Below are 140,558 nucleotides of genomic sequence, written 5' to 3' on the forward strand. Positions count from 1 at the left end.
CCGGAGGCAGTAAATTGGAGCATTCATATATTGAACAGAAGCCCTACATTTGTTGTTCAAAATATGACTCCACAAGAGGCGTGGAATGGAGGTAAACCTGCTGTTGATCACTTCAAAATATTTGGTTGCATTGCTTATGCTCACATTCCAGATCAAAAAAGAAAGAAGCTTGATGACAAGGGTGAAAAATGCATATTTCTTAGAGTGAATTAGCAGTCCAAAGCCTACAAATTGTATAATCCCATCACTAAGAAGATTATGATCAGCCGAGATGTTGTTTTTGATGAGAAGAGCACATGGAATTGGGCAGACAAGAGCACCCAACAGAAGCAAATACCTGTGAGCTTTGATGAAGAACAATTAGGACTGCAGCAACAAATCCCTCCTACAGTCGGAGTGCAGCTGCAAATCTCTCTTACTAAAGACATGACAAATGAGCAGCCAATACATGAAGTTGAAGCAGCAGCTCCAAGCTCAGAATCTCAAAGAGCAAATAGGAAGAGACCTGCATGGATGATTGACTATGTAAGTGGAGATGAATTTTTTGATGATGATCAACTTGCTCATTTGATTTTATTTGCAGACTGTGATCCTTTAACTTTTGAGGATGCGGTCAAAGAAAAGAAATGGCAGAATGCTATGGATGCGGAGATAAGAGCAATAGAGAAGAATGACACTTGGGAGCTTACTGATCTTCCAAAGGGGCAGAAGACTATAGGAGTGAAATGGGTCTTCAAGACCAAGTTGAATGAAAAGGGAGAAGTGGAGAAGCACAAAGCTCGGTTGGTAGTAAAGGGATACAAGCAAGAGTATGGTGTTAATTATAGGGAAGTTTTCGCTCTAGTGGTGAGGCTTGACACAATCAGGTTGGTGATCTCGGTTACAGCACAAAATGCTTGGCCTATCTTTCAGTTGGATGTTAAATCTGCGTTTTTGCATGGAGAGTTGCAAGACCAGGTGCATATTGATCAACCCTCTGGTTATGTGCAAAAAGGTAGTGAGAAGAAAGTCTACTAGCTGAAAAGGCTCTTTACGGGCTTAAACAAGCACCTAGAGCTTGGTATAGCTGTATAGATGCCTACTTTGCTGGAGCTGGGTTCAAAAAGTGTCCTTATGAGCATACTTTGTACATCAAATGTGGAGCTGCAGGGAAGTACTTGATTGTTTGCTTGTATGTAGATGATCTAATCTACACCGGAAATGATGAGCTGATGTTTCATGATTTCAAGAAGTCTATGATGGGTGACAGGCCTGGGAATGATGCATTACTTCCTTGGCATCAAGGTAGTACAATCAGCAGCTGGAATCTTCATTACACAAAAGAAGTACGCACTGGAGGTGTTGGAGAAGTTTGAGATGAAGAACTGCAATTCTGTTGCAATCCCAGCAGAACCAGGATTGAAGTTGGTTAAAAATCCTGAACTAGGATCAAAGTTAGCTAACGATCCTAAAAGCAAGAAGGTTGATAGCACGTTCTTTAAACAGTTTGTTGGTAGCTTGATGTACCTCACAGCCACAAGGCCTGATATAATGTTTGCAGTCAGCCTTATTAGCAGGTTTATGGAGCATCCAACTGAGCAACACATCCTCACTGCAAAAAAGGTGTTACGCTACTTGAAAGGTACAATTGATTTTGGTATCTTTTATAAGAAGGGAGAAATGTCAGAACTTGTTGGGTTTACTGATAGTGATTAAGCTGGGGATGTAAATGATAGAAGGAGTACTTCTGGTTATGTGTTTAGGATGGGTAGTGGGGCTGTTTCTTGGTCATCAAAGAAGCAGCAAGTTGTCTCTTTGTCAACAACTGAAGCCGAGTTCATTGCCGGAGCATCATGTGCTTGTCAAGCAGTATGGTTAAGGAGAATGCTTGGAGAATTAAATTTTCCTCAAGTGGAAGCTACTACAGTTTATTGTGACAATAGTTCTACCATCAAGTTGTCAAAGAATCCGGTGTTACATGGCTGAAGCAAACACATTGATGTAAGGTACCATTTCCTTTGTGATTTGACAAACGATGGCATCATTGAGTTGGTTCATTATAAAAGTGAAGATCAGATTGCTGATATCCTCACAAAGCCTCTCAAGGTTGCTACATTTATGAGGCTGCAAGGACTACTTGGTATGTGTTCTTTGAAAGAAGTTGTTGGTGATATTACTATTGCTCGTCGATTGACTTGCTGGAGTTTCTTAGTTAAACTGATGTCTTGATGAGTATCAGTTTAAGGGGGCAATTGTTAGGTGTTTTCTGTTTTGAATTAGCTCTGAATAAGTAAAAGTCCTAGTCTACTAGGAGTTTGTTTTGTTTACCAAGTCTTTAGGGAAATCCCATGAACTTAGGAGTTGTTAGTCATGGGTAGTTATTCCAGATTGTTTGCTTAGTTTGTTTTGTACGCTCTATTTATAGAGAGCCTCTTTCAATCAATGATAATGCAATTCAGTTCCAATAATCTTTCTCTATTTCATATCGTTCTCTTATTCTAACAAAAGTGAGGGCAAGACAGACTTTTTCTCCCAATTCCCCCTAAAATCGAACAATAACTTAATTCCTTCCAAAGTTTGGAGAACATGAGGTTCGAACCCCCAACGTTTCTCACAACAACTCAACTCCCCACCACTGGAGCACGAACAGTCCCCAACATAATAGCCCCAAACTTTGTATTTATACTCTTTTTAGGGGATACCGAACAATTATACAAAATATACAAACCTTGGAAGACATGAGATTCGAACCCCCAACTTCTCTCACAACAACTCAACTCCCCACCACTGGAGCATGAACTGTGCTCGATATAATACCTCCAAACTTCGTATTTATACTCTTTTTAGGCAATACCAAATAATTAAACAAAATATATAAACCTTGGAACACATGAGATTCAAACCCCCAACCTCTTTCACAATAGCTCAACTCCCCACCACTGGAGCACGAGCTGCCGGTGTTATAACATCTACGAACTTTATATTTATACTGTTCTTAGGTGATAGATTAAACACCAAAAAGAATCTTCTCTCTCTCTGTCCTGGTCTTCGACCTTTCTTCTTCTTCTTCTTCTTTTGCATTTAGTTCTGTAGTTCTGATGCTTCATCTTTTTTTTCTTTTTTCTTCCTCCCTAATCCCCATTAACGTCGTCGTCACTACCGCAGCGGGGTGAACCTAGTTGGACCAGAGCGGGCCACCGGGGGAGAAAGAGAACTCGGCGTCGGCGTATGAAGAGGAGGTGGTGGGGGAGGAGGCGGGGAAGACGTCGGAGGAGGTGAGGGAGTCACGGCAGCCGGGGGAGGCGGGGGAATGAGAGAGAAGAGAACGGGACAGGCGGTGTTGGAGGAGTGACATGGCGAGGGGATCATGACGGGAGAGAGAGAGTTGCCGGAGGGGGAAATGTCGGAGACGGGAGGGGAGGAGGAGATGGGCTCCGGGGCGGCGAAGAACCCGACTTGGTGGACCTTTGGGTTGCTGACGAAGAAGCTGAAAGAAAGCAGAGGGAAGAAGAAACTGAAAAAGAAAAACAAGAAAGAAAGAAAGAAAGAAAGCAAAAAAATAAAGAATAAAAAATAATAAAAAAATACTTTTAAGGGTAAATTAGTCTTTTACCCTTATTTTGTGCCTCACATGCTGGACACGTGGTCATAGTTAACGGTTTTGTGACTGAAATTAACCATAGATATGACGTTGATGCGAAAAAATGAGTTCAGGTATCACATTGATAACTTTGAAGTTCAGGTATAATTTCAAAAGTCCTCGAAGAGTTCAGATACTGTTGAAGTAAAAAACCCTTAAGAGTATATTAAATAGCTTCCCCTCTATAACTTTTATTGGATGCAGAGAAAATATGCATTTCTTTTGCTCCGACAGCTTCCATATACCTATTTCTCTTTTGGAGAAAGTGAAGGGAGAAAAAAAAATGGGGGCTGAAATTTGCACACCCTACTTTGCATTCTACACACCCCTTGTGCTACTTTTACCAAATCACCCCTATATTTTTCTGTCTCATCCTCTCCCTTCCTCAACCTACAACCAAAACTCTTTCTCCCTCCCTCCCTCTCTCTTTCTCCCTCCCTCCCCCTTTCCCTCCCATCCAAATCTCAGACCCCCATAGCAATGGCAGCTAGCCCACTCAACTCAATCCTTACTACTTCAAACATTCTCGATCAGAAAAGATTGGTACCCAAACTTGTCTGCACAAATATCTCAGACGGACTCGGTTGTAATGGGTTTGTTCTTCGCTTTTTGAAGTGGGTTTTGGTGGGTTTGAATAGGAGTACCCGAATCTCCTCATCGTCGCCGTCGCCGTCGTCGGGTTCATCGGAGAGGTCAATAAAGGTGGGTACTTTGGATGGGGAGGGAGATGATCTGGGGGCAGATGGGTTTTTCCGATCATCGTGGAGGGCGATCGCGGCAGCTGAGGAGTTGTGGGTTTGAATCGGAGGATCCGAATCCCATCGTCATCACCATCATAGTTGTCGGGTTCATCGGAGAGGTCGATAAAGGTGGGTACTTTGGTCGGGGAGGGAGATGATCTGGGGGCAGATGGGTTTTTGTGGTCGTGGCGGCTGAGGAGCTGTGGCGAATCGGAGGGAAGATGACGTCAGCGTCGACGTTGTCGTTGTCGGCGATGATGTTCTGCCTACGACGTATTGAAGAACATCGGTGGGTTTTCGATTCGGAGTTGGTCGAAATCTTTGACAAGTGGAACAATTTCATTATATACCTTTTGATTATTGATTCCATCACAAAAATCAATTTCATACAAGACATCAGACACATGATATGCAGCTTGCAAGGATCATCATTTTAAACTACAATTATCATCATTCTGGGTTCTGTGGATGGAGAGAAGAGGGAGGGAGCGAGAGAGAGAGAGAGAGAGAGAGAGAGAGAGAGAGAGAGAGAGAGAGAGAGAAGGGTAGTTTTGGAAGAGATTTATCTTGAGTTGATAAGAAATATTAAAAAAAGGCAAAGGGTGTGCAAATTTCAGCCCCCAAAATGGGTTCTTTATTTACAGCAAATTAAATCTAAAATTATAAAGAATCATCTTTTAGGAAGTTCTCACACTCTTCTATCTTCTTTTTTCAAATCAGAAAAATGTTTTCCTCTCTGACTCTCACGCTAGAGGATTTTCACTCGTGGCTAGCTCAACTTAGTGGCAGCGGTATACTTACAACCGATAAGGCTGTGCCTTCTCTTTTTTTTGGTTGTCTTTTGGGTGACGATGGTAATCTTCATCATTGTGGCTCCTTCTCAGCTATTCTCAATCTTCTCGTCTTCTTTTTTCAAATCAGAAAAATGTTTTCCTCTCTGACTCTCACGCTAGAGGATTTTCACTCGTGGCTAGCTCAACTTAATGGCAGCAGTATACTTACGACCGATAAGGCTGTGCCTTCTCTTTTTTTTGGTTGTCTTTTGGGTGTCAATGGTAATCTTCATCATTGTGGCTCCTTCTCAGCTGTTCTCAGCCTTCTCGTGTTAGTCGGAGGTGGCTTTGTTCTATGGTTGGCTGATGTTTTCGGCAGTGGACCTTTTCTAGTTCCGGCGATTACTAGACTTGGAGGTGGGATTTCAGACCTTGATTGGTCTCTGTTCAGCGTGGCTACAAGGCATGGTGCTCGTGGGTTAAGCAATGGTGTGTTTCAATTGCTGAGTTGTGTTGGGTGTTTGGTTGGTGACTGTGATGGTGGTATCACCGTCGATGCTGGTGGTGCGTGGTCCGATAGAGCTAGGGTGGTTTAGTCGGGGTTTGGATCACCTCTTCCTATTGTTGTTACGACTGGTGGCAGCGGTGGTTGGCCTGAGTCCCATCCCTCTGCTGGAGACCGTGGCATATGGGTTTATAGACCCGTGGCTCCTGGTTCTTTCCGTCTCCTCGATGACATGGTGGTTGGTGACAGTGTGGTGGCATCTCGAGTTGTTCCGGTTGCTGGTGGTGATACTAAACATGGCGGTGTAGGCTGCTGTGCAGCTCAGTTTGGACTCTTAATTGGGTTTAGGGCTTTCATAGTTAGGTGTATACTAGCGTTTCTTAGAAAGTTTGCTTCTGAATATTTGGAGTTATCTCAACTCGGGGGCGGAGAACCCAAGATTTTTTTCTTTTTCTCTCTGACCTAGCCACACGCTAGGGTTTACACTCAATCTTTGGGAGATTAATCTTCCGTCCACTTCCATGGATGTCTTGAGTTGGAATTGTAGGGGAATCTGCAACACAACTACTACAAGGGTGCTGAGGGATTTGATCACACAGAATCAGCCTCAGATTGTCTTTCTCTGTGAAACAAAAATCAATACTTTGAGGGATTTCAAAGCGTTGCACAAGGATCTAGGGTTTGTACACTCGACTGAGGTCTTGAGTGTTGGTCAAGTGGGAGGCCTGGCGTTATTCTGGACAGAGGATGTCGATCTGCATGTGTGTACTGTCTCTGTGCATCACATCGACGCAGAAATTAGGGGTGCACCTGGTGAACCGTGGTGGAGAATAACAGGGTTCTATGGTCATGCAAGGGCAGGAAATCGTGGGGATTCTTGGCAGCTTCTCGGTGATTTGGCTGATTTAGATTCTCTTCCTTGGGTGATAATCGGCAACTTTAATGAAATACTAAACAATAGTGAGAAGTTAGGAGGGCCTTTACGTAGTGAAAGACAGATGCGGGTTTTCCGTGATGCATTGGGATATGGTGATCTTGCTGATCTAGGGTTTCAGGGTGCAAAGATGACCGGGTGGAATTCTGAGACTCAAATACGTTTGGATAGAGCAGTTGGTACCTCTACATGGAGTGACATCTTTGGTTATTCAAGGGTGAAGCAGTTTCTGCCCAGTGATTCTGACCACGTTCCCATTTTGTTACAAGCTAGTTCTGTACCTCTGCCCAAGCGTCCTAAGCGGCATAGGTTTAAATTCGAGTCCTTTTGGTTGCAGCACCAAGAGTGTGATCCTCTTGTGTTATCTAATTGGAAAGCAGAAGATGGAGGCGCTCCTATGTTAGTACTAACAAGAAAGATCATTAACACGAGATGTGCCTTGGAATCTTGGCAGCGTGATACATTTAGACTGCGTCAAAATCAGATGGTGGATATTCAGAGCAGATTGGAAATGCTTATGAATGAGCCGATGTCTGAGGCAGTTTACAATGAGAAGAAAGTTTTAATGATTTCTTTACAGGATATTCTGTCGCAAGAAGAGGCATTTTGGAAGCAACGGGCCAAGGTTACTTGGTTGCAAGAGGGTGATAGAAATTCGAGTTTCTTTCACAGGAAGGCAGCTAATCGGAAGCGCAAAAATAATTTGTTGGGGCTGTTTGATCATGTGGGGCAATGGAAAGATGATGATGAAGGTATGGAGAATATTGTGACTTCATATTTTTCAAAAATGTTTACTACCACTGATCTTGATGTTAACGCAATTAATCTGACCTTAGCGGCAATTCAGCCGTGTGTTACTAGTGATATGAATCAAAAGCTATGTGCCCCGTATTCAGAAGAAGAGGTCACGTGTGCTTTATTTCAGATGTACCAGATGAAATCTCCTGGCCCTGATGGTATGCCTCCATTGTTTTTTCAGCATTATTGGGAGGATATTGGGAAAGATGTTACTGAGGCAGTGCAAAGCTTTCTGCACACTGGTTCTTTGTTAAAACAGATAAATTTTACTCACATTTGTTTGATACCAAAGGTGCAGAATCCTGAGAATATGGTAGACTTACGACCTATTGCACTTTGTAATGTTATTTACAAACTTTGTTCTACAGTAATTGCAAACAGACTGAAGGTTTTTTGGCCATCTATTATTTCTCCTTTTCAGAGTGCATTTATGCGTGGGAGACTGATCACGGATAATATCCTAGTGGCTAATGAAGTAGCTCATTTTGTCCATAACAAAAGGAAAGGCCAAGTTGGGTATATTGCTTTGAAGTTGGATTTGAGCAAGGCCTATGATCGTATGGAATGGGTATTTTTTAGCACGGTTTTGGAGAGATTTAGCTTTGCCTCTACATGGATAGATGTTGTTATGCAATGTGTTTGCTCTGTGAGGTACTCTTTTCTGGTTAGAGGGAAGCCTAGAGGCCTGGTTATTCCAACTAGGGGTTTGAGACAAGGGGATCCATTATCACCCTATCTATTTCTTATTGGTCAGTACTTTGAGGGATTTCAAAGCGTTGCACAATGGCTCCCCACTACTCCCCATGATGTACAATGGCAACAAACTAGAGCTCTAACTAATCGTATCCACTCACCTGGCCAAAGGCGTGAAGTCCCGATATATATGCCTGAGGTCACTCCCAGCAACCCCGAATCCTCAGACCTCCCAGGTTGTCAGATCAAAACATTTAAAAGCTATCACTCAGGACCAAAGGTTACTCAACTCTCAAAAGGAGATGTCACCATGTGACCTCCGATCGTCATATCAAAACATTAAGCAAGTCAGTCTAGACCCAAAATGTTAAACCGAACCAAAAAAAGGATGTCACCTCCTAATCTCCAGACCCCCGGTCATCATATTCAAAACATTAAGCAAGTCACTCTGGACCCAAAATGTTAAATCAAATTAAATGGAGAAATTACCACTTGTGACTCTTAGATCTTCAGACCACCAGTCGTTAGATCAAAACGTTCAAATCACATTAAAGCAACTCACACCAAATCTTGACACTCTTCAAACAATAGAAATTCTCAATTCCTAAAACAATGTTTTCCGAAAAGTCAAGCCTCAAAACAATAGAATGAAACCCATCAATCCCTATTGCTTAAATCACCCATCAACCCATAAAAATATACATTTTTCACATAAATACACACACACACGTGGTCATTCACTCAGGAATGCCACTAATACCAACTATATTTTGCAGTTAACTAAATAACTCTCAAAACAATAAAGGTAACTTCGTTTGTAAATGACCATTGTGAAATTACTCACCTGCGAATCTTTTCGAGTATTCTATACAAAACCGAACTAACACTCTCACCAACAACTCGTCCAAATAACCTCAAGAAGCACCAAATCACCAAGGGTCTCAAATCAGTATACGAATCACAAAGTGATTAAAGTTTGAATCCCCTAATCGAACAACAACCCTGAAAGTAATGCTAATCGAGGCAAAACCTCATCCGAGACCACCCACAGTCTCCTGAACACTTCTACTATCGATATATCAAAACCACAAGTCAATCGAACACTCGAATCCTCACTGATTGAATAATCGAACAGTTCGAAATCTTAAAAATCATAACATATTCATTCGATCACCAAAAATTATGTATTATATATCAAAACACTTGTATCGACGAGTAGATGATACATAAAACCAAAAATTGTCCCTTACATGGCCGGAATGCCGCCACAGACCAAACTCAAAATCACAATAATCAAGCCATCCAGAAATGTTCATCATGAAGAGTTGAACAACTTTCATACCTGGAGCTAAGCCTATATCGGTCTAGATCGTCCTGATCAATCTCTGCCGTCTGATCAAGCTCCAGATTCATTGTACATCGCTGATCTACAAACCTTAGTCTTTCACTGCACACACAAAATCGTCCTTCAAGGCGGGTATGGGGATGATTAAGAGGAAGAGGACATTCCAAAACCGAGAAGGATCGGCCGAGGAGTCGCCGGAATCTGGACGAACCGGTCGGATCCCGAACATATCAACTGTTGGAGCTCCGATCTACTACCTTTGGCCGTTGTCGTCGACGTCGAGCACCTAGGGAGGACGGCGACGTTGGTCTGTCTCCAACACCAGTGGTGGTGTTGTCGTTGATGGTCGAACGGTGGAGTTGTAATCGGGTCTGGAACAGGGTTTCGTCTCCAGGTCGGGTCGCGTGGAGGAGAGAGAACAGAGAGAATTATGGGGGAGAAAATGGAAAAAGGAGAAAAATTGGGATTTATGAAAAAATCCGGAAATTTCTCCTATTTATAGAAATTTCCTAAATTTTCAAACACACATAACTTTCTCATTCGAACTCCGATTTCTGTATTCCACATGTCCACGAACTCGTATCGTCGTGCTCTATGACTTTTATGAAGGAAGATTTTAGAGAAACCCAATGTATAAAAAGACAACCTTTGCACCTCCACCACGCCCCTCCCCCCCCCCCCCCCCCCCCCAAAAAAAAAAAACCATACTTTTCGAATAAAAATTTGTCTGAAACACTTCCGCTCTATCCACGAACCATATACTTATACCAACAACCACTAAATTAATTCTGAAAAATTCTCAGAAAATAATAACGAATTTCCGGGGTACTACAAGTATTCTGTTTTTGTTGCAAGTTATTTAATTCAAAGACTAGTAGAAGTCAGCTAGCTAATGAAGGATTTAGAGATTGGAAAAATCTTAGTAACAGGCTTAAAGGTCATGAAAGAAGTATTCAACATGTCACTAATATGTGTAGTTGGTTTGAGTTAGAAGTGATACTCTTAAAAAATAAGACGATTGATAGAGCTCTACAACAACAAGTTAACAAAGAAAAAGTTCATTGGAGAAAAGTATTAAAAAGAATTATTGTTGTTGTTAAATGTCCTTCTAAAAACAATCTGGCATTTCGTGGAACAAATGAGAAGATAGTGAGGAAAATAATGAATTTTTTTGAGTTTTATTGAGACAATTGGAGAGTTTGATCCAATAATGAAAGAACATCTTCGGCGCATAAAAGATGATGAAATTCATAGTCATTGCCTTGGAAGTAGAATACAAAATGAATTGATAGACCTCTTAGCTTCTGAAATTAAAAATGAAATCCTAAGAATAGTAAAAGAGGCAAAGTACTTTTCTATCATTCTTAATTGTACTCCTGACATTAGTAAAGAGAACAAATGACTCTGATTATGAGATTTGTGAATATATCAAAAATCCCAGCAAAATTAGAAGAATATTTCTTGTAGTTTTTAAGAGTAGATGACACCACTGGAAAATGACTTTTTGATGGACTTACTAGTATTATAGCCAAACTAGAACTTGATATTAATGATGCTAGAAGGCAGGGGTATGATAATGGTTCTAACATGAAGGGAAAACATCAAGGTGTCCAGAAAAGGTTGTTAGAAATTAATCCAAGAGCATTCTGCACACCATGTGGCTCTCATAATCTGAACCTTGTTCTTTCTGACATGGCTAACTCTTGTCCTAAAGCTAAAATTTTTTTTGGAATTGTACAAAAAATATATGTATTATTTTCTTTGTCAACAAAGAGGTGAAATTTTTTAAAAGATAATGTAAATGATTTAGCTATCAAAGCATTGGCTACAACACGGTGGGAAAGTCTGGTAAAAAGTGTTAAGGCTATTAGATATCAAGCTCCACAAATTAGAGCTGTTGTACAACAATTAGCAAATGTAGATGACTTAGATGGTGCACTAAAATGTGAAGCTGTGTTAGCAGACTATGCTTTTACAAACGTTGAATTTTTATTAGGCATGATTATTTGGTATGATATGCTATATGTTGTTGACTTAGTTAGTAAAAAGCTACAATCTAAAGACATGGATATTGGTGATGCTATTAAATTGTTAGAAGGCTTGGTTTCTTTTTCTATATGTAGGACTTGTAGAAAAAAGCAGTTTGATGACAATGCAAATAACGAACCAACATTATCGATTGAAGAGATTTTTAGGACTGAGTATTTTTTATATATAGTAGATCAAGCCATATCTTCCCTTCACAGTAGATTTGAACAGTTTCAATTATATGAAAGTGTTTTTGGTTTTTTATGTGATGTGAAACAATTAAAGTCATTAGTTGATACTGATTTGAAAGTAAAGCGTCTCAAACTTGAAGAGTTTCTCACTCATGATAATGTTTCTGATTAGATGGTTCAGAGCTATGTTTAGAATTAAGGTTGTTAACCGAAATGCTAAATAAAGATTTAGAAAGAAAAATAGAAACACCAATTGAAGTTCTGAACTTTGTTCAAAGATGTGATTGTTTCTCAAATACCATGATTGCTTATAGAATACTATTAACTATACCTGTGACAGTTGCTTCTGCTGAAAGAAGCTTTTCTAAATTGAAACTAATAAAATCATATTTACGATCAACCATATCACAAGAAAAAATGAATGGACTAGCCATGTTATCTATTGAAAGAAAATTGTTCAAAAAGTTTAAATATATAACTTAATCAACATTTTTGCATCCCAAAAGGCAAGAAGAGTGATCTTCAAAGGAAAATTTCTCTTAGGTTGTTGTTTTTATAGGCATTATTACCTTTTGGTTTGTTTATATAGTATGTTATGTTTTAGTTTCTACTTGCTTTGCTGACTTTTTTTTTTTTGCCATTTTTTTTTTGTCTAAAGCCTCTCTAACCTGCGCCTTATGCCTCATTGTGTCACGAGAAGGCCCTAATGGTCGCGTACTCGGTACAATACACAGAAAAGCCAAAACATGTCGCTAATAATATCTAATTTTTGTTTTTTTAACATGCAGATCTAGTGCAAGAATCACCATGCAAAACCAAACTTCACCGTGTTATGCAAGAAGCATCATCGGACCAAGTCTCTAGCTCAAGCGTCTCTGATGACTCGCCGGTGTTTACTTCCCATGGAGAGCCAGATGCTTCTTTATTTATTGTTTTCGTTCTCTTAGCTGTACTCGGAGGTTATATGGTTATGGGTTATGATGTTTTCATGGTTGTGTTCGTGCTATTTTTTGCTGCGGCCCTTGGTATCTTTGGTTTGCAAAGCTAGGTGTTCGGTTAATTTGGTCTTGAGTTATTTCTTTGTTTTCGAGCTTGGATGAAATAGTTATGCAGTGCATGTTTGGAACTATGCTAATCAGACAGTAGATCCATTAGCGATTTTGGAGTTTCCCACGATGATTGTTTTTGGAAAGAGGTCGTTTTTGTTTTGCTTCTATTCCCCATGTGCGAAATCTCGCCCAATAATATCTATTTTGTTAGCCCAATAATCGTCCTTAATTTCCATATCTTTTCGTAGTTTTTTTTTTTTTTTTTTAAAAAAAATTTATGACTAATTGAAATTTAATGTTTTGATTTTTTTTATTTAATATTTTTTTTAATAGGGTTGATTTTATTAACAATCAAGCCATGAACACACAAGCCAAAGTTTAACAGGACTTACATAAGAACATTCCGGGACAAACCGGATACCCCTATCTAAGCCATAGGTGAACTTATTAGATTCTAAGGGGACGGTTGCTGAACAACAAGCCTAATCTACGCAAGAATAATCTCACCATCTAAGGAAAAATATTCATCTAGTTTAATCTATCAAGCATGCAATTGTGGTACAAATATTAACTAGAAACGCCTTAGAAAAGCTTATAGAAATTACCCCTACTGCGAAAGGCTCGCATCCAGAATGTCTTGTTTTGTTGAAACCCTAGACACATGTATCTTCTCCTTCCCCTAGAGGTCGGAGCTAGTACATGCATTAGGCTCTTCAGCATCCAACAACCTCGGCATCAGGTTGGTCCTCTTGCTTTCTTCTCCATCTTGAGACTTAGGCTTATTCTGACGACCCTTCTTCTTTGGAGTCTTCCCAACAGTCACCAGGACCTCCACAAGTTCACCAAGACAAAACTCATGGGGTATCTCCGCCAAGGTTGGTTTTTGCCGCTTCTCCATATGCTGCTCACCATGGCACCATTTGCGCACCCCCAAAATTTTGGGGTAAAAAACATCAGTCCCTTGCCCATTTGCAACTGGTCCATGTGCAGCTGGCCCACCCACCTCATCCATCAGGCCGTCACACCCCAGACCCAAAGTCAACCCAACCCCACCTTCAGGCCCACTGCCACCCGGCCCAACAGAAGATGGAAAATACTTAAATACGTACCCTAAATATGTCCACTTTTAGTGGCTAGCTTGCTTATTCCGATTCGTTGCCCATAAGTCTCAAATTGACTGCATTCGATGGTACAAATCGCTTGATACTTAAATTTAAATTTACATATGCCAAACAACCAAATTAACTTATAGCATCCAGAGTTTAGTGCCAGTAGACATCAACACTGAAGTTATACTCTTGAAGCATGTGTCATCTATACCTTTACTCCAAAGATTGAATTTTGTTTTGTTGTGTGTTTTTTTTTATTTATAATTTTTATTGATTAACTAGAACCCTAATTAGGCATATGTCATACATATGTCAGCATGAGCCATACACACACTTAACGAGGATAGTTGAGAATAACTAACCCTAATTAGATAAGTCACTCATTTTCGAGCCCGCTCTTTTGATTGAGTTACAAATTAAGAACAACTTCGTGTCATGGGAAAACTTCATTAACTATTTCTCCACTCGGCTACACGTAATTGTAGTACAAAGAAAACGTCACGTCCTAGTACACATATAAAAACAACTCCTTATACATAAACCAATTGAGTAGTATGATCTAGATTTCAAAATTTGGCACTTGAGGACAAGATACCAATCCAACCAGCTAAAGAGATCATACTTGAGCCATACCATCATGTACCGCCAAGTAACATGAGTGTGACAAGACATCCTCATTGAGAACTCAAATTTCAACATATGCATGTTGATGCAAGTAAGCCCCAAAAAAAGAACAAGGCACACACGCTTGTACCTTTAGCGCAGGTAGAGACAGAGACAGAAGCAGCGGAGATCCACACCATTGATGTTGCCGTTGAAACGATATCCGATGCTATCCGTATCAAAGAGAATTTCAATTGATGAGTGCCACTCGACCCAATCAACACTACAGAGCTACAGGTACGAATGAGACGACCAAGAGAGGGAGCGAGCGATCAGTCTAGACTCGGTGAACGAGAGCGCCGCTGGGGTTTTTTGGTAGTCCCAGGAAGGATTTGTATGACTTTCTGTTTGCATAACATGAACTACATAATAATACGGCGCCTTGACCATAAGTCACACCAGAGGAAGTTGAAGAAAAAAGTTAAATGCCGATGTTCAAAACACTAGTATTGATCAATACTAGTGTTACCAAACCAGGTTCCTGCTAGCTTGTTGTTTGACGCTTGAACGTGACTGATAGAAGAGTCCAAGCATAGGATATGAACCACCCATCGACATTTACAAAAGGTCCAAAGAGAGTGAACCACCACCAGGAGCTACTACCACTTCTACATCTTAATCCCTCGGCTCCTGAGCTAAAGAACAATCATCCTCCAGAAGGTCCCAAGTCCCAACACCACTTGTTCTGGACTTTTGGCGAAGACTCTTGGACAAGCTGTTGCAATATTACAAGAATCTTTTTTGTCTCTTCTCTTTTTTATTAGAGTGCTTAATTATAGAGAAACCAATTTATTTTCTTTTTGTTTTTAAGCTCGTGACATGAGCTAAAAACAAATGAAAAAACGAGCTAATATTGGAAAGTGGCTGGCACGCGCGGGAGTGTTGGCATGTAGTTCTCGACATCTATAAAAGTGCTTCAGCTATGGAAGGTGTGAGGACGAGTTAGCTCTACTTTCATAATAAAACAGCTAGCTTGGTTACTGCGAAGGGCAAAACTCTAGGCAGCAGCCATGGCTGCCGTTGAACAAGGAGTTAACCCCAATCAGTATACACAAGATGGGACTGTCGATCTCAAAGGAAACCCTGTTCTTAGATCCAAGAGAGGTGGATGGACTGCTTGCGCCTTTGTTGTTGGTAACTCTCTCTCTCTCTCTCCCCATGAAACTTGGACTGAGAGAACTCTGTCATGAGCTAAATTTACCGCAATATCTTCTATTATAGCCTTAGCAGTTCAGTTAGTCCGTCTTTTGGCCAAAGCTACCTAGTCTGATTTCTGGACCAACTTCTTCAATTCTTCTTCGTTATCGTGACAAGTTACAGTGTTATACCGACACTGGTTGTTCTATATTTCATTTCACACTAACCTGAAAATGCCAGTAAACAGTTCCCGGGAAATTAATATGAAATTCATGCATAGGATATTATTGTTCATAATTCATTATTGGTTGACTGATGTATTCATGGATGAAGGTGTACCCACTACCCAACCAACACCTATATCTTACCGTCTTGCATGTACGAAGCTATGAACAATCTCTCATTATTTCATTTTGCACAATTTAATTCACTATTTATTTCTCATAACATAACCAAACGTAGATGGATAACACTATTTGCATTTGCACCTACTCATCATTAACCCCCATCATTCATTCACTCTCTCTCATATGCACAAACGAAGCAATTAACCACCTACCATTCAGATCACACATATATGATAATTATGTATGTGGGATACACCATATACATGTGAATACCCTACGGTATTCATGTTGAGTTGTTGTTTGAGGCGTAATTGCTATTTTTTTTTTCATCCACTTGATCATCTTACAAGTAGTGTTACTACCTACACGGTAATTAAATATTAAACCAATCTCGAGTAATTTTATATTCTGAAAATATTTGCCATCATAACTGCTGAAGGCATTGCCCCGTAATATGTGATTACTATGCGGAATTCATGTTGCGTTGTCGTTCAAGGCCTAATTGGTCTGTTTTGTTTTTTCATCTACTTGATCATCTGACGAGTACTGTTACTACTTACATGGTATTTATTCCGTAAAATCTAATAATTAAATCTTAAACCAATCTCGAGTAATCTTATATTCTAAATTTATTGCCATCATTCCTGAAGGCATTGCCTGTAATCCAATTTACAAAATAATCTTTTAATCTATAGGCTACATGGAACAGATTTTCTAGTAGGGAGAATTCCACAAATGCTCACTCAACTATAACTCATTCGACACTTTGGTCACTGAAGTTTTAAATATATCACTTTGGTCACTCAACTATTACATTGTCAATCACTTAAGTCACCCAAAAAGTATTTTTTATAATTTTTTTTTAATGAAAAAAATTAACAAAGTGACTTAAGTGATTGACAATTTAATAGTTGAGTGACCAAAAAGATATATTTGAAACTTCAGTGATCAAAGTGTCGAATGAGTCATAGTTGAGTGATCATTTGTGAAATTTTCCCTTTCTAATATTGCACCATTTTTTGTTGTTTTGGTCCTTCGAGGGTTCATGTCAAAGCAGTGAAGGGCACCCCTACGACACTTATTTAACACGAAATACAAAATCTTGGCCAGGGAATCCAACAGATATTATATATCCACTGATTTAGATATTTATCTTGTCTCTTTTGGCTATGGATCATTATCATAGATCTTCTAGCTGTTCACATGTCTTGCCCATCTTGCACTTATTAATACAAGATCAGCTTCAGGATCAGATTGGATTCAGTGGTCTATAATTAAGCTTCTTGATCGAATATGCAGTTTATGAGGTGTTTGAACGAATGGCCTACTACGGCATATCGTCGAATTTGATCCTGTACTTGACGAATAAGCTTCACCAAGGCACAGTCACCTCTGCTAATAATGTCACCAACTGGGTTGGCACCATTTGGATTACTCCTATTTTGGGTGCATATGTTGCTGATGCTCATCTGGGTCGTTACTGGACATTCCTCATTGCCTGTATCATCTATCTATCGGTACGTCGTGTTGTGCAAACCACATGCATTTCTAGTTCTATCTATCACCACCGTCTCATACATATCCACCATGATTCTAGACTTCTAGTGTCTATTTGTTTAGTATGCATGGTATATTGTATATTCACATAGAGAAGGATAAGATTCTCTTTTAATCATAGTTTATCTGAATTTTGATTGCATATCTATGTTTAGTAACAAGTTAATCGTAAATTTAATAACTTAATACTCTGACACAGTACCAATAGAGTGTTCTAAGGTTTTATCTAGCAACAAATTAGTCATAAATAACTTGGTTTAATAATCGGACAACATGATCGTCGAAGTTTCTAAAATTTTATTTAGCAATAAATTAGTTATGAATAACTTTTCTTCATACGCGTGAGACTAATGATTCATCGACAGACTAACAACTATTAGATTGATGTCCACCTCAAATGTAACCAGGAATTTTAATGAAACAACGTCGTTTCGATCTACTCAGTCAATAAAGTGCAGAAGCTTCTAAACTAGTCAGGTCATGTACATGCATCTCATATTGAAACTTCAAACTAATCACATTGCTTCTTGTATGAAACCTTGACTCCAAATCTAGTTGGTATGGCATTCAACACAAGTTGTAGGAAGGCGTCTTTGTCAATTGGACCAGTCTCCCTCACTTTCAGTCTTACATAGCTGTATTTATTTTACGTTATCTTAGTCAACTCCCCGAGTGAACATAACATGGCATGTAGAAATTTTGGATGTGGTCCTGTATAGAGTAGAGAAACCAAAAAAGGAAAAATTGCACATCTGAAAAGTAATCAAATAAAAATACGAATTATAAATGAACAGTTTATCACTAATTACATTGAAGAAACTTTTAAACCTCACACATTATTATAAAGATGTTTTAAGTTGAGAACAATATTAGTATAATGCTTCTTAATAATGAGTCACGTAGATTACTGTTGTTTATCAAATATAAAAATCGAGAAATCAATGCGAAAACAGAACATGTATGGTAAACGTGATCCTATCATTATCGATCATCCTTAGGGTTTATATTGAGGTTTCTATTGTTATATAAATGTAAGAAGAAAATGCCAAATTCAGGGAAATAATTTTATTGTTTGATTGGTTTTCAATAGTCAATGAGAATGTCGAAGGTGTGTCTTTGCTGACTACATCAAAAGCTATCCAGCATCTAGAAGACTAGAAGACTAATAGACTATATATAACAAAAACCAATTATGTCAATCTCACAAGGAAATTTACAACAATATATGTTGCTTGAACTTTGAACCACAATATTAATTAACTAGTCAACTATACCTGCATTCGGATAAGCATTACAACTAGCTAGTCGACCTTGGTTGTGGTTTTCATATTTCCTCAGCTATTCATTATTTTAGCAATATGACAAAACCTATCACACATTAGTCTTTTCGATATTGTTGTTTGTAGAAGACTAGAAGGTGACTCTAGCTTTCAAATTTCAACCAAAGCATGCGTAATGTGCAAAGAGTAGTGTTCATGGACCAAATATGAAAGAGAGACTTGTAGAACGTAATAGATTCACATTTAACCCTAATAAAAAGTTAGTTTTTTTTCCCCTATGTTGATAATGACATTTCACTTGCTTGACATGAATACTATGTTTCGTAAGTATCATATAGCTTATGAATTTTTGAGATTAGATTGTTTATTTTGATATTACGTAAAAGATTAATCGAACATCTACTTCAAACTTATTGGACAATAGATGAAGAAGTTCATGCTCCAAAATAGTAATATATATTGTTCTGCGAGGCTCTAAATTACCGATATGATATGTTACAAGTCACCTTATGGCTAGGCTCTAGTAAACGATAAATGAAAAGAATCTAACTAATTTCATTTTGCAGGGAATGTCTGTACTTACCCTAGCAGTGTCACTTCCTGCTTTGAAACCTCCAAAATGCCTCGACGCGAATATCGAAAACTGCAAGAAGGCCTCCACATTACAGTTAGCTGTGTTCTATGGTTCACTCTACACTCTGGCTATTGGAACAGGAGGGACAAAACCTAATATCTCAACCATTGGAGCAGACCAATTTGATGACTTTGATCCTAAGGAAAAGGCTCAAAAGCTTTCGTTCTTCAACTGGTGGATGTTCAGCATCTTCTTTGGCACACTCTTTGCCAACACAATCCTTGTCTACATTCAAGACAATGTGGGCTGGACCTTGGGATATGCGCTTCCAACTCTTGGGCTTCTCATATCTATCCTGATCTTCTTGGCTGGCACACCCTTTTATAGACACAAGGTGCCTTCTGGGAGTCCATTTACAAGAATGGCTAGAGTCATAGTGGCTGCACTAAGGAAATGGAAGGTGACTCTTCCTAGTGACCCTAAGGAATTCCATGAGCTTCACTTGGATGACTATGCAACCAAAGGAAAATTCAGGATTGATTCTACACCAAGCATAAGGTTTGTATATATATATGCTTTTACTTTAAGAAATTACTTTCAATTTATTCAAAAACCACTATATTCAAAGTATCCGCATGTTGATATATGTCATATATATTATTTTGTCATAATCTCAGATTACCACATTTAAGCAAGATCTTACCTATCAAATAATGTGATTTAGCTTGCATCTAAAGGGTATTCTGAAACTTGGACGTTAAGGGTTTAGGTTTTAGTTTGAATTTACATTAATAAGTAAAATGGTTCTGCAGCTAGCCAAATTAGCTCACCAGATACAAACCTTATATATGCGCTTACCTTAGCTCATTGTGTTTTTTTTTTTTTTAACATTTTCTTGTTCATTAGCTTACATATATTTCAGTGCATTATAAAAACCTTTATCCATCTTATTTTCTAGCATAATCTATGATGAAACTTTTCCTTTTACATGGGAAGCTATTCTGTCAAGACTTAATGTGTGCATTCATGCAGGTTCCTCAACAAAGCTGCTGTGAAAACAGCCTCAACTAGTCCATGGAGGCTGTGCTCAGTAACTCAAGTAGAGGAGACCAAGCAAATGTTGAGAATGATCCCAATCTTGCTTGCAACATTCGTTCCGAGCATTATGGTTGCACAAATCCATACCCTATTTGTCAAACAAGGCACCACGCTCAACCGAAGAGTTGGAAACTTCAAGATCCCCCCTGCAAGTTTAGCTGGATTTGTAACCCTATCGATGCTAATCAATGTCGTGCTCTATGATCGGTTCTTTGTCAAGTTCATGAGAAAGTTGACAAAGAATCCTAGAGGAATCACTCTCCTTCAAAGAATGGGAATTGGAATGATTCTCCACATTTTCATTATGGTAATTGCATCTCTAACTGAGAGGTATCGACTTAATATTGCCAAGGAACATGGAGTAGTTGAAAGTGGAGGACAGGTTCCTCTTACCATATTGGTTTTGCTTCCTCAATTTGTGCTTATGGGAACAGCTGATGCATTTCTAGAGGTTGCAAAGATTGAGTTTTTCTATGATCAAGCACCTGAAAGCATGAAGAGTCTTGGGACTTCTTATTCCATGACCACTTTGGGAATAGGGAACTTTCTCAGTAGTTTCCTTCTTTCGACAGTTTCTCACATCACCAAAGAGCATGGACACAAAGGATGGATACTCAACAACTTGAATGCTTCTCATCTTGACTACTATTATGCCTTTTTTGCCATACTCAACTTTTTAAACTTCATTTTCTTCTTGTTTATGACTAAGATGTATGTGTACAAGGCTGAAATTTCGGATTCAATTAAAGTTCTCACCGAAGAATTGAAGGAGGCAACAATGTACAGGCTACCAAATCAAGAAGATCAGTCCAAGTCATAGTCTCAAGTAAGTGACTCGTGTGATAGAAATGGAAGCTGCTTGCTTTTGCTTTAGGAGTGTATGCTTGATATGTTTTACCTCAACTCAGTAGACAAACGCAAAAAAATTATTGTGAATGCTTGATAGCATTCATTACAATTTTACTCGTTAATCACAAATGTTAGAATATATTGTACTCGTTGAAGGATATTCAATTTATGTGTGCCATACCAAATAATTAGGATTACTTTCTATTGTTGTAATAGGAGAGATTGTTCTAGATTCCTAGTTCTAAATAGAATAAGATTCCTAGTTCTAAATAGAATAAGATTCCTTGTCCTCAAAGATTATGTATTTGTACTCCTTATATATAGGGCTCCTATTATCAATAAAAGACACACCGGCCAATTCACTCTACAATCTCCTTGCAATCTATTTTCCTTAAACAGTACTTTCTGTTCAAGTGGAGTATGTTTTATTGCTTAATAAAAGGTGTATCATAAACCATAATGTAATTCTCATCCAAATTGATCCCTTTTACTACTCTTATACAGAAGTTTGTATTAAAATGCCAAATCGAGACCAGAAATAGCGTAAGAAGTATAACGATAGGGCACAGCAACAATTCTTGAAACTTTTATCATTTTCAGAATAACTGTAATAACTGCAGTTTTGTTTTTGGTTGCGAGAACTCATTTACACACACATACACATCATTTTTCTCTTAATAAAGGAAAATTGAACTTCACAAATTCCATTTGCGCTCACCACTATGATAGAATACAACTTTTGTCCCAACTCTGCATGAGGTTCAACAGTGCCTACAACAAAGGCAACAAACTCGTACAATCATCTCTATCTCCATTCCCGGCTACATCTTGGTTTAGCATAATGCTGCAGTGAAATTTCATACATCAACATGCCCTCACGCTTCCCTCAATTTCTCTTTTGTAATTACAATGCCGGAAGTTAGTACTATAATGCACCACAGCTAGAATACACTGGTTTTGAATGTACACGGAAAAATCATTTACATCATGTCAATCATCTTCTCTTTGCTAACTGGAATGTTCTCTTTAAGAATTGGTTTGCTGCTTTGTCATTCCTGTGGCACAAGACCCTCAATATAGTATTTGGATCTGATCTATTCCACCTTCCTGTTGTTGGAGGCATCGGCAGCCTTTGCCCCGAACCAACAACTCCTATCCCACTTGTTTCACAAGTCACAATGCTGAAATCTTCCATAAGTTGTTCAGTGCACTGGCCCATCAAATCAATCACCCCTTCCGCTGTCTCCGCCTCATGTTCCACCACATCCTTGGCTATTAATCCTTCTCCATGAGAGCAAAATACACGTTTTAGGCTATCAAAATCCTCCTCGATCATCTCATGATCACTCCGATAAAACACCCGGGAGCTTCCCCCAGCAACCAAAACCATAAGGAATGCCTCAAAAGATGTCCTCATTACTTCTCTTATTGCCAATGCCTGTGCTCTATCAGTGAGAATTGCACCCAGAAGAGTAAGATTCTGCTTGAGAATTCGCAATGCAGGTCTAATTCTTGCATTGGCTACATCACCAACATAAAGACTTTCATAGAAGACAGAGTTGGAGTCGAGGAAGATTAAGCGATAAGCAGCTACTTCTGAGACATGTTGGCATGCTGCTTGGATTGATGCATGGGTGATTTCGAAGTATGAGGAATTGTTGGCCCTCCGGTTGTTGGCATAGCGGCTGCGTGGTGTTGAAGGAATGATTCGAGGGGAGAGAGAAAGGTTTTTGTCAAGAGAATGAAGGTGGGAGAGAAGATAGTGCAAGGTGTTGAGGCGAATATATAGGCGTTGTGTTCCTCGGCTTGTTGAAGGTCGAGGATGGTGACCTTCATTTGTTCCATTTGGGTGGAAATCATCAGCTCCAATACTACAAGGGCTAGCCTTTTTCCACAGCTTGAGGATCTTTGAGTCTCGGTTGCATCTTGTCAAAGGAGGAAGTGTAGGAATATAACTCTGTTTGGAACCTGAGAAAGAAATGCTTCAATTAACAAGAAAAGCTTGCCAGAATCTTAAACTGCTAACCATGACCATGTTTCTCATTATCTTCATGAGAATATGTTTATTAATGACAATTGACAAATGAAGGGTTCCTAGAGTGAGAGAGTGGCTCTTACCGCAAGAAGCAACAAATGCGGTGTACTCCTTGAAGAGATGTTCCATACCATCAGCAAGATCTTGAACTAAATCTTCTGTAATTCCAATTGGGATTTCAAAGAACTCGTCCACAATTTCCTTTGCCAATTTCATTAGCTCCTCAGCTGATTGTGCATATGGCTCTGATTTAGACTTTGGATTCCATGTCTGCAAAACAATGTACGTACATTTACTATTTAAGCTCTAACTCAAATGCATTTTAACATGATATACATAAACCTTGTAGAGACTCACCTCGCTCTCTTTTGCTCTGTTGACACACTCTTTCCCTCTCTTCATTCTCTCATAAATCCATCTTTTCAAAAGGTTCACTATGATGCTATCAACTTCATATGGAACCATCTCTCTCACAATCGCTTTCCCCCCATCTTCGCATTCAGCAGAGTCCTCCACCACCATTTGGAGCAGAACCTTCTCTAGCTTTCCTGCCCTCTGCAGTATCTCAACTGTGTCTGCTGTAAGTGTGGACACTCCATTCAAGTATTGCTTCAACACAGCTCCATAACAGTTGTGCAGCGTCACGGCTGCAATCCCCGCCGCTGTTGTGTGCCATCTCTTTAGTATGGGACTGAAGCTCTCCCTCTCTTTACAGGCTAAATATTCTGTGTCTTTGGCCAATTGAAGTAAAGCTTCAGTCACTGCCTCCTCTTTCACCTCGGTGACATTCCCAGCTTCTATGATCTAATTGCAACAAACAAAAGCAAAAAATATGAGAATCAAATTATAACCACAACTTTACATCAAATAAGGTCACGTTATTTAAGTGTAACAACATAACCAACTAGATAACTAGCAGCAGAACATTAAAGAATCATAAATAGGAATTTATATTGTCTTTCCAGTATGACATGTTATATTGCGACATAGTTAATGAAGAAATGAACTTAACCGACAGTATGACAACAAAACATAGCATATATCAAGCAAGAGAAGATTAAGGAGTCATAAGCCATATGCCATACCTTTGCGAAAGCTTGTTTCATGGAAGATCGAATGTAGTAATCAACACGATCACCGGAGTTATCCACCAACGTAGTATCACCTTTCCCATCCCCTGCCCCATCTGTGATGGAAACATCTTCACCCAAAATCTTGGATGATGACAAGGCTAGAGGAAGAAGGTTTTCAATCTGTCCAACTGTCCCTCTCTGAAAATACTCATGATACCGAAGCAGTTTCTTCTCCGCCCACGCCTGCATGGAGCTCAACACCGCCGACAAGATCTTAACATATATAGCCTCACGGTCAGGCCTCTTGGCATTGTTGGCCACCTCCGCCAACATTGCGTGCGCCGCACACAACAAGTCCGGCTCAATCTGCGCCGTCGAAACATACTGCTGGAACAAAACCCACGTGAAACAAACATTGTGAATCGGCCTAGTGATCCCCAAAGTGGACCAAGTCTTCTTCATCAGCTCGAGAAGCTCGTCCACCTCGTCGAGGACTAAAGTCTCGTCTCTGATATCGAAGACAGATTGAAGGAGAGATACATAGAGGTGGATGTTGAGGGGGAAGCCATCGGCCCAGTGGCAAACGTCGGTTGGGGTTCCATTGGAGCTCCGCCATGATAATGAGACTACTGAGTTGCATAGGGTTCGCATTGTATCGGAGTTTTTGCCAGTGTCGATGGGTTTCGTGTCGACTGATCTGATGATTTCACGAAGACGCATGGCGAAGGTGTTGGACCTGTCGAGTGGGATTGAGGGGTAGTGGAGGAGACCGGCTTCGAGGATTTTGAGCTGCCGCTTTTGCCAGTGGTGGTATTCGTGGGAGTCGTTGAATTCGGAGGGTTTTAGGTGGCGGAGAAGCTCCAGTGGGAGGATTATCGTCTCTGCTCTCCTACCCATCTGTTCATATTATCATAAATCATGCACAGTTAGTGTTCCAACATGCATCACATTTTCTTTCTTAACATATTTGTACCACACTTACCGATTATAGTTATACCTTTACCTCTGAAAGAGATGGTCATTATCGAGAATCACTAAATCTTAAGCTTTATACAAAAATGTGTTAAAGGGTTAAAAGTCCGGCATCAATGTTGGCCTGACTAACACTTTGGACAAATCAATAGACTGTGACGATTGTTCTCATTTTGCCATTTTGATACACATGACATTGCGAAAAATTGCATGTTTTATCCAAGAATGTAGCAAGTGATGAAGGAATTTCATATTATACAAACTAAAATGAGCTTCATGCAGGCCTGGGCGTTTGCCACTGGGCAAGTTCTTCAATTGTCGTGCACGTTATTGTGTTAGAATGAATAATGGATGCATATAATTAAGATATACGTACTTGGCCTACGAGGGTTCTCATCAGGGTTTTCCTAAGGCGGCCGTCGCTCTGCTCGGTGACTCTCATCTGCTGCCTCATGATCTCCGCCGAGGTCATTGGCCGCCTCGGCCTCGATGGCGGCGCTGTGAACGACATTCCTGAACCCCTTTCCATAGTTGAAGGAGACCTTTCCATAGTTGAAGCCCCGTTCGGAGACGACGGGCTTGAACGTCCACCACTACTCATCCTCCTCGACGGAGAGCGCTTGAGCATCTTAAGCCCAAGAGCCCTCTTTATCCGGCTGATCGGGGTGGTGACCACCCCGCTTGGCTTCGGCCCCGCCCCAGACCCACCGCCTTCCCCGCTACCATTCTCGTGGTTGGAATAAAACACGAGGGCGTTTCGGCCCCCGAAACCCGGGGAAGAACGGCAGGCGGTGAAGAAGATCTCGTAGGCAGTCTCGCGGATATCGTCACGGTCTATGCCATCGAGCTTGCCGAAGGGCCAGACGAGGTCGGGGTCGGAGTCGTGGTAGTCGGGCCTAGGAGCTAGTAGGGAGCCGCAGAGAGAGTCACGGCGAGCATGGTGGCCCATGGCGGGGAAGATGGAGGAGGAGGAGTAGGCGGAGGGGCCAGGGTTTGGGATAGACAGATAGATCAGTCTGAATAGCGGTCGGCGTCAGATATCCGGCGGTAGAGACAAAGCGTGCATTTCTCTTAAAAGAAGAGGAGAATATCGACAGATATGATTACTGGTTATGGTTTGTGACAGCAATTTTTTGTTTGGGGGAGGGAGAGAGAAGTGCACAAACGAATAGATGGTGTTGGATCGATGGGGCTGTGCGAACAAAACGAGAAGGAAAGGGACATAGATAGCAAAGTTGCCTCCGAATATTTCGTTCTGAAAGAGCTACTGATTTTTGTTATCTTTCATGTTTCCACAACAAATTTGATCTGTACGGTTTGTGCGGGGACGAATCAGCACAGGACTAGTACAGCCAACTAACAAACAGAAACAGCTTTGGAAAGCTCGCTATGCATCTTGTCATTTCTGATTTGAGGTTGGCTCAGAATAACGAAGAATGAAACAGATTCGGTCAGCAATATGTACCCAAATCAGGATTGAAATGCTAGCTTCTAAGCTTGTTGGCTACTACACAACTGCCTGCCAGAAAAACGTTAAAACTAACTCAAGTGACTATTTGAGTTGTACATAGATTCGGATTTAGTTGGATTCCTCTAGATCTTAAGCATCCCAATGTTCCACTTTGCGGGTTTAACATCTGTTTTTTCTACCAATTACAATAAATTAGCTAAAAAGAGAAAATAATGATATTGTTCTAGAGAAACTGAATTTGAGAGGAATTTGCTGTGTCATCTCATTGATAATAGGGGCCTCTTTATATAGAGGATTACAATACATAGAATCTCAATCATACAAGGAAAGTAATTCTACATTGATTAGGATTCTAGATCCTTCTAATTAAAATCCTATTACCACTAGGTCAAGTAACCTAGAGTTTGGGCTAAACACAAATTAGGTTTTCCTTGAACACTCCCCCTTGTGTTTCCCAAACGTAGTGCTTCTCTCGTTGCCTCATTAAAAACCTTGCCGAGTAACAAAAACCCAGTGGGACAAAAATAACCTCGGTCGAAGGGGAAAAAGAGCACAACACACCCTTCACGATTCGAGACGAACATGTAGACATCTCCCCCTGATGTCTGCGCCTCCCCCTGACGACTACGATCATGGGAGTTCAGATAATTTCCGCAAGCCAATTCTTGCCACATGTTTCTCGAACGTGGATTTAGGCAATGACTTAGTAAACAAGTCTGCCGCATTGTCCTCAGATCTAACCTGGTTTACTTTGATCTTGAGGTACTTCTGTTGTTGCTAATTGTAGAAGAATTTGGGCGATATATGCTTGGTGTTGTCGCCTTTGATGTAGTCTTGCTTCATTTGTTCAATGTAAGCAGCATTATCCTCATAAATGCTCGTTGGCTCATCTGTGGTAGACTTCAAACCACAATTGCTTCGAACATGCTTAACTATGGATCGAAGCCATATACATTCACGAACTGCTTCGTGAAGAGCAATAATCTCTGCATGATACGAAGAGGTAGCGACTAAGGTCTGCTTCGTAGACCTCCAAGATATCGCGGTCTTTCCCATGGTGAAAACATAACCAGTTTGGAAGCGACCTTTGTGTGGGTCGGAGAGGTACCCAGCATCAGCAAAACCTTCCAAAACACTTATATCATTTTGGGACGGGGAGAGGGAATGCAGTCCACCATGTGTGGCGTCCCTGGCACTTGATGGGTCCGAATCCATCTTTTCTCTGTAGGGATAGAACAAGCCTATATCGATCGTACCACTTAGGTATCGAAAGATATCTTTAACACCAGTCCAATGGCGTCGTGTAGGCGCAGAGCTATATCTAGCTAGCAAGTTCACAGCGAATGAGATATCCGGTCTTGTGCATTGTGCCAGGTACAATAATGCGCCTATTGCACTTAGGTAGGGCACTTCCGCCTCTAGCACATCTTCATCGTCATCTTTTGGACGAAATTGATCCTTCTTTGGATCAAGACTACGGACGACCATTGGGGTGCTTGAAGGCTTAATCTTATCAGTGTTGAAACGCCTAAGCATCTTTTGGGTATAAGCTTATTGATGAATCAGGATACCATCTCTACGGTGCTCGACTTCTAAACCGAGACAAAACCGTGTTTTCCCAAGATCTTTCAACTCAAACTCGGATTTCAAGTGTTTAGCGGTTTCCCTTAACTCTTTAAGGGTACCAATTATGTTCATGTCATCAACATAAACCGCTACTATTGCAAATCCGAAACTTGTCCTTTTTATGAACACACATGGGCATAGTTCATTGTTGACATATCCCTTTCCAATCAATTAGTCACTTAGACGGTTATACCACATCCGTCCAGATTGTTTCAATCCGTATAGTGAGCGTTTCAATCTAATCGCAAACACACTCCGTGGTTTAGAGCCACTTGATTTGGGTAACTGAATTCCGTCTGGAATCTTCATGTATATCTCTGTATCTAGATCCCCATATAGATACGCAGTAACCACATCCATAAGCTGCATGTTCAGTTTTTCGGAAACTACCAAACTGACAAGGTAGCGGAACGTTATGACGTCCATTACGGGAGAATAGGTCTCCTCGTAGTTGATTCTAGGGCGTTGTGAGAAACCTTGCGCCACAAGGCGAGCTTTGTACCTTACAATCTCATTTTTCTCATTACACTTTCTAACGAATACCCATTTGTGACCAATTGGTTTGGTGTTGGGCGGTATTGGCACAACTAGTCCGAATACCTTTCTTTTCGCTAGAGAATCAAGTTCTGCCTGGATCGCATCTTTCCACTTTGGCCAATCGGCTCTACGTTGGCATTCATCAATGGAGCGTGGTTCGATGTCATCGGTCTCAATAATCTCACGCGCCACTGAATATGCGAATACATCATCAATGATGATGGAGTTTCTTTCCCACGTCCCATGTACACTAGTGTAATTAACAGAGATCTCTACGTTCTCAGGAATAGGTTCTGACATTGAGGCGTCCCCCAATGATGTCTCATGGACATAACCATAGTTTGGAACATTCTCATAGGACGGATTTTGAGTATCGATGATCAAAGGATTTGTTTGTGCCTCATTCGCTCTCTTTCTAGGGCGAGTATCCTTCGAATCAATTGCTCTACTGCGCTTCCTTGCGGGACCTGCGGCCATAGATGCCACATCATTGCCATGTTGGGCAATGGCGCCATCCCCTGATGTCACAGGAGTGGCGTGATGTCCAGTATTTGGGACATCGATCCTTGCAGGCACGTTTGCAGCAGGTATGTGTGATCTCGTCACTTTGGCAACATCAGAAAACGCATCAGGCAGAGTGTCTGCTACGTTCTGGAGCTCGATTATTCTTCGCACTTCAAGTTCGGACTGTGCGGTACGGGGATCGAGATGAGACATAGTGGAGACAGACCACGACAATTCCTGTCGTTCCTGTTGAACATTTGTGTTCTTATCTCCCCTAACGACGGGAAGACTGTCTCATCAAAGTGACAATCCGCAAATCTAGCGGTAAAGAGATCGCCTGTCAAGGGTTCAAGGTAGCGGACGATCGTTCAAGATTCATATCCAACATAAATGCCCATTCGTCGTTGTGGACCCATCTTAGTACGTTGTGGCGGCGTAATAGGCACATAAATGGCACACCCAAATATGCGTAAGTGCGAGATATCAGGCTCGTACCCAGTCACTAGCTGTAACGCAGAGTAAGATTGGGTGGCAGTGGGTCGTAGACGAATTTGCGTCGCTGCATGCAATATTGCACATCCCCAGGCAGAAACAGGGAGATTGGTGTGCATAACCAATGTCCGTGCTATCATCTGTAGTCGTTTGATAGCGGCTTCTGCGAGACCATTTTGGGTATGAACATGGAAAACTGGATGCTCTACATCAATCCCCAGTGACATGCAATAGTCATCGAATGTTTTCGATGTAAACTCCCTAGCATTATCAAGTTGAATGGACTTAATAGGATGGTCAGGGTAGTGAGCCCGTAGACGAATAATCTAGGCGAGTAGTTTAGCATAAGCAGCATTTCGAGTGGACAATAGCGCGACATGTGACCAGCTTGTCGACGCATCAACCAATACCATAAAGTATTTAAAAGGTCTGCATGATGGTTGAATTGGTCCACAGATATCCCCTTGGATTCTTTGTAAGAACGGAATGATTATTTTGGGATCCTTTGCGTAGGACGGTCTCGGTCCTAATTTCCCGAAGGAACAGGCTTTGCAGAAAGAGCGAGGGGCCTTAGAAGCAACCAATGAGGATTTTGGTTGGGCCTGAGCGTCCGTAGCGCTATTAGAAGCAAAGTGTGTGACTACATCTCCCATTATGGCGTTAGAGCCATGGAAATTGGTGTGTGTGGCATCATGGCCACTAGGAGGAACAACCATGGCGTCATGCTCATGGTTGGCGCCATTAATGGCATCATCACATGGGACGTGGGCGGCCTTATGGCGCCCAAGACGGCTGCAGCTCCAGATGCTGCAATTGTTGCGGTCTTGCTAAGTCCTGGAATCAATTTTGATTCTTGCTTCTTCTCACTCTGAAGAATGGATATCCGTGTGAAGTCTTTAGTATATGGAGCATCATATCACGACCAGGATGTCCTAGTCGGTCATGCCAAAGCCAATATGTGTCTGAATCCAAGAGATCTTCTCTTATGATATTGTTGGATTCAATAGGTAGAATTGTAGTGACATAAAGTCCACTAGATTGACACATAAGCTTCTCTTAGATGCGCTTTATTCCACAATCATTAGAGGTAATGCAAAGGAATTCTATTCCGTTCTCACTATGCATTTCCGCATGGAATCCGTTGGCTCTAATATCTTTGAAGCTCAATAAGGTTCGATTCGCCTTAGGAGCGTAGAGAGCTTTAGTGACTTTAATCAAGGTGCCATTAGGCAAAAGGAATTGGGCCATTCCATGTCCTTGAACTAAACTTGATGGCCCAGCCATCGTAGTCACAGATGAATATGTAGGCAACATCTTTAAGAATAATTGCCTATGTCGTAGAATAGTGTGCGTAGTCGCACTATCCGCGAGACATTGAAGTTCATCCATTCCTAAAAGAAAGAGCTCGTAATTAAAAAGGAGTCATAAAGAAAAGAACTCAACTTTTATTAATAAGCCAAACGGAATTACATCATCGTTTCTCTTAACCAAAGAAAATCTAATCCAATAAACTAGTTAATGCAAAACAATGGTAGTCGTCTAACTTCTTTCGGTAATTCCAATGTAAATGTGACCAGGTAAGTAGAAAGATGTCGGTGGAGCAAAGCTCGCTTAAGTACCACTTATCTCAAAACCTTTCTAGACAACACTTTTACATCGAGTACGCCTACTTTGAAGAAAGACTAATATCATTGGCATCTACTACAATATGGCAATTGCCTACATCACTTGGAAAATAAAAAGACTTAATCAAAATCGCCAGTTTCTGGGTCTTGATCCTTGTAGTCTTCCACCCTTAGATCGAGATTCCCATCTTGATCTTCTTGTTCCATGTAATTTGCCTCCCTTACTTCACGATACATCTTGTATGCGTTTGCAACATTCTGGGATGCAGTACACTTCTTTGCCCAATGTCCACTTGATCCACATCTGAGACAAGCATCATTATGGTCAGGTTCCCTTGATCGAGGAGCTCTGGGGGCGTTTTGTAGACGATTATTGCCTTTGGTGGCGTTACCACAATAACTAGAGGCTTGGCCTCTCTCTCTCTTCACACGTTTACCTCCACGGTTTCGTGCACGCCTATCTTGGCTATTTCCTTCCTCTTTAGGGCGAGAATATGGACCAGAATGTCTAGAATTATCCCTACTCTTAGGGTTTCGCTCCTTGCGTCCTCCCTTGGAGGCGCGACTATAATTAGACTTTGGAATTGACTTGGTTCCCACGGGTCTAGAGTTATAGTTCTTCACAAGTATGTTGTCGTGCTTTTCAGCTACGTTCATGGCACCAATTAGCTCATGAAATCTTGTGATGCTTCTAGCATTGACATCAATCCGATAGTTTTTGGCTATCATCAATGCAGAGACGGGGAAGGTGGAGAGAGTCTTCTCGATCAACATCGTATCAGTATGTTCTGTCCACAGAATTCCATCATAGACTTGATACGAAGTGCTTCTGAATTGTAGTCAAGTACAGACTTGAAATCACAGAAGCGGAGGCTATGCCATCTCACTTCTAAGTCTGGAAGCAGGGAATCACGGACGTTGCCAAAACGCTGCTCGAGTTCCACCCATAGTTTTCTTGGGTCTTCCTCATTGAGGTACTCATTTTGGAGCGCGTCATTCATGTGCCTTGTCATGAGAATGATGGCTTTAGCTTCATTCGCCTCTCTCGTAGCTCTATTTGCTTCAAAAACAGCAGCTTGTTGAGGAGTACGTACGTCCTGACTTGGCTCTTGGATCGTACTCAGGATCCCATCAGCCTTAAGATGCTGGCGCACATCACGGACCCACTTGTGGTATCCTGCGCCTGTTTTCTCTAGTGGAGCGAAGCTCAACTTGTTCAGGTTACTCATCCTGAAAAACAACAAGAAAATAGGGTTAGTTTCGGAGCGAAGAAGGCTACCACGAAAAACTATATAATTTCTGAGCGTAGTCGCTTCCAAGAAATTAGGGATTTTCTGAGCATAGTCGCTTCTAAGAAAATCTGATTCCAAGAGGGGTTTTAGATTAGATCGAAACGACGATGTATGTGGTCGATCGTTTTCTTCTCAACAAACTCTAAGTTTGGAGGACTCTACAAGCTCTAAGCTTGGAGTGAGCACGAACCCCCACAGTTCGGCTATTGGTTTCCCTACGAAGAAGAAAGGGGGGTAGAAGAAGGGATTTTGGAAGTCCCCGAGAAAAGAAGAAGAAATTGAAAAACTTCAAAAACAGGAACTTTTAGAAAAGTTTACCTTGAAAAATAGCCGGAAATCTTGACCGGAAAAAGCTACTGTAGATGGCCAGAAAAAGGTCACCGGAGGTCGCCGGGAAAGTGGCAGGAAACTGGTGGTCGGTGGTGGTGGTGGCCGGAGTTAGGCAGGTTGGTGCAGGGCAGTTGCGGAGGCGTCCGGGGCTGCTGCAGGGCTTGTGCAGGGCTGCTGCAGGGGCTGTGCGAAGGGTGTACAGGGCCTGTCGGAAGGTGTGTGCGGAGCTGTCGGTAGGGGCAGGCACTCGTCTCGGCAGGAGCAGGCACTCGTCTCTGCAGGTCTCGGCAGATGCAGGCACAAGGCTTCGGCAGGACTCGGCAGGGCTCGCAGGGGCAGGCATAAGGCTTCGGCAGGACTCAGCAGGACTCGGCAGTTCTCGGCAGTGCTCGGCAAGGCTCGCAGGGGCAGGCACAAGGCAGGGGCCGGTCCGATTTTTCCGACGGCCGGTTCAGGGGTTTTCCGGCCAGTTCCGGTGGTTCCGCAGCCGGTTCTGGGCTCCTTGGGAATAGGGCTTCGTTGTGTGGGGCGGTGGTTGTAGGATTTTGAGAGCTACGAAATTAGGGTTTCAGGGTTAGAGACTCGTGCTGATAACGTGTTCTAGAGAAACTGAATTTGAGAGGAATTTGCTGTGTCATCTCATTGATAATAAGGGCCTCTTTATATAGAGGATTACAATACATAGAATCTCAATCATACAAGGAAAGTAATTCTACATTGATTAGGATTCTAGATCCTTCTAATTAAAATCCTATTACCACTAGGTCAAGTAACCTAGAGTTTGGGCTAAACACAAATTAGGTTTTCCTTGAACAGATATATGTTTTATTTAGTTTTGCATAAAAAAAGGTCCAACAAAATAGTTTTGCCTCAAACTCCATTCAAGTCCAACAATATTTTAACTTTTAGAAAAATGTAATTATATCAATTCTGTGTGTGTGAGTCAAATCCGATCTTCGATAATTTAAGCTAACCGATCAACATATGTTGCTAAACCCTAGTCATGTTCCTAGCAAATTTACATTAGTACAATTATTTTCAATCACTTATATTAGAGATTATTGTAGACCCAAAATCAATAATTTAATAAACTAAACATTTTCTAACAACAACATGGAATAGAATAAGTGAAATGACCGTGACGATATCGGCGAGACCGTGATTTGTGGGTCAGGTTTACAAGGCTTAGGGAGTTTTCAGTGTCCAAAAATATCTCAGTGGGAATTACTACAACCAGTGATCCAACGTGGGTGGGAGTCCGATGCAGGCGGCAGTGGTTTGCTTCCAGCGGTGGCTGCTTGATGCAGACGTTGGCGATCCTTCGACGGTGTTGGGACGAAAGGGAGTGTGGCAGCCCGCAGCAGGGATGTCCCTTGCTGGGACGAAAGGGGGTTGGGCCGGGTTTCATGTTTGTTAGGCCCTTGTTGGTGGTAAGTTATTACTAGTTTTTAGGGTTTGGTTTCTTTTGTTTTGTTTTGCATCAATAAGTCAGTATCAAGGTTTTGTTTTAAGTATTAGCTGTTGGGTCGGGTGCAATGCAATTTTTGGCATAGACAATCTTCTCTTCGGCGGTCTAGAAGTTGTTCCTGTTCTGGAGTTGGGTCATGACCTTTAAAATTCTTACTGATATCCGTGTGAGATACATTTAAAATTCTTACTGATATCCGTGTGAGATACATATTTGAAGATTTACACAGAATTCCGTATGTGTGTCTTTTTCTCACACAGATGTCCGTATCTTCTTTTCTCACAGATATCTGTGTAATGCTCATTTCACACAGATATCTGTGTCAAAATATTTTAGCCACGGAAGACCGTCCCTCTACAATTCATATAGGACAAAAAAAAATTTAATAAACTAATATTTAATACATACATAAATATGTGTGAATTAAGTTTCACACGGATAACTGTGTGAGTAAATGATAAATTTCACACGGAAGTCTGTATCTAACGAAAATGTTCACCTGGTCAGTTATTAACCAAGAAAATAATGCTCAACCACCCATGGATTTACATCCAAAGGCAGAGAGAATTATTATTAAGTTGATGTGTTTTGTTTTCCACCAATTTCCACCCTTGGATGTAAATCTAAGGGTTGTTGAGCATAAATTCTTTTGTCAGCAACTGACCAGGTGAACACCACTGCTGTATCTAATATTGTTTCACACGGACTTTTATAGTTATTGTTATTCCATAAACTCTTGTGGGCCCAATTATACCTATCTCACACGGTTTTTTGTATGTATTGTCAATTCACACTGATATCCGTGGCTTTCTAAAATCTGTGTGAATTAAATCTATGTGAGATGCCTATTTTGCTAGTAGTGATCAGCAGCAGTGGCGAAAATGTCTGGCGGTGGCATACTGGCATAGACAATCATCCTTGGCCTTCTAGTGGGTTGTTCTTGTCTGATTGCGGGTCGGAGGTGATGGCGATTTGGAGCATTTGTGGATTGACAGTGTTGACATTAGGGTGGCAATGGTATTGGGTTTAACTTAGTCTCAGGTCTGACGGTCCAGCATTTCAATTTGGTCGAGTTCGAAGTCACAACGAGTGTAGACTTGGTCTGTCAAAGGCAGGTTAGGAGGACTCTGGGTGGCGAGTTAGTGTTGACAAAGTTGTGTGTCAAGGATTCACTGATCCTGCACATATTGTCTTTGCCTTTTAATTGTTGTGCAAGTTTTAAGTCTGTAATTGAGTCAGGGCCTTTTTTGACTCCTTCAGTCAGTCAATTTGGAGTTTCAGTGTGAAGTCCAGTGGCCATTTTTGTGTATGAGATGTTGCCAAAACTCATTATATCCATTTTATTCTTGATCAAAAAAAATTATCTTAGTGGGGCTATTTTGCCTTCTATTTTCAATGGTAGTTGTAGCTTGGTGAATTTGGAATTATTCATATCTGGTTAACTTGCAAAAGGGATTTCAAATTGCCAGAATTTGGTTACATTGAATCTCTGGGGAAACAAATTTACAGGGCCAATTCCATCTGAGATTGGAAACATTTCGAGTCTCAAATCATTGTTCTTGGGAAATAATAGTTTTTCTAGAGTGATCCTGGAATCCCTTCTGGATTTGAGCAGCTATTTTGGAGGGGATATACAAGATATATTTGGAAGATTCATGCAGGTGAAGTTTCTTGTGCTGCACTCAAATTCATACACTGGCGGTGTATATTCATCTGGAATCCTTAAGCTACCAAATGTTTCTCTATTAGACCTCAGCTACAACAATTTTACAAGTTCTTGTTAAATAGCAATATGGGAATAATGTGATATCTCTATTCATCTCTCAAGGAGGTTTATATAGTGTTACATCCATGTACACAAAGGAAAGTAATCTAAGTCAACTATAGCACTAATGCTAATTGATACACAAAATAAATCTAATTGATACATAAGATAAATCATAATAAAGTTAATTGATACAGCTCATGTCAACAGTTCTTTACTAGTTGAAGTTGCTCAAATGCCAAGCTTGAAGTATTTGTTCCTTGCTTATAATCACTTCAATAGAACAATACCACCAGAGTATGGAAATTTGTCACACCTTCAAGCACTAGACCTTTCCTGCAACAGTCTATCTGGGTCAGTCCCCGCCACCATAGGAAACTTGAAACCTCTTATGTTTTTTATGCTTGCAAATAATTTGCTAACTAGTCCAATTTCCAAGGAGTTGGGGAATTGTACTAGCTTGTTGTGGCGGAACCTTTCAAACAACAAGCTTAGTGGGACAATCCCAACTGAATTGAAGAATATAGGGTCAGATGTTGGTCCAATGACAGTCGGGACAAGGATCAAATCATAGCTGGATCCAGGGAGTGCTTAGTAATGAAGAGCTGGATTCCAACAGACTACCCTCCATTCAGTTTTGTGTATAGAATCCTCACTGGGAAGAGTTGTCAAAACATATGGGATCAGCTCCTCAAGGGAAATGGCCTTTTTCCCATATGTGTTTCTGGTTCTGCAATAAGGACATTACAAATCTCCGGTTACATTCAACTGAGTGGGAATCAAATTTCAGGTCAAGTCCCTCCAAAGATTGGTAAGATGCACAATTTTAGTATGTTGCACTTGGCTTTTAATAAATTACAGGGACAACTCCCTGAAGAGATTGGACAAATGCCACTTATAGTGTTTAACCTCACTAAGAACAGTTTTTCAGGCCAAATCCCAATGGAAATCAGAAACATCAAGTGCATGCAGAATTTGGATTTATCCTGCAACAACTTTTCTGGTACCTTCCCTCGTAGCTTAAACCGATTGACTAAGCTAAGTAAGTTCAACATGTCATACAATCCTCTCATCACTGGGGTAATTCCTTCCAGTGGGCAATTGGCAACATTTGAGAAGCAGTCCTACCTTGGTGACCCCCTCCTCATCCTTCCAAAATTTATTGACAACTCCACAGATAATGAGGGTATCCTTCAGGGATTTATTGACAACTCCACAAAGCATGTTGGAAAAGTGTGGCTTAGATTAGAGCCATTTGGAATCCCACATCAGAAAAGTGAAGAGTCATCCTTGGTTTATAAGGAATGGTACCACACACACTAATGCCGAGGCCTTTTGTATTATAACCCCATACCCGTTCTGCACCGGGTGGCTAAAGTGGGGGGAGTATCGGCATTATTGGATCTGTGTGTGTGGGACTCATTTGCCGCTTCCGCACAACATGAGGATGAGGTTATAAGACATGGATTGTACATCAGCATGGGACTTGGATTTGTGGTTGGATTTTGGGGAGTTTGTGGGAGCTTGATTTTCATCAGGTCATGGAGATACTCATACTATAATTTCTTGAATCTTCTACATGACTGGCTTTATGTGAGGGTGGCTTTGATCAGGCAGAAACTAAAGGACATGCTTAGAAGATCATAATCAATTGTTGGTAATCTCTCTCATTTTTCTTTTCATGACCGGTGATGACAAATTATCTTTTATTAGGAATTTAAGATTAATATTACTATTTTCACCAAATTGATTGGTGTTTGTTTACTTTGTATCTTCATAGGCAAGTAATACATGCCTCCCTTCAGCTGAAGAAGGCCATTGAAAATCATCTGGAGAAGCTTTACAGTATAGCCGGAGTGCTACATAAGCTGCAGTACTATACCATGTCTTCAATTTTTTCTTGTTTATGGAGCCATATATGCTTAACTTCAAACTTGTACTTTCTTAAAACTCAAAAGAAACCAGCTGTAGAGTCATAAAGTGTTTTAAAAAAAATCACTTTGATTCTTGAATAAACTAGGTTCAGAAATTACCTGCTGATTGATAACATTTGAAATTTGACATAACTTTTGCTTCATTTGCATGTAATTAAGATTTTTTTTCCCTCTTCAAAAAAAAAAAAAAGATTTCCAAAAGCAAGTTATGGCAATTTGAAAACATTTCCAAAAGCATAATATGCATACAATTCATAAATCTTTTTGAGAAGTTAAGTTCCAAAGCCCAAGGTCATCAATCAGATCAATCTAAGAAAGTAAATGGATTCAAATTTGCTCACCACATCACTAAAATGTGGTGATATCACCATCTTATGAAAATTTGTCACGTCGTATAGATTTTAACCATGGTTAACTATAATAAAAAAATCTCATTAATTATATATTTTATTACTTTTTTAATAAAACATAAAAGCCTCTTTCAGGGCTTCACTCCTTCTGCAATTCTCTCCCCGTTTCTTCTAAATTGCCATCACTATCTCTCTCACCCACCATCACCACCACCACAGCCACACGACCCCAGGTCCCCAACTACTTATCTGGCTCCTGAGACAATGAAGAGGACGATTTTTTTGCTTTGGTGAGGCTTAATGGGGAAAAGGTATCGAACACAGGCCTCCAACAGTCACTCAACAGACACCAGAAATAAGGAGTAGCAAACTCTTAAAGAAGGGCAAATCCATGCCGCAAATAAACTGATATTATTCATAAACTAAGCTATCTAACAACAATTATATATGTAATTTATAGGGTTTACAATACTTGGAGAATAAGTAGACTTAGGCTAAAATGGAAAGCTAATTAAATTTAAATCCTAATTTAAATGTAAAAAGATACCCTAAAAATATCTAAACAATGAAATATCAAATATTACAAATCTATAATAAAACAACAAAATAATGCATTTGATGTTGCCCCATATGCACCCGCATCAGACTTCCCTGATTGGAAAGAATTCGTCCTCGAATTTGAGCCGTTGATTGAAGAAAATTCAACAAAATCTTCCATTGCTTCAAATCTTCTTTTGACAGATTAGCTTGCAATTGATTCCTTCCATTCCAAATAAATAAATACTTTGATTACCTTCCTAATCTTGACTTGAGAAATCTGCTCATAATAATAAATTTTGTCAACCCAAAATTTGTCTCACCTTTCTTGATATGATTGACAATATCAATTAATATCTTCGGAATCCGTAAGTAGAAAATACTAACCCCAATGAAATCAATAAATTGATGAGTTGCATCTTCTTGTAATGGATCATGAAATTTGAGGGATGCATCTTTGCTTTTAGATTCAACACTCTTCACCAGCTTGTTGGAGACAAATGACTTCTTAAGATCAACACCAACAATTCTATTAGGATGCTCACGTATTGACCCACACATACTATGTTCTATTTCTTGAGATCCTAAAACAATGTCGACATCCACATCTAGTTTGGCCTTTGGATCTGAATTACCCACATGATCATCCAATTCAAAGATATCACCCATGCATGAATTAATTTCATGACTTACAATTGCTGATGATGTTTCCACAAGATGGACTGGCATGGCTTTAACGATATTTTGTTGCACTGGGAGATGAATCATTTGCATGGGCAGGTCAACCTCTTCAATCTCCAAGCAATTTTCATCGCAATCTTCAGAATCATAATTATCTAGAAGTGGCGGCATATCCAAGTTCAATGAATCTGAAGAAGAACTTGATATACCAAAATCGTTAAATGTATTCATACCTTCATCCTATATGTCTGGTTCACACAAAGAAGCACATCGATGAGAGAGATCAATGTATTGTTCCTCCTCAATACTCTCACTGCTTGGGTGTGAAACTTCGATGCGATTGACACATTGATTATAGGTGGTAACATTTCTCTCCCCGTCGGAACTCTTACGATCTTGTGGTCGAGTTTCGATGCGATCGACATGTTGATGATAAGTGGTAACGTTTCTCTCCCCGTCGAAACTCTTATGACCCCGTCGTCGAGTTTCGATGTGATCGATACGTACTGCAAGTTGCTGAAGCATCCTTTTAATTTCAGCCATGTTGTTGTTGATGTCACGACCCTCCATTCAGAAACCTCCCCTTCTTCGCTCGATCTGAGACATGGAATCCACCAACTCTTGCCAAAGCTCTGATACCAATTAATGGGGAAAAGGTATCGAACACAGGCCTCCAACAATCACTCAACAGACACCAGAAACAAGGAGTAGCAAACTCTTAAAGAAGAGCAAATCCATGCTGCAAATAAACTGATGTTATTCATAAACTAAGCTATCTAACAACAATTATATATGTAATTTATAGGGTTTACAATACTTGGAGAATAAGTAGACTTAGGCTAAAATGGAAAGCTAATTAAATGTAAATCCTAAATTAAATGTAAAAAGATACCCTAAAAATATCTAAACAATGAAATATCAAATATTACAAATCTATAATAAAACAACAAAATAATGCATTTGATGTTGCCCGATATGCACCCGCATCAAGGCTGAGAGACGTTTCTGTTTGGACATCGTCAGCGTCGAAGCTTTTCGCCACAGGAGATTGTGGTGACAAAGATGAATTATTCCACCAAAATAAATTTCACTCTAGGTTTATTTCACTATCTGATGGTAGAGTACCAATGACTTTGATGAATTATTCACCACATTCAAATCTCAAATCTGGGTTTGGTGGGGTTTTTTTTTTTTTGAAACGTGGTGGGATTATTTATGCAAAATGAGTTTGCCTTATAGTTAAGAAGGTAGGGAGAAACGGACAACAATTGAAATTGAAATTGAAATTGGGTCATTTTGGTATTCGATCAATCCTAGATTTTGCAAAATTTATAAGGGAAATCATACAAAACTGAGTTTGCAATGTTTCTCTATTTGCTGGGTTTGATGGGGAGGAAGAGAGAGTTTTCTTCTTTTAATTCTCTTTCTTCATTAATTATTAATAATAATTAATCTTAAAGACTTAACCATGATTAGGCTATTGGACACTTGGTGAGCGTTTGTGGAGTGGTGGTATCACTATTTTTGGTAATGTGGTGAGCAAATTCAAATTCAAAGTAAATGGTGACACTTTTAATGATGCATCAATCCTACTTTTAAATATGAGATTTATGTCACTAGATCAAATGGTCATATGCTTTTTTTTTTTCTTTTTTTTTTGAGGGAAACTGTCAACCACTTTATTAATAATAATCATAAGAAAAATTACAACTTATACATGTAAAAACTACATCAAAATATAAAATAACAAGAACAATGCTAGATGCAACAATGCATCGGAGATAAAACCTAACAAGGGCATTAAGGGATGCAATTAAGCATTTGATGAAGCACCGAACATAATCCAGGCTATGTAAAACAGTACCAATAGTATGGCCGACCATACTTCCACGCAGAGATATACGTCGAATAGAGGGTAACCTTCTATCAAGGTAACCGGCGGTAGTGTGACCGACCTTACCCACTCCACACAAATTAATACGTCGAGTAGAGAGCAATCTTCTTCCTAGGTAGCCAAAATTCCAAATCCAGAGTAGAGCAGAAAAAGGAATCAGTAAAAAGTCTCCTGGATCCCAAATACGAATCCAAACCGAAGACAGAGCCCAAACAAAGCCCCATCTTGAATAGCCCAAACAAAAAGAAGCCCAGGTCCATATCCACAGGTGGGCACCCAAAATCTCTCTGGGCACGCAGACCGATCTTGTCCTCTACCCCAACCGTTGCGCCGCCGATCCAACACCCGGACCACTCCATCGACGAAGGCCATCAACTGTCAAGAAGACGTCGACGTCACAAGCCGCGAACCCACAATCTGGTGGTAGCATCGTTAGGTGATCTGGCCGAAGGTCATATGTTGTTTATATTTAGTCAAATTTTATTATTTTTCCTCGCAAAATATTTTCTTTAAAAGTAAAAAAATCTAAATTTGCGACTAAGAGATTACTGCATAATTTAGAGGGAGAAAAAAAAAATCCACCAGTACTTTTCATTAGATGTAAATGGATAGTCAAGATACATCCCCTTTTCCCTATTCCACTTTTTCCTTCCCAAGAGGTGAAGTAAACATGAAATATACATAATGTGGGGAGGCATCGGTTAGATTACACGGTGTCTAATTGACCAAGTTTCCATGAAACTAGCAGCAACTAAAACGTGTGGATGTCAAGTGTTAACACATTCACTTAGAATCTTTATGGCTTACCACAAGAGCCAGTAGACAACTACCACTGTCCATCATCTTGAAAATCATACACAAAACAGAAGTTTTGGAAGTATCTTCACAAATCCATACATTATTGATCAACCCCACAGAGACGGACAGTGATTTGATTCAATGTTATAATATAATGACCTAAAAATTACATAACTAATTAGCCATATATTACAATTATGTGAACTCCTCTTATTAGTTATAGTTATAATTACTCTGTACTGACCATCCTTGTCCTTTTTCATGTTTGCTAAGAAAAATGTGTTTAAACATTGAAGATATAAAGGTTACCTACATCGTGGTGGAAAATCCCTTGTCCAATAGCTTATCTATCTACTTTTCTTTTCTGCAGAGTTGGAGTGACATCTCAGGCTCTTTTCTCATCCCTCTCTAACACCTCTGCATTATCTTCTCCTTTTTTCTATCAAAGAGAAAGGAATAGGGTTTTAGGGGAATGCCAGTTATTTTTTGAGAGGTTTTGAGATTTTGGGTTCCTCCAATTCAAGAACTTGAAAGTACTATTCTGGTAAATCTTAGAGCTCATTTTCTCTTTGTCCCTTGCTTTCTGTTTGTTGTTTGAGTCCTTGAGAATGATATATAGCACTAGAAGTTTAATGTGGGTGAATTTAGGCCTATAGTTCAGCTATAGATTGTTTAAACTTCAATCAAATTTCATATATATATTTTTCTAGTTGTGTTTGCTTGTAGATTTTAGTGAACTGAAATGCATATAATATACAGGAAGATTTGAAGTGAAATAGATTGAAAAATGAGAGTGGCAGTGATTGGTTCTGGTATCAGTGGTTTGGTCTCAGCCTATGTTCTTGCAAAAGATGGGGTTGAAGTGGATCTGTATGAGAAAGAAGACTACTTGGGTGGTCATGCCAGGACGGTCACATTTGATGGCGTCGATTTGGACCTTGGTTTCATGGTCTTCAATCGAGTAAGTACCACACATTCATCAGCTAGTTTTGATTATTGCTTATCCATTTTCAATTTTTTGTTTAGTGTTGGCATTATTTGACTATTCTAAGACTTCTTCCATATGCCTAGAGTTTTCTTAATGAAGATGAACCACAAAAACAGTGACCTCATTAGTGTGATCCCAAGCTTCTGAACCAACTTAGTTTGGGGTTCAAGTTCTGGTGTTTGAGCACTTACCAATTAAGTTCAAGATCATCAGTATACTGAGATTAATTTCTTGAATATCTCTTAAATTAAGGAAAAAAAAACAATGAATAGTTGGAGCAGGGGATGGGCTACCATGCAAGTTAGGGGTAAAAATTGCTTTGTTTTGTTTTGTTGCCTGGCAGATCTGCCTCCACTTTCACTTTTTATTCTTATTTTTAGATAAACCCATTAGAGAAAGACTTGTCGGATTTCGTTTTCATAATCAAATACTTACATTCGCCAAAAAATTAAAAAATTACTTATGGATGTTGGTAACATGATTATTATTATTTTTTTTTTATGACTAACCTGATTAGTTGGAAGTGCATGAATAATTAAGTACGTCACGTGTAACATAGCTTAGGAAAGAGTTAGTTGTACATCCTTTTCATGACTCAATCTTTTATATATATATATATATATATATATATATATATATATATATATATCCTATCCAGAGCGATGCAGTGCAAGGTTGGAGTTTATGGTCACTTTTCGGTCTCATATCGAGTTCTCGACCTTTCAGTTTTTAGGTACTAATGTATAGATCATCTCTGCAAAATTTCAGCTAAATTGATGATCTATAAGGTATCTAACTCGCTTAAACCAATGGACGAACTGAATCTGTCAAACCTGAACCGTACTAGCTTTAAGGCAGTTATCAATGCCTTAACGACTATCAATTTAGCTGAAATTTTACAGAGATGATTTATACATTAGTACCTAAAAACTGAACGATCGAGAACTCGAGATGTGGATATGCGACCGAAAAGTGACCCTAAACTCCAACCTCCCATTTTAATTTCAGAGCGAGGCCTCGCTCTGGATAGGATCTGATATATAGATTTATATATAAATATAAATTAAAATGCGATGTTGGAGTTTAGGGTCACTTTTCGGTCGCATATCCACATCTCATCGTTCAGTTTTTAGGTACTAATGTATAAATCATCTCTGTAAAATTTCAGCTAAATTGATAGTCGTTAAGGCATTGATAACTGCCTTAAAGCTAGTACGGTTTAGGTTTGACAGATTCAATTCGTCCATTGGTTTAAGTGAGTTAGATACTTTATAGATAATCAATTTGGCTGAAATTTTACAGAGATGATCTATACATTAGTACCTAAAAACTAAACGGTCGAGATGTAGATATGAGACTGAAAAGTGACCCTAAACTCTAACCTCACTCTTGATAGGGATCTGTGCGTGCGTGCGTGCGTGTGTGCGTGTGTGTGTATATATATATATATATATATATATATATATATATATAGAGAGAGAGAGAGAGAGAGAGAGAGAGAGAGAGAGAGAGAGAGAGACTCCTTTTGCTCTTTAAGACTACCTAATTTTCAATAACAAATCGGAGCCTTTTTAACCGTTTAGAGTTCTTAAATTTACAGAAGATGAACATAAGTATAAGCACGTGACTGAAATCTATTTGGTTCAATTGTAATATTCTTCAGAAAAATGATTGAGGTCCCAAACTCGATCTCCAATTTCCATAATCAAACAAGAAAATAAAAACAAGCATGTGAAATGCGTTGCTGGAGCATGGCCCTTTTGCTCTTTAGATTTAAAACATACGTCAGCTGTCACGGGACATAGAAGACTTTCAGAAAGTGTGATATTATGAGATTCCCCGCTCTTCTGCTATAGGCCGATTTGAAACTCCTTAGATATTTTTTTGCAGCTGATAACGCTAGGACCAGCATAGTACAACAAAATTACTTTTTCCTTATAAGAGATCCTTTTTTTTTATTTTATTTAATCAAGATCACACAGTATCTTTAAATACTTTTTAAGTACGGGAGGTCATGTCAAAACACTTCCTCCCTCTAGCCACTAAAAATAGATTGGGATTTAAACTTCAATCAGCGTCGGCGGAATTCAAACATGAGTGTGGGGGTTTCATATCTAGAAGCTCTTATCAATTCGACCACCTGTAGTGGTTCTATAAGGGGTAGTTTGGCAACTGGGATAGAGTTTTGAGTCACACTCTATTATTATTATTATTTTCTTTTTTAAAGAGGATCAAAGGATTTCACTCCTACCTCTATGGTGACTTGAACCTAGGACTATGATCTTAAGTGGTAGGCGCATTAACCACTGAGCTAACACCACTTCGTCACTCTATTATTAATACTTAGGCCGATCTTTATTTGGCAATTGATAGTTCTGACTCACTCTGTTATTCATACTCGACGGGCCTTCATTTGATAATCAGGATAGTTCTGAGAGATCTAGATGCTCTCTTTGGCATCAATTCATTCTTGGTTGAGTCAATCACAACCGTCCACACAAAATTCAAAGGCCAACATTATGACACCTCAACAAAAGTCATTTAAACCCACTACAAGGGGTAGTTTGGCAACCGGGATAGAGTTTTGAGTCACTCTATTATTATTACTTGGGCCGGTCTTTATTTGGCAATTGATAGTTCTAACTCACTCTATTATTAATACTCGACCGGCCTTCATTTGATAATCGGGATAGTTCTGAGGGATCTAGATCCTCTCTTTGGCATCAATTCATTCTTGGTTGAGACAATCACAACCGTCCATAGAAAATTCAAAGGCCAACATTATGACACCTCGGCAAAAGTCATTTAAACCCACTACAAGACTACAATGGGTAGTTTGGCAACTGGGATAGAGTTTTGAGTCACTCTATTATTAATTCTATAAGGGGTAGTTTGACAACCGGGATAGAGTTTTGAGTCACTCTATTATTATTACTTGGGCCGGAGTTTTGAGTCACTCTATTATTATTACTTGGGCCGGTCTTTATTTGGCAATTGATAGTTCTGACTCGCTCTGTTAATATTTCATTTACTATTTTTCAATATTGTTTTTTGATATTTTACTATATAAAAATAAAATTAAAATAAAACTATATAAATTCTAAATAAAATATTTTAGTACATGGTTTCTTATTTCTAGATATTTAGTTAGATTTAGAATTTGAAATAGAATTTTGTACCTAAAGTTAGGAATATAATCTGGTAATTAAGTTAGAATCTTATTGTATATTTATTGTATATTATAATCGTAAGCAAATAAGGCATATCTTGTTTAGGTAAAATTATTGAAACGATACCCTTATTTCCATGTCTTCCATCTACTTTATCACCTGCTTTGACTTCACGTTTTTGTGAAATATATACACGAATCGTTTCTAGATTATAACTAGAACCTCCCTTTTTCTGGATTCATCTTACATCAATAACTCGACCTCTACCACCTATCGGTAATTTTAGACAAATTTCCTTTGAAGTGGATACCTGAATGCCAAGTATGGCTCATAATAATCTATCTTCTGAAGCTTATAACGACTCTTTCGCCATGTGTGGGTTAATTTATCTACTAAAATATCACCCGTCTTTACCCAGGATCCCAACCTCACAATTCCATTTTTGTCTAAATTGCGGAGTAAATGGGCTTCTAGATGTGGTATTTCATTAGTAATTCTTTCAGGACCATTGCTTGTCACATGAGTCTGAATTTCATATTTTCACATCAAAGGCCAACATTATGACACCTCGGCAAAAGTCATTTAATCCCACTAATAACACCAACATCAAGGCAAACGGCATTTGTTCAACATAAAACACTAACCAAAATTATCTCCTTCTAGTCTTTAGTTTTTCTTCTTTCTCATCTCTTCCCTCTCTTACCTGTTTGCTTCTCTGCAACTAGGCCTCATCATTTAGCCCTTCGACCCTAAGCCCGCCCTAAACCCGCCCGACCCGGCCCTTATATTAGGGCGGGCCGGCCCTACCCTTTCTCAAATAGGGTATGGTAAGGGTCATGCAAATAAAGCCCAGCCCTACCCTATGGCCCAGCCCAATTGAGCCCGTAAGGGCCAAGCCCGACCCGGCCCTAAAAGCCCTAGCCGGCCCAACGCTAAAATTTATATATTATTTTCTATTACATAGGCTTTGTTTTTTTTAACTATTATTTTCCTTAACAATCAATATTGATAGATTTAGAAAGATAGTTAATTGAATATAACCACCTTAACTAAATTAATAAATGTTATAAGTTAATTTCTATATGTGTGTGTATTAAATATGATCAACAAAAAACAATGAGTCTTGTATTACCTATATAATTATTGAGAAGTTTTAAATACACACCCCTAATTACTTAATACACACTCCATACTTAATACACCACCAATTTAATTTCTCATTCAAATATTTTACTAAATACACAACCCAAAGTACCTAAAATACCCTTAATCTCAAAAATCATGAAATATCCAACTTTTTGACTATATTAAGGTTACTATTTAATATGATTAGTAGATTCTAGTATATTGACGTTTTGTAAATGACCATATTGATTACTTGTGTTAGTTATTGAGAAATCCATAAAGATTTATTATTGTTCCCGTTAAATAGATACATATAAATAGGTTTTGTGTTATTTGAGCTCTCATCCACCAAACACCATGTTAATCAAGTATAAAATTATGAGTTGAACATTAAACCAAAACTATACCAGTAGTTTCTCCATAGTGGCGGAACTAAAAAGTTGTCATTAGAGGGGCCAAATAAATTAACAATTACAAAGTTTTTTCACCTGTGATGTTTTATATTAGAAAATAAATTGATTAGTCATAACTCTTAGAACAAAACAGGAAATTAACTAAAAAATGGGAGTAAAGTGATATATTTTAAAAATATTTAATGCCATTGATTTTGAAATTCTAAATATTATGGTTTCTAACCTCATTTTTATTTTAAGGAAAAATTAAACTAGATAGTATCTAACTTTATTCTTGTATTAAATTGGGAGGCCATGTATAGAAATTTGTTGAGTTTATCTAACTATTTATACATAAATAGAATAATATAAGGAAAATATGACTATTTTTTCTTCTTCTAATGCATAGATATCTGTTTTGGTCATTTAACCTACCTACAAAATATAATTTAAAATATAAAATAATAGGGATGTGTATGAAGTGATTAGGGGTGTGTATTTAAAATTTCTCATAATCATTGAGCCACATTTTGAGGAAAAAAAATAATGTTTTTTTTTTTTTGGTTATACAAAATAAGACCCATTTCAGCCCTATTCGGAAGGCCGGCCCTAGCGAATAGGGCTTTTTGGGTGGGTAAGGATTAGCATATTTAAGCCCTGGCCCGACCCTACCTGGCCCTAAATTTTGTTGACTTCGACTAGGCCCGACCCTAAATCCTAAAATTTAGGGTAGGGTCAGCCCTAGCCAGGCCCATGATGACCCTATTTGCAACTATATTGGATGACGTTAGGACCAGTATAGTACCACAAAATTACTTTTTCCCTGTAAGGGATCGTTTGGCAACCCGGATAGGTCTGAGTCACTCTATTATTAATACTTGACCGGCCTTCTCTTGAGACACGAAAAACAATTACTAACACTGGTTAAGGATGCTGAAATTGTGTGCTTTTACTTTTGTACTTTGACACCATATACACAGCCATACCACTTAATTAGGGCCTCTTATTTAACATAATACCATTTTTTGGCAAATTAACATATATAATACCATTTAGTTCCTTGAAACAAATCTACCGTAGAGTTACTAGAGTCGTCAAAGTGGCACCGAGCTAATTTGAATAGGTAGTTTCTAGTATCCATTAATTTCCATTTTGATGATGACATGACTCTTTTTTTTTCATTTTTTCTTGGTCTTCATAACCCAATTAAGCAATGAAACTTGGACTGCAGGTAACATATCCCAACATGATGGAGTTCTTTGAGAGTCTTGGAGTTGAGATGGAGATATCTGACATGTCCTTCTCGGCAAGCTTAGACAAAGGAAAAGGCTGTGAATGGGGTAGTCGAAATGGTCTGTCGAGCTTGTTTGCGCAAAAGAGCAACGTGTTAAATCCATACTTTTGGCAAATGCTTCGAGAAATCACCAAGTTTAAGCATGATGCCATCAGGTAATGGTAATTAATCAAGTAATCCGAATGGTTTCGAACAAAAATGCATGTGTAAAATAGTTTGTTGCAGTGCATCTATGAATGATGCATGTGTGTGGTTTTTTGCTGCAGTTATCTTGAGGTGCATGAGAACAATCCGGACATTGATCGAAATGAAACCTTGGGGAAATTTATCGAGTCCCGTCACTACTCCGAATTATTTCAGAAGGCTTATCTTGTGAGTTATCTGAATAGGAGCTTTTTTGAGTCATATACAGTTTACTTGGTTACTTGGTGGCAATAGTAATAAGTCTAATACTGTCATTATCCTACAGGTTCCAATATGTGGTTCAATCTGGTCATGCCCTGCAGAAGGGGTTATGAGCTTCTCAGCCTTCTCCGTTCTTTCATTTTGTCGCAATCATCATCTACTTCAGGTACATTACTGTTTGTTCTCCTTCAAGCTGAACCAAAAACCTACACACACATTTGAAATGAAGTATACGTATTATATGATTTTTAATATCATTGTGAAAACAAGTATTCATATTCTTGACCTTCGCCTGGTTTCTTCTACAGCTATTTGGCCGCCCACAATGGTTAACTGTCAGATGGCGTTCACATTGTTATGTGAAGAAGGTACTAATTGTTATTTTTAGTAACAACCAGTATTGCTAATATGCATTACGCCTCTTGTGGAGTAACTCCTAATAACACAGTTTATAAGGTCCTAATCTAAAGTAATTGTTACAATTGTAGGTTAGAGAAGTGCTGGAGAGTAAAGGGTGTCGGATAAGAACAGGTTGTGAGGTGCATAAAGTTTCCACAACCGATGAGGGTGAGTATTTGAAATTGTTAGATAAGACTTCATTGTTCCTTTTTTCTTGCTCTAAATGAACAAGTAATAAGCAATTTACTGATGACTCATTTGTATGAGAGTAACAGAATTACAATCTAATTGTACTAATAAAGTTTATATGAACTATACCAGGTTCCACAGTAGTCTCTGGAGATGATTTTGAGGAAATATACAATGGATGCATAATGGCTGTCCATGCCCCTGATGCCGTGAGAATATTAGGAGATCAGGCAACATCAGATGAACTGAGAGTACTTGGTGCCTTCCAATATGTATACAGGTAAACTTTCCTATTTGATTTGGGAAAAATGGTTATGCTCAAGTTGATCTGGCCTCTGGTCTCCCCTACTGCTAATTCAGTCAATCCAGAATCATTTGTTCAACTCTCTGTTGGCAGTGATATTTTCCTCCATCGTGATAAAGATTTAATGCCCCAGAATCCGGCAGCATGGAGTGCATGGAATTTTCTCGGTAGTACTGACAACAAAGTATGTTTGACATACTGGCTCAATGTGCTTCAGGTACATGATGTGCACAACTTCTGAGAAAATAACCTTCATACTAGGGTTCAACGTACATAATGCGACTTGGCAAACAAGACAATTCTCCTTATAATTTTTTCATTTTTAATGTGCAGAACCTTGGTGAAACAAGTCTACCATTTCTTGTGACTCTCAATCCAGATCATACACCAAAACATACCTTGCTTAAGTGGTCAACAAGCCATCCAATCCCATCTGTTGCTGCATCAAAGGCTACACTTGAGCTTCCTCATATTCAAGGAAAGAGAGGAATCTGGTTTTGTGGAGCATACCAGGGTGAGGTTCAAGACTACCTTAATCTTCATTTCTTAGAACAGATACTTCAAGTGTTCTTAAAATTTGGATTAGCTTCCATTACTGACTCTACAATTATTTTCTCTTTTTCCAGGTTATGGCTTCCATGAGGATGGATTAAAGGTATGCAGCAATTCAGTAGTGGTTCATTGTTGTATAGCTGCTTCAAATTTAGGAGTTCAGATTGATAGTGAGGTGTACTATATTGCAGGCTGGAATGACTCTAGCTCATGGTATTCTTGGAAACAGTTGTGCCCTCTTGAGCAACCCGAAACACATGGTTCCATCATTGACAGAAAGTGGGGCACGCCTTTTTGTAACTAGATTTATAAGACATTATATCTCTAGTGGATGTTTAATGTGAGTAATACTTACGTTCTTAATTAAACAAGCATCTGGTTCATACGATTCTCCTATTTAATTGCTTCCTAGAACAGCACACTACTCTGCATTTTCACTACCAGTGTTTTTGTAAAGCTCAAGTTGAATCATATAATGGTAAGCTTATAGTTAGTTTTCAACATTGCATGCTCCAACTATCTTGTTCTACGTGTTCTTCTGTATCATATATCGTATTGTCAGTCTTTTAAACTCTATTCTTAATTACTCTGCATCCCCAGTTTAATCCTTCAATCATGTGGACCAAGCTTTGTCCTTAATCATATAACTAAAATATTATGCCTCGTCTTCTTGTAGATTATTAGAGGAAGGGGGCACAATGTTCACCTTTGAAGGAACAAGAAAAGGGTGTTCTTTAAAATGTGTTCTTAAAGTTCATAATCCTCAGTTTTACTGGAAGGTATGCGTTCTTAGTATGAATTTAAAAAATTTCAATTGATTAGTTTCTAGATATTATTCGAGTGAAAAGAAAGGAAATGTTTGTACTCAAGAACAAGCAGAGTATATGGAAGTGTAGGATCATATCATTGTGAAAAAAAAAAAAAATATATATATATATATATATATGAACTCCTCACTTTCACTGATAAGCAGATAAATTATTTGTCAGGTAATGACACAGGCTGATCTAGGCCTTGCAGATGCATATATCAACGGAGATTTCTCTTTTGTTGACAAAGACAGAGGCCTTCTAAATCTTTTCATGGTAATAAAATCTCACTTTCCAGTGCAAAACCATTGTTTATTCCTTTACTCCCTCAAGATGTTGATAGAATTTTCTAATTTATTTTCCAGATTCTCATTGGCAACAGAGATAATGATTCTTCTGACTCAAAATTGATTAAGAAAAGGTGTGATGTGAATTGGTTGCTAGCTTAAATTTGAACTGTAGTCATTGAAATCTCATTGCATTAGGACTTACCATTGTTGTTGCTGTAGGGGATGGTGGACTCCAATGTTGTTCACAGCTAGTATAGCCTCAGCAAAATATTTCTTTCAGCATGTTTCGAGGCAAAATACTCTAACACAGGCTCGGAGGAACATCTCTCGTCATTATGACCTGGTATACAACTTGTCTGGAAACAATGAGTTCAATATATAAAAAGACTTGGTTTGAAGTTATTCATGGTTTTTTGTACTGAATCCAACATACTATCAAGCACGCAGAACCTGACATTCGTTTTTGTCTGTTCATTCTAGAGTAATGAACTATTTTCGCTGTTCTTGGACGAAACAATGACGTATTCTAGTGCTGTATTTAAGGTTACAGTCTCTATCCTCCAATACGATTACAGTTAAAGAGTGGTTAAAGGGAAGTACATTATAGTTTAGCTAATATTCTTCTTTCTATGTTGAGTAATAAAGACAGAAGATGAGGAGCTGAAGATTGCACAGCTGAGGAAAATATCTATTCTCATTGAAAAGGTGAGTGACTTGAAGAATTATGACAAGGTTTCAAATATCTGTTTTGTTGTGCTATTTCAAATTGATTTTCTAATTTTTATTCTTTCTTTCATTCAATTGAGCTAGGCTAAAATTAGTAAGAACCATGAAGTTCTAGAGATTGGATGTGGTTGGGGAAGCTTGGCTATCGAAGTTGTCAAACAAACGGGTTGCAGATACACTGGCATCACTCTATCTGAGGAACAACTTAAGTTTGCACAACAGAAAGTGAAAGATGCTGGCCTTCAGGTATCAAGCTTAACAGACTATATGAGATTAACTTAACAAAATCAATTCATATATTAATTTCAATTGAATTGATAACAGGACCGGATCAGATTTCTTTTATGTGACTACCGCCAATTGCCTTCTAACTACAAATGTGACAGAATCATATCGTGGTGAGTATTTTTCTCACCAAATCAAATTCATGAAAATTTTGGCAAACATACATTGATCCGATTGTTGAACTTTTCAGCGAGATGCTAGAGAGTGTTGGCCACGAATTTATGAATGATTTCTTTGCTTCCTGTGAATCTGTGCTAGCAGCAAATGGGCTTCTTGTTCTGCAGGTAACATCAAAAATACTAGAATTTGTCAATTATAGTTCTTTGTCATGCATGTCAATTGCTAATAGTTGAGTTTCTTTAGTTCATATCAATACCGGATGAACGCTATGACGAGTACAGACGCAGTTCAGACTTCATAAAGGAGTACATTTTCCCTGGTGGTTGTCTACCTTCATTGAGTAGAGTAACATCAGCCATGGTTGGTTCTTCCAGGCTCTGGTATGATCTGTTATCATGAGACTAAAATTTAGAGTTAGTCGTTAATATTGCTATACCGTTTTTCATTTATGAACCATGTGAATTTCATTCACTACTACAGTGTGGAGCACTTGGAAAATATCGGAATTCATTACTACCAAACACTGAGATATTGGAGAAAAAATTTCTTGGAGAGACAAAGGTGAGAAAATAATCATGTAAAACTCTCTATATACATGCATCTATTAGCAAAGGTACACAACTGGATCTAGCTAAGATGACTTGTGTGTTCATAGTGAAATACTAGCTCTTGGATTCAACGAGAAATTTATTCGGACATGGGAATACTATTTTGATTATTGTGCTGCCGGTTTCAAGACACATACGCTTGGAAACTACCAGGTAAAATTCTCAACCAAGCACACTCACTGCAAGCACCCGTTTTCATTAGATAAGACCTAATAATCATCTAGTTTATACTCTTTTTTCTGCAACTGTCAAAAAGTTGAATGACACATACTTGGCTGTGATGTAGATTGTGCTTTCACGTCCTGGCAATGTTCCAGCATTCAGCAATCCCTACAAAGGCATCCCTTCTGCATATTGAATGTTATTTTCCTTCGAATATTTCTGTTTATTTAGGAAATCTATCCCTCTTAATTGGTCGTTGTAGGAGGATCCGACCTTCATTCTTTGCTAAGTGGGACTGGTCTTGGTGTCAAAAGATTGTTGTGCAATGAACAAAGCTTCCATAAAGACCTGCTGTGTTCTTCACCTACTATTGTGACGCATATTTCAGCACACTGTGACTGCATGCCGTAGATAAGCATGCTGTCGAATTTCCAATCATTTCGACCAACACACATTAAACTAACCTTTACTCCCCCGTGCTTAAAATTTAGCATGTTATCACAAAAATCTGATTTGTTCAAACTGCCAGAACATGTAATTCATAGCAACAGCATCTCATCCTACCCAAGTCCAATGGAGAGAAATCCTTCACATAATTCCCAAAACAAATATTTGAATTCGGTCCTAAGATCCACCAAATTAGGTGTCAAGTATAAAGGGGAAAGCATAAACCCTATTTTATTTACTTCTTGTTGTCCTCTATGGAACTCTTGCACAAGATGCTGCAAGAAATCGGGAACACGAAAAGCTCCCCTAGGACTAAATCTCATGTTCCTATGGTTCAACATTTGCACAATACCTATTTTCTGCTGTGTTTGATATCATGACAAAAGAAGCAAATAGAATATAATCTAACAAAAGATTTGAAGGACCAGCAGTTACCATCAAGTTTTTGTTTCAATTCTGCTACTAAGCTAATATGGAAAACTCAATACAACACAGCAGCATGCTTAAATTTGCTCAGCAATGCTAATTTATAATGGAACTTCATTCTTTAGTTGGGTTAACTTTAGAAGAACACAGCTGGGTAGAAACACAGGACAGCCGAGTACGCTTAAAAAAAGTGGAAAGAACCAAGGAGAGTCCCCACAGTATTGGTGTCTTCTCATTTTCACTTGAAAATTACCCTGTCGTTCAATCAAAACACAAAACGCGCCAGCATAGAACACAGGGTAAGATAAAGTAAGACCAGAGGGTTGGAAATGAGATATAAGGGAAGCTACACTAAACAGGCTAGGAAGAAATAAGTAATATTTCTTATTGAAAGAACTGCATAAGAAACAGTACCCTACATTCTAAGATTTTGGACACTATATATAGAAAAATGTAATGTTAGTTCTTCCACTTGATTCTAAAGTTCTATATATACCTACTCTTAACAGAATCCTTTTCTGCTTCTCTAAATTCCAGAACAGTAAGCCATGTTCTGCTGCTACGAATCAAAACACAGCCTTACACAATAATTTTAAAGTGAAACTGGCTTAACTGCTCAAGTCAACATACCGTAGGCTGTTCATCTCACATTCTGTCATGCAACAACAAACCAGGGTGAAGTTTAGGATATGAATGACGTGAGGTTGGAAGATTCTGCAAAATAGTGTTGGCAGGGCTTGGCTGGAGAATGACATATTTTCAACTGAACAAACTTCCCAAAATCCCAATCCATGCTGAACACGCCCCCAATCAACATGGCCGACTATGAAGCTGGTGTTCAGCCATGATGGACACTTCACTTTACAACTTGTGCACCTCTCCTCCTGTACAACACAAGGGCAAATACAGGGGGAAAATGATTATCCGATCGTCAAAGTGTCAACTACCACTACGATTATCGCTACCCATAACGAAGTGACCATCCCATGGCTCCAGTGCTATCAGAAATAACCTTCACTACATCTTTGTATTCCTACTTGTCACATCAAATCAAGATCCTAATCACTAGAACTCCTACAGCATCTAATTAATTGAAAATTAAACAGAATATAAAGCAATAATAGATGTCAAGTAACAAAATACTCAACTGCGATAAAACCAACAAAAATAAGGTTATATAAGCTACTTTAGCTTTAACACTATGACCAAAGAGGTAAATGCCACTAGCAGAAAGTAGACAATAATAAGCACGCCAAATTTAACACCACTCAGAAGCAAAAAGTAAATAGGAGGAGCATCTAGTACGCACTAAAATACTACTTATTATAGACTACCAAAATAGATACTGCAAACTACTAGGATTTAAGCAATCCAACCAGTCCCAAAGCATTCGTCCAACTTGAGCTGTTCCTGCTGCAGCCGCTGGTCATAAGAGACCATTAATAGCTCATGTTTCAAGAGATACAAGACATTTCAATTGAACAGCCAACCATCAAAATTACTGCTGCTGAGCTTGTCGTGCCTGAGCACTGCTATAGCCTCCATAGCCAACTTGCCCACCATGAGCGCCATTAGCCTGACCACCATAATTTCCAGAAGCTTGTGATGGATCAGCTCTCCAACCAGAATTTCCATAACCTGCATTTCCATTTGAGTCGCCATAGCCACTTCCGATGTATCCACCACCACTACCTTGCTCCCCACCTGGACCACCAACGTTGTTATTTGGGACACTCCCAGAACGCCCTCCAACTGCACCATACGCAGATGGATTTCCATAGGATGCATCACCTCCACCGTACCCACCATAACCATAACCTTGAGCTCCATACCCAGCCGCTGCACTAGGAGATTGACCAGCAGGCGCAGATCCAGGGCCACCACTTCCTGTAGCTGCACTGCCACTTTGAACACCCCAAGGAGCAGTATTCCCGTAGCCCATACCACCATATCCTGAGGGGGCTTGGGAGCTCCATGAACTTCTAGGAGCACCTGGTGGACCACCACCATAACCAGCATTTGGGGCATTGGGGTTTCCATAGGCAGCAGCAGCTGGACCACCATATCCAGTATTGGTACCACCATAACCTCCATAGCCACCATAACCAATGCCATTACTAGAAGGAGCATACCCATAACTGGGTGCACTATACCCAGAAGAACCATAAGGAGGAAAACCACCTCCAGTGCTCTGAGATTGCATGTACCTATTGGAGTCAATTCGACCATCATATGCATTTGGGTTGCCACCAGATGCCCCATAGCCTTGGTAACCACCACCAGATGCACCACCACCGCCCTGACCACCCCCCAAGGAACGGCCACCCCCACCAGGATTGGCATCTTTGGGAAGAGCCCTCTTTACTTCCACTTGCTTACCACTTAAATCATGAAATGTCTTGTGCAAAACCCTATCAACTGCATCTTCAGTGTCAAATGAAATAAATCCAAATCCACGAGGTCGTCCAGTATTTTGGTCATACATTACAACTACATCTGTTACATGGCCATAAGCTTCAAAATATTCACGGAATTCTTCTTCAGTTAGAGTGGGAGGCAGCCCACCAACAAATATCTTCTTGGTCCTAACATTTCCACCGCTTCCTGCATTTCTACCAGGATTAGGATTTCCTGATCTGACAGAAGTTTGTTGCTCCTCTCTTGAGAGGGCCCTCTTAGCCTCAACCTGAAATATAAAACCAGATGTTACGCACCAGAACTAAGGATATATTCATATGTGGAGATAACATATGCGCAAAGCCAGCTCAATTTTAACTTAATGAATGAAAACCTTCAATATATAATCAATAAAAGCTCCATAAAAAAGTGGCACGATCACACAAGGATGCATATAATGTCTAACTGACGCAATAGCACCAACATGGTTAGAAAAGAAATATCTTTTTTCAGCAGTCTCCCCATCTAAGAGCTAATATCAAGAGTTATAGTCCCATATATTCTGGTCTTACAAACATTCGATCACACTCAAGTTACTAGAAGTCCTCTACAATCCAAACTCTATAAAGTTCCTCCCACCTAAAACCTAAGCGTAAAGATCACCTCCCTTGCGTTACCCTACATCAACCTCCCTTCTGTCTCATGAATTCTACCCTCCCAAGTTCTTAGTACTAAACTCTACAACTCACCACAGCTCAACATCAATCAAGACACTTCTGGGTTATCTTCGGCTTCAAAAATAAACCTTTTCCCTATTAAAGAAACCTGAATCATAATATCTTGAACTACTCAATCACTCTAAATTCATATAAAACCAAAATACCAAGTACTCATCCAAAATGAATCAGAAGCAAAAAAGAATCAAACTTTGTGCAAAAAAAAAGAAAGAAAGAGAGTTGGGATTGGCGTACCGTCCTGCCATCGATGGTGTGCTTTTCCTGAAGAACCCTATCAAGAACAGCAGGATCTACAAAGACGACGAACCCAAAACCCCTGGGTCTTTGAGTGATCTTGTCTCTCATAACCACCGTCTGCAAAACGTCGCCGTAATTGCTGAAGTACTCCTTCAGCTTATCCTCCGACGTCTCCCACGAAATCCCGCCGATGAAAAGCTTGCCCTGATCCGAATCCATCTTCCCTCTCAAACCTTCTCAACCCTCTTCAAAGATTCGATCTTTACTCAATTTGGCTTCTGGGTCTTGCGATTTGGGGGAGAACCAGGGCAGGGTTTGTGGCCGACTAGAGAGAGAGAGAGAGAGAGAGAGAGAGATTGGGGGGGTCTCTCGGGTACGAATATGTGTTAGGCCTTTGGGTTTTCGGGGGTGGAAGTACCGAGTTTGGACGGATGAGATTTGCTGGATTGGTTGGTCGGGAAGGGATTGTGATGTATGTGGTGGGGGATGGACGGCCAGGATTTGGTGTGAGTCGTCAGGAGTGAGTCAGTGGGCTAAGTACGTACGCAGTCTTCTAATTTTACTCATGTGTTTGGCACGTGAGAGGCACAGATGATGATGAGCTTTTAGTTTCACTACCTGCCAAAAATAGTAACAGTTTCCTTAAACTATGTTGAACTTTAACTTTAATTAAAGAAAGAATAGTGAGTTTAAGAGCATCTTCAGTGTCAAGTCACATGTAAATGGGATAAGTGGGTAAGATCTTTGGATACTTTTCAATTGTAGAGGACAGTTGTTTTAAGATGAAAAGAAGAAAATACAATGAATTTGAAGTAGTATCATTAGTAAGTTTTTGATGCAACCCTATCAGTATATTTGTATATGATAACTTTTTAGGGACACACTTTATTGAGTCACTTAATAAAATGAAAACATTCACTTATTCAACTTTACATGACTCAAACAAATTAATGTAATAAAATCAGTAAATAAAGTTTGTCTTGAACATAACATCAAAAAGTCAAAAAAAAAAAAACACTAAAATAAGTTTGTCTTGACGATATGGTATTAGTTCAGTGGTTAGAGTATCTATTACCTAAGATTAATGTCCTGAGTTCGAGTCACCATGAGGGTAGAAGTGAAATCATTTGATACTCTTATAAAAAATAAAAATAAATAAAACATCAAAAAGTCAAGGAATGCAACCTATTTGAGGATACAACTCAACCGAGACCTAATTCACAGAGAGAAGGGAAATTGGGATAGAGCACAAAGGACCAAGCCTAAGAGCCCAACACTTGAAGACGAGACCAGCTTAAAATGACCATCAATGGAAGAACCCATAAGAGTGAATCTGGCTAATTTTTATCTTTTAAACCATGGACCTAATCCACAATTGTTTGTACCATGCCCCATGGTTATAATCCTAAGAAAGCCACCAGACTATGCCATTACAAATTCAAATAGGAGCATCAATGAAGATGACAAGATTTCAACTCAATCACTGTACAACTAGCAACAACATTTGATACCAAACGTTGTCACACATAAACCAAGACTTGCTTAGAGACCAAGCGAATGGTGCCCCAAACTAAGAGAATGTTGAAACATGAACTAAGATATGGATGAGGGAACCATAGTTACCAAACCTTCAAGCCAAAACGTCACACGTAAACCAAGACTCACTTAGAGACCAAGCGAATGATGCCCCAAACTAAGAGAATGTCAAAACATGGACTAAGATATGGATGAGGGAACTAAATCTTCACACCAAAACGTCACACGTAAAGCAAGACTCACTTAGCGACTAAGCGAATGATGCCCCAAACTAAGAAAATGTCGGCACATGGACTAATAAGATATGGATGAGGGAACCAAAGTCACCAAACCTTCACGCCAAAACGTCACACGTAAACTAAGACTCACTTAGAGACCAAGCAAATGGTACCCCAAACTAAGAGAATGTCAAAACATGGACGAAGATATGGATGAGGGAACCAAAGTCACCAAATGAAAACCAAGACTCACTTAGAGACCAAGCAAATGGTGCCCCAAACTAAGAGAATGTCGAAACTGGACGAAGATATGGATGAGGGAACCAGAGTCATCAAACCTTCAAGCTTAAACCTGCACAAATCGAAATTGTCTAAAGAGAAAACAAACCCCCTAGCTTATAATGATCACCCGAACCCCACACAATCACCAGAACATAAGTTTGCACAATCCAAGGACAACTCATTTGGTCCCAATATTTGCCACACACAAACTAAGACTCCTAGAGACCAAGTGAACGGCGTCCCAAACATAAAGAACGTCAAAATATTAATTATGATATGATGAGGGAAGGAGAGTCAGATAATCTTCACATCAAAACATGCACAAATCCAATTTGTACAAATAGAGAACAAGTCGCCTATGATGATCACTTGAGCCCATTGCCACACACAAATCAAGACTCATAGAGACCAAGCGAATGACGCCCTAAACCAAGAGAATATCATAACATAGATTAGGATGATAGGACCTAAAGGAGGAACAAGAGTCACCGCCCAACCTTCACCTCAAAACCTGCACAAATCCAACCTATCTAGACAGGGAACAAGCCACTTATGACGACCACTAGAGCCATACACCACCGTTGGAAAATGAGCATACATCATCTAAGAACGACAAACCTAAATGAAACTATCGTTCTTTTTTTAAATAATAATAAATACAAAAACAATAAATACAATATTTAAAGACTGTAAAATGGGTCAACTTAAACATAATCAATACAACAACTAGGCCCATAAAAGACAACTTAAATAGAGTCTTCAGGAAAAATCTAACCCTTCGCTCATTCTTAGAAGAATAGCTCAATCCCTCAGAAACGTAAAAGAGCCTCTTTTGCATATGTTGTTCCACCATATCATAACGCATCTCCATAATGCGAAGCACATGTGTCCGCAAAGAGTTAACAACAACACCTCCCCTTCCAAGCACTCCAGATAGGACATAACCTCCAGTATATGTGTCCTGAATCGCGCTGACCACAATAGCATCCCTTAGGCATTGATTATAATGTTCAGGTATGATACCACATGCAACAATCATATCTATGTAGCTTTTTGCATCTTCTGAAGCACTACCAGTAGAAACACAAGTGTGCAAACCCTCAAAGAACTCAACATATTCATCTATGACCACAAGTATTTTCTTCTTACCCTTATGCCTGCCACAGAATATCATTTCAGTAGGAAACATTTCATCCGGATGTCGTTTCTTCCATCTTGACTTGAATCTTGTTAAACTTCTCTTCACCCTTGACATTTGCTCATAAGATGACAATTTGCCAACCTTAATGATTTGTTTAGCACAAGATGCCATCTCCGTACATAACTTAAGACTCCTAGCATAAGCAGCAGCCATTGTCTCACCAATCTTCCTTTTTACTATCTTGTATGAACTTGTTATATTCTTAATTGGTATAGATTATACATATATACACACACATAATTTCTAAAAGTCAATTCCCTTGTTTGGCATTATCAGATTGGAAATTTTAAATTTCTCTATGGAAAAAAAACGAATGAATTCGTTATTTAAATTCCTCACTTCAATTTCCACCAAAATATCGTAAATTCATTTACGAATTCCTTGCGCAGTATTCAATTTTTATTTTCAAAACAAGACTTTTTTCTATTTTATCTTTTTATTTGTTTTAAACTTTCTTAATTTATTAGACATTTCAAATCCTAAATAGATGCAACCAAACAACAGAAATTGCAATTAATGGAATTTTAAATTGATGGAGTTAGAGATTCCATCATTTATAAATTCTTGCGGATTTTATAATTTTCTCATCCAAACGCACCGTTAGAGTGTGTTTGGATAAGGAAAAAAATGATGGAATTTAATTGAAAGTGAGGATTTCATAATTCCTAAAAGCCAATTCCCTCGTTTGGCATTATTACATTGGAAATTTTAAATTTCTCTGTGGAAAAAAATGAAGGAATTCGTCGTTATTTAAATTCCTCACTTCAATTTCCACCAAAATATGTGTCATTTACGAATTCCTTTGCAATATTCAATTTTTATTTCCAAAACAAGACTTTTTTCTATTTTATCTTTTTATTTGTTTTAAACTTTCTTAATTTATTACATATTTCAAATCCTAAATAGATGCAACCAAACAATAGAAATTGCAATTAATGAAATTTTAGATTGATGGAGTTAAAGATTCCATCGTTTATAAATTTCTACGAATTTTATAATTTTCTCATCCAAACGCAAAAACTTCTAGAAGTTATTCCCACACATACTATACTTGAAAAGTTAATCTTAATCTAGATAGTTACCAACTTCCGTAACAATCATGATCTGAAATGATTGGTCCTGGACTATATATCGCCCTAACTGTCTAAGAAAGTCCACCTCTTAGGCTAGACCAAGCTTTCTAGTGGTCGACAGTATAGCATCAGGTCATCAATTTCAAGTCTATGTCCACCGGTGAAGAGAACAGAGTAGAGCACCCCGTCCAAAGCCCAGTCCAAGTGACATAGCTAAACTCGATCTCCTGCGCCTATGTACATTCGAAGCGTCTTCTTTAGCCCAATGTCGTCGAGCACCAAACCCAAAAGAACTAGAACCGGTTTGCACCCCTATGCTGCCTCTTCCACAAGATCACTAACATCGCCGCGATCAACAACAACCAGCAGACCGTGCAATCTTGCCTGCAGCACAAACGAACCTCTACAATGGAGCACCACCATATAGAACAACCTCTGACAGTCGTCAACCAAAGGTCGGGCACTGTGAGATCGGAGTCGCAAAAGTATCTTGGGATTTTTCTCACCTCATTCTCTTTGCAAACCCTAGGGTTCTAGACACATTAATAAGACAAATTGATTGGTCACCATGATAATTTTGTTCTTACCAAATTTGTCTAGATTTGTTTAAATAATCCCATAACTAGAAAAATCACACACCCAATGGGTGTGAGTAGAGATTGTGATTATATCAGTATGGTGAGAAGTTATCTGAACATATAAAAAGTCAGTGCAAATAGTGAGATGTTTTTTTTTTTTGAAAGGGGTTTGTGGTTTGGAACCCAGCCTAGCTAGGAGGCTCAGCCCCACGCTCGTTTCCATTTATTATATTATAGTTATAATTTTGCATCGAGGGGGACATAAAACCTGAACCCCGAGCTACAAAGAAACACTTACAATAATTCTCGTAAAGAACATCCTGAATAATAGCAGGAGTCTCATCTTCCAAACATCATCAAAGTAGAATAAACTAGCAAGATGAGCAAGCTTATCTGCAACACCATTTGCTCCACGGAAAATATGCCGAATTGTAACTGATTGAAAAGTCAACAAGTAATCTTTACAATCATCCAAACATCATCAAAGTAGAATAAACTAGCAAGGTGAGAAGTTATATGCATGAGAGTTTTCCATTTTTCTCATCATTTTTAAGTCTGGTTTTGATTTTGTTATTTACAATTAACCCTCGACACATTAAATATAATTTGATATTATGGTGTAAAGATACTTAAGCGTTTGTCAATTGGCTTTTTTTATTTTATTTTTTATTTTTTAAATTGGTTTAGATAATTTCTTTCTTCCTCAAACTGCGATAAAAAAATTAAAGAGTAATGCAGTTTGTGGATTTGTGGTAAATAGCAGTTGGTGATCCATTGCTCATAGGTCTAGTAAAAGTTCTCCCACGTTGAGATTAACAGTTTCTTCTCTCTTTGTTTTTTTCTTTTTTGTTTTCTTTTTCTCGTCCTCTTTTTATATTTCATATTTTTAATTTGCTGTTTTATCCATTATCTAATAAAGTTTATAATCTTAGAGTTTTAATTAACCAAGGACAATTGCAGGGTTTTTAAATCTTATTGGCTTAATTAATACTAATCCTTTCACATCCGTTTTGACTGAGAAAGTGAATTCTCTTGTCCTTACTCAATCTCACAATGTCATTACTCAATCTCAAGACTGTGGGTTCGAATATTGTAGCAGGCCAACGGCTACCTCGTTCAAGCATGAAAAGAACATGGCTGTCTCTCATTCATAAATTCTCACCAGGCCAAAAGTTAAAAACAAAATAAATAAGGTGAGAGCCGCATTTTGCAAATGTAGATCACAAGCCAGGCAAAGCTTTTGTCTTTCTTTCTTTATTGAACTCGTGCACCCACCACACACAGCTTTCATCATTGAACTCCAACGTTACTATTTTCAAAAACCGTTGGAGCCCAAATGGTTTTAAAATTCCTATGACTACCACCGTCACCTTTCCCCATCTATATGAATCAATCCACATTCCTCAGACTGAGTAGCAGGTCTAATGGGGTGCTTCCTTGCCTGCTTCGGCATTTCCAAGAAGCGAAAGAGGCGAAGACTTTCCAACAGAGTTGCTGCAGCTGGTGGAGACTATGTAAATTCTCTTACCTAATCTTCAACCACAATCTGAAGCCATCCATCCATATTTTGTTAGTTTTCGGGTGTTTATAGTTGGTGTCACACTAAACCGAATTCGCCGTTCATTTTGCTGCAGAGACGTGGGAGTTATGTACCACTGGACTCATCATCTCTCGCAATAATCGGTCTTGATGGTCCGAAAGAGAGTCCCAATAGTGCAGGTTGTGAACAGCTCAGGTCAGTTCTTGCTTTTATTTCTCGATACATTGTGTTAATGTGTTAATATATGGAGTGGACTAAAATGTTTACTAGCTGGATACATCTTTTCTTTTTCTTTTTTTGAATATTTGTTGTTTTAGAGACAAGCCGAAAGAGGCGACGAGCTTCAAGGTCAGGAAGAAAGTCAGCTTCAATCTGAATGTCCAGACCTACGAGCCTATTTCGAATGATTATGATTTTGTGGAGAGTGAGGAGGAGGAAGAAGAAGTTGACAACAATGGACAGGAAGGGTCAAAAGGAAGGTCATCCACGTCAGCATCTAAGAGGGCCTCAACTGCATTGAGTTCATCAATAGGACTTTTTCCTTCAAACTACAGGTACCAAAATGTTCGAGACAGCTACGACAGCTACGAAGAAGAGGACTATGTAGCAGATGAAGAAAGTGATCTTGATGATGATGATTACTATGGTGATGATGACTACTGCGATGGTGATAGTGATATGGATGATCCAAGAATGAGCCAAGAAGGGGTTCCTAAGCAAAGTTTCTCTTCATCTATAAATGGAGAATTGGAATCGTGCCGGTGGAGTCTGAATGCGGGAGATAATATCCCATATGCACATTCTGTATTGAGTCCAATTGAAAATTTGAGTCAGTGGAAAGCAGCCAAAGCAAAAATAGCAGCACCAAAGCAGCAAAAGGAGAATGTCCCAATTCAAGAACCAAGAATTCTATACAGCAGATCAAGTTGCAACCAGTCCAAACCTCTATTGCAAGAAATCCCAGTCCACGCCAGCCTTTCAAGTTGGATAAAATAATGCAATGGATAGAGAGTATGATATCAATCTTAAGCTCAGTTACATTTCGGATACTGAAAACTGAGGAGGATATTCAACACGTGTACTTGAGGCTGCTTTTTCTCTAGCAAATTTTGGATAGTGTGTGATATTTGGGAGATTGTTGTTTGGGTATTTCTTTCTGATTCTTTCAATTGTGTTGTATATGAAGATTTTGTTGGGTAGATTTGCCCAACTGTTTGTGTAAGAATTTGACAGTAAAAGGAAACACAAGTCATGGATTCCAAATCCTTGATTTGTAATTTACAGTGCAAAATATATTTTTGATATATCATCATTTTTTGGATGTAATTGGAGTTTATTATTTCAACTCTAAGATTATATTTCTCTGTGTTTGATGTTGAGTGTACCAAGTTGGTGAAATGGTTTTCCAATTCTTTATGCCTAATAATGCAGCATAGAGTAGATGATATGCCCAATAATGAGCTACGTGCAGGTATAGATTCACATTTGATATAGAAGCAGAGTCGATTCATCAAAAGAAATTCAATAAAAATTCAGCGAAGAATAAATCAATATCAAACTACACAAAGCTCTACCTAATAAATCAATCACCGAGTGTTTCAGAAATTTTCTTTTTCTTTTTCACTTTACTGGAAATACACTGGTAACTGGAATATTCGAATTTCAATCAATCAAACAAACAAACAGCAAAATAATTGCACCTCACCTGAGTGATACTGGCACATGCTGTTCTTGCAGGGCAGCAGGAACATGCAAATCCACTTGGTCCTAATTATAGATTCCTTAGGCTTATAGTCATAGATTCCTTTCATATTCAGACTGCATATGGATATCTTTTTTGTTCTTTCTTTTGAGTGCTGAAGGCGAAGAGTAAAGAAAAAAAAACAAAGATTGAAGAACCTTAAAGATGATTATCAAAGTAACCTGTCAATGTGAATCACATACAGGTTATGACTTATAATATGCACGGTAAAGCTTAAAAGAAACGAAAAAGAAAAAGAAAAAGAAAAAAAAAAAAGCATACATTAACTGTATTTAGTAAATTACATATTGTGAACACGATATTGCTTTTATCCCTATCTGCTTTCATTCATTCCCGGAAGATGGCTCTAACTCAATTTGAATATCTTGCTGTAATAAAGCTCGGTGCAATGTAACCTAAAAAAATGGCACTAGACTTGATGCAAAACATGGGCGACTGCCTTGTCTTGGTCTCAGGACCTTTGGTCCATCCTTAACACGGTTAAGACAGAGCCAATTTGTATAGAAATCATCAAAATCAGCTTGGAGAGAATGCCTGATTGATTTATGCAGCAGATATCCTGGTTCTTGAGTTACTGAATGATATCTACATAATGACACATATGCAAGAATCTGCATCTTCGTCATCAGAATCACTAACATCACTGCAAATAAACAGGAAACAGGGGTGAGATACTAGAAACGCCAGAATGAATCTATAAAAATTATTGAAGACTTGTGCAAATAATATTACAAACAGTTACTCTTGTTTGTTTCCGCACAAGTAGATAGCCACTGATTACTATTTCAACCTAGGGAAAGGATGACAGGGTAAGAAGTTACGTCTTATGTAAATCAAAGAGCCTCATGTGTAAGCAAACAATTGTGAGCTGGACCAAGAGATATTTCAATATAAGGATTCTCCAAAATTCCAGAAACATGCCATAGACACAAAGGAACCCAATCTATCAGTACTTACATGACAAGCCAAATTCTAGCAAGTAACACTGAATGAACATTCTAATACACTGGGGCCAATAAAAAAATATGATAAACTGGCGAGGTCTAGAAGTCAGTACTAAATCATTTTGCAGGACCTCAAAAGTCTAATGTAAGTCCATGCTTTAAATCATCTAAGTATCACATCACACAATCAAAAACATATCATTATGTACCAACAGTCATACAATATATCATATTGACTAGCTGACGTTTTGAACTGGACAATGCAACCCACTTACAGGAATGTCCAGCTTCCTAATTTTACTAGCCTTCACTCACAATAAATCATGTTATGATTTCCATACAATTAGCTCTTCAAAAGAAGTTCGAGGTATATGAATGAACTGCTAAGCATAAAAGATATATTATAATTTGATATAGCAGTCTAACTTAACAACCAAAGACCACTATAAATGAGTCTTTTTAAGGCGCATAACTTAGTCCTAAAACTTATCAGCTGAGAAACAATGTTCGAGATGACCAAGACCCATAGGGTTTGACTTCTACTGCTCATGGCCCATTGACCTTACTCGTTTTCCACAGTCTCTCTCCAATTCCTTTGGCAACATTCACATTCACAAATATACACACACGTACATATAAATAACAGTCCCTAAATGCCTTTACTACTTTTGTAATAGCTTAAGTTCCCGGTATCTACAGAGACAGTGATTTACATCCTAAAAGTTGAGGTTCTTAATGAGATAAAAGGATGCATACTGACTCATTAACAGAATTGAATTATATGACCAGATATGGGAATTTGGAGAACCAAGAAAAGAGAAATCAGTTGCCTTAGACTAAAAGAGGAATACAACATTCTAGTCATGAGAAGTCAGATGGAGAGATGTTCAGCAATGATAACTATTTACTTAGGAAAAGATCTATAGCAAATAATGACTTGCCAAGATGGAAATGATGCTGTATGGTGGAATCCTTTGTGGAAATTATAGATAGACAAGAAGAGAACACCTAATTATTCAACCAACCAAAACTTGAGCACCGCATTAAATTGTAACCTGAATTGTTCAATTCTTAAACTCTTACTAACCATCCAGTGCCTCAAAATTAAATAGTTCTTCAAGGGCAGGAAGAGTTGATAACCACTTCAACTCAAGTATGACAGCAATACCCAGTCAAGCAGGTTAGCTAAACTCCAATGGGCCTAAGATTTTCCATCAGATGCTAAATTTAATACTGTGGTCCACCCAAAATTATGCAGTCTTTTTAAAGAAGTATGACCCTCATACTGACAGGCAACTTCAATAAGTGGGGATGTTAACACAGATTAACAAAAAAAAAAAAAACTAGTGGTCACAGGGTTGCAGCAACGGTAGATCCCCATAAAGTGAAAGGGGAATGACATCAGACAAGATTAAAGACAAATGGCCCATGTATATAGACAATGTTGGTTAGCACAGCTAAAAGGACAATCAATGAGAAACCAACATGGTGAACTCTAGAGTTAACCTCAGCAAAATAACACCCCCAAATAAAAGAAAGTACAAAGCAGAACAGCAACAAAAAGATTAGTGCAGGTAAGGGTTCCATGTTTCCTCAATAAGGTAGAAATGCATGAGATACACCTGGTCTATGTTTTGTTCTGTTGTACGAAAAGGGATTAACTGGTTACATTTCACTCCTAATAAATTCCCTGAAATGGGTTTTACCAAAAATGGCACCCAAGAATTCCAAATTTACGAAACATGGCACTTTTGTAAGATTTTGTCATGTGTACGTTACATGAATGCTATTTTTGTGCAAAACTTTAATTCGGGTTCCATTTTGGTAAATCCCCTTAAATTGTCCTCTGACCAAAGCCTCCACCCTAATGAGGAGAAACACAATATTACAATAGAACGGTTATGCTAACTCAACCTGTCATTCTGGTACCTACACTAGATTACAGAATATTACTATTGAATTGGTACTCTGACCCCCACCTGTCATTTCAGTTCCTAAGACTAGCCAGTTAATTCTGTTGATGAAGCATGCAAAAGCAACAACACCTTTAATTTGTAAAGAGACCTCAAACAGTTACGCTCGGCCACTTCAGAATTGCTCAGTCCAGCCTAACAAATCTTCAATTTGTTATGAAAGAAATAAACATGATAAAGGCATTCCAGTCTGAAATTGTGAATCAATTCGGATATACTCAACAGTTTAACATGGCCAAAATAGCAACCTGTCTCTACAGTTTAAAGAAACAATAAGAACACTTCCGCAAATTCACATATCAGCATCGAGCATAGTGCAAACCACCTAATCAATACAAAATTATGCACTGAAAACCAAAAATCAAAGCTCAAACAATACCTACATAACAGAATCAAAATCAACAAGTATAACTAAAACAAAAACTCAAAACTCTTAAAACTTTGGCCAAGACAATGCACACTAACACACATAATCGAGCATATACACATTACCTTGGCTCATACTCTAACACCTCAACAAGCTTATTCCCATTCCTATCATTCCACTGCACTTTTCGCCTCGTCTTATTCGTCTTCCTCGACATTCCACCTTTCCTCGGCGGCAACAACGAATTTGACTCACTATCTTCATCCCCATTCCCCTGTTCCTCAACCTTTTCACTCTCTCCAGTACCACCACCACCACTCAAGCTCTCATTTTCACCTCCATTTTGCACTTTCTCCTTCTCATCCGTCTCCATTAACAACAAACAAGACTCCAAAGACCTCAACCCCTCAGCCAGCTCAAACCCCCAGTGATCAGAATCCAGCTGGAAACACGTCAAATCTCTCGAATTTACCAAAATCCCCAAAATCCGTGAAGTTTCCAAAATTCACAAACCCTAACCCTAAAGCTCGAAACTTTGCCGTCGCCGGGGACGTGAATCGCCGTTACCGGGAAAGTCAACGCCCATCAGCGGTGGGGGTTGAATCGCAACGGGACGGATTGGATTGCAGAAAAATCACAGACGAAATTGGAAGAGGGAGAAAACGAAACGAAACCTGATGAAAAGAATCGAAACGTTTCAAATGGCGGGGGCTGGTTTAGATCGTTTTCCCCTTCTCCAAATCGAAACGAGAATTTGGTGCCAAAACAACAACTGTTATTAGTTAATAAAGAGAGACACAAAGATCTTTTTTTTTTTTTTTTTATAATTTTTTTTTGTTGTTGAAAGGGACGGGTCAGCTTAGTAATAATAATGAAGAACTCGCACTCTTTTCTTTTCTTTTTTTTTTTGAAGAAGAAGAACTCGCACTTTGCAGAACTGAGCTACCTTTTTTATTTATTTATTTTTTAATCGTGAAAACCCGTTTCATTGGACACCACGTGGCGGAAGTTAATGTCGTTGTAACAGTGAGGAATTGGCGGCTTGTGTAGTGTATAATCACTATAATGTATATACCGACACTCGGGTAAAAGGAATTGGCGAGCCGCCAAACTTGCAACTAACTTTTTTTTCTTTTTTTTGCCCCTCTTCGATGCTTTCTTCGATATGGATTCTTTATTCCCAATCCTAATTTCTGTGGTACGAAAATATAAATATATATATAATTTTTGAATATTTTTTTTTTTTTGAAAGGAAGATATAATTTCTTATAGAATAACTACATATAAAAACTATGAAAAAAAGAACTAAACAAGGGTGGTATGCAATCGTGTTCCTTCCTATAGCAAATTACCAATAAATATAATCTCAGCCTATTTATTATCAATAGCAAACCTTTTTTTTTTTTTTTTCCAAATCTCTTGCGGTACTGTAGCTGAACCTTATGCAAGGTCATTTTCCTTTCATTTTTTGGATTGATTTTGTTACTTAGTAAATTACCAAAATAACGTCTACAGACTTAATGTACTGGGCTTTAGTATCATTATGAAGGATTGCAGATTTAATGTACTGAGCTTCAGTATCATCCTGACATACATGACTTGTAGTTTTTTTCCCATTTCTAGAGGCAATTGTGAATAATTAACCAGTTGAATTGTTTGTATACACATAAAAGAGCCAGTTTGTATACACATAAAAGAGCCAAAGTTATTTGACCTGGCACCAATTTTTTTCTTCTGAAACTTAGTAATTAAATCAGTCCATTAACATTAACCAATAAAGAAGACTTCAAAAAGTCTGCATCTATGTCAATTTACTTTCGTCAAGATCCTATAAACTCATAAACACAAATCCACATATGCAAAAGATCAACCTTTCGCTATTAATCTCGCTTGACAAAACAAAAAGATTCAGATTGATCAAATGCACATCCTAAACCTAATCCAGTCCAACCTAATATGGTCTTTGCTTGCTTTCAATTATGTCCTACTTTCGAATATCGGCTCTCTTCATTGTGAAGAAATCTCTCACATGGTTCTTCTCATGTTCTTCAATCGGTACATCCTCTTTGTTTATTGCAGTAGCCATCCTCTTTGCCACTTGAGATTAATCTGTGTATATGATAAATGCAAATATATGAGTATCGACCCTCAGTAGTTTACTAACCTTCCATAGTGTACTGACCCTCAATTTTATTAAGAAACCATTATAGCTTATAAGAATGCAAAAGAACTAATCAAAAGATCCTCATAGCTGCAGCATATTAATGACTAGAATTTTAAGCAGAAAAAAAAAAAGACTAACAATAGTAATAAGATCAAATATCATAGAGCGTATAGATAGACATAATTTCAATGACCCTCCCATAAAGTAAAGCTAAGAAATCTGTCTAAAAATGCAAGCTCAACTGAACCGATAATAGATTTGAGTTGAAACCTCATGCAATCAAGCGAATGCAATCATGAAGCTAAAGTTATTGATCCTCGTTTGAGGGCTAATAACCATATTGCAACCTCATTTGATGTTTGCAATATGGTTATTGGTTATTGGCCCTTAATAGCAATACACACGGTTCTCTAAGTTTAGTTACACCATTCACAATCTCAAACCTCTTAAATCAATCATCACATACAGAAAGGCACATATGTCATCATGACATATCAGAAACTCAAAGATGTCACTCAAATAATGGTCTTGACATGTTAATAAAGTAATCATTATGGAACATAAACTTGATAAAATTTGGCACCATTATGTATCCAAACACTTTAAAACTTGTTTAAGCAACACCAGACCGACTTACAAAAGCATTCTCCAACAAAGCATGTCAATTATGAAGTTCACAAAAAAACAGAATGAATTAGCCTCTCTATTCTACAAAGCTCTAGCAACATCACCATACAAATTCGAAACACTCAATTTCGAAAACCAGGACCAATTACTATTCTTCTAACACAAATTTGAGTACAATAAATATAGGGTTAGTGAAATCATGAAGGTAAGGCTACTGAACCTCAGAAACTAAAGTTCATACAATTCATTTTGTACTGTTAAGTCACAAAACTCATCATTATCCATAAGAACAAACAATCTTAGAAACTAAAGCTATTGACCCTCAGAAACTAAAGTTAATGATCTTTAGAGGGTCCATATAATCATAGATTTCACATATTGCAGCATTTTAATGCTACTGACTCTCAATAATCATAGATTGCATATATTGCAAGCATTTTATGCTACTAACTCTCAATAAGCTCATACAATTCATCATCAGTCACATAACATCAAGTTTCGCCGTCTAGCTACTCATTTTAATTGATATTGACCTTACTCTTTGGTGGATTTGTAGGCCGAGAACAAACCCTAGTTTCACCATGTTCCTTGCTGGTAGATTTGCAGGCTAGGACCAAACAATAGCTTCGCTGCCTCGCTTCACCGCCTCCCTTCATTGCCTAGCTTCGCCACCCACTTTCTCCTCCTAGCTTCGCTGCCTCGCTTCTCCCCTAGCTTCGCTGCCTCGCTTCTCCCCTAGCTTCGCCGCGTCACTTCATCTTCTAGCTTCGCCACGTCGCTTCTCCGTCTCGCTTCGCCGGAGCCCTAGATTTATCAATTTAGAGAAGATTTTGATTTTGGGACGGTTTTGATTTTGGGAGAAATGGCTCATACTGGTGTTAGTGGCATTTTATGTAGTTTGTTTAAAATTTGAGTGCTCTTTCTCTCATTAGGTTTACAATGGGCTAACAGCCCGTTAGTATTGCTGGTCGCACGAGCTCCGAAAACATGGAGCCTGCTCTTGGTAAAATATATGTAGTTCTGCCACTAAAACTGGAAAGTGCAACAAGAAGAAAAGTCATATTCAGCATTATATTGTCCAAACTAAAAACACTTCTTATGATCAACACTATTGCTTTCATAACAGTACTACCAACAAGTCCACACAGCTTGATCATTATCACTTGTATATACCTAGTCACCCTGTGCTTTCACTGTTCATTTTCTACTTGCCCATCTGTATCACTCAAAAGTCTTCCACAAAAAGCATCAATAAAATGGTCGATCATGCATTTTCGGTTGCAAATCACCCGAAAAGGTAATTCAATCATACGAAACAAAGTGATTAAGGAAGAACTACAAATGGTCGAGGGAATTGAATCTGTTATGATGTTGTGGAAATGTGGAGATCTAAGCCCTACAGAGAGGCTGCAAATTATTCCCTTGTTAGCTCTCTTAGTGATGGTACGTACTCAACATTAGATAGAATCATAGAATGCAGTCTCTATCATTTGAATCCATTTGTTTGCTTCTTTTTATTCAAGCTTGAAATCCTTACATTTATAATAGTCTAATCAAGCAATTACAGTTAAGCTACTAGTGTAAACTGAATTGGTGATTTGAAACCACTCATCCAATTGGAGACTTGTTTAATTTGGACCTAAGAATAACCCCAGCAATGGTTAGTGGTCATAGCACTACTTTAGAGTACAGAAGCCCTTGTATGGATTGTTGAATGTGCAAGCATTACCAGGACGTGAAAAACAATCTGCACCGATATAAACATTAAGAATGAGAATGCACGAGAGAGAACAAAGAAACATCCATGAGAAAGCAAACTTAATATATAACACATTCCCAACTAACAAAGTTAATAACACAGCCATGGTTCGTGGCTTTTTCACACCGACAGTCAAGTAATAGATTTGAGCCTAAGCACTCGGTGGAAATTCCTTTTTTGGAGTTCATGATAAATCATTTGAAATTTCTTCAATAAATAAAAATTATTATTGAGAGATGGGTAAAGCTATGGTATGTTAACATTTCTCATAGAACAACTATTTTTACCTCTCTAAGAACTCATGTTATCACTTTGAGGACTAATATTACTATTTTCAGGACTCATATGGTAAACTAAGAAAATTTACCACTTTAAGGACTCATGTTACCACTTTCAGGACTAATTTTACTATTTTGAGGACTCATGTGGTAACTAAGAAAATTTACCACTTTAAGGACTAATGTTACTACTTTGAGGACTAATATTACTATTTTAATGACTCATTTTACCACTTTTAAGGCAATTGTATGCATGTCATACGTTAACACATTATAAAATTTTCCTATTTGGATATATCCACCATACAATTCCAGTTTCATATTGATGATTTATTGTGTGAGAGCTTCAAATTAACTGGAGGCGGGAAAATGGGCACTGTGTTGCAACACACTGTTGTGCCAGTGCTAGGAGGATTTTTTGCTGGGAGTAGGGCTGGGGAGTTGAACTATGGGACAGGCCAGGGTTTGATTGGGGAAAAATCATTTTCGGTTTTGATTCCTTAAAAAATAGGCAAAATGGCCAAATTACCTCATAACTTTTCTCATGACTACCGATTTACTCCCTGACATTTCAATTTTGATTATTTACACCCTCACTTTTCTAAATGTTGCCAATTTACACCCTATAGTCAAATTTTAGACTTTCCATCCAATTTCTCCGTTAACTTAGTTAGCACGTGAAGGGTCTTTTCGTCTCTGCAATTGTCACCCAAAAAAAAAGAAGAGTGTTGCTATTTGTACTGAACAAAAATCTTAGTACACCTCGGCCAACTATAAATTTTTTGCCTATAATGTTCCAATATTACCCTCATATATTAATAAATCAAGAAAAAACAGACAAAATTACTTTGTTAAAAAATTAAAAAAAATACTGCTATTCATCTCCCACAACTGTTTTTTTTTCCCCTCGTCCTCTCCTCTTCTTCTTTGTCTATCTCTCACTATCTCTCAATTATCTTCTTCTCAGCATGACCTCTTCCTCTATGTTCCTTTTATCGAGATCTATATAACACAATCCCAACTTGGATCAATCAAGATGACCTTCACATGCTTGCTGTAATTTTAATTTTCATATTCCATACATATAAATATTTTAGTTTGTTCGATGGCTCCTCAATCTTATACACAATACAAACCCCCTCTAACTGGAAACATGGAAGACCAAATTCTCATATGAATGTTTGAAATATTAATCCAGTCTAGCCTTCAAAGAAAAAGAAAACCAGAAACCTAAATGATCAAATATGATTTCTCCTTTAGTGATCGATAGGATCATCCAATCATTTGATGTGACTACTAAATATTAATTAAGTGATCAGTTGCAAGTTAACAACCAACATTGAAATAAAGGGAGTGAAGAAGAAGAACAGTGGACAAGGAAGAAGCGACAAAGGGCAATTTTTTTTTTTCCTTCTTTTAGCGAAGAATAGTTTTGTTTTGTTTTGTTTTTTTGTTTTTTGTGATAGTTGAAAAGAGGAAAAAGCTCCTTATGTGCTAACCAAGTTAATGGAAAATTGGATGGAAAGTCCAAAAAATAACGATAGAGTGTAAATTGGCAACAATTAGAATAGTAAGGGTGTAGATAGTCAAAATTGAAATGTCAGGAGGTAAATCGGCAGCCATGAGAAAAGTCAGGGGATAATTTAGCTATTTTGCTTAAAAAATATAGGGATAGTTCTTTATCACATTCTATTTTAACAGTAAAGTGCTGCAGTGCTTAATTTAGCTTACAAATTTCATTGTTATTAGTTGGGGATTAGTACTCCAGCAAATTAGTGCTATCTTTTCTATTAATGAAAGTGTGTTTTCTACAAATCAAAAGAGTAGAAAAGAGCATATGGTAGTAGTGTTCTAAATAGGGTAAAGACTTTTTATTATTATTTTTTGTGGTCTGATAAATGGGGAATCACTGAGCTAGGACTCCTAGATTAATACATAAGCAGCACAATGTAATATATAAACTATTAGCGTCTGTTGATCAAATGAATGATGATTAATGAAGATAACATATAATGTCGATTTGCAACCAGGTAGGACTGACATATAGTGAAGACCATACCGAAACATAGTTTGTATTGGGTCTTTCGTAGCGGATTGGTGAACAAAATACGAGATCCATTTTTTTTAATATTCAGACCTTTATTAATTACAAAGACAGAATGTCAATACGATAGGAACAAGGGTAAGACAAAACCTCTCCAAATAAAGAGCAAAGCAACCTAAAACTTGCAGCATTGAAAGAAGTTCAATGAAGAAAACAAAAATGAGGTAACCCAAGTTGATCCCGATGACAAAGATCCATAAAAAATTGGGAGTATGAGTCCTGATAAACCAAACCTTAAGAAGTTAAACTAATATTTGCTAGAGCATCTGAAACTAGTATAGGGAAAAACACACTGAACAGCACAAAGATTTAATGTGGTTCCCTCATTCCATCCACGGTACATAATCCGATATTTCTTTATTAATAATAAGGACTAAATACTTCTTGTATTTTACTCCATAAAACAGTTCAGTGTCTCACCTTTTAAATTAAACAGTTTAGTCATTATTCTAAGGGTCATCATGGGTCGGACTAGGACCGACCCTACCCTAAATTTGAGGGCTTAGGGTAGGGTCGGGCCGGCCATAGTCAAAATCAACGAAACTTAGGGCCGGACCGAGGCTTCAATATGTAACCCTTTACCCGCCCTTAAAGCTCCTCCCATAAGGGTCAAAAGGGTTAGGCCGGCCTTCCAAATAGGGATGACAAGGGCCGAAAGAGCCTTACTTTGTTTAACAATTTCTTTTTTTGGCAAAATGTGGCTCAATGGTTGTATCGGTGGGTAATCCAAGACTCATTTTTTTTTTACCCTATTTAATATATACATTTTTTGAAGCTACCTTAATAATATTTATACACATTAGTTAAGGTAGTTTTTTTTTTAAATTTTTTTTATCAAATTATTTAAGGTAGTTATATACAATTAATTATCTTTCCAAATTTCCAAAATCAATTGTTGTTTAACAAAGAAAATAAAGCTTCCTAAATCAGTTAGAAAATAATAAAGGGACAAGTTATAAGTGGATAAAATAAGATGAACATATTTAGAAAATAGAAAAAGTAGAAAATTATTAGGGCTTGCTTGAGCGAGCTTAAAGGGTCCGGCCAAGCTTCATGTCTATGGCTCTTACCCTACTCTATTTGAAAAATGGCTAGGCCGACCCACCCTAATGCAAGGCCAGGCCAGGCGGGCTAGAAATGGGATTAGGCCCTAAGGGCCAAAGGATGATCCCTACCTTATTCTCTCTAATTCTCACACAATAGGTCTAAAATGAATATTATATCCCTCACTTCCTTTTTTTTTTTTTTTTTTTTATATTTGTTCAAGTAAAACCCTAGTTTGTGTTTGGCCCAAACTCTAGGTTACTTGCTCTAGTGGTAATAGGGTTAAATTAGAAGGATTTAGATTCCTATTCAATGTATTATCAATGAGAACACACAGCAAATTCCTCTCAATTCTCGTTTTCCTAAAACACGTTATCAGCACGAAACCCTAACCCTGAAACCCTAATATCTCTAATATCGTAGCCTTCAATCTCAGGAGCCCAGTTACCGGTCTCGCTTGCGCTTGCCCCACACTAAAGCAGCTGCACTGCTGTCAAAGAAAAAAAAAGGACGCTCAGAGGTAGCAAAGAAAGAAAAAAGAGAGAGCGAAAGGAGGAGGAGCCCACCAGAAGGAGAAGAAAAAAGAGAGAGAGAAATAAGAAGGAGCCCACGTGCTGGGTAGAAGAAGGAGAAGAAAAAAGAGAGAGAAGAAGAAGAAAAAAAAAGGAAGAATAAGGGGATGCGGCCCACGCAGAAGAAGAAAAGAAAAAGGAAGAAACAGATGCCCAGAAGCAGGCCTGAGGCCCACAAACGCTGCCCTAGGCCCAAATCACATCAGCCTAGAGCCTGATCCACGTCAGCACTACCACGTCAGCTCCCTCAGTCAACCCTCCGATCAACTCCCGGCCAACGTCGGTCAACTCCTGGTCAACGATTCCTCCGCGACTTTTTCGGCCATTTTCCAGCGACTTTCCGGCTACATTTTCCGACCATTTTTTCCGGTCAAGTTTTCCGGCGACCTATTTCGAGGTATTTTTTATTAAACGTTCCTGTTTTTAGAGTTTTTAAGTTCAATTTCTCTTCTTTTTCGGGGACTTGCAAGCTCCCTTCTTCTACCTCCCTTTCTTCATTATAGGGGAGACCAAATTAAGCCAAACTGTGGGGCTTCGTGCTCACTCCAAGCTTAGAGCTTGTTGAGATCTCCAAACTTAGAGTTTGTAGAGAATTTATGATCGACCACTTACATCATTGTTTCGATCTAATCCAATATCTCTTGGAATCTAATTTCTTGGAAGCGACTACGCTCGGAAATTCCTAATTTCTTGGAAGCGATTACGCTTAGAAATTTCATATGTTTTCGTGGTAGCCTATTTCGCTCCGAAACTAACCCTAATTTCTTGTTCTCTTTCAGGATGAGTGACGTTAACAAATTGGACTTTGCTCTATTGGGAACAACTGGCTCTGGATATCACAGGTGGGTTCGTGATATCCGCCAGCATCTCAAGGCTGATGGAATCCTAGATATGATTCTTGAGCCTAGCCAGGACGTGATAACTGTTGAGCAAGCTTAAGCTTTGGAAGCAAATAGAGCAGCCTTAGAGGCAAATAAGGCGAAAGCCATCATCCTAATGACTCGTCATATGGATGATTCGCTCCAGTACGAGTGTATGAATGAAGAAGACCCCAGAAGGCTGTGGGTCTCACTCGAAGAAAGATTTGACAACGTCCGTGACTCCTTGCTTCCTGACCTAGAAGTGAGATGGCATAGCCTCCGCTTCTGTGATTTCAAGTCAGTTCTTGACTATAACTCGGAAGCACTTCGCATTAAATCCTTAATGGAATTCCATGGTAAAGAGATCGCAGATGCGATGTTGATTGAGAAGACTTTCTGTACCTTCCCTGTCTCTGCATTAATGGTTGCTAAGAACTATCGAATCGATGTTAATGCAAGACGGATCACAAGGTTTCATGAGCTCATTGGAACTATGAATGTCACTGAAAAGCATGACAATATCCTTGTGAAGAACTATAATTCGAGATCCGTGGAAACAGAGCATATTCCGAAATCCAATTATAGTCGCACCTCTAAGAGAGGGCGCCAAGAGCGAAACCCTAATCTTAGGTATACTTCTGGAAATTCTGATCCATATAATAGCTCTACTTGGGAAGGTAACCGCCAAAATTGGCGAACATGGAACCGAAGAGGTAAACGTGGAAAGAGAGAGGGAGGCAACGCCTCTGGCCATGTTGGTGGCGCCACCAACACTAAGAGCCATCTGAATGACGCTTTCAAAGAGCCTCAATCAATGGAGTTCGAGCAAAGAGATGTATGTTCTCGATGTGGAGTGTCTGATCATTGGGCACACATTTGTAGAGCTCGTGAAGAACTTGTCACCGCCTACAAAGCATATTGTGAAGCAAGAGAAGCTCACTATGTGGAACAAGAAGATCAAGAAGATGATCTAAAGTGAAGGGTTGGAGACTACAAATCTGGCTAGGATCAATAGATCGCCAATTCTGTTTAAGTCTTTATTTTTCCAAGAGATGTAATAGGCAATTGCCATATACTTTGTAGTAAATGCCAATGGTTTAGTCTTTCTTCAAAGTAGGCTCACCCAAAGTAAGTGTGATGTCTAGGAAGGTTATGAGATTAGTGGTACTTAAGCGAGCCTTGCTCCACCGACATCTCTCTACTCACCTGGTCACATTTATTTTGGAATTACCGAAATAAGTTAGACGACTACCATTGTTTTGCATTAGTTAGCATTTGGATTAGATTCTCCTAATGGTTAAGAGAAAATGATGTACTCTGTTGGCTTATGAATAAAATTTCGAGTTCTTTTCATTATGACTCCATTTTGATTATGAGCATATGACTTTGTGACTACGATGGCTGGGCCATTAGTATTAATTCAAGGACATGGAATAGCCCAAGTTCCACTTGCCAAATGACACCTTAATTACAGCTGTCACAGAAACTCTCTACGCTCTTAGGGCAAATCGTACCCTATGAATAGCCAACGAATTCCATGCGAAAATGCATGTAGAGAATGGAAATGAGTTCCTTTGCAATACGTCTAATGATTGCGAACAAAGATGCATCTTAGAGAAGTTTATGTCTCTCTCTAGTGGACTCTATGTTACTATTCGAGCTATTAATCCAATAAAAGTTATGAGAGAAGATCTATTGGATTTAGACACATATTGGCTTTGTCACGACAGGATAGGTCATCCTGGTCATGATATGATGATCCGTCTACTAAAGACTTCACATGGACGTCTTTTATCTCAAGCGAAATGAAGCATGAATCAAAAGTTGATTCCTGGACTAAGTGTGACCGACGCTGCTGCCTAGGGCACCTTCTCCGTCCACCACCAGCCTAGGGCTGGCGTAGTCCCTATCCATGATCCCATGGATGGCGTTCCATGGCATCCATCATGGTGATGGCGCCCCAAGTGATGCTGCAATCACCAACTTGCTTTAAATAGCGTTTTAGACGCTCAGGCCCAACCAAAATCCTCATTGGTTGCTTCTAAAGCCTCTAGCTCATTTTTACAAAGCCCGTTCCTTAGGGAACTTAGGACTGAGACTGTCCTCTACAAAGGTTATGAAAATACTCATTATGTTCTTACATAGAATCCTTAGGGATTCTGTGGACTAGTTCAACTAACTTGCGGACGTTTAAATATCTCATGATGTTGGTTGACACGCAAACACGCTGGTCACGTGTTGTGCCATTGTCCACTTGAAATGCTGCTTATACTACACTCCTAGCACATATCATATGACAACGGGCTCACTCCCCAGATCATCATATTCAGTCAATTGGATTTGACTATGCTAGAGTGTTTACATTGAAGACTTTCGTTGGTTATTGCATTAGGACTAATGTTGGACATTATATTCCCATGAACACACCCAGTTGGTCTCGCGGAAACTTCTACGATGGTAGTCTGAACATTGGTAATGCGCACCAATCTTCTTACATCCGCTTGGGGTGATGCAATATTGCATGCAGCTATGCTAATTCGTCTACGACCTACCACCATTCAATGTACCTCTGCGTTACAGGTAGTGACTGGGTACACGTATTTTGTACTTACGCACATTTGATGAGCCACTTATGTGCCCATTGCGCTGCCATAGCGCACTATGATAGGTCCTTACAAATGAATGGGCTACTCAGTTGGATTTGAGACTCCAACAATCGTCCACCACTTAATGCCCTTGCAATGCGATCTCATTACCGCTAGATTTGCGGGTTGTCACTTTGATGAGACAGTCTTCCTGTCGTTAGGGGGAGATAAGAACACGAATGTTCAGCAGGAATGATAGAAATTGTCGTGGCCTGTCCCCACTATGTCTCATCTCGATCCCTATTACAGTGACGAGATCACACAAATATGCTGCAAACATGCCTGCAAGGAAGGACGTCCCTACGAGAGGACGTAGCGCCACCCTACACGGAGGTAGGCATGGCGCCAACGCCAAAGAGAGTGGCACTCTGGTGTTACAGGCCATGACCCCAGCTAGGATGCGTGGGAGGCTCGTGGGTTCGAAGGATACTTTGGCACATTCCAATCCTTTGATCATCAAGACTCAAAATCCGTCTCATGAGTATCTTCAGGGTTATGGTTATCGTTGGGGGGCGCCTCAACGTCAGAACCTATTCATGAGAATATAGAGCTCTATGAAACTTACACTAGTGTACATGAGACGTAGGATAGAAACTCCATCATAATTGATGATGTAGTCACGCACTTCGTTGCACATGAGTTTGTTGAGTCCGATGATATCGAACCACACTCCGTTGATGAATGAATGCCAACGTAAAGAGATTTGGCCTAAATGGAAAGATGTGATCCAGGTTAAGATGGATTCTATAACGAAGAGGAAGGTTTTCGAGCTAGAGATGCCAACACCTCCTAACATAAAACCTGTTGACTAATGGGTCTTCTTTAGAAAGCGTGATGAGAAAAAGAGATGGCAATCTCTCCTTATTGCGTAAGGCTTCTCACAAAAATGCCCTGGAATCGACTACGATGAGACATATTCTCTCGGTAATGGATGTCATTGCACTCCACTACCCTGTCAGTTTGGTAGTTTCCGAATAACTGAACATGCAGCTTACAAATGTGGTCACTATGTATCTTAGAGGATCTAGATACGGAATATACATGAAGGTTCATGGTGAACTTCATTTACCCAAGTCAAGTGGCTCTAGACCCCGGAGCGCGTTTACAATAAGGTTGAAACGCTCACTAAGATGACTACTTGATTAGGAAGGGATATGCCTGCGCGTTTCCATAACAAGTTTCGGATCCTATTGCGGTTCATGTTGGACATGATCTTTATTGGAAGCCCTTAAAGAGTTAAGGGAAACCGCTGAACACTTGAAATCCGAGTTTGAGATGAAGGATTTTGGGAGAACACGATTATGTCTCGGTTTGGAACTTGAGCATCGTATTGATAGATGCTTAGGCATTTTGACAAGGTCAAACCTTCAAGCACCCCCATGATCGTCCGTAGTCTTGATCCTGAAAAGGATCCTCTTCGTCTGAAGGATGATGACGAAGATGTGCTAGAGGCAGAAGTTCCTTACTTGAGTACAATATGCGCATTATTGTACTTAGCTCAATGCACAAGACCGGACATCTCATTTGCCATAAACTTGTTATCTAAGGTATAGCTTTGAGCCAACGCGACGCCATTGGATTGGTGTAAAAGATATCTTTCGGTACTTGAGATGTACGATTGATATGACCCATCACACACCAGGAACGCCGCCAACACTGGCCTGCGTCCACTATCCCCATCCCAAAACAACATGTGTTTTGGAAGGTTTTGCTGATATTGGGTATCTTTATGACCCACACAATGGTCATTCCCAAACTGGTTAAGTGTTCACCATGGGTAAAGACCGTGATATCTTGGAGGTCTATAGAAATAGACCTTAGTCGCTATATCTTCGAACAATGTAGAGATCATTGCTCTTCACGAAGTGGTTCGTGAATGTTTATGGATTGGATCCATAATCACGCATGTTCGAACAATTGTGGTTTGAAGTCTACCACAAGATGAGCCTACGAGCATTTTGGATAATGCTGCTCGTTTTGAACAAATGAAGCTAGGCTACATCAAAAGCGACAACACCAAGTATAATCAGCAACAACAGACTCTCCTCAAGATCAAAGTGAATTAGGTTCAATCTGAGGAAAATATGGCAGACTTGTTTACTAAGTCATTGCCCAAATCCATGTTCGAGAAACATGTGGCAAGAATTGGCTTGCAGAAATTATTTGAATTCCCATGATCGTAGTCATCAGGGGGAGATGCAGACATCAGGGGGAGATATCTACATATTCACCTCGAAACGTGAAGGGTGTGTTGTGCTCTTTTTCCCCTTCGATCGAGGTTATTTTTGTCCCACTGGGTTTTTGTTACTCGGCAAGGTTTTTAACGAGGCAATGAGAGAAGCACCGTGTTTAGGCAATACAAGGGGGAGTGTTCAAGTAAAACCCTAGTTTGTGTTTGGCCCAAACTCTAGGTTACTTGCTCTAGTGGTAATAGGGTTAAATTAGAAGGATTTAGATTCCTATTCATTGTACGATTACTTTCCTTGTATGATTGAGATTCTATGCATTATAATCCTCTATATAAAGAGGTCCCTATTATCAATGAGAACACACAGCAAATTCTTTTCAATTCTCGTTTCCCTAAAATAATATTATATATATATATTTCTTTTCTTTTCTTTTTTCTTTTTTTTCTTCTCTCCTTTTTTTAATATATTTTTTTTGCTTCTCTATCTCAATTGTCCCTCTCTCCTCCTAAAAACAAAACCCCTAAAAGCCGATCAAAATCCAATCCCTCATTTCCTCCCTCTTAACAACCAAATCCCGATCCCTACCACCAATGAAATTGATGACCAGGCCCTCTTCCCCTGACCCTATTGTTGATGATGAGTGCTATGAGGGAGTGATAGGGCAATAAGCCCAATGCTTGGGATAGAGCTGACTTGAGAAATGACAGCTCCTCTTCGATCTTGCAGGTGTCGACGATGAAGATGAAGGCTGGCAGCATAGACAGTTTCTCGAGTGACTAGTTGTACTCAATGGTGGTGTATTGGGGGAAGAGCTCGGCGAGGAAGTTCTCGTTGGAGATGGAGGTGTAGTGGGAGGGAAGTGGTTGCAGGTGAAGCAGAAGGGGTAGATCTAGATCTTGGCAATGTAATCAACAGTGAAGAAGGGGTTGAGGATGGAGCTGTAGGTCCAACACCAGAGAGGGGAGTAGGGGAGAACTGGCATGTTTGGGAAAGGCTTGATCGGAGTGTAGACGATGGAGATAGGGACTACGCTGTTGATGGACTCCTGCTTTGTGCTGGGGATTACATTCCACAACATCTGAATGCCATCGTGGGATTCTAGGTCAAGAATTCACTCATGTTTGTTGAGAGAGTGAGAGAAAGGGCTCAGGGGAGGAGGAGAGAGAGTGGTCTTTTTGTATTCTCCAATTCCGGTTTGGAGGGGGAGAGAGAGAGAGAGAGAGAGAGAGAGAGAGAGAGAGAGAGAGAGAGAGAGAGAGAGAGAGAGAGAGAGAGAGAGATGAAAAAAATAATAAAAGAGGAAGTGAGGAGTATAATAGTCATTTTAGACCTATTGTGTGAGAATTAGAGAAAATAAAGATTAAACTGTTTAATTTAAAAAGTGAGGAACTGAATTGTTTTACAGAGCAAAGTAAAGCGACTAACAAGCATTTAGTCCTAATAATAATGAGCAGAAAATACAAGCTGTATCACTCGAGTTTATATCCCTAACCGAAACCCTTGAACCCTTGTACACCTCTCTCAATACAACGTAAAGAAAGCTCTTTGACAACACAAGATAGAGAATGAAATTCTCTATAAACAAGAGAGTGTATATAATAAATCTCTCGGATTTTACACTACTCATTGCCAAAGTCTAATGGCAATTTATAGCCAATTCTTTTGCAACCAATATATAGAGAACATGCCAATAAGGAGTAAAGCAAAGTCTTGCTTTTACTTCTTACCCGTTTAGTGTTTCTACACCATTCAATAATATCGAATTACTATCAATAGTACTCAACTATTGATTGTTCTACATTCATGCTCGTTGCTCATTCTCTATGCGCTCCAAGAACAACTGTGTATAATTGTAGTTTGTTGTCTTGAAACTAAGGATGGTTGCGCCAACCTAGCTATTATTACGATACCTAGTTCCATAATACAATAAATGAGTTATATCACATTCATTTACCTTGTGTGTATTGCAACCTATTTCTTTTCATTTAAATAATACTGTACCTCCTAACAAACATATATAGCATTAATTTAAGTCATACTTCAATTGTTTTTAATCATTGAAAAGGGATTGAATCATTGCTGGTCACAAGTTTTTAGAGGCCCAGTGTGAAATTTTAAATGAGGCCTTGTTAATAATGATATTCTCTGAAAGTATAGATCTATCACAAAGAAAAAAAGATTAAATTTAGTTTACTCCCTTGAGGTTCAGGAGTAATTTCATGTTAGTCCATGTAGTTTCAATTTAATCATAAAACTCCTGAGCTTTCTAATTTTAGTTAGCCATGTTTAATTTCTCAGACACCGTCCAAATTGAACGTTAACTCTGATGATGGGACTCATTTAAGGGGCTAAAATTGTCATTTCGATAAAAAAACTCGCAACAAAAAAAATATATTCTTCTTCCTTTAATCCCACTCTGACGTCCCTCTCTCTCTTCTCTTCTCTTTACCGCCGCTCCTCCTCTCCCTGATCTACAGCCTCTACCTCCACCGTCTGCATCCTTGAGATCTTCCAGATCGAGTGGCTCTGGTGCTGTTTGAGGAGCTCTTCCTCATCCACCTTGTCTTGTTTTTGCAGTGGTATAATCGTTGGAGATAGCAGATTCTGCCATCGCTATCCATAAATATCAGCAACAAAAATGATGATGTTTCGATTAATGACATGTCAGTGGCGTTTTCGGGGTCAAATTCACTGTCGAAGATGAGCAAGAACTAGACGGCGGGGCTAAGGAGTTGAAGAGCAACTATAAGAGGGTTTTCAATGAGAATTGAGGGTTCAGTGAGTATTTCAGGGAGGTTTTAGAGAATGAAGATGGAAGAAGAGTGATTGATCCACCGGCTGTGGTGTTGGAAACGAGTGAGGGAAGTGATGAATTCAAGTATGATGATTGGAGCACCAAAGAAGAAGAAACCGGATTTGAAAACGGACGGTACAATGTAATTAATTCTTACCCTTTCCAGCCTGGGACTACGAGCCTTTCATTACCAATCTGCCAACTTCCAAGAGCAATAAGTGGAGGAACAAGGGTTTCCTTGCTGGAGGGCAATGGCAGATTAAGAATAGAAAATGGCATCTAACGGGTACGTTTCAGGCCATCGGGGATCAGGCGTACATGTTGTCACAGGTAAAGAGAAAACGGATAGCCCGGGTATATGCAGTATGGAGTGACCCTGATGAGAGAAGTTCCTATAGGTTCGTCCGGCACTTTATTCTAGATAGGTAAGGGCTAGGAAGACTTCCTGGTGAATGGAGTGCTTTTGTGGTTGTTTTTTTTTTACTTATATTTTTTTATATTTGAACTTGGAATTTGTTTGCAGTGAAAGTACTTAAGAGGAAGCCGCGGAAGGGTAAGGAAGAAGACAGGATGAATGACAACAAACTGATGGACATGCTCCTAAATCAAGAAGAAGATGCTCTTCACATCGACATGGACTTGGGGACTAAGAAGATGGGACGCTCTATTGAAGAGATTCTTCTCGAGATAATGGATGAAGGGTACGGCACGGGAACCCTAATCCTGATGCTCGCATTGTCCAGAGAATCGATACACCAGTCAGGGATGTTATTACCATTGCTGAGATGGGGAGAAGAAAGCCCCCAATGCCTGGTTTGATCTCTCTTCCTGATCCACAGGTCCCTTGGTAGCAAAGATGCTATGCTGCCAGGTGAAAAGAAAAGGCATCATAGGCACCGACATCGAAGTGGAGATAAGCAGGAGATGACCTATACTGGACGGGATGTTAAAGGAACATGGTCTAAGAGGTAGAAGAAGAGTCATCCATCAGGGTTGGAGCCGTCCTTGTCGTTGGGTCCGCTATCCCCGGCCATTCCTTTGGTCCCCAAGAAGCCCATTATGCAGCTGCTGGATGAGTACGGGGTTTCTGACGAAAGGTTTGTGCGCTCCACAAGAGAACTGTCGTATTGCTCGGGAGTCCATGATGCAGGTATCCCTTTGTTTCCTTCAATATCGTGCTACTTGTACATGTATTAATATTATATACTTTTCTAACTAAGATTTTGCAGGCCTTGTTCAACATATACGCAATCGATGCTAGTGACGAGGATACGCAACTGAAGGAGGTGTTGAGTGGCCTCTACGAGCAGGTGAAATACCTTCATGGGGAGACAGCAAATCTGGAGAAGGAGCGGGACTCTTTGAACAAGAAGTTAGAGTCCTTAACTTTGAAAATGAGCGAGCTGGAGGTTGCGATGAAGAGGATCTCAGAACTCGAAGGCGAACTTGCCGGGGCGAAAGCTGTTGAGAGTATCCGGGAATCTGCCAAGTTAGCCTAGGAATCTACCAAGGCGTGGAAGGAAAAAGCCGAGCACTTGGAGTGGCATCATCCAGCAAAGAGACAAGAGGTCGTTGCCGGGTACAAGGGTTCATAGGAAATGGTCGACGCGCTCATTGCTGCCCAGGACAAAGCTGTGATCATGAAGTACAAAGAGTGGGTAGTAGCCGGGTACATGGATGAAGCTAAATTAAAATGGGGATTGCTTGAGAAGAGAAAGAAGGAATAGGAGGCCAGTGAAAAAGGACGGGAAGGTCAGATCAGTAAACCCACGGGTGATGCCTCTGGTAGCCATCTCGAGGGCCAGGATTAGGAAGTTAGTTAAATTTATGGGGTTTCCTTTTTTTTGTTACCCATATTTTGAACAATGGCCTCGAGCAGTTATTGGGGTAGTCCCTTCTTAAACTCCTTTGCCTGGTAGTCCGGGTTTTGTGTTGATAATCGTTAAAATTTATATCTTGCTATTGAATGTGATTGTTGAAAAGGAAAAATTGCTTGTATTTTTTGTGCCTTGTTGAAGCGTGTATGTTTAAATTACTTATTACTGGAATCAAGTAATTAACAATATAGCTAATTGTCCGGGAAGCTCAGTGACTAAGATAAAAATGCAAGTAATAGTCTGAATAATCCATTTTTTTGTTCAAAGTACCACGTGATGGCTTATACAAAAGTGTCAGATGGGTAGCTTGCCATAGCTGGATGAACAAAAGCTAGGGGAAGATGCTCCAGGAATCTGTTTGTAATAATAACAGAGATGCTGTGTGTTCCATGGATGTCGGGAAGTTATGCCATCAGTGTCTCGGATGTAGAAGGTAACCGGACCTACCTCCTCAACGATTTCATAAGGACCTACTCAAGAAGGGTCTAGCCCCCTAGGCTTCGGGTACACCTGCTTCATGACCGAGTCCCCTAACTTTAGTGTCTGGGACTGTACTTTGGTATTGTAGTAGCAGGCAATTCTCCTCTTGTTTGCAAGGTTATGCATGTGTGCTACATCTTGTTGTTCCTCCAATAGGTCGACATTGAGCTGAAGGCCCTCTACGTTGGTGCTCTTAGTCAAAGTACTCAATCCGTCTTGTGATTCGAGTCTCAATGGGGAGGACTGTCTCTGTTCCAAAAGCCATACAAAAGAGAGTTTCTCTAGTAGACTCTGTGGCTGTAGTTCTATAGCCCACAACACTTCCGGGAGCTTGGAAGGCCAAAGGCCCTTAGCATCGTCAAGCTTTTTTTTTAAAAAAAAATTCTTGATTATCTTGTTAACTGCTTCCACCTGCCCGTTGGTTTGTGGATGGGTCGGTGAGCCGTACAGGATCTTAGTGCCCATGTTCTTGGTGTAAGCCCTTAACTCTTTATTGTCTAATTGGGCTTCGTTGTCTGTGATTATAGTGTCCAGGACTCTGTATCGACAGTAAATATTCCTCCACAGAATATTCTCCACCTTCTCGATAGTGATGGCCATGAGAGGTTCCGCCTCTATCCATTTTGTCTGATAGTCCACTGCTACGATGGCGTACTTGAACTGTCCTACCACCATAGGACAACTTGCCAATTAGGTCCAAGCCCTACTGACAGGGGCCAAGGTGCTAGAAGAATGGAGAGAGCGATAGGCGGTGCCTTTGGGATGTTGGTGTACATTTGGCATTTATGGCAGGACCCGGATATTGTTTGGGCTAGAGTTGACACAGTTGGCCAGAAATACCTGGCTCAAAGTGCCTTGTGCATAAGAGAACACGCCCCTGCATGGTTACTACAAACACCACCATGGATATCTTTTAGGATACTGTGCCCCTCTTCAGGTGTGACACACTTGAGATTGGGGAAGCTATGACCCCTTCTGTAAAACTTGCCTTTCATAATCATGTACCGAGCCGACCTAAGCTGTAGTCTTCTTGCTTTAACCTTGTCCTCTGGTGCCAAGCCGTCGACCATGTACTTGAGTATTGGATCCATCTAGGAGGCATATTGTCAATTGTCAAGTGCTAAGCTTTTCCTGTAATTCCACCTTTGTGGCCCAATATGCAGCACTTGGAAAGGTTGTCGTAAGCTTGGAGAGGGCGTCTGCCTTATTATTCTTTTCTCTTGGTATCTGAGTGAATATGAATGAGGTAAATCATTGTATCAATGCCTTAGTGAGAGCTTGGTAAGATGATATTTGAGGTTCCTTAGCCTCGAAGTCCTCGTTGACCTGATTCACCACCAATTGGGAGTCGCTGAAGATTTGAAGGTGCAGGATGCCTAGCTCCCGGGCAACTTATAAACCGACAATGAGGGCCTCATATTTTGCAGCATTTTTGGATGCTTTGAAAGCAAATTTCAAGGCGTACTCATACACTAGGTCCTCCGGGCTGATAAGCAAAATGCCGGCCTCACTTGTCCTTTTGTTTGATGTGCCGTCGACATATAACTACCATGTGTTTGGTAGTTGTGGGCACGGGGTCGGTGGTTCCACTGTTCCTGTGGATAGATCTTGAGAAGGGATGAGCTTTGAAATGAAATCCACCACTGCCTGGCCCTTTACAACGGTCCGGGGTTTGTAGTGAATGTCAAATTCTCCCAACTCGATGGCCCACTTGATGAGTCTTCCCGAAGTTTCTGGCTTCTGAAGTACCTATCTTAATGGGTGGTTAGTGAAAACGGTAATTGGATGTGCTTGGAAGTAGTGCCGAAGCTTCCTAGCAGACACTAGGAGAACCAAGGCCACATTCTCAATGTCCGGGTATCGTGATTCTGCACCGATATAGCCTTTGTCTGCATATTATACCGGGTACTCGTAGTCATGGTCGCGCCTGATAAGTGTCAAGCTTGCAGCAATTGCAGAAGCAGCTAGATATATGTATAACATCTCCTCGGGAACAGGTTTTAACAGTAATGGTACCACAGACAAATATGCCTTTATGCCAAGAAATGCTGCCTCATGTTCAGCAGTCCAGTTGATTTTCTCTATATGCTAGGTCTTCAGTAATTTGAAGAAAGGTGTGCATTTGTCTGTGAGTCGTAACACAAATCTTGAAAGGGCGGTCACCTTGCCGGTAAGGGACTGAACTTCATTTCAGAAGGTGGGTGGCGTCATGTCCAAGATGGCCTGTACCTTCTTAGGGTTTGCCTCTATCCTCCGATGGTTGATGATGTAACTGAGGAACTTTCCTATCTCGACCGCAAAGATGCACTTATATGGGTTCAGCCGCATACTGTTTCATACGATGATGGTGAAAACAATTGCCAGGTTCGCTACGTGATCATTGACAGTTATGCTTTTGACTAGCATATCATCCACGTACACTTCCATGATGGTATCGATGACGTTTGCAAACATGGAATTGACAAGCCTTTGATACGTGGCACCCGCATTCTTCAGCCCAAAAGGCATGACTTGGTAACAATAGAGACTTTTGTCGATGGTGAAAGCGGTGTGTTTCTCGTCTACAGGATTCATTCTTATTTGATTGTACCTGCTAAATGCATCCATAAACCTGAGTAGCTGGTAACTAGCTGTAGAATCTATGAGTTGGTAAATTCTTGGGAGTGGGAAGCTGTCCTTAGGGCATGCTCGGTTGAGATTGGTGTAATCCACGCACATATGCCAGGATCCCGCTGTTTTCTTAGGTACCATGACCACATTGGCTAGCCAATGAGGGTACATTACTTCCTTGACAAATTTGATGGCCATAAGTTTCTTCACTTCTGCCTGATAGCCCTGTACATATCGTGGTTGAAGGCTTTGCACTTTTGTTTTACCGAGTCTGAAAAAGGAATGATGCTGAGATTGTGTATGGCTATATCAGTCGGGATCCCTGGCATATCTTCATAAAACCAGGCGAAAGTAGATGCATTAGCACGCAAAAACGAGATTAAACTTTCCCTGACAGATGGAGTTAACTTGGTACCGATCTTGACAGTTCTATCCGAGAACTTGTCAGACAGTACCACTTCTTCAATGTCTTCCACGGCATAAGGCAGTTTTTCATCGAAATCTGTGTCATCTCTGGGATCCTTATACTAGTGCGTGAAGGAGGGATCGGTAATTACCGGTAACATCTTTGATTTTCCCTTTCCTCAGGATACCATCAAAAAATAGCAATGTCTTCAGGCGCCAGAGTGCCAGTCATCCTAAGATCGCATTTTAGGATGAGACACAATCGACCACAATGAACTCTGTTTTGATGGTCGAGCAGCTTGGACTTTCTCCCACTGTGATCAATAGATAATTAGATCCTAGTGGCTAAACGATATCCCCACAAAAACTGATCAGGGGCTTATTGTCCTATGATAACTTTGATTGTCCCCGATTCAGGGCTTTGTATGCATCCCAAAACAGTACACTAACAGAGGCCTCGATATCGACGTACCCGGGAAGTAATGTAGTGGTCCATTTGGAGAGTGATGAGGAAGGGCTCATCATGAGGCATTTTGAGGTTCGCTTCCTCCTCTTCTAGAAAAGTGACCGACCCCCATCCAGTCATGTTCCCTTCCCAAGAGGTGCTGTGGAAATTGAAAACCACATGGTAGCTGAAACTCAAGCCTCGTTTCCTTCTTTGGGGCCGTAAATCCTTTGGTCCTCCACCATGGATCATGAGGATCCAGCCATATACATTGATGGCTCCTAATTCTTTAGAGTGCAGACCGCTGAAGTTTGCTTTTCTGAATGAGCGACTCAATCGTATTTTTTAGAGCCATGCAAAGGTTGGTATTGTGCTCGGTGTCTTCGTGATAAGTACAGAATATACCGGTATCTTGTTGTGTAAACTTGCTTTTTGGGAACTTTCGGGGCGGTGGTCCAGGTATTTCATCTCTCTTCTCATTCTAGATAGTCTCGTATGAGGCGGTGAGGAGAGTGAATACTTCATACCTCGGTGGGGGTGGTGTTTTGGGATACTGCGGTGGCCTGTCTTCTCGATGGGATTGAGTACCCAAATAGTCACTAGATTTGGATAAGGACTCTTTGTCCCTCTTGCTGGCAGAGTAAGGTGATCGTCCGCCATCTTGGGTTCACTCCCGTTTTATTGGCTCATCCCTGACCACTGAGGCCGGGTTGGTGATTCTTTTCCTTTCTTGTTTGATGCTATCCTTGTATGTTTCAAACTCAGCCTGGGCGTGCCCGATAGCTATAGCCATTAGCTGTTGGTGGATGAATGTTAATCCCGTAGAGGAAATCTCCGGGTTTTAATATTTTTTAGGGTGCCAAAAGATAATTCAATCTTATGATTAAAGAGTTGCGATGTAAGAATACAAGTGCTTGATCATAGTCAATATTCTTTTTTGAATGATTTCCTAGTTCATTTGTGCTTAATGAAGTTGAACATGTTTGCTTCAACCTAATCATTAAGTCAAGTAAATTATAGTTTGATCTACTTGAGTTCTATACGGGATCAATAAATTAGAATTGATAGGTCAGAATAACTTTGGCATATGTCTGGGATCAATAAGACTTATCTACAGAAATCTTTAGCATAAAATCTGGGGAATTCAATTGTTATCAACTAGTAAATAGGTTAGAAGTATTAAGTAGTGGATCCAATGCTTTAGCATCTTTATAATATGTTCTTAAACTCTAAGGAATCTCATTGCTCATTCTTGTCTTTAATTTTAGTTTTTCTTTCTTCAGTTTTATGTTTAAAACTCATCCACATCATAAAACTTAGTTTGTTTATTTTACTAACGTTAAAGCACATTTGTCATAACAAAACTGTTTCAATCAATATTATTTGAGGGAACGACCTCATGCTTGCACATCTATTCTAGAATTTATTCATGCACTTGTGAGTACTATAGTAAAATTGACAACAACAATACACCCCAACATTATATAAAATGTTGTTTATTGAATTACAGACAAATGATTATTTGAACTCCATTTATTTGTTTGCTTTTTTATTCAAACTTGAAATCTTTACATATTTGACAAGCAATCTAAGCAATAATATATGCCAAACGAATATGTAGATTTAGAATCGCTCATTCTAATGGAGCCTTGTTTAATTTACGCCTTATTTTTTTTACCAGTTTATAGTGCAGAACCGTCAATATGCTGAAGGGAAACCCTTATATGGATTGTTGAATGTGAGAGCATTTCCGGGACGTGAAAACACAATCTGCATCAAATTAATAACTTATAGTGGGTGATGTGAAGCATGTGTGACTAAGGCACACATAATACTTAAAAAATCACAGTAAAGATCATATTATTGTATATACATGTATATTGTTATGAAAGATTTAAGTGTGTATTATCCAACAATGGAAATTTGTGAAATGTGTGGAGTATAAAAGTTACCTGGTAATTTCTAAGCGGTGTATATGACTTGAAACCAGCAGCACAATAATCAAAATAATATTCCCATGTCCGAATGAAATTTTCATTGAATCCAAGAGCTAGTATTTCACTATGAACACCAAAGAGAAATTGCACTGTATTAAAAGCTAAAAGCGCAGCAGTCATATAAGTATTATATTCCATTTTATTCCATTTGAATAATACTCCCATGTCCGAAAGAAATTTTCATTGAATCCAAAAGCTAGCATTTCTTCACCATGAACACCAAACAGAAATTGCACTGTATTAAAAGCTTAAAGCGCAGCATTCATAAGTATTATATTCCAGCCATTTTATTTCATTTGATATATATATACACACACGTAAATAAAGACTTGTATCAGAGAATATATTCAATGAAAAGAAAAGAACAAAGAGCACTAGTGTGCTTATTTAATAAGTAGAGAGTTCCATGTTCAGACAACAAATTTACAATGGAAAATTTATGCCAATTGCTAATTCTATCCTTTTCAATTCATATAGACTTAAGAGTATATGTTGCATATCATAATAAACCGTGCATGTCATGATCCTCAAGAACCTCATTATACATAGAATTCTTATCTATATTTTACACAGACTACAGACATAACTATCTTCTTAACTTTGTCGACTCTCTCAGAAATTTTTTCTCCAACATTTTAGCGTTTGATCATAATGAATTCTAGTGTTTTTCAAGTGCTCCACTCTGTGAAATGAAACTCTCATAATTTTAAAATAAAAACACTATAATAAAAAGTTGGACCTAGTCATGATCGAGATTATACCAAAGTCTGGAAGCAGCTATGGTTGATGTTACCCTACTTAATGAAGGTAGACATCCACAAGGAATTATATATTCCTTTATTAAGTGGCCTATGCTCTTCATAATGTTTATCCGGTATTGATATGAACTAAAGAAAGACCAGTTAGCCTTGACTATTAACAATATATTAGGTGTAATAATTTATAAGCTAGAGTTGATATATTGATCAAAATAATTGAACAACTTCAAGATTGATCAAAACTGATCAAAATTGTGGACAATATGTTGATATTGCCAGCAGGAGCACGTAGCCGCGATATAGAGGACATCTATATGCTTGGCTTTCCGAGTACGGTTTACCAAGTTTTTAGTGATGTTCCTTCGGATTCTATTGCTACAAAGGTTCGCAATGACTTTCTCAAGTACATTGGAAAGTGTGAGACACATTAACAGTATAATATACTCATCCATGGAACAAAATTTCCTTTACATTGGAAAGGTTAAGGTAGTGAGGCGTCCGAACTTGAATTTGACAATAATGCTTTCAAGCATTTATGAGTTCCAAGACTTGATGATTATGTTGGATAAACTATTTTTCTACTGAAATATGTTGGATAAGTAGCTCATTTTTGAAGATATGTTCTATTGCTATCAATGCTTTCTATTGAAATTATGTAGGATAAACTGTTTTTCACTGAAAATATGTTAGTGCAATTAAATTTGTTTGTACTTCTCGCCAGCTAGCCTCGCAAGCACAGACAATAGCTAGTATCAACAGCCCCAACGTCAGCGCCCTTTCCCTGCACCAGTTAGCCTCACTAAGTTCAACCTCCGTACAAAATAACCTCACAAGCGACTTTTCAAGGTAAACTTTTCTAAAAGTTGCTGCTTTTTTTAAAATTCCTGCTTTCTTGCACTCAGGGATTCTAATATCCCTTCTTCTACCTCCCACCTTTCTTATAACGTGGTATTGAGCCGACCTGTAGGGGTTCATGCTATCTCCGAGCAATGACTTGTTGAGAATATTTTTACGATCGACCACTACATCTCTGTTTCGTTCTAATCCAATATATCTTGGAAATCAAATTTCTTGGTAGCGAGTTTCCAACAAAAATTCATACTGTTTTCGTGGTTAGCTTTTAAGTTCTAAAACTAACTTTGTTCTTGTTTTCCCTTTTCAACTTGAACAAGCTTGATTATGCTCCATTAGGGACAACGGGCATCGGATATCGCAAGTGGATTAGTGATGTCTAACAGCGCCTCAAAGCCCAAGGGATCCTATCTGCGATCCAAGAACGCACTACTAATGTGCCTACCCAAGCTGCTACTGATGCTTTGGAAACAAATTCTGCCAAAGCCATCATTCTGATGACTTGTCATATGGACGAGTCCCTGCAGTTCGAGTATCTGAATGAAGAAGATCCCAGAAGACCGTGGATCTCACTCGAAGAGTACTTTGGGAATATTCGTGACTCACTACTTTCGGATTCAAAAGTGAGATGACATAATCTCCACTTCTGTAATTTCAAGGCAATGCTTGACTACAATTTGAAAGCCCTATGCATCAAATTTTGATGGAATTATGTAGTAAAGACATCATAGTTTCTATGTTTGGTAAGAACTATCGTATTGAAGTTAATGCAATACAAATAGCAAGGTTTCATGAGCTCATTAAAGCTATGTTTGTTGCTGAAAATTATGACAGCATCCTTGTGAAGAATTATAATTCGAGACCTGTGGGAACTAAGTCCATTCCCGAGTCCAATTATAATGGCGCCCCTAAAGGAGGACGCTGCGAGTGAAATCCTAAAACTAAGGATGCTTCGGTCTGGATGCTTTGATCCATATAATCGCTTTGCTTAGGAAGTAACTGCCAGAATAAGCAGACACGGATTCAAGGAGGCCACCGTAGGAAGAGAGAAGCCACTGCCACTGGCCCTAGAGGCCGCCCTACTCACACGTAAAACACACCTAAATTAAGGACTTCGACCATAAAGACGTGTGTTTTCGATGTGGAGCATCTAGTTATTCTAGGTACATTTATAGATCATCTAAAGGTCCCACTGCTATGTACACCGTGTATTGCGAAGCAAGAGAATCTCACACTGTGGAACATGAAGACCAATATGTCAAGTTGAAGGTTAAATACTTCAAATCTGGCGATGATGAAGATACCGCTGATTTTGTTTCAAGTCTTTTTATTTTCCAAGATTGATTGTATTACGCACTTGCCATATTTTTAGTAGATACGTTTGGTTTTAACTTTTCTTCAACTAGGTTCATCCAAATTGGATGCGATGTTTAGGCAAGAGTTGGAGAGAGAAGTATTTTAAAGTGAGCTTTGCTCTACCAAAATCTCTCCTCTTCTTACCTAGTCGTGTTCGGATTACAGTTACCGAAAGAACTTAGGTGACAACCATTCGCTTTAGTTAGTTTTTGGCATTAGCTAGTTTTGGATTAGATTTTTCACACGAACATCTATTCTTTCGAGCCACAAGAAGCAAGAATAGAAAATTATTCCCGGACCACGTGGGACCATCGCCACTGTACCTAGCACCGTTGCCAACAAGATGTCGCCGTCGTCCACCTTGATGACGCCAACAATGGCGCCATCCTCTCCCATTTTGCTTCTAAAGCCATTTTTGGTGTCTCGGCCCAACCAAAATCCTCATTGGTTGCTTATACGACCCCTCGCTCATTTTGCAAAGCCTATCCTATGCAAAGGATACAAAAATTCTTATTTCGTTCTTACATAGAATCCAAGGGGATATTTGTAGACCTCAACCAACTTGCGGACCTTTAAGATGCTTTATGTTGTCAGTTGACGCGTGAACACGCTAGTCACATGTCAGACTTTTTCAACTCGTAATGCTGCTTATGCTAAAATCCAAGCACATGTCATTCATCTATGTGCTCACTACCTGGATCATCCTACTAAGTCAATACGATTTGATAATGCTAGAGAATTTACATTGAAGACTTTTGATGGATATTACATGGCCTTGGAGATTGATTTTGAGCATCCTATTCCCCATGTGCACACCTTAAATGATCTTGTAAAAGCCGCCATTAAACGACTTCAAATGGTAGCCCGAGCATTGGTAATGAGCACCAATCTCCTTATTTCCACTTGGGGTTATGCAATATTCCATGCAGTTATGCTTATTCATCTACGATCCACAACGTTTCAACCTTTTTATGCATTACAACTAGTGACTAGGTATGAGTTTGACATCTTGCACTTATGCATATTTGGGTGCGCAGTTTATATGCCAATTGTGGCGCCACATCGCATCAAGATGGATCCTCAGAGACGAATGGGGATATATGTTGAATTTGATCGAAGCTCCAATAATCGTGTACTACTTAGAATCCTTGACATGTGATCTCATTACTGCTTGTTTGCTGATTGTCACTTCGATGAGATAGTTTTTCCCTCATTAGGGGGAGATAAGAACATCAACATTTAACAAGAATGACAGGAATTATCTTGGTCTACCGTCACTTTATTTCATCTCGATCCCATACCACACAGTTTGAGCTTGAAGTGTGAAGGATTATCGAGCCTTAGAATGTAGCAGATGCTTTACCTGATGTGTTTTCTAAAATTTCTAAAGTGACTAGTTCAAAAATACCTGCTGCAAACGTGCCTGCAAGGATAGACATCTCTAATACATGACGTAGTGGTGGTGACGTGGCGTCACAAGTCGGAGACCTTGCAAGGAGATGTGGGAGGCCACCAATTTAGAACGGTTCTTGCTCTAGAAAGAGAACTACTTTGAAAAAACCCGATCCTTTGATTATGGACACTCAAAATTCATCTTATAAGAATGTTCTGGATTATTGTTATGTCTAAGACACATCATTTGGGACGCCTCAATGTCAGAATCAACTGTTGAGAATATAGAGATTTCTGTAAACTACACAAGTGTACATGGGATGTCGGATATAAACTCCATCATCATTGATGATATATTAGCGTATTCTATTGCGTGTGAGATCATTGAGTCCGATGACATCGAACTCTGCTCCATTGATAAATGCCAACATAGAGAAGATTGACCCAAATGGAAAAATGGGATCCGGGGTGAACTTGATTTGCTAATGAAGAGGAATGTTTTCGGGCCGGTGAAGCCGACACCTCTTAATGTAAAACCTGTTGACATAAATGGATCTTCGATAGAAAGCGTGATGGAAAAAACGAGATTGTAGACTCGCCCTAGTGCAATGCTTCTCTCAACGTCTTGGAGTTGATTATGAGGAGACATATTCTCCCATAATGGACGTTATAACATTCCACTACCTTGTCAATTTGGTAGTTTATGAAAAACTGAACATGCAGATTATGAATGTGGTCACAATGTATCTTTATGAGGATCTAGATAAGAAAATATATATGAAAGTTCCTGATGCACTTCAGTTACTCAAGTCAAGTGGCTCTAGATATATCACAAAGTGCGTTTGCAATAAGATTAAAACAATCCAGATGCATGTGGTCTAACCGTCTAAGTGACTACTCGATTAGAAAGGGATATGTCAATACTGAATTATGTCCATGAGTTTTTATTAAGAAGATAAGTTTCTAATTTGCCATTGTCGTGGTTTATGTCGATGACATGAACATAATTGGAACCCTTGATGAGTTAAGGGAAACCGCTGAACATTTGAAATCTGAGTTTGAGATGAAAGATCTTGGGAGAACATGACCTTTGTCTGGGTTTAGAACTTGAGCACCGTGCCAATGGAATTTTGATTCACCAATCTGCCTATACTCAAAAGATGCTTAGGCGCTTTAATGAAGATAAAGTAAAGCTTGTTAGCCCTTCCATGGCCATCCGTAGTCTTGACCTTCAAAATGATCAGTTTCGTCCCAAGAATAATACGAAGACATGTTAGAGGCTCAAGTGCTCTATCTAAATGTAATAGGCACATTATTGTACTTAGCACAATGCACAAGACCGAACATCTCCTTTGCTATGAACTTATTAGCTAGATATAGCTCTGCACCGACGCGGGCCTATTGGACCAGTGTAAAAAATATCTTTCGATACTTAAAATGTACTATAATTATGAGCTTTTCCTATCCTTACAGAGAGAAAACGATAGATGACATGATGGATTAGGACCCATCATGCATTGAGAGCGCCGCTGCCTGCCAGCGTCCCCTATGCCTCACCAAAAATCAAAAGACGTTTTGGTAGGTTTTGCTGATGCCAGGTTTCTCTCTGACCCATATAAATTTTGTTTCCAAACTGGCTATATATTACCATGGGAAACGCTGCGACATCTAGGAGGTCTACAAAACAGACTCTTGTCGCTACATCTTTGAATCATGCAGAGATTATTGCTCTTCAAAAATCAGTTTTTTGAGTGTATATGGTTAAAATCCATAATTACACATATTCGAAGTACTTGTGGTTTGAAGTCTACTATAGATGTACCTACGAGCATTTATGAGGATAATGTCGCTTGCATTGAACAAATAAAGCAAGTTTACATTAAGGGTGACAACACAAAGTATATATCGCCTAAGTTCTTCTATAATCAGCAACAAACTCTCATTCAGATTAAAGTGAACCAGGGTCGATCTGAGGAAAATGTGGCAGATTTATTTACCAAGTCTCTGCCCAAATCCACTTTCGAGAAACATGTGAAATGTATTGGTCTACGGAAATTATTTGAACTCCCATGATCGTAGTCATCAGGGGGAGACGCAGACATCAGGGGAGATGTCTATATGTTTGATCTCAAAATGTGAAGAGTTGTGTTGTACTTTTTTTCTCCTTCGACCGAGGTTATTTTTGTCTCACTGGGTTTTTATTACTCTGCAAGATTTTTAACTAGGCAATGTGAGAAGCACTACCATTGTTTGGATGACACAAGGGGGAGTGTGGAAGGAAACCCAAATTATGTTTGCTTGGCCCAAATAGGATTACTTGTTCTAGTTGTAATATGGTAAAATATTCTAGATCTCCTAATCCATATTTGAGTAGGATTCCTTGAACTCCAAAATATTATACATGCAATTTTTTCTATAAAGATGCCTCTATTATTAATGAAAGCATCCAAGTATTCTCTCAAATTCTCTTGTCCTTAAACATTTCCCAGTTTATATAGTGATGTAGTTTGTTGTTTTTATTTATTATTTTATTTATCAACTCTTTGTATGACTATTTTTCCATTTAGATTTTGTTGGTGTTCTTTTAGATTAGAGAATTAAACTTCATCCTTCTTAATTTTTTGTTGTTGACTCTTATTCCTTTGGAAAATTGATGCTACTTCTATCATTTTTCATCTATATATAGACTTAAGAGTATATGCTATATGTCATAAATTCATAATAACTTTGTGCACGTCAACCTCATTATACGTAGAATTCTTATCTATATTGCCGTCAGACTAATTAAATGCATGATTATCCTCTTACCTCTGCCTCTCTAAAAAATTCTTTCTCCAACATCGTAGTGTTTGGTAATAGTGAATTCCGATGTTTTCCAAGTGCTCCACACTGCAACATGAAATTCTCACTAGTTAGAAATAAAACATTATAACAAAATGTTGGACCTAATTATGAGATTGTTCTTATCTCATGATAACAGATCATACCAGAGTCTAGAAGAAGCCGCCATGGCTGATGTTACCCTACTTAATGAAAGTAGACATCCACCAGGAAATATATATTCGTTTAAGAAGCCTGAACTTCGCCTGTACTCATCATAGCGTTCATCCGCTATAGATGTGAACTAAGAAAGATGAATCACCATTAGCAATATGTTCGATGCCATCATTTATAGCAGTCAAATTTATTAGTCAAAATAGTTAAGCAACTTGGAGTCAAAATTGTCAAACACTACCTGGAGAATAAAAAGCCCATTTTTTGCCAATACAGACTCACAGCAAGAAAAGAACTCATCCATAAATTCATGGCCGACATGTTCTAACATCTCGCTAAAAAATGCAGCCACTAATCAAGAGATTTTCAGGAGTATAATGAATGGACTCAAGTTGGTAAGGGAAAAAAGTACTCACCAAGAAATGATTCTGTCATATTTGTGGTCAGAAGGCAATTGGCGGTAGTCACACAGAAGGAACTTGATCCGGTGCTGTTATAAATTAATTCAAATAACAAATCAAGTTTCTTGGAATAAATAAGTTTGTAAGTTTCTAAAATTTGATACCTGAAGTCCAGCATCTTTCACTTTCTTTTCAGCAAATTTAAGTTGTTCCTCAGATAGAGTGATGCCGGTGTATCTGCAGCCCGTTCGTTTAACTGCTTCAATAGCTAAGGTTCCCCAACCACAACCAATATCTAGAACCTCATGGTTCTCATCGATTCTAGCCTAGTTTAATTGAAAGAAGAAACACTTTGAAATAGGAGACGAAAACAGAAATCAAACCCTTGACAGAATTCTCAAAACTGAACTCACCTTATCAATGAGAGTAGAGATTTTCCTAAGCTGTGCAGTATTCAATTCCTCATCTTCTGTCTTAAGAATGACAATTTGACCCAGAAAGAAAAAATATAAGTTACATTCCAATTAATGTACTTTCTTCCATGCACTGTTTATTGTCGTAAACTGACTGGAAGCTGGTCAAGCTGGTGATTCTGACCTTAAATATTGCAGCGGAATACATCATTGTTTCGCCCAAGAACAACGAAAATAGTTCATTACGCTACAACACACAAAAAGTGAATAGTAAACTTCCGTGAGCTAAAAAAACCAAGTCTCATGCTAGCATGTCATTGAAATAGAGCTACAAAAGAGTAAAATCTATTCCAATACATATTTACTGATAATAGAGAGGTTAATCTGTTTAAGAAAATCATATTATTTCTATATTCCCAGGTCATAAATTGTATACCAGATCATAATGATGAGATATATTCCTTCGAGCCTGTGCAAGACTATTTTTCTTCAAAGCATGCTGAAAGAAGTATCTGGCTGAGGCTATAGAGCCTATGGTGGCTGTGAAAAACAAAGGCTGCCACCTTCCCCTACATAAAACCAACAATGTATTGAGACCTGGCTGATTATAATCACAATTCTAGTTTGAGATAATCGGTGCACGTTGCACCTTTTCTTGTTTGATTTTGAGGCATTAGAATCTCCGTTGGCAATGAGAAGCTGGAAGAAGAAACAGCAAGGCAAAATTTTATCAAAATCCGCATAGTAAGGAGAATGAGATTGCAATGTTCAATTATCTTACCATAATAAGATTTAGAAGACCTTGGTCTTTATCATTGAAAGAAAAATCACCATCGATATATGCATCTGCAATGCCTAAATCAGCCTTCGTCATTACCTGTGAAATTAAAACTTCTCCGAATCAGTAAAACTTTGTGAGGATTTAATGGTGTTTTCATATTGACAACGATCCTATATAATGTCTTCCTGAATCCTGAGCGTTAATCAGAAACCTTTTCCTTTAAACTAGAATTCACATTATGATCGAAGTGTCAAAGTCAGTTAAAAATATATGCATACTTTCCAGTAAAACTGAGGACTGTGAACTTTGAGAACGGATTTTAGAGAACAGTCCTTTCTGCTTCCCTCAAAGGTGAACATTGTGCCGCCCTCTTCTAATAAGCTGCATACAAAACCACATTTAAAATATACTAATTGTATTCTTATCTGATGAAACTTATTCCAAATGATGAAATGAAAAAAAAAAAAAAAAAATAGTAAAACAGCTAAAGATAGAAAAAGAAAAAACAAGTGGCATATGCAGTGCAGGTAACAGTAAGCTTGTCATATATGTGATCCAAGTTGAGGAAGTAGAATACATTTCAAGAACATAAATATTACTCACATCAAACATCCGGTAGATATATAATGTCTAAGAAATCTAGTAACAAACAAGCGTGCCGCTGTTTCAGTCGTTGAAAAAGCCATATGTTTTGGGTTTCTTAACAGGGCACAACCTTTTCCAAGCATACCATGGGCTGCAGCCATTCCAGCCTGCAATTCCACTTTGGTAATGTATTAAGCTTCTTAAATCAACTAATTTACCATTTTCTTCATCAAAATGAATAATTACCGAGGAGGTCAATCACTCTTTCATATCTTAAACTATAACATATTAATTTCAGTCAGTTATACAACAATATGATCTAATAACTAACTCCTTCATCAAACATACCTTTAGCCCATCCTCATGGAAGCCATAACCTGAAAAAGTGTGTGATGAGTATCAGATGATTGCTAAAAGCTAAGCATAGTTTTAGCAACATGGGATAATATCAGCTCTGAGAAATGAAAATTGAGGTAGTAATTCTGAATCTCACCCTGGTATGCTCCACAAAACCAAATTCCTCTCTTTCCTTGAATTTGAGGAAGATCCAGCGAAGCTTTTGATGCTGCAACAGATAGGACTGGATGGCTTGTTGACCACTTAAGCAAGGTGTGGTTTGGTGTATGATCTGGATTGAGTGTCACAAGATATGGTTGACTTATTTCACCGAGGTCCTGCACATTCAAAAATTCCAGGAATGGTTAAGATTTTAACAGAAGAAGGGAGAGCAATTTCAAAAAGTGAAGTTCCACAAATTCTTACTGAACACATAAACTAATTACCTGAAGCTGATTGAGCCAGTATGTCAAACATACTTTGTTGTCAGTACTTCCAAGATAGTTCAATGCACTCCATGCTGCTAGGTTTTGGGGCATTAAAGTTTTGTCACGATGAAGGAAAATATCACTGCCAATAGAGTTCAACAATGATTATGCATTCATTGAATTAGCTAGGATAGCAAAAAAGCAAATCAACTTCAGCATTTACCCTTTTTTTCCAAAATAAGAAAAGGTAGATAAATTAAAGCAAATGATCAGGTGCATATTATAAGTTGATTATTTTTCAGAGTACACTTCAAGTGATCAGCAAGACAAAGCTAGCAAGATTACAGATTTACAGGTACTAATTAATTTGAAGAGGTGCAAGTGATAATACAAAGGTATACCGGTATACATATTGGAAGGCGCCAAGTATTCTCAATTCATCAGGTGTTGCCTGATCTCCTAATATTCTCACGGCTTTGGGGGCTTGAATAGCAATAATGCATCCATTGTAAATTTCCTCAAAACCATCCCCAGTAAAAACAGTTCCACCTGCTATCTCTCATGGAAACTCTATTAATACAATTAATTAGAGGATCAGAAAAGGAAGTCTCAACTATCCATCTAAGCACTCACCCTCATCAGTTGTGGAAACTTTATGTACCTCACAGCCGGTTCTTATCTGACAACCCTTACTCTCCAACACTTCTTTCACCTGAAATTGTTAACAAAACATGAGCTAGAGACTAGAGTCCTAGAGAAACCATTTACTTTCAGTTAAGACCCTGAAACTGTTTTTCTTTTTTCTTTTTGCATTTCAGGTTTTTTTATTATTATTTATTATTATTATTATTATTATTAATTATTATTATTATTAATTTTTTTGTTTTTCTTTCACAAGTGGCATCAGGTATATAAGCTTGCAATATTGATAATAAAGACTAGTACCTTCTTCACATAACACTGTGAACGCCATTTGACGGTAAGCCACTGTGGGCCGCCAAATAGCTGCAGGATAAATTAGGCCAGGGCCAAGAAAGTATGTAAATATAGACATGAAAACTCTTAAGGTATTAAAATGGAAATTAAAACATCAAAATAATTAAGCTTTCTGAGTTCTGATTAATCATACAATACATGCTACTTTCAAAAAATATTGGCTTAATTTTTAATTAAGTTCAGCTAAAAGGAGATAATTTTTTATAAAAAATGCACCTGAAGTAGTTGATAATTGCGACAAACCGAAAGCACAGAGTAAGCTGACAAGCTTATAACTCCTTCTGAAGGACACGACAAGATTGAACTACATATTGGAATCTGCAGGTGAATAATCACATTACTTAACCACCAAGTAACTAATAAACATAACTGATATATTAGGTTGTGACTTAGAAAAAGCTCTAATTAAAGATATTATTTTAGTGAATTCATGCATAACTCACAAGGTAAGCCTTCCTAAATAGTTCAGAGTAGTGATGTGACTCAATAAACTGCCCCAAGGTTTCATTCCGGTCAATGTCTGTGTTACTCTCAAGCACCTCAAGATAACTGCAAGAAACACCGAATACAGACATCAACATGACATCTCACCTCAATAGGACATTTTGAGACATGGCATGCATTTCAGTTACGTACCTGATCAAATCATGCTTAAACTTGGTGATTTCTTGAAGCATTTTCCAGAAGTATGGGTTGAACAAGTTCTTCTTTTCTGCAAACAAGCTTGAAAAACTATTTCGACTACCCCATTCACAGCCCCGTCCTTTATCTAAACTCACTGAGAAGGACATGTCGCATGTCTCCATATCAACTCCAAGGTTCTCAAAGAACTCCATCATATTTGGATACATCACCTACATTCCAATTTTAAATTTTAATTCCACAAGTCCACAAACCAACATTAACATTAGTCATAGGTATTTTTTTTTGTAGTAATTGATAGATTATTTGTGAGGATTAGGAGGAGAATTAACATTGACCAATTAATCAAGAAGGCTGGATCGTTGAAGCTTCTTTTGTATTGTTTAGAGTTTAGTATAAACTGTCTAGTGCTTAAAGATTATGTTCATAGAAGTTGCACAGATGATCTAACATAAAGATCTAACTCTGTGCATACATTTACATTGTGTTCCAATTGAAGTAAAAAAGTATCAAGACAAGCAGATGGTTAGTATTCGGATAATGAGAATATATTTGCAGAGAATTAAGGAAGAGACTCAGAGAACAACCAGTGTACTTACATGATTGAAGACCATGAAACCAAGGTCCAAATCAACACCATCACATGTGACAATCCTGGCATGGCCACCCAGGTAGTCTTTTTTCTCATATAGAACCACTTCAACGCCTTCTTTTGCAAGAACATAGGCTGAGACCAAACCACTAATACCAGAACCAATCACTGCCACTTTCATCTTTCAGTTATCTTAATTCTACTTCGAATCCTCCTGCATGAATTAATATGCATGTGGGATAAGAACGAGAGAAATGTATCTGTACTTGCTTAGGAGCATATATATATATATATAGAGAACACTGTAAAACTTTTCGGCAAAATATAGGAAAATTTAAAGGTTGAACCTGAGCAGATTTCAAGATACTCTGCTCTCTCCAGTCTGTTCAGATTGAGAAAAGAAATAAAACGAGGGGAGTGCTATATATATACACACTCAGCTGAGTGTGGCTGTGTCTGAGCCACACTCAGCCATGTGACAGTTTTTCGTTTAGAAAAAAATTAAAAGCAGCCAACACATTCCTCGTCCCTAGCTAACCTACCCACCAAAACTGAATGCAGATGTCCCTTTCCTCCTTTGTACCCAAAAAAAAAAAAAAAAAAAAAAAAAGAATTCATTATCTACCCTCATGTGCATTACAGAGTCACACACATGCTGGAACCAGAAAATATTAATCACAATGAACCCCATAAAAAAATCAGTGGCGGATCCAGAAATCTTTCTGAAGATTATTAATAGATTACTTTAATTATAATTGGTTTTCAAAGAAAATTTTCTTATATCTTATACCTCTAAAATATCAAACAACTTTATATATCTTTCTAATTGTTGGAGATAAAAAAGTCAAAACTTAAATAAATAATTAATAAGAAAGTCTATTATTTTCAAAAACTAAATATCTGATTCACACGCAATTTACGTGTGTTTCTAGCCCTAATTACCTTGAAATTAGTGAATACTCAATCATTATTTCGTAGTATTACTTTGTTTTCTTCATTTGTAGGAATTTATAGTCAAGAGAGGAAAAAGACGAAAGAAGTAGCGAATTCGAGTAAAAAGTCAACTCCAACTAAAGGAATAAAAGTCAACTGGTTGACCACCGGGTCAACCAAGTCAACTTGATCCTATAGCATGAAGTCCAAGGCCCAAGACCAAAGAAGCACAAGTAAAGACCTAAGCCTGTTTGTATTACATCTTTGTATTCAAATTTCAAATTCAAAATGGATGTAATGACAATAATAATAGTGGACCACACCTCACACATATCACACATGTGGATGAGATATTTATTTGTGTTCACACTAGACGCACACTCACTTACACTTTTACCCTCCAGTTTTCTTTATATTTTCCAAAATATTTTCTAATATTCTAATTCTCTACATATTTATTAGGTTGTTTTAATCTTTTCATTTTACCCATTTTCTACTTGTTTTCGAGCCCTTGGATTTAGGGTACAAGTCCAACCTTGACCCTTAAACCCAAGGGGGTATTTAAGCACCTTTGCACACACATTTAACAAGCTGAAGACCCATTTTTCTACACCCTAGGCCTTTTGGCCGAATTTGGGACTTCTCTCCTCGCTCTCATCTTCGTCCATTTTCCATACTTTCTTTAGTTTTATTATAGGAATTTGAAGGACTACCTCTACAAGATTCAAGACTTGGGTAATTGTGGGAGTTGTAATTCAAGGATAGTTATGCTAGCTTTCTAGCTATTTGTGGCTACCCTTGTTTTCTCTTACACTTCTATACTCTTTTCTCCTTGAATTTTGTAATCTTGATGTCTATGATTATGGGTTGTGAGTAATTTCCTTGTTGGGGGTTAGGGTTGTGTGCCCTAGCCCAAATTTTGTGTAAAAGATGTTTAATTTAATGTAATGATGTAATTTTCATATGATAGATGCTTATATCTATTTTTGTTGGGTTGAAATGCATGTCTAGGAGCGTAGTCAACTCTAGGGTGTATATTTTGAGCATGTCTAGGACGGAGTTAGAGGCTTGACCCCCTCTAATTCCTAAGCTAGAAACCTTCAATTCGTACTCGAGGGGTTATAAGCATGGTGATTTACACCAGTTGAGTGATTGCGCGGGCGGTTCGCTTAGTAGTCTAATTCCTCGATCTCTACGCCTCTTGATGTGAATTACGGACCCTTGAACCGGAGTAGGAATACCATGAAAGGGAATTTCAGTCCTTGAGTCTTGAACCGCCTTGGATGCGACTGTCGCCAAAGTAGGAGATTGCATCTACATTATATTAACTTCCGACACATAGAATTTAGGTGAAAGAACCTCCCTAACACCCGTCATTCCCATTTATTTGGTTATACTTTCATTAATTTTTTTTTGCATTTCTATTAATTGCTTTACATTTCATCACATTTTGTTAATTTAAAATTCTCCCTCAAAATATTGAAACTCCGACTCATTGTAAATAACCACCACTATGCTCTTAGTCTTGATTAGGCTTTGGTGAGAACCAAAGCCGAGCATTGCTAAGGCTTGGTGCCTTAGAATAGAATTTTTGTTTATTTTGTTCTTCTTTTGCATGCTAAGTGTCTTTAGTTCCGACTACCCAAGGATTGTGGGTTAGCCACTAATCCCCGTGGTAAGATAATTTTGGGCTTAATACTTCCCTATTTTGACAACGATACGTACGCTTGCGTAAATGTGTATCAAGTGACTACCCACCTCTAGACGGGTGACCACCCACTTCTCTACACCCATAGGGTGTGAACAGTTTCTAATGTTATCTATATTTAATTGTATTTAAACCTAGTCATGACTCTTAGCTCTAATTAAAGATTTTAAACTATAAGACCAATTTATCCAATCACTTGATTCTTGCTAATGTCCAAACTCAAATTTATTATTACAAAATCCTGACCTAGCATACTCTCTGCTAGGGTTTATCGTTGACTGCTCCGTCTTCGACAATTCTTACCATTTTCCATGGATGATTCCTTCTTTACGATGGCTGCTGCCTTCACTCTGTCTGATGAGGCACATATTGATCTAGGGGCGGCCGGTGCTGCGGCTCTACAGGATAAACACCAGTATATGGTGGGCAGACTTCTTACTCGAAACCCTAATATCGCTGGATTGGTTGGATCCATCACTACCATTTGGGATAGATTCGTATTCCAATTTATTTGTGAATCAGATCGGAACAAATATCTCCATGGCGGTCCCTGGTTTTATTGAAACACAATGCTCCTCCTCGCCGTATTGACTCGATTACTTTCCAATCCATAGAGATCTAGATGGCAGTACGAGGATTGCCTCCGAAACTGCGCAACAAACTGGCCTTGTCGATGATTGGATCTGCAACCGTGAAAGTGGAGAAGTTTGATAAGGTCAAAATTCGTCGTAAGGATGAAGAGCAATGCATCAGACTGGTGATTGATACAAGACGTCGATTTCGGTTGTATCGTAAGTTTTCTTTCTCCCCTACTGTGGTGGTTGATCTGTCATTTGTTTATGAGAGGGTGAAAGGCCTGTGCAAGAACTGTGGATTGTTAATCCATGATGTGAAGGGATGTGACCTCATGTTTGTCAAGGAATAGGAAGAGGTGAAGGCAAGGGCTCCGATCTATGAGATGGCGGCGCTTTCACTTGTACTTGTGGTGGAAAATCTCGTCTTGCTGCAACTAGGGCGTTTGGCAGTCCTAGGGTTTCCAACAACCCTAGACTCACAGGCGATCTAGGGTTTCTACCCCAAAATGCAGCAGCTCATGTGCTCAAGCATAGGAACCAAGCCACTTTCTTTTCCCATTTGACCTCTGGCTTTCAGGCCTCGGGGCTCCTGAAGAACAGATCCCTATTGACCCCGACATCGGCGATATCTGCAGTGATCAGTGGTCACAAAAGGTCTACTGATAGTGTGTTGCTGAAACTGGGTAAACGTCTTCTGCTGCCTCCTACGTACACCTGCGTTATTGGTGAATTAAGATATTGAGTTGGCCTTACCCTAGGTGCAAGGCCGCCTGTTAATCTCTCCAAAGAAGACCAAGCTTGGTCGACCTAAGGGTTCCAAGAATAAACACAAACCTGCAAAGAAGGAGGAGACTGTGACAAAGAGTCGGGCCAAGGTGAAAGGTTGGAAAAGATTTCTCAGATTGCTTGAGGAAGATGCTCATGGAGAAGCTAACCACTTGGATTTCTAATAGGAGCCAAGGATTTAATGGGTTTGAACAATGAATCTGTTGAAAAGGATGACACGATAGGTATGGCAAAGGTGCGTGATCCAAGGGTGGAGGCATCTGATTCTGTTCTAGCTGAGGATGTCACTACCTCCTCTGAGGACATATTTGTTGTTTCAATTTCTGTTTGAGTGAGAGATATCGACGAGAGTTTGAACTGCTTCTTGGCTACTTTATTCTTTCTTGGTGTACTTTTTCTCTTATTTTTGCACTTAATCCTAAAAGGTTGGTGTGCTAGGGGTGTGCGTAGTTGTATGCTCGTTTGTGGGTGTATTTTGATGTGTACTCTTTGTGATGGCTTTTTCTGACTGTCTTTACCGGCAAGTCATCATTGTATTGCTTGCTGAATTGCATAATGGATGACCTTTTTCAACTCAAAAAAAAAAAAAAAAGATTTCAAACTAGCAGGCAGCGTCTTTATTGGAGAGAAGAAACAAAAAGGACGTGTCGAGTATGTCCCAAACCCTCTTGCTCTCTCCTTCAGAAAAGAATTATGCAGAACTCTAAGACCAAAGAGACTTCCATAACTTATCTTAATTTTCGAGGTTAGGCAGCAACCTAGACTCGACCCCCCCCCCCCCCCCCCTCCCCCAAATACTTAAAATCAGTGGCGAATCCAGAAATCTTTCTAAGATTATTAATAGATTTCTTTACAATTGTTTTTTGAAGAAATTTTTTTATATCTTATACCCCTAAAATATAAAATAACTTTATATATCTTTCTAATTATCAGAGATAAAAAAGAAGAAGTCAAAACTTAAATAAATAACTAATAAGAAAGTCTATTATTTTCATAAACTAACTACCCACTTCTAGACGGGTGACCACCCACTTCTCTACACCCATAGGGTGTGAACAGTTTCTAATGTTATTTACATTTAATTGTATTTAAACCTAGTTATGACTCTTAGCCCTAATTAAAGACTTCAAACTACCAAACGTCGTCTTTATTGGAGAGAAGAAAGTTGTTGTCCCCAACCCTCTTGCTCTCTCCTTCAGAAAAGAATTATGCCGGACCCTAAGACCAAAGAGACTTCCATAGCTTATCTTAAGTTTCGAGGTTAGGCAGCTGCCTAGACTAGATTCTCCCCACCCCACCCCCCCCCCCCCCAACAAACAAAACAAAAAACACATAAAATCATCAGTGGTGGAAGAAATCTTTCTCAAGATTATTAATAGATTTCTTTAAAATTGGTTTCTTATATCTTATACCCCTAAAATATTAAATAATTTTATATATCTTTCTAATTGTCGGAGATAAAAAAGTCAAAACTTAAATAAATAATTAATAAAAAAGTTGTTAAAGGAAAAACACATTATGTGCCTTCGTCAAAGCAACTGACGAGGAGGGAATCAAGGAATTACAATCACAGCACAATCAACATTTAGTATCATTCATTAATGTAATCGATATTTCAGTTGTAATTCTATCCCTATATAAAAGGACTATGAAATGAAATGAGTAGACCAATTCCAATTGTCATTTTACTTTTACACGTTATCAGCACTCTCAGAGCAAATAGCCAAAGAGAAAAAGCCCTAATTTCAAAAAAAAAAAAAAAAAAAAAAAACCAAAAATCCTAGAAGAAAAACTTTTTCTTGGCCGCCACCCTAAAAAAAAAAATAAATAAATAAATTCCTTCTCTCCCCAGCCGCACATCAGCCTGCCCTTACCTCGGCTTCCCCAGACTGGCCTGCAGCAGACCCACCTCCAGCAGCCCGCGCCTCGCAAGACCCGAGAAGGCCACTGCTCGCCGGCGCTTTCCACAGTCGCAGCCTCCAGATCGGCGTCAGCCCACCAGTTCCAGGCATCAGCCCAGCGCAAATCCCAACGCTCTTCCACCTGTGCACACCCCGCCTCCAACAGACCCGCTTGCTGCTTCTGCCAGCGTCTCCCACCCATCAGCAGCAGCTCTGCAAGAGAAACAACAGAACACGTGAAGAAGGAGACGTGAAGGAGGAAGAAGAAGAAAAAAAAAGTAAAAAAAGGTATGACCCGGCCCAAAGAAAAGGACCCGGCCCAAAGAAAAAAAAAACAAAAAAACAAAGAAGCAAGCCTTGCGGCCCAGAATAAATAAATTAAAAAAAAGAGAAAAAGGCCTTGCGGCCCCAGACAAGAAAAAGATAAGGCAAGCCTCTGCGGCCTAGAACAGAGAAAAAAAAAAAAAAAAAAACAAACAAGGCATCGTGGCCCACTGCTGAAAAGAGAAAGGAAGAAGCTCAGTTTTTTTTCTCTCAAACACAAAAATATCGCTACTCACGCCTGCATCAACACGCGAGTGCGCTAGGATTGTTTTATTTTTTTGAAACCAAGTATGTTCTCTTTAATTTATTTAATTTCATACGATGGTATATTTAATTATTTATTTGCTCGAGCATTCTTTATATTTTATTGTTTATATTTTCATCATAAACTTTTGAGCATGTTTCGTTAGATAATATTGATCCTTTTAAAGCATTTCTTGTTATTTATGTTTCACATAATTATGTTTAAGCATGTTTTAATTATGCTATAGTTTATACTTTATTTTGAACATGCCATATATATTTTGTTATATATTTTTTATGCAATTATGAGCATGTTTTGTGAATTTTATTTACGCTTATATAATTATTTCTAAGCATGCCTTTATATTATGCTATTGTTTATATTTTATTTTACGCATGATATATTATTGCTATTATTATGTGTAACATATATTTTGGTATATATTTGTGAAATTTGAGCATGCCATGTAATTTATTTTAATATATGCTATGTTTTATTATTTATTACGTGCTATGGTTATTACTTGTTTAGAATGCCTTAATGTTTTATTATCTAATAAGGTGCAAGCAAATGCCTTAATGTTTATGAGGCGACATATTGATCCTAGGGAGTACCTTCAATTGAAGACACCCAAAGAACTGTGGGATGCCCTTAAGAGACGTTTTGGAAACATTCATGACACTTTGCTCCCAGAACTGGTTGTTCAGTGGAATGGAATCCGCTTGCTTGACTATAAAATAGTCAATGACTTCAATAAGGACATGTTGTTCTTAAAGGCACGTCTCAATTTATGTGGAAGGGAAATCACAAAAGATGATATGATCTACAAGACTCTTTCCACCTTTCCTATTTCAGCGCTTATACTAGCAAACCAGTATAGGCTGGAGTAGGACAACAAAAGAATCACAACATTCAATAAGTTGATCAGCCTACTACAAGTGGCTGAGAGGCATAATGAAATTCTCTTGAACAACAATGCTAGGCCCACTGGGACAAAGAAAATTCCCGAGGCTAATTATGGAAAAATGAAAGGTGGAAAGAACTCCAATGCAAAGGGATTTAGACGTGCTGATCCCTACCCACATGGCAATAACGCACCATGTGGCAAGGGACATGGGGATCGTGGTATGGGTCGTGAAGGCCCTCCCAATGTATGGAGCATAGATGGTGGTGTACGTTGGTCCTAGTGGTCATGGAAACAAGGTGCAAAGGGCACCTAAGAACCCTTCAGTCAAACAGGAAAGAGTTGGCAATGAACCATGCTATAGTTTGGAGTCATTGGGCATTGGTACAAGAACTGGCAAGCAAGCAACATAGTTGTAGCCACTTACAATAGGTATAGGGGGTCTAAAGAACAAGAGGCTCACTATATGGAAGAAGAAGGCCATGACCTAGATGTCAACCTCACTATTGCAGACTTCAATGGAAACAAGGAACTTGCTCCGTCAAAGGATGCTTCAGACTTTGACTGATCTGCTTTATTTATTTTCCAAAGACAGATGTGAAGGCATAATGCCTCATTTTTAATTAGACTATTGCTTGGTCTTAAAGAATGGTTTGATGAATTAGATTTCTGAACAAGACCTTGATTTAATTATCGTTGGCATATTAATAAATTTCGAATTTTATTCTGTAGCATTGAATTTATTCAAATTTATTTACTACACATATTTACATGGTTCAAAATAGCACTATAAAGATGTAAAGCAATACATCTAGTAAAAGAAAAAATTATTTGAACGAAAAAGATTATCATTCTACCTAAAATAGAAATACTCTAAAGAATATGAGATATATTTAATGTCATAGACGCTCTGTATGCACCAAGAGCTAATCGAACCTTGTTAAAGATTCAAAGATATTCGTGCCAACGATTATCATGTAGAAACACACTGTGAGAATGGAACTGAATACCTTTATATTGCCTCTAATAAATGTGGAAGGAAACACATTTTAGAGAAACTTATGAGTCAATCTAGTGGACTGTACCTCACTACGATTCGGATTATTGAATCCTATGTTGTCACCAACAATGAAATGTGGGACACTGACTCATACAGGCTTTGGTACGACCGCCTAGGGCACGCCGATCGTGACATGATGATCCGTATTTTAAAGAACTCATACGGACATCCCTTCTTTAGAGTGAAAAATAAAATCGGAGAAAAATCCGCCACACTGCAAGTTGTCGGTCCTAGTACTGCTCAAATGCAGTCATTGCCTTCTGAAGTACCAGAAGCACTACCTCCATCCCATTATGCCTCATTGACTATTTCAAAGGCACATAACTCGTTTTGCAAAGCCTGCTCTTTAGCAAAAACAGGATCGAGACCTTCTTATGCTAAATATACAAAACAAAACATTCCATTCTTATAAAGGATACAAGGAGATATCTGTGGACCTATCCATCCAGAATGTGGACCATTCAAGTACTTTATGGTTCTGGTGGATGCTTCGACACACTGGTCACATGTCGTTTTATTGTCCACAAGAAATGCTGCATTTGCAAAAATCCTAGCATAGATTATATGCTTAAGGGCTCCCCACCCTGATCACATGTCGTTTTATTGTCCACAAGAAATGCTGCATTTGCAAAAATCCTAGCATAGATTATATGCTTAAGGGCTCACCACCCTGATCACCCTATCAAGTCTATAAGGCTTGATAACGCTAGAGAGTTTACATCAAAAACATTAGATGATTATTGCATGTCTATTGGGATTGATGTAGAGCATCCTGTACCCCATGTGCATACACAAAATGGTCTCACAGAAGCCACCATCAAAAGGCTACAGATGGTGGCTAGGGCATTGGTTATGCGCACCAACCTGCCTATATCTGTCTGGGGTTATGCAATATTACACGCAGCTTTACGTATTCGTTTCAGACCCACTGCTAGCCAACCATTCTCTGCGTACCAGTTGGTAACTGGATATGAGCATGACATTTCACACTTACGCATATTTGGTTGCACAGTATATGTGCCTATTGCGCCCCTACAGCGCACCAAAATGGGTCCTCAGAGACGATTAAGTATTTATGTTGGATACGAATCCCCAAAAATTATCCGCTACTTGGAACCCTTGACAGACGATCTCTTTACAGCTAGATTTGTGGATTGTCACTTTGATGAGATAGTCTTCCCGTCGTTAGGGGGAGATAGGAAAAAGGATTTTCCAGGGGAATGACAGGAATTGTCGTGGTTTGTCCCCACTCTGTCTCATTTTGATCCCCGCACTTCACAATGTGAAAGTGAAGTGACAAGAATCATTGATCTTCAGAACGTAGCAGTTTCGATGCCTGATGCTTTTACTGATATTGTAAAAGTGACGAGATCACATATACCAGCTGCAAACGTGCTTATAAGGTTAGAAGTCCCCAAAAAGGGCACAATGCAGCAGATAGAGGCGCTGCAACCACACTTAGTAGAGGTATGGTTGAGGCCGTGGCTCCCCAAAGGAAGAGGGGGAGACCATTTAGTTCGATTGACACTCACCCAAGGAAGAAGTGGGGAAGTAAGGCACAAACCGATCCATTAATCATCAATGTAGAGAATCCCTCTCATGAGATTGTCTCTGATTATAGTTATGTCCATGAATCAATACTGGAGGACGCTCCGATGTTTGAAATGATTCCAGAGAACAAAGAAAATCTCAATGGATTATGAGAGTGCGTATGAGTTGATAGAAAGATCTTCCATACACATTGATGATGTATTTGCATACACTGTTGCTCAAGAAATCATAGCTCACGATGATATCGAACCATGCTCTGTTGCAAAATGTCGACAAATAGCATATTGGCCTAAATGAAAAGAAACAATCCTGGCTGAATTAGATTTTTTGACAAAGAGACAGGTATTTGGTTCGGTAGTGCTAACCCCACCAAGTGTAAAGCCTGTAGGACATAAATGAGTCTTTGTCAGAAAGCATAATGAGAAGAATGAAGTCCTGAGGTACAAGGCTTGCCTTGTGGAGCAAGGTTTCTCACAACGTCCTGAAATTGACTATGAAGAGACATACTCTCCCGTAATGGACGTTATAATGTTCCGCTACTTAGTTAGCTTAATAGTTTTCGAAGGACTGGAAATGCAGCTCATGGATGTGGTTACTGCATATCTCTATGGGGATCTAGATTCAGAGATATATATATGAAAGTGCCTGATGGCCTTACATTACCCAAGTCAAGTGACTCTAAACCACAGAGTGTGTTTGCAATTACGTTGAAACACTTACTTTACGGATTGAAACAATTCTGGCGGATGTGGTATACCCATCTAAGTGACTACTTAATTGGGAAGGGATATAAGAACGATGAATTATGCCCCTACGGATTCATAAAGAAAACGAGTTCTGGATTTGTAATTGTAGCAGTATATGTCGATGATATGAACATAATAGGTACTCTTGATGAAATAAGAGAAACCGCGAGCGACTTGAAATCCGAATTTGAGATGAAGCATCTTGGGAAAACTCGATTTTGTCTAGGCCTTGAACTAGAACACCGAGTTTGTGGATTACTAATCCACCAGTCTGCGTATGTCCAAAAGTCAAGCAATTTAACATGGACAAAGCACATCCTGCTAGCACTCCCATGATCGGTCGAAGTTTGGATGCAAGGAAAGATCCATTTCGTCCAAAGGAAGATGACGAAGAGGTGTTGGGAGATGAAATTCTCTATCTAAGTGCAATAGGCGCATTATTGTACTTAGCCCAATGTACTCGACCATACATTGCATTGTCAGTGAACTTGTTAGCTAGATTTAGCTCAGCGCCAACGCAGCGTAACTGGAATTGTATCAAGAATATTTTCTGATATCTAAAAGGAACCATTGACTTGGGACTATTCTTTCCCTATAGAGAGACAAGAGGGATCGGAGATGGAACTTCAATCCCTAAAGAAAATGTTGATGGCGAAAGCGCCACTCACTACACCGAAATGCCAAATGGCATTTTGGTTGGTTTTGCTGATGCTGGTTACCTCTCTGACCCACATAAAGATCGTCCCCAAACTAGTTATGTATTTACCATTGGGAATACAGCGATATCTTGGAAATCAACCAAGAAAACCCTTGTGGCTACCTCCTCGAACCACTCAGAGATCATTGCTCTACATGAGGCGGTTCAAGAGTGTGTATGTTAAGAGCTATCATCACACATATTCGAGGGACTAGTAGTTTGAGTTCTACCACTTAAAAGCCTACATGCATTTATGAAGATAATGCAGCTTGCATCGAATAGATGAAGCTAGGATATATCAAGGGTGATGATACAAAACACATATCGCCAAAATTTTTCTACAATCAGCAACAACAGGCCCTCCTCAAGATTGAAGTGAATCAAGTAAGGTTTGAGGAGAATGTGGCAGATTTGTTCACCAAATCATTGCCTAAGGCCATATTTGAGAAACATGTGAAAAGCATAGAAATGCAAAGACTTTCCAAGCTCCCATGATTAATGTAAGTATCAGGGAGAGGTGTAGACGTCATGATTAATGTAAGTATCAGGGAGAGGTGTAGACGTCAGGGGGGAGTCTAACACACACATGTCATACTCAAATGTAAAAAATGTAAAATGTGCGTTGTGCTCTTTTCCTTCGACCAAGGTGTATTTTTTATCCCACAGGGTTTTTATTGTTACTTGCCAAGGTTTTTAGTGAGGCAACAACTCATACACCATTTTGTCTTTGACTTGGCACAAGGGGGAGTGTTAAAGGAAAAACACATTATGTGCCTTCGTCAAAACAACTGACGAAGAGGGAATCAAGGAATTACTATCACAGCTCAATCAACATTTAGTATCATTAATGTAATCGATATTTCCATTGTAATTCTATCCCTATATAAAGGGACTATGAAATGAAATGAGTAGACCAATTCCAATTGTCATTTTACTTTTACAAAAGTCTATTATTTTTATAAACTAACTACCCACTTCTAGACGGGTGACCACCTACTTCATTACACCCATAGGGTGTGAACAGTTTCTAATGTTATATATATTTAATTGTATTTAAACCTAGTTATGACTTTTAGCCCTAATTAAAGATTTCAAACTAATAGGCGGCGTCTTTATTGGTCAAGAGAAGAAACAGAAAGGACATGCAGGGTATTGTCCCCAACCCTCTTGCTCTCTCCTTCAGAAAAGAATTCTGCAGAACCTTAAGACCAAAGAGACTTCCATAGCTTATCTTAAGTTTCGAGGTTAGGCTGCTGCCTAGACTCGAACCCCCCCCCCCCCCCCCCCCAAACATAAAATCAGTGGCAGATCCAGAAATCTTTCTCAAGATTATTAACAGATTTCTTTACAACTGGTTTTCAAAGAAAATTTTCTAAAATATTAAATAACTTTATATATCTTTCTAATTTTCGGAGATAAAAAAGTCAAAACTTAAATAAATAATTAATAAGAACGTCTATTATTTTCATAAACTAAAACTACCCACTTCTAGATGGGTGACCACCCACTTATCTACACCCATAGGGTGTGAACAGCTTCTAATGTTATTTATATTTGATTGTATTCAAACCTAGTTATGACTCATACCCTAATTAAAGATTTCAAACTACTACCAGGTGGCGTCTTTATTGGAGAGAAGAAACAGAAAGGATGTGCAGGGTATTGTCCCCAACCCTCTTGCTCTCTCCTTCAGAAAAGAATTATGCAGAACCCTAAGACCAAAGAGACTTGCATAGCTTATCTTAAGTTTTGTGGTTAGGTAGCTGACTAGACTTAACACACCCTCAACCCCCTCCACAACAAAACACATAAAATCAGTGGCGGATCCAGAAATCTTTCTCAAGATTATTAATGGATTTCTTTACAGTTAGTTTTCAAAGAAAATTTTCTTATATCTTAATTATACCCCTGAAATATTAAACAACTTTATATATCTTTCTAATTGTCGGAGACAAAAAAGTCAAAACTTAAATAAATAATTAATAAGAAAGTCTATTATTTTCATAAACTAACTACCCACTTCTCTAGACCCATAGGGTGTGAACAGTTTCTAATGTTATTTATATTTAATTATATTTAAACCTAGTTATGACTCTTAGCCCTAATTAAAGATTTCAAACTATCAGGTGGCGTCTTTATTGGTTGAGAAAAGAAATAGAAAGGACGTGCAGGGTATTGTCCCCAACCTTCTTGCTCTCTCCTTCAGAAAAGAATTCTGCAGAACCCTAAGAGCAAAGAGACTTCCATAGCTTATCTTAAGTTTCGAGGTTAGGTAGTTGCCTAGACTCGACACCCCCCAAAACACATAAAATCAGTGGTGGACCCAGAAATCTTTCTCAAGATTATTAATAGATTTCTTTATAATTGGTTTTCAAAGAAAATTTTCTTACATCTTATCCCCTAATAAATTAAATAACTTTATATATCTTTCTAATTGTGGGAGATAAAAAAGTCAAAACTTAAATAAATAATTAATAAGAAAGTCTATTATTTTAATAAACTAACTACCCACTTCTCTACACCCATAGGGTGTGAACAGTTTCTAATGTTATTTATATTTAATTATATTTAAAACCTAGTTATGACTCTTAGTCCTAATTATAAATTTCAAACTACCAAGTGGCGTCTTTATTGGTCGAGAGAAGAAACAGAAAGGACGTGCAGGGTATTGTCCCCAACCCTCTTGCTCTCTCCTTTAGATAAGAATTTTGCCGAACCCTAACACCAAAGTGATTTCCATACCTTATCTTAAGTTTCGAGGTTAGGCAGCTGCCTAGACTCGACCCCTCCCCCCAAAACACATAAAATCAGTGGCTGATCCAGAAATCTTTGTCAAGATTATTAATAGATTTCTTTACAATTGATTTTCAAAGAAAATTTTCTTATATCTTATACCCCTAAAATATTAAATAACTTTATATATCTTTCTATTTGTGGGAGATAAAAAAGTCAAAACTTAAATAAATAATTAATAAGAAAGTCTATTGTTTTCATAAACTAACTACCCACTTCTAGACGAGTGACCACCCACTTCTCTACACCCATAGGGTGTGAACAGTTTCTAATGTTATTTATATTTAATTGTATTTAAACCTAGTTATAACTCTTAGCTCTAATTAAATATTTCAAACTACCAGGCGGCACCTTTATTGGAGAGAATAAACAGAAAGGACGTGCAGGGTATTGTCCCCAACCCTCTTGCTCTCCCCTTCAAAAAAGAATTATGCAGAACCCTTAGAGTAAAGAGACTTCCATAACTTATCTTAAGTTTCAAGGTCCCCCCAAGACACAACAAAATCCGCCCCTCTATAAAATTGTGTGGGTAGGACCAAATGCGTTAGCTGTCTTTATCCAAAAGAGATAGAGAAAAGAGGGAATGCACATGTCAACCATTGAAGCATGCTTATCAAATACGTTAGCTTTCTCAATTGCATGCTTATTCAAGTCTTCATCAACATTCTCGTTCACCCAGAAATATTCAATCAAACAACAAAAATGAGCCCCCAAAAAAAAAAAATTACACAATCTAATTTGACCCATTACTCATAGTGGCGTAGAGTAAATGACACTAGCAAACATATAAACCGATTAGTGGAAACAAGGGCAGTGATGAGCCTTATTTCCTAGTTTTGGATGATATCAACAAATCACAAAAATGGAGATGGAAGATTTAGCTTCCATGTGAGTTATGGCCCATATGGCATGTGAGGATTTTCCTTCAACTCTTTGCCTTGCCTTGGAGGCATGGGACCGTTGCTGTTAAGCCGAACTTGTGCAAAGTACATGCACACGTTTTTGATCTCATTGTCACCTCTCAAAAAAATTCTCTGTATCGAGCATATAAATGCATCATTCTTATTTTTACAGTAGCAAAAAGCTCTTTTATAAGTCCGCCTTGTGCGATATCTCTTGTTATGTATGAAATTCATGTCGTACAAAAGAATCTATATGAACACGGTACAAATAAAGTAAATTGTGATGGACGAATATATAAAAGTTCTTCGTTCATTGAGATTGTTGGATTGGGAAAAATGTCTAAAGATGACATGTTCATTCTAAGAAAAGCGAGAATACAAAAAATCAACGAAATCGGAAATTACAGTTCTATCTGCATACTTTGCATAGCATATACTATCAAAAGATTCTTGAATTAATGAACCTAAAAGATGAACGATTCCCATTACTGATTTCTTAAGAAATGAGAACACCCTTTTTAGAAGGACTCTTAATTAGGTTTTGAGCAATTAAGCTTTAATATTGGAAAGGATCTCTGTTTTGTTCCATTCAATGGTTTCATATCTTGATCTTTTCTTATGAGCAGTATTGTAGTATGAATTATTTGAGAGCTGCAGAATAGGAAGGTTTGAAAATTGTAAAGGCCTTCTGTAGTCTTATACTTTTGGGTTTTTGTCCATTTACCCCATTTCTAGGGGTTTTTTTCACTTATCCCATTAACTTTTTTAATTCCTCTTTACCCAAAACACTCTAAGGAAGTCTTCCCTAATACTCCATTAAGTTTTTTTTTTTAAAGACTATTTTACCCTCCCCCCTTTGTTACTTAGAGAGAGAGAGAGAGAGAGAGAGAGAGAGAGTGGAAGAGAGAGAAACCATAGGAGACTTCACCGGATTCCAGTCACCGATTGCCAGACTCCGACCAACTATCCCCGGAATCTGGTCACCGGTCGCCGAACTTTTTTGAAAACCTTGCCGGAGGTTCCCAAAGAAGTCGTTGGAGATTTCATAGGTCGCCGGAAAGGTTTATTGCCCCAATAGATGTCTATTGCCCCCAATAATCTATTGTTCCCTAATAGACATCTATTGCCCCCCAATAGAGGGGCAATAAACCTCTATTACCCTCCAATAGAACTTTCGGTAGCCGGAATGAGAACTAATCTTCCTGAAATTAGACAAATAAAACGAAGAGATTATATCAATTCAAAACGTCTATTGTCCTCCAATAGACGTCTATTGCCCCCCCCAACAAGAACAACGCCGGCACATTTCTACGAGCAAACTCGTCTCCGGTGCCATCAACAACTACGCCGGCCCTAACTCCATGGTCCTTACCTCCACTAATCCTTTTTGGATCGGAATCTATCACCAACTTTGAAGTCGGAGACGAGGAGAGAGAGAAAGCATGTGGTACGGAACCCGGAGCACATCGCCAACATCGTCATCTAACTCAGAGAGAGAGAGAGCACCGGCTGAGATTGTTTGTCGTTGCTTCTAGAGGTAGAGAAGACCCTCGGGATAGACGATCAATCGGTCGGCGTCGAGGATTCCGGCAAGGTAGCTCCTACAGGAGTTTCTTTGTTGTCTTTAGGCGTGGAGATTGCAGATCAGGGAGAGAGAGACACCAGAGGTGGAGATCGGGGAGAGAGAGAGAGAGAGAGAGAGAGAGAGAGAGAGAGAGAGAGAGAGAGAGAGAGAGAGAGAGAGAGAGAGAGAGAGAGAGAAGAGTGGCATGGATGTAATTTCTTAATTATATGAAGAGGCAAATTGTCATTTTATTTTAAAATGGATAAGCGGGAATAAAAATCTCTTGCTGGGGTAAGTGGGATAATTTTTACTTATTTTGGTGCTTTGGGTCAAGGACCATATACTTTATTACAACTTTATGATTGGTGATAGTGGTACGTAGATACCGGAGAAATGGGAAGGTCTGAAAATTGTAAAGGCCTTCGTCTTGATCAATGACAGAGGAGGTATGGGAGGTGGCGACCACTGCGTCGGAAGTGATGGTCACAACTATCATCGGGGCTGCAAATTTGCAAAAGCCTAAAACATGAGTTGAATTGCAGTACCAACCAACAGAAGACTCCCAAAATCCTAAAAATTTCAAATTAGGGTTTCTTTCCCTAGTTTGAAAATCCCAATTTGAAGCGCAAGAAGAAATTATGGTGTGCTTCCCTCTTAATCCATGATCAATTTATCTAAAAATTTGTAATCTTTCTTCGAAAAATCGATAAGTAGAGATTGAAATTGATGTGGGAATCCTAAACCCAAAGCCCATCTACACCTTGTCATCTTCTTAGATATTTTGTGCTTCATTCCTTATACCTAAGTTTATCATTTTGTCTCTAATGTGTCAATCAAAGAGCAGTTGTGCACCGCCACGTGCTCTCTTGAAGTATTTAAGCTCTGAAATGTGGCCTACAAAGGCATCAATGTAAAGCTGAATTTTATTTCAACTCTCTTTATTTTCCTTTTCTGCTCTGGTGCCTATTAATTGAATTATACAGTTTTTGAATTCCGATCGATGTTCTAATCAGATAGAATTAGGATTAAATTGGTTGAGTTTATAAGTGAGTAGAAGCTTGCGAAGCTGATAGTAGCCAGACAAATGGAAGGAGGGTGCTAGTAACACCACCGAAGGTGGCAGCGAGTGGTGGATGTGGTTGATGAATGAAGATATGAAGTTTAGTGAGAGATTTCATGTGGCAACAGAGGGTAAAATAGGCATAGAAAATACGAACATGAATGTGTTGGTTGCTTTTAGTTTTATATCAAATGAAAAATGGAAAATGTTCCATACGCTACCTGACTTTTCACTCCTCGTAAATTTCAGTACCTCACGTTCTGAAAATATTAATACGATACCTGATGTTCTCAACCCGACCGAATATAGGTACCTAGAGCCGTTAGGTCTGTTACGGTGTCTGCCAGTTGGCAATTTTTAAGGTTATTTTCGTCCTTTCATGCCTTAATTTTTTTTTTCCCTAAGCATCTCCCCCCCCCCTACTGTCGCCTTCAACCCGAAAGCCCAAGCATGAACTACAAGAACATGAACAAGAAGAAGAAGAAGATTCTTTGGACAACAAGCCCCAAAACGACAACCCGAAGCGGATTTCTTGTTTTAGATTTTCACATACTAGCTGTGTATTTCCCAGAACTCCATGATATTCTCAACTCTTTAATAACCCATAAACCACTAGCAGCAAAATTAGGATTTTCTGTGCTCTGTTTCATGAATGGACCTACAATCCATCAAATTCCAGACCCTATTCAAATGAAGATGAGGCGCCTATCGTCCAACTATCTAGAGTAAGCTGACTTTCTATTGGGTACCTCATGAATGGTAAGTGCTAGTTTCAAGGTTGCTACTTTTCTTCATGTTTTAGAGTATGAAGGAATATAATTGATATAGTAGTTTTGGTTACTGGAATTTGTAAAGGTGATGGTGAAGGTAAAGTAGTGAAACCAAAAGATCACAACTTAGTTTCATGTAAACAGAAATGGGTGGTGTTAGGTGAAGGAGGTTGTGATGAGAGGAGAGTATGATAGATAGATTTAGTGAACTAGAACTGAAAGTTGTTCATCACATTCTTTCCTTACTTAACATAACTGAGCTCACCATTTTCAGATGTGTGTCCAAGTGCAGAGAACTTTATCTGTCAATCCCATATTAAATTTTGAGGAATTTTCTAAATCAAATACGAATTCACGCTTTAGTCGGCTTAGGTTGATCAATTCCTTGGATAGGTTTTTTTTTCAATCGCGGGTCTAATCAGATAGTAGGTTTTCATCATTGTTGGGGAAATCGTTATCTAGATGAGGACAGTGATGAAGAACCATGCTTATGTGTTAATAAGCATTTTCGATTGATGAGGTGGACAGGGACGTAGCAAGGAATCCTTGGAGGGTTGGGCTAATTTTAGCCATACAAAATTTTTGCGCAGAACTCTTTTCATAGTGCTCTCATCCAAAGGGCCTTTGGCAAAGGCTGATGAGTTTTGACAGTTTCTGGCTCGACATTGCCTCCTTGGTGATGCTGAGACTGGTGTGTAGTAGAAGAATCTTCGAGAGCTTCAATGGCGGCCTTGGCCTTGTGAATGAGCTAGTCAATGGCCTTGCTTGGTCTATCAAAGCCAAGACGGTCTTGAACATCATAGAACTCTATGGCAGATTGAGCTGAAAGCCGGACCTCCTGTCTCTTGTGCCCTTGGACTTGTAGATCTTGTTGTGCCTGTCTTTTCTCGCAATTGATCTAATAACGTGGCCTCCTTGAACCTTCACAATCCTCATGACACCACCAATCTTAGGATCAATCACATTCAGCAAAAGAATAGTTTCATCTCATCTTGTCCTATAATAGCAGCAAATGGATACACCGGTCTCTGACTTTCCTTGGCAGCAAGCCTCGGTGCCTAAAATATGACCAGTATGACTAGAATTAACAACACATAAACTGGAAGACCTAATCTTTATATACCATTTCTGGTTTTAAACTTAAAAAAAATATTTCTTGAAACTCACCAAACACAATGTTTCTCCAAAATGGACATAATGAACAAAACCCATCAAAATAAACAGAACTTTCATCTCAAATCAGACCAAGGCAAGCCAATTACAATTGCATAAAGGTTATCAATTATCACGGACAAATAATTATCATTTATCAAACATGATGAACATCATCAACAATCCTTGCCAAAAAAAAACCATCATGAGGTTTCGAGTTTCGACCTCACGGGCAAACACCAAAGTGACCAAACCAAGACCAAACAACACAATCCGGACAACCCATTCCCAATTAACAAACATCATCACTTCATCAGCAATTCAGTAAATTTCAACCTCACCCAGTCACATTAAACACCAGACATCACGAATTCACGATTCAAAGTTTCAATTTTCAAACATCATCAGCATGGTAGTGGAGTTACCTGAGAATTTGAGTTTCAAGGATTGGAGGTGGCTCGGCAGACTGAAACTCTAAGAATCTGAGATGCTCTGTCGCAGAATCGCAGAGATGCAGACCGTGGTGGAGGAGGTAGCTCAGGCAGGCGGACTGAAACTTTGAAAGGGGAGGTGGCTCGGTGGCTGGAGCCTGGAACTCTGTAAGGCGGAACCGATCTGAAGTTCTGAACGGGGAGACGGCTGACGGGTTTGGTGTTTGAGAGTCGAGACCGACAGCAGCAACCCAGCAACTCTTCGAAGCATTAGTATTTTTTTTATTTTTTTGGGATATACCCCTACTTGGCACATTTTGGGCCAAATTTTCCCTTGGGTTGTAGCCCAAGTAGCCCTGTGAGTGGCTACGTCCCTGGATGTGGATCGACAATGTAGTGAGGTGTAATGTTGAAGTGCTTCATATGGGGATCTCTTCCTACGATGAAAATGATAGGAAAGAGTTGGTGCTTCATGCTTGCATCGACCACAACGACCTTTCGAACCATCAACATCAGATGGCGTCGTCAATCCACCACCACCACCACCATTTTCTCACTCCACACCTCAATTTTCTCTCTTTACACCCACCCACCACTACAATGTTCTCTGGCGCCTCATATAGTAAGTTCAGTGACAAATCTCCATCAGCAATATGAAATCCCCAAATTCTAAACGTTTCTAACTTTCTATGTTTATCATAATAAGGTGAAGATTTTGTTCTTTAATTTTATGGTAATTTCTTTTTAAATTTTTTTAGATAAAACTGGAATTAATAAGCCCTGATTTAATAGGAGCTGTTGATCTTTTTTTTTTTTTTTCTCTCAAATCTGAGCCGTGAGATTCAAAATATATATGTTGCAGTTTTTTTTTTAAATTTTTTTTATTATTATTAATTTTTTTTTTTAAAAAGGCTACACATCTCACAACCATCCATATTCAAAGGGACGGATCACAACTGTCCCTTCTCATTACTGTTGCAAACCCCACAACGATCTGCAGGGGACGGAAATCATCAAGCGGGCCCCACCAAAGCAGAAGCTTAGGCAGTTGTTTTCTCTCTCCAGCGCACCTAAGGGCCCGTGCACGTTTCTTGTACAAATAATATTACAAACAGTTAAGTAGGTTCATCTAATCATTTTGTAGATAGCGAACAAAGGAGAAGTGAGAAAACCAGTGTGTGTACCTTCCAGTGGCTCACCCTCGTGGCGGCGTCGTCGAACGGGTTTGGAAGGGGCCTAGTGCCTGGTGGTGGTTGTCCACAGAATCAATCCCGTCAGAGAGGAGGTTGCGTGGTGGTTTCGTTGCCCAAAACTCGAGGTGGCGGTGCTTGCAGGCTCGGTGGCTTGAGTGTGGGGCTGGGCTAGATCTCCCCATGATCGGAAGGCGGTCAGCAAGAGGCGGCGTCGCCCAAAGGTGTGAAGGCTGGATTTGAGGGGATCAGATCGGATTGGAGGGATTCGATCTGGTCTGTGTCACTTGGAACCTTCAAGTGCAGAGGAGCGGATGGGAGTGGCGGCGATGCTTACAGGTGTGTTGGGGAGGATGGAAGGATGGAGGGGCTGCTAGAGTTCGCTCGATGTGGGAGGATGGTCGTCGGTAGTAGGACGGCGTGGATCTGGTGTGCTGGACGGTGGCAAGCTGCTCGGTTTTCCTCTTTGGTTGGGCTGACTGGGTTTTGAGTTCTGGGCCCAAATTCCCTTTATTTTATTTACTTTATGTTTTATTGTTGTTGGTCTTTAGTAGGTAATGGTGGCTATATGCCAGTAATAAGTCCCTGTCAATTTAGGGCAGGGCAACGTGGGCTTAGTCCTGGACTGCACCTTTTGTGTGCCTGGTTTGCCCTAGTTAGGTGGCGAGTTCCCAAATGGTCGCACCCTCCTAGTGGTAAGATGAAACTAAGTGTCGCCGGAGCTATTCTCTAGAGGCAAGATAGGGGGAAAGCTGTGCTAAAGCTGATAATTATGCTATGTTGTAATCGAGTTACATATCGAGTTATCTTTCCGCTGTGTCACTGCTATGTTAAAGCAAATGGAGTAGCTATTTGTGCACTCTTTGCTAGTTGGTGCTTGTTAGAATACAAGTCTCCTGTAGAGATTTATGATATTATTTCCGAAAATACTCTAGATGTTTATTGTAATCAGGGGTTTAGGCTCAATGTCCCCCCTTGTATTTGATATTTTCATTAATCAAAACTTGAGGGCAGCCGCACCAGCCCTTTATTCAAAAAAAATATTACAAACAGTTACACTTGTTTGTAATTTCCGTACAACTAGGTGAGGAATGCCGGCAACCTTCCTCATCTATCTTTCCGACTCATTAACTGACATTTGTCCTTTATTTCACTCAAAACTATATCAGTAATGTTTATCAAACTGACTTTTTTATTTTCTAAATGCACCCCTAACTATTGCATATCAATAAATTTATTATTTTTCATCTTTCATTCTATTTAAATTCTTTTCTCCTCTCTCTCTCTCTCTCCTGAGAAATTCTTCCCCATTCTCATCGTTCAATACAAAACTCAAATTCAAATGATCATATCAACTAATAAATCACTATTATTGAAGGAGATTGATGACCTATTATTCATCTCTAATAATTTTGTTTAAAACCTAGAATCTAATACAAACTACATTATTTGAGTACAAAAAATGCTGAGAGAACAATGAAGGTTTATGGGTTTCGATCATTATTTCTTTTTTTTTCCTATGTTGTGGGCGTGGGCTTAGGAATTTTTCTTTTGATTTGTGCTATAGAATTGAACCCTCACCACTCTCACCTCTAAGTTGGTATTAGGTGTTGTGCCCAGAATTTTTTTATCTGGGTGTGGGAAACTTTTTTTTTGTTTGGATGTAGAAAGTTTTATTTGATTTGGTTATGCAATTGTTACAGAAGCTGGGTATTGAACCAAAGAAAAATTAGTAATTGCACCAAAGAAGAATTGGTATTGAACCAAAAAAGATTATACAAAGAAAAAGTAAAAGGAGGAAGAGGAAGACGAAGAATATTTTAGTCTGGGCTATGAAGTATGAATTGCTCCCAGAAGATGAGTATTGAACCAATCAAGAATTGGTATTGAACAAACAAGAATGATAGAAAGAAAAAGGAAGAGGAGGAAAATCAATAGGAACAGGAAAAGGAAGATAAAGAGGAAGACCAAGAGGAGAAGGTCAGATGGATGACCCGTTCACACAGAGAGAGAGAGAGAGAGAGAGATTTAATTGAAAATAAGAATTAATTTGTGCAATAATTAGGGGTATATTCAGAAAATACAAAAGTCAGTTTGATAAACATTAATGTCATAGTTTTGAGTGAAATAAGAGGACAAGTGTCGGTTAATGAGTAAAAAAGGTAGAAAGGGAAAATAGATAGGAAAGGTTGCTAGCATTCCTCCAAATAGATAGCCACTGATTAGTGATTACTATTCCAATCCAAGGAAAGGGTAACAGGTTAAGAAGTTACGTCTTATGTAATCAAAGAGCCTCACGTGTAAGCAATCAATTGTGAGCTAGATCAAGAGATATTGCAAAATAAGGATTCTCCAGAATTTCAGAATCATGAAGGTTTTAACACACCATAGACACGAAGGAACTCATTATCTCAGTACTTCATGACAAGCCAAATTCTAGCAAGTAACGCTGAATGAATATTCTGATACACGGCCCAAAGAAAAATATGATAAACTGACGAGGTCTAGAAGTCAGTACTAAATCATTTTGCAGGACCTCATCAGTCTGATGTTAAGCCCATGCTTTTAATCATCTAAGTATCACATCATATAATCAAAAACATTTCATTAATTATGTACCAACAGTCATATTGACTAGTTGACGTTTTGAACTGGACAGTGCAACCCACTTACAGGGAATGTCCAGCTTCCTAATTTCACTAGCCTTCACTCACGTACGATAAATCATGTTATGATTTCCATACAATTAGCTGTTCAAAAGAAGTTCAAGGTATACGAATGAACTGCTAAGCATAAAAGATATATTATAATTTGATATAGCAGTCTAACTTAACAACCAAAGAACACTATAATGAGTCTTTTTGAGGCGCATAAGAGCATCTCCAACGGTGGAGTCAAAATCCACCGTGGAGCTCCAACAGATACAAAAGGCAGATCTCTTCCTCTTCAACCCATCCTTCAAATCCACCGTTGATGACAATTCTTGGTTTCATCTGTCAAATTTGACAGACTCAGGTCATCTATCATTTTATTTTTTTATTGTTTCTCCCCTTCTCCTCTATCGTTCTCCTCAATTTCATGCTACCCAGATCAAAGTCATTCATGATCTTTCTCACCTTTCTATTTCTTCCTACAATAGCCAAATCTTCATACCCAAACCTTCAAAAATCATTGATGTCAAACCAAAAATTAAATTTTTATTCAGATTTGGAGAAAAAGAGAGGAAGAGAGTTAGAGTTTGGAGTTAGAAAGAAAAACTGAAGAATTGGGTTCAAGCAGCTCCGATCACATCTGAGTGTCGCCATGGTTGATCACAGTGTTGAGGTCGCGATTGTGTTTGCGATGTTGGAATCTGGGCTACTTGTGGTTGCTTGGATCTGTTCAAATTTGTTAATATGATGACTTTTCTAATTGCCCAGAAAAGCTAGAAGAAGGCGAAGAGAAACAGAAGAGAAGAAGATGGAGAGAAAGAAAGCAATAGTGCAATTGTGTTTTAATTAAATACATTATAATAATAATAAAATATTTATTTATTTTAACCTATGGGTTGGAGTGAAAAATTGTCAAAATTGACAATTCCTTGTAGTTGTCAAATTTCAAACTTACCTCAAAATTTTTGACCTCTCCATTGGAGATGGTCCAACTTAGCTCTAAAACTTATCAGCTGAGAAACAATGTTCGAGATGACCAAGACCCATAGGGTTTGACTTCTACTGCTCATGGCCCATTTTTCACAGTTTTTCACAGTTTCTCTCCAATTCCTTTGGCAACATTCACATGCACAAATATACACACACGTACATATAAATAACAGTCCCTAAGAGCATCTCCAATGGCTTTGTCTTTTGGCTTTGGTCAAATTTGAATTTGACATATGATATGGCAAAATTGACATGTTAACATTTTGACTAATTTTAGCTCCAATGGAGATGTCAAATTTAAATATTATTTTAATATATATAATTCTATTTGTGTTGCTTAACCAATTGCAGAAACGCATCAGCACGGTTGCTTTGTTACATGTTTGGTCTGCAAGTCTGTAAGTGCTGCTGCTGCAATGAGATTCAAATTACATGAGAGTGATTCAGCTCAGAAACATCTTTATCATCTTATCAACAAAAACATTCATCAAGTATACAACACAAGAGATACGTAGACCACTCTACAAATAAATCATCTTACTTACTCCAAATATGAAGTTAAACATGGAAAAGGAACGCAACTTAAAGAGACACCAATTATAGAATTTTATGACAACAACAAGTCATACTTGCATCAATCCAGAGAATACGAACATGTGGAGCCGAGCTCAATTGGAGGTGGCCAAAATATTTGGGAATCGCCTGGGGAAGATCTCAACTTCTGAATAATATGGTCCTCTAAGTAGAACATGAAACTCTCTGGTCTAGTTACTTCTCTAAGAGCAAGATTAACGTTGTTTTCATCTGAGAAGTAAATGCAATTCCCTCTGCACCCAGCCAATTCTTGGGCCGAAACAGAGAAACAGCAATCCATAGCCAAGAAAAACGCTCGATCACCCAAGCTCTTCACTTCAACCCATCTGCCCAACTCTCCATTCAACAGTTCCAACTTGCAAACCTTAAAATCAACTACCTTGAGTTCACCAGACTGATATCTTTGGTGTCTTCCATGATGCCAACGGACAAATAAAGAAAAATCTAACTCAACACCAGCCCCTTCTTGCTTATTTTGTTCTTGATCAAAATACATATCGACCACATAAAGCTCTCCACAAGACTCTACCAAATGCTTCCTCCACCAAAACCAATCACTTTCGACGAAATCTTCACTATCACTTCTGAAGACACATCAATCGTAAAAACATAACCCAAGCTATCCACTACATATGGCTGACCCTTATAAACAATAACATCATCAAAAACAAAACCTCCATTACTAAACCATGTAAGTTTCTCATTTCCACTTTTAGCAAAACCCAAATTTCCCTTATCAGAGATAACCAGAATAGCACAATCAACAATCTCAGCAGGCATTAAAATCACTTTCTTTAAACCACAAACAGAACTAGAGCCAAGGATGTATCTCAGAAAATACGACTTCCCTAATTTGATCATTTTAAACTCCAACAAATTGAAACATTTAGGAGACGACGACGGGCCATTTGTGTACCTGATTCGCCTGGAGGTGATCGGATTCTGAAGAAGAATTATGTCGCACTCTTCGACCTTGACCAACCAACATCCAGACGACGGCGGCGCCAGTGATGACGTGGAGGGGCTCTGTAGGAGGTAGACGGTGTTTTGGGAGAGGAAGGAGGTGGGTCCATCGGAGAATGGGAGAGGGAATTTCGGAGGAAGTCAAGGGTGGAAGCGAGGCACAAGAACGCCATGAATGACAAACGCTGCGGAATTGGAGAGACTGGATGCACAGTTCAAGCTTTTCTCCTATCAGCGGCCAGAGCTCGACTGGAAGATTGGACCAGTCGACGGTGATATCCATTGTTGACGTGGCCTCGTGACTTGGGAGGTATCCATTTGATCCATGTTCTTGATATTCAAGAAGAGAGACGAAATTTGCAGAGAGGAAAAGTGTTTCTTTCTCTGAGATTTTGAAGTTCTGGGTGAGATGAAGGAAGAAAGACGCGAGAAGGAAAGAGAGAGACCACTGAGAAACAATAAAAAAAAATAAAAGACAGAAAGAGAGGAAGCTGTCAAATTTGACAGAAGAAAGACTTATGTCAAATCCACGTGGAAAGGACATATCTGTTGGAGAACAGTTTGGGCTGTCAAAAGTAATCGTTGGGCTTCCACATGGCAAATGACCCATCGGTTGGAGATGGTCTAAATGCCTTTACTACTTTCGTAATAGCTTAAGTTCCCAGTATCTACAGAGACAGTGGTTACATCCTAAAAGCTGAGGTTCTTAATGAGATAAAAGGATGCATACTGACTCATTAGCAGAATTGAATTATCTGACCAGATATGGGACTTTGGAGAACTGAGATAAAAGAGAAATCAGTTGCCTTAGAATAAAAGAGGAATACAACAATCTGGTCATGAGAAGTCAGATGGAGAGACCTTCAGCAACGATAACTATTTACTTGAGAAAAGATCTATAGGAAATAATGACTTGTCAAGATGGAAATGATGCTGTATAGTGGAATCCTTTGTGGAACTTATAGATAGACAAGAAGAGAACACCTAATTATTCAACCAACCAAAACTTAAGCACCGCATTAAAGCGTAACCTGAATTGTTCAATTCTCAAAGTCTATCCACCCAGCCCCTCAAAATTAAATAGTTCTTCAAGGGCTAAAGTTAATACTGTGGTCCATCCAAAATTATGCAAAGTCTCTTTTTTTAAAGAACTATGACTCTTTAACTGACAGGCAACTTCAATAAGTAGGGATTGTTGGAAAAGTGTGGCTTAGATTAGAGCCATTTGGAATCCCACATCAGAAAGGTGAAGAGTCATCCTTGGTTTATAAGGAATGGTACTACACACACTAATGCCGAGGCCTTTTGTATAAAACCCCATACCCGTTCTGCACCGGGTGGCTAAAGTGGGGGGAGTATCGGCATTATTGGATTCGTGTGTGTGGGACTCATTTGCCGCTTCCGCACAACAGGGATGTCCCAGGGTTCAAAGAAGAAAAATGGCCCATGTATATAAACAATGTTGGTTAGCACAGCTAAAAGGACAATCAATGAGAAACCAACATGGTGAACTCTAGAGTTAACCTCAGCAAAATTACACCCCCAAATAAAAGAAAGTACAAAGCAGAACAGCAACAAAAAGATTAGTGCAGGTCGGGATTCCATGTTTCCTCAATAAGGTAGAAATGCATGAGATATGCCTGGTCTATGTTTTGTTCCGTTGTGTGAAAAGGGATTAACTGGTTACATTTCACTCCTAATAAATTCCCTGAAATGGGTTTTACCAAAAATGGCACCCAAGAATTCCAAATTTACGAAACATGGCACTTTTGTAAGATTTTGTCATGTACGTTACATGAATGCTATTTTTGTGCAAAACTTTAATTCGGGTTCCATTTTGGCAAATCCCCTTAAATTGTCCTCTGACCAAAGCCTCCACCCTAATGAGAAGAAACACAATTTTACAATAGAACGGTTATAATAACCCAACCTGTCTATTCTGATACCTACACTAGCTTACATAATATTACTATTGAATGGGTACTCTGACCACCACCTGTCATTTCGGTTCCTAAGACTAGCCAGTTAATTCTGTTGATGAAGCATGCAAAAGTAACAACACCTTTAATTTGTAAAGAGACCTCAAACTGTTACGCTCGGCCACTTCAGAATTGTTCAGTCCAGCTTAACAAATCTTCAATTTGTTATGAAAGAAATAAACATGATAAAGGCATTCCAGTCTGACATTGTGAATCAATTCGGATATACTCAAAAGTTTAAAATGGCCAAAATAGCAAGCTGTCTCTACAGTTCAAAGAAACAATAAGAACACTTCCGCAAATTGTTGGGTTCCCAACCATGCTTGTGACCACCAGGCCCATTATCTATTTACTTTCTTACTGTTGATAGATATATTTGGCCAAGATACACGTGCTGCTCTCTTGTGGTGAGTAGAACAGCTGTAGCTAGCTCTTGATATTTCTCTTTAGCAATTTGGGGTGGCTTGTACCCAATTCTGGATCCATCGAATATATGAAACCCAGTTTTTCCTTTCAAATTCTCTCTATTCTTCATTTAATTTCTGCATTCTTAGATTAGACCCCTAACACAAATTCACATATCAGCATCGAGCATAGTGCAAACCACCTAATCAATACAAAATTATGCACTGAAAACCAAAAATCAAAGCTTAAACAATACCTACATAACAGAATCAAAATCAACAAGTATAACTAAAACAAAAACTCAAAACTCTTAAAACTAATGCACACTTAAACACACATAATCGAGCATATACACATTACCTTGGCTCATACTCTAACACCTCAACAAGCTTATTCCCATTCCTATCATTCCACTGCACTTTTCGCCTCGTCTTATTCGTCTTCCTCGACATTCCACCTTTCCTCGGCGGCAACAACGAATTTGACTCACTATCTTCATCCCCATTCCCCTGTTCCTCAACCTTTTCACTCTCTCCAGTACCACCACCACCACTCAAGCTCTCATTTTCACCTCCATTTTGCACTTTCTCCTTCTCATCCGTCTCCATTAACAACAAACAAGACTCCAAAGACCTCAACCCCTCAGCCAGCTCAAACCCCCAGTGATCAGAATCCAGCTGGAAACACGTCAAATCTCTCGAATTTACCAAAATCCCCAAAATCCGTGAAGTTTCCAAAATTCACAAACCCTAACCCTAAAGCTCGAAACTTTGCCGTCGCCGGGGACGTGAATCGCCGTTACCGGGAAAGTCAACGCCCATCAGCGGTGGGGGTTGAATCGCAACGGGACGGATTGGATTGCAGAAAAATCACAGACGAAATTGGAAGAGGGAGAAAACGAAACGAAACCTGATGAAAAGAATCGAAACGTTTCAAATGGCGGGGGCTGGTTTAGATCGTTTTCCCCTTCTCCGAATCGAAACGAGAATTTGTTGCCAAAACAACAAAAACAACAAATGTTATTAGTTAATAAAGAGAGACACAAAGATCTTTTTTTTTTCTTTTTTAATTTTTTTTTGTTGTTGAAAGGGACGGGTCAGCTTTGTAATAGTAATGAAGAACTCCCACTTTTTTTTTTTGAAGAAGAAGAAGAACTCGCACTTCTTCTTTTTTTTGTTACAAAAGAACTCGCACTTTGCAGAACTGAGTTACCTTTTTTATGTTTATTTTTTTTTAATCGTGAAAAACCGGTTCATTGGACACCACGTGGCGGAAGTTAATGTCGTTGTAACAGTGAGGAATTGGCGGCTTGTATAGTGTATGTACCGACACTCAGGTAAAGAAATTGGCGGCTCCTTGTGATTAACTTTTTTGTTTTGTTTTTGTTCCTGATAGTTTTTTGGTTTTTTTTATTGTTTTTTTTTTATGGAGTAGCTCTTTATATGTACACCCTTAATTACTCAATGCACACGCCTTTTTTTTTTATCATCAAACTTCAATCTTTACCCCTCTTCATCATTAAATATAAAAAAAATTAAAAATAAAATAAGAATTAAATGTTTTATATATCAAAATATTAATTAAATATTTTCTTATATATAATTTTCTTCTCATGTCTTCAGTCGTGATATTATTGACCTCTATTCAAGATCATACTTGAATGTTAAAACGTTAATGACAGATGAAATAATTGTAGTCTACATGAAGAATTAGCAAGCAACCAAATTGGTTGAAACATATTGAAGGAGGTTATAAAACCATCAAATATATCTTGAATACATGAATACATCATCATCAATTATTTTTTTGCAAAACAATCACCATGGCTCATTCTTTACGAGTTTTACTATTGACCATGTCTGTATGGAATCATGAAGATATTAACATATATTGAATCTTTAAAAATCTTAGAGGCATTAACTTTTTTAACTTGAAGAACAATAAAGATAAGAAAGTTAAGTTATTCAATCTTCTAGCAATATACCAACCTCATTAACATGAGAAAGAAGAAATATAATTAGTAATTACCATATTGATATGTGCCTGAATTAATTAGCAATTAATTCCACAATAAATAAAAAATTTAGTAAAAGAATATATTAAATAAAAATTTAAGATACATAGCCGACTTTTAAAGAATCTATTAATTAGCAAATTGGTCATTTTCATTTATTTATTTAATGAGGAGGGGCATAGATGAAAGTTTGATGAATAAATGAGACAAAAAAAATATAAGAGATGTGTATTAAGTAATTGAGGGGGTGTTTTTAAAATTTCTCTTTTAAATGAAGCCCACTAGTTGTTGCTAAATATAGTATATTTAGTTATGATGGACCTCTACTATCTTGTTGAAGAGAATAGTATAATGGACCACTCTCTTCAATGAAGATAGTGGTCCATTATACTATTCTAGGGCTGGCCCGGTACCTGTAATCGAGAATTTTGAGCCAACACCTTTACCAAATCGAAACTCATCGGTTTGCCATTTTTACAATAGTCGATGATATTGATAAATCGATACACCGATGTTGCGGCTCGGTTTCGGTTTATCAACTAACTATTTCAGCAGCGGTGGCAGCAAGTAAGAACAGAAACTAAAACGGCAGCACGATGGCCCTCCACATTCCAGATCAAGAAAATTAGTTGTAGATTTGATTTTTGATTCAAATCTAAAAGTGAAAGAACAAATGAAAGAATGAATAAGGAAAAGTGGAAAACGATGAGATAATGGATGAAGAAGCAATATAATGGAAGAAGAATAGAAGTTAGAAATGAAGAGAGAGAGAGAGAGAGAGAGAGAGAGAGAGAGAGAGAGAGAGAGAGAGAGAGAAGGAAGAACGAATAAGAGGGAGTCGTTTATGGAAGAAATAGAAGGCAAGAACCTTTTTATTTTTTATGATTTTCAATTAAGTATACATATATGTTTTTGCGTAACTTATCAAGAGTAAGCTTGTGGCCTAGTTGTAAGTGGCTTGAGTTTTCATTGAGGTTGGCCAGGGTACGATGGTTGGCAGATTAAACCAAAAACTTTTATCTTGGCCGGTACAGTAAATACGGAACCCATACAATAGGATGTACCACTCCCGAGCTGAGTACTTAACTTTGGTACTATACTACCGTTACTGTCTTTATCGGCGCCGACACCACCGGTTTCCGGTCGGTTACAGTAAGTTCGGTAATTAGAGTCAGCCATCATGACCCCTATACTAAACTTACATATGAACCCTAAAGTATATAGTTACATACAAACCAAAAAAATAGTTATATACAAACCAAAAAAAAACCTCCAATATATAAGAGAAAGTTATTTGTTTTGGAAAATTTGTAAGAACAGTACATGAGGTATATGTCACTCAGAATTAAGGTGAATATACTTTCAAAACTATCACATTAGTACCTGGGGTTGAAAACCCCACCCAATTTAAGTACATCCCGTCATCTACTCCGTTAGTTTGTATGATTTTTTATGGCAATAAGCAAAGCATCTCTTCTTCTATAGCACCACATAAACCTCAGGGGACAGAACCTAATGAGGCAAGATTCATATCCTCCAAAGAATTAGAGGTTTCATCAGAGTATCAATAACTTCAACTGCTTCATTCCCCCATCAGAGTCACAAATCTGCGCCATAAAAACCTTTCTTTGGCTTTTCACAGTTTTGATCCAATAAGATTTGGTTTAATCGTCGAGTGATTGTTCTTCAATAGGGGATTAAAGTATCCAGAGCAATATATAGGTAGATATAGATCAAATTAATCAAATGATACCCATTAAACCCAGAGCAACAAAATACTAAACCTGCATATCCAAAAGCTATTCCGCCTCAATCAACATTGCTCTCCTTCAATCCACCAAAATAAAAAAGCACACTAGAATTAGAATTGCACAAAGGCGCGAATGGCGTCATCTTTGGGATCCAAAGCCACGATGAGGCCAAGAACATGAATCAAACAGATCATTCGAGAAACAAATTCAGGTGTGAAATCCATACACGATTGATTTGGACAATCAGTGTTTTTTTCGACTAATCTATGACGCTCTTCTTCTGGTATAGTTGAGCAAGAACACTATAGTTGAGCAAGAACACTGACATAGAGATT

The 140,558-nt window shown here is 38.8% G+C and overlaps 8 protein-coding genes and 2 pseudogenes across 11 annotated transcripts; 4 read left to right on the forward strand and 6 right to left on the reverse strand.

Annotated features, from left to right (window-relative positions):
* Window positions 1-15,362: 15,362 nt before the first annotated feature.
* Window positions 15,363-21,553, forward strand: LOC112199874 (protein NRT1/ PTR FAMILY 5.2). Its single transcript, XM_024340847.2, has 4 exons — window positions 15,363-15,581; window positions 17,231-17,448; window positions 19,335-19,900; window positions 20,375-21,553. The coding sequence occupies exons 1-4, from the start codon at window positions 15,458-15,460 to the stop codon at window positions 21,258-21,260; spliced, it is 1,794 nt and encodes a 597-aa protein (XP_024196615.1). The 5' UTR covers window positions 15,363-15,457; the 3' UTR covers window positions 21,261-21,553.
* A 402-nt stretch (window positions 21,554-21,955) lies between these two features.
* LOC112196735 (protein unc-13 homolog) lies at window positions 21,956-26,318 on the reverse strand. The gene is made up of 5 exons (XM_024337140.2): window positions 25,746-26,318; window positions 24,410-25,294; window positions 23,682-24,128; window positions 23,408-23,594; window positions 21,956-23,257 (listed from the first exon to the last, which is right to left on the reverse strand). The coding sequence occupies exons 1-5, from the start codon at window positions 26,316-26,318 to the stop codon at window positions 22,284-22,286; spliced, it is 3,066 nt and encodes a 1,021-aa protein (XP_024192908.1). The 3' UTR covers window positions 21,956-22,283.
* Window positions 26,319-33,278: 6,960 nt separating this feature from the next.
* On the forward strand, window positions 33,279-37,802 carry LOC112198784 (annotated as a pseudogene).
* Window positions 37,803-39,220: 1,418 nt separating this feature from the next.
* On the reverse strand, window positions 39,221-41,376 carry LOC121052429. The gene is made up of 2 exons (XM_040517406.1): window positions 39,688-41,376; window positions 39,221-39,580 (listed from the first exon to the last, which is right to left on the reverse strand). Exons 1-2 carry the CDS (start codon window positions 40,210-40,212, stop codon window positions 39,506-39,508), a joined length of 600 nt encoding a protein of 199 aa, XP_040373340.1. The 5' UTR covers window positions 40,213-41,376; the 3' UTR covers window positions 39,221-39,505.
* A 1,606-nt stretch (window positions 41,377-42,982) lies between these two features.
* Window positions 42,983-54,858, forward strand: LOC112195822. Its single transcript, XM_024336033.2, has 25 exons — window positions 42,983-43,217; window positions 43,433-43,634; window positions 49,580-49,797; window positions 49,909-50,014; window positions 50,112-50,213; window positions 50,356-50,415; window positions 50,536-50,614; window positions 50,768-50,915; window positions 51,033-51,156; window positions 51,273-51,453; window positions 51,566-51,594; window positions 51,683-51,831; window positions 52,168-52,270; window positions 52,481-52,576; window positions 52,666-52,721; window positions 52,810-52,933; window positions 53,071-53,133; window positions 53,236-53,295; window positions 53,401-53,562; window positions 53,641-53,714; window positions 53,792-53,885; window positions 53,965-54,101; window positions 54,202-54,282; window positions 54,377-54,482; window positions 54,616-54,858. The coding sequence occupies exons 2-25, from the start codon at window positions 43,461-43,463 to the stop codon at window positions 54,685-54,687; spliced, it is 2,598 nt and encodes an 865-aa protein (XP_024191801.1). The 5' UTR covers window positions 42,983-43,217; window positions 43,433-43,460; the 3' UTR covers window positions 54,688-54,858.
* Window positions 54,859-55,333: 475 nt separating this feature from the next.
* LOC112195823 (heterogeneous nuclear ribonucleoprotein 1) lies at window positions 55,334-59,119 on the reverse strand. Of its 2 annotated transcripts, XR_002934802.2 has the most exons (4): window positions 58,733-59,119; window positions 56,741-58,050; window positions 55,995-56,248; window positions 55,334-55,618 (listed from the first exon to the last, which is right to left on the reverse strand). XR_002934802.2 is itself a non-coding variant. In XM_024336035.2 (2 exons), the coding sequence occupies exons 1-2, from the start codon at window positions 58,952-58,954 to the stop codon at window positions 56,863-56,865; spliced, it is 1,410 nt and encodes a 469-aa protein (XP_024191803.1). In that variant the 5' UTR covers window positions 58,955-59,119; the 3' UTR covers window positions 56,492-56,862. The 2 variants fall into 2 exon arrangements, 1 of the variants encoding a protein (XP_024191803.1); XM_024336035.2 differs by lacking the exons at window positions 55,334-55,618; window positions 55,995-56,248 and having other exon boundaries at window positions 56,492-58,050.
* A 5,854-nt stretch (window positions 59,120-64,973) lies between these two features.
* LOC112198563 (histone deacetylase HDT2) lies at window positions 64,974-66,454 on the forward strand. Its single transcript, XM_024339720.2, has 3 exons — window positions 64,974-65,137; window positions 65,258-65,358; window positions 65,481-66,454. Exons 1-3 carry the CDS (start codon window positions 65,048-65,050, stop codon window positions 66,157-66,159), a joined length of 870 nt encoding a protein of 289 aa, XP_024195488.1. The 5' UTR covers window positions 64,974-65,047; the 3' UTR covers window positions 66,160-66,454.
* A 711-nt stretch (window positions 66,455-67,165) lies between these two features.
* On the reverse strand, window positions 67,166-70,991 carry LOC112200705. Its single transcript, XM_024341715.2, has 2 exons — window positions 70,335-70,991; window positions 67,166-67,568 (listed from the first exon to the last, which is right to left on the reverse strand). Exons 1-2 carry the CDS (start codon window positions 70,580-70,582, stop codon window positions 67,511-67,513), a joined length of 306 nt encoding a protein of 101 aa, XP_024197483.1. The 5' UTR covers window positions 70,583-70,991; the 3' UTR covers window positions 67,166-67,510.
* Window positions 70,992-94,488: 23,497 nt separating this feature from the next.
* LOC112196848 (tuberculostearic acid methyltransferase UfaA1) lies at window positions 94,489-107,973 on the reverse strand. 3 transcript variants are annotated; one of them, XM_024337314.2, is made up of 25 exons: window positions 107,933-107,973; window positions 107,593-107,799; window positions 106,988-107,205; window positions 106,795-106,900; window positions 106,568-106,669; window positions 106,301-106,360; window positions 105,989-106,067; window positions 105,757-105,904; window positions 105,374-105,497; window positions 105,085-105,265; window positions 104,940-104,968; window positions 104,610-104,758; window positions 104,285-104,387; window positions 104,007-104,102; window positions 103,875-103,924; window positions 103,662-103,794; window positions 103,410-103,472; window positions 103,226-103,285; window positions 102,977-103,138; window positions 102,828-102,901; window positions 102,653-102,746; window positions 102,405-102,541; window positions 102,226-102,306; window positions 95,015-95,123; window positions 94,489-94,832 (listed from the first exon to the last, which is right to left on the reverse strand). In XM_024337314.2, the coding sequence occupies exons 2-25, from the start codon at window positions 107,764-107,766 to the stop codon at window positions 94,761-94,763; spliced, it is 2,604 nt and encodes an 867-aa protein (XP_024193082.1). In that variant the 5' UTR covers window positions 107,767-107,799; window positions 107,933-107,973; the 3' UTR covers window positions 94,489-94,760. The 3 variants fall into 3 exon arrangements, with proteins under 3 accessions (XP_024193082.1, XP_040375123.1, XP_040375124.1); XM_040519189.1 differs by lacking the exon at window positions 95,015-95,123; XM_040519190.1 differs by lacking the exons at window positions 105,085-105,265; window positions 105,374-105,497; window positions 105,757-105,904; ... (5 more) ...; window positions 107,593-107,799; window positions 107,933-107,973 and having other exon boundaries at window positions 104,610-104,769.
* Window positions 107,974-133,086: 25,113 nt separating this feature from the next.
* Window positions 133,087-134,039, reverse strand: LOC121052972 (annotated as a pseudogene).
* Window positions 134,040-140,558: the final 6,519 nt, after the last annotated feature.

Source organism: Rosa chinensis, chromosome 4, assembly GCF_002994745.2.
Source record: "Rosa chinensis cultivar Old Blush chromosome 4, RchiOBHm-V2, whole genome shotgun sequence".
NCBI classification, from domain to species: Eukaryota; Viridiplantae; Streptophyta; class Magnoliopsida; order Rosales; family Rosaceae; genus Rosa; species Rosa chinensis.

Excerpts from the sequence above, each read along its gene's own strand:
- LOC112199874 (XM_024340847.2), top strand. The coding sequence starts at position 15,458 with ATGGCTGCCGTTGAACAAGGAGTTAACCCCAATCAGTATACACAAGAT. Across the intron at positions 15,582-17,230 it reads TGCTTGCGCCTTTGTTGTTG|TTTATGAGGTGTTTGAACGA; the intron begins GTAACTCTCTCT and ends TCGAATATGCAG. Across the intron at positions 19,901-20,374 it reads GATTCTACACCAAGCATAAG|GTTCCTCAACAAAGCTGCTG; the intron begins GTTTGTATATAT and ends GCATTCATGCAG.
- LOC112196735 (XM_024337140.2), bottom strand. The coding sequence starts at position 26,318 with ATGGGCCACCATGCTCGCCGTGACTCTCTCTGCGGCTCCCTACTAGCT. Across the intron at positions 25,295-25,745 it reads TGAGAACCCTCGTAGGCCAA|ATGGGTAGGAGAGCAGAGAC; the intron begins GTACGTATATCT and ends TAATATGAACAG. Across the intron at positions 23,258-23,407 it reads CGCATTTGTTGCTTCTTGCG|GTTCCAAACAGAGTTATATT; the intron begins GTAAGAGCCACT and ends TTTCTTTCTCAG.
- LOC121052429 (XM_040517406.1), bottom strand. The coding sequence starts at position 40,212 with ATGAATACATTTAACGATTTTGGTATATCAAGTTCTTCTTCAGATTCA. Across the intron at positions 39,581-39,687 it reads AATTTATTGATTTCATTGGG|ATTTCTCAAGTCAAGATTAG; the intron begins GTTAGTATTTTC and ends TATTATGAGCAG.
- LOC112195822 (XM_024336033.2), top strand. The coding sequence starts at position 43,461 with ATGAGAGTGGCAGTGATTGGTTCTGGTATCAGTGGTTTGGTCTCAGCC. Across the intron at positions 50,416-50,535 it reads CACATTGTTATGTGAAGAAG|GTTAGAGAAGTGCTGGAGAG; the intron begins GTACTAATTGTT and ends TTACAATTGTAG. Across the intron at positions 51,454-51,565 it reads GTTTTGTGGAGCATACCAGG|GTTATGGCTTCCATGAGGAT; the intron begins GTGAGGTTCAAG and ends CTCTTTTTCCAG.
- LOC112195823 (XM_024336035.2), bottom strand. The coding sequence starts at position 58,954 with ATGGATTCGGATCAGGGCAAGCTTTTCATCGGCGGGATTTCGTGGGAG. Across the intron at positions 58,051-58,732 it reads ACACCATCGATGGCAGGACG|GTTGAGGCTAAGAGGGCCCT; the intron begins GTACGCCAATCC and ends TTTATATTTCAG.
- LOC112198563 (XM_024339720.2), top strand. The coding sequence starts at position 65,048 with ATGGGGTGCTTCCTTGCCTGCTTCGGCATTTCCAAGAAGCGAAAGAGG. Across the intron at positions 65,138-65,257 it reads CTGCAGCTGGTGGAGACTAT|AGACGTGGGAGTTATGTACC; the intron begins GTAAATTCTCTT and ends ATTTTGCTGCAG. Across the intron at positions 65,359-65,480 it reads GCAGGTTGTGAACAGCTCAG|AGACAAGCCGAAAGAGGCGA; the intron begins GTCAGTTCTTGC and ends TTGTTGTTTTAG.
- LOC112200705 (XM_024341715.2), bottom strand. The coding sequence starts at position 70,582 with ATGGAGACGGATGAGAAGGAGAAAGTGCAAAATGGAGGTGAAAATGAG. Across the intron at positions 67,569-70,334 it reads GTGTTAGAGTATGAGCCAAG|TGATGTTAGTGATTCTGATG; the intron begins GTAATGTGTATA and ends GTTTATTTGCAG.
- LOC112196848 (XM_024337314.2), bottom strand. The coding sequence starts at position 107,766 with ATGAAAGTGGCAGTGATTGGTTCTGGTATTAGTGGTTTGGTCTCAGCC. Across the intron at positions 105,498-105,756 it reads GCCTTCCAATATGTATACCG|TGATATTTTCCTTCATCGTG; the intron begins GTATACCTTTGT and ends CTCTATTGGCAG. Across the intron at positions 94,833-95,014 it reads CACCGCTTAGAAATTACCAG|ATTGTGTTTTCACGTCCCGG; the intron begins GTAACTTTTATA and ends AATTTGATGCAG.